At 35.7% G+C, this 144,179-nt stretch overlaps 1 protein-coding gene and 1 long non-coding RNA gene across 4 annotated transcripts; one reads left to right on the forward strand and one right to left on the reverse strand.

Annotated features, from left to right (window-relative positions):
* Positions 1-2,142: 2,142 nt before the first annotated feature.
* Positions 2,143-11,632, reverse strand: LOC145675656 (uncharacterized). Its single transcript, XR_014129178.1, has 4 exons — positions 11,464-11,632; positions 6,616-6,724; positions 4,098-4,179; positions 2,143-2,623 (listed from the first exon to the last, which is right to left on the reverse strand). It is a non-coding gene; the product is annotated as an uncharacterized LOC145675656 (long non-coding RNA).
* Positions 11,633-52,662: 41,030 nt separating this feature from the next.
* Positions 52,663-90,481, forward strand: LOC145676036 (uncharacterized). 3 transcript variants are annotated; one of them, XM_081746890.1, is made up of 3 exons: positions 52,663-52,798; positions 66,169-66,662; positions 90,370-90,481. In XM_081746890.1, exons 2-3 carry the CDS (start codon positions 66,289-66,291, stop codon positions 90,380-90,382), a joined length of 387 nt encoding a protein of 128 aa, XP_081603016.1. In that variant the 5' UTR covers positions 52,663-52,798; positions 66,169-66,288; the 3' UTR covers positions 90,383-90,481. The 3 variants fall into 3 exon arrangements, with proteins under 3 accessions (XP_081603016.1, XP_081603014.1, XP_081603015.1); XM_081746888.1 differs by lacking the exon at positions 90,370-90,481 and adding an exon at positions 81,512-85,188; XM_081746889.1 differs by lacking the exon at positions 90,370-90,481 and adding an exon at positions 77,456-81,500.
* Positions 90,482-144,179: the final 53,698 nt, after the last annotated feature.

Genomic DNA, 144,179 nt, shown 5'->3' on the forward strand with positions numbered 1-144,179 from the left:
CAGAAAATGAAACCACAAAACATGATTCTTACATAATTATACCTGATTGTATGCATCAAGATATATTTGCAGTTGCTTGTTTCAGTTCTACACTTACTAAAGATTTTGAAGGGCGTCATCCGGAGTTACCGGTCAACAATGTGCATTATTAGTCGGATGATGATGTACAGCATTCTTCAGTTTGTTCAATATTGCAGAAATTTGAAAAGTCTTGGCATTTTTCGCCTACGGTCTGTGACAAAGGCCCTATTGATGGTAACGGGAGTCAGATAAATTGATCAATCCACTGCAGAATTTACTGAGAGCGGACGCATGTTATGTCCGAGCATTAATGTAATATACTGTAGTGAAGAATATTACTTCAAGAATGTTTGAGCTGTCGCGCCAATGGAAACCCCATAAGAAAGAAAAACGTAATATTCCAGAAACACGAAAGTAACACTACTTTCATTGTGTTTCAACGTATACGATTGAATGTTCCCTCATCTAAGAAACTTCTTCACCACGAAGGAAGTTAGATTTAATTCCAGGACAGTTCATTGGCACATGTGAAGGGAATAAACGCTGCGACGAAGTGAATGAAAATACTCTACTGGAGACTGGGTATTGGTGTCCTTCGCCAGAAAGAGAACTATTAAATATGTTGTTGGATATGGAAGAAAGAATCAGAAGAACTGTGCGAAACATTTCTTCGCCCTTACCATCAAAGTAAAGAATTTTTTTGGCCGCAACAGAAAGATTAGGCTTATGTTTTATTAACGGACGTCAAGCAGAAATTAAGTAAACTAAGTATCGATCACAGATATAAATTAGAATCCGACAAATTTTGCTCGAATAAAGGAAATGTCATCTTCCCGTTTTGCCTCTTAACTCCCTTTTATATCTTTAAATCATTAGTGCCACTCTATCCTCCAACAGATTTGGAAAGTGTAATTAAACGAAGACATGATGTTTGACTTGTCGTGTAAGTCACAATTTTATGTCGTGTACGTCACATTATATTTGTGGCATATATTTTACAAGAAACATTTAAATTATAATAACTTTGTTTTGGTCTTGTAGCTTGGTATCTGCTTAACATATGTATAAAGTTTTAGCTTTCTTGTAGCAGTAGAACAACGGAATTTTCATAACCGTTATTCAAAACACGTCGTCTGCTACTGTCGTGTAAGTCACGAATATGTTTAGAGACTTGTTTCAGCCACTTTGTTTACATATTTAAATGCTGCAAATAAAAGTGAATGAAGGAATTGTTGCGCCTTACTTATAGTCTAAAACTTGCCCATGAAAATATTTTATAACTCTTCTAATACATAATATTTACTGCCGTCTGTTGTCGTGTAAGTTACAAATCGAATTAGCCATATATATATATATATATATATATATATATATATATATATATATATATATATATGCATAGGAATATCTTGCACAATTCGAGTTCATTATTACCATATTTACGAATTAGTAATGGCCTTATAGATACAGTACACCTATCTTTTATCTTAGAGATCTTTCTCAATAGAGGAGAGAAATTGTTGTGGAAATGATCAGTTACCACCCAGGCAGACGTGATTACCAGGACCACAACGCTGTTCGAAATTCTCAATCAAGAGCAAGATATCTCCGAGGTACAAACGTAGACTTACCGTACTCAGGCGATCTGTAATCTTTATCTTTAATCTCTAAGTAAAAATTGATTCACCAATCTTACTTTTAAGAAAAATTATAATTACTTTAAGTTTTATTAAAAAATCAACGCAAATCCAATATAAATAGACCTTAAACAACTAGTAACATTTAGCATAAATAGACCTTAAACAACAACAATTAACCGAATTATGCAAGGTATTCATATATTACTGAAATCTTTAAAATCTAAAGGGCAGAAGGTAAGAAACGCTATCATCAAATTTTCTATTTTCAAACTCAAGCACATCATTAGCCGAGGTGAACCGAACTCAGCTCTCGGCGTACAAAGATGAGGATCACAGCCTATTGTTATGTAATGCATAAATATTATATCCTATTTATTGCAAAAATGAATATAAAAAAATCTAACAAAGCGCCTGTATGAAACATTTGGTTTCTTCAACAAAGCAGGATGATTTTCGAGGTTATACGTAGAAATGCATAACGTGCTATACAAATTAAATCTATTTATTGAGCAATTTACATATTAATAATTATAAAAAGATTATTGCATAGTTTTTAAACGTCTAGGAACACACGCATTTTTTTTAATTCTTCAAGAATTTCTTCCATTTAATCCAACAAATTTTTATTAAACTCGGCTTCCCTTTCGTCAACCTTTTAGAGGTGATTTAAAAGTTGATATGTTTTGTCTTCTGTTCTACGTTTTCTTTTTGGTTTCCTGCGGCCACTGGTGATATGGCAGCTTCTACGAGTTTTCATGATGAGCACGGTGTACTGCCCCGAAAATCTGATCTATCAGATTTCGGCGAGGAAAAGCATGCCTTTGAAGAACTGCCTACTATAAGAATGGGCGACATAATATGCTCTCTGTCCATCATTTGACCACTATCTTGTAGAGTGGCCATGTTTGGGCTGTAGCAGCTCCTCCTTCTGTTCCACTGCCAGATAGGTAACATTTCAAGTCCTGCAAAAGGTTATAAATGTATGTAAATAGAGGATAACATGTACAAAATATGTTAAAATTTCCGTTCGAATATACAGTACAGACAACGTACACAATACACGGACACAATCTTGATTAGTTTATCTATGAGGATGTTCCACTGTCACCGGTATAACTGCGCGAGAAGCATGAAACCAGTGTTGTTTTTCTGCTTGTATGTGTGTGCAGGTGCTAGTAAAATGCCGTGTTGGGAAGGGTACATCAAGGGTCTTTTCGAAGATGATTTTTTGCACAACAGAATAGTAAATTTTTAAGAAATTGTTTAACTATCGACAGGTAAAGATATCGTGGCCAGGTAAGCAACTTGAATCCAAGCGGAAACATTCGTGAACAAGAAGATGAGTTCGAGGTTACCAGGGAAAGTGTCGCCTGAAATTTTTCATAAAATTCTTTCACTGACAGGCCAGGAGAATCAACAACTCTAACATAACATGGTCCAGAGATTAGATCTACCCTACGAAAGAGACTAGGAGAGGAGACTAAAATAAAATATTGTTGCCCTTTTGTATTAGGGCTACAGTTTCTCCTGCGAAACTCTAACATTTGGGCAAATACATATAGACACATCTGACAAGAATATACCAACTTTTATTTACACTGTGGTCTTCAGAAGGGAATCGTGATTGTTGCCGGATATAATTAGGGGGGAATTTGGAAGTACATAAGATGGACCAACTTGTGAACGCTGCCTACTTGCAGAATCCATCATACCCTCAAGTAACGGAAAGACCCTCTCTCGTTTGTACGGAACCAATAATTAGGCGTGATACAAATGGACAGAGCGTCCATATACTTTGAATTTATCATGACAGGAAGCACGAAACGAGAATACTTGTTATTTCCTATCAAACCCATGACTTTTCTGTGCATTTGAACAGTCAAAACGACGTCTACAACCCTGCACTCACTGATATATGGAAAACCTGCAGAGAGAAATGGGATGTGATACCAAGTGAAATTGCTATTTTAGAAATTGTAGCGGCTGGCGATAGTTCATTATGGTGTCTGTACGATAAAACACAGGCGATAGCGGCGGCTCGGCTTCTTATAGGCTAAGCAAAGTTTGAAAATCGTTTGGATAAAACCTGATTAGTCTTATATATATTTCCTATATATGCTTGAAATAGTGGCTAATTATAATTAAAACAGCTGGGTCAAAATTAATACAATATAAAAATCATTAATATATATCCGGCGCACGCTTAATTTCATCTGTGATGCCAACCCCAGGTGAAAATTCTTTTTATTTTTTTTTACATGCGCCTCGCACTAAAAAAAATACCATTTCGGATTTTGATATTTTGGAAAACATATCAATCTGAATCTTCAAAAAGAAATCCTAATTCAGGAATATTGGAAGGATTAGATCTATAAGTAGGTCTATAATAACTCTTTCCGCCCTTAAAAAAAACTATAATGATACAACTCTATATACCTTGTACTTTTGAAGAAAATTCTTGCACTTCTTCAGATTCTCCGCTGATTCCGGCGGAAGACTCATATCACTTGCTATTTTCCTAAAGGGGAAAGAAATCACAAAACAAAAATATTTACAATTATTATATTACTGTGCTTGATACATACGAATTGGAAAATAAGTGTTAAACCAACTACTCTTCAGCCAGAATTACTAATATTGCGTTAGAAACTAGAACCAGAAATTAAATATGAGCAAAGTTAGCGGGTGACCGCCATCCCTAACTGAATATTATCTAACGACAAGGTGGTATTCTCACAATAGGTGACTTACGTTTGGCGTTGGTTATGAGTTTCAATAATCTAATTCATGCATTGAGTTTATTTAACCTAAACAGGCAACTAAGAATGGATTTGAATAACATCGTGTAAATATTGAAACACAAGGGGAAAGATTAAACGAAGGAACTTAATTAAATAACTTGTATTATTTTGTAAGAAAAGTGCATGAACTGGTCTATGTTAATGTTTATCACATTGAACGAATACCAATGTGATTTGTTACCATACATATTACTGCCAATTTACTGATGGTTTAGGTGATACTTAGATATACGAAGAGAAAGAGCGTGATGTAGCAAATTACTTGAGGGAAACAAAATATTATAGACCTAAGTTGTAAAATTTTTAACATTCATTTCACTACATATTTCAATTACATTCTTATATATATCATATAACTACCATGCAAACATTAAATTTTCGTAATACTAATTATACGGCAGAAGGCCAAGAGGAAATAAGACTTCTTATGAAAGACTTATTTTATTACAAAAAGCTTTTTTCTTTTTAATCGAATGAGGAAACAATGGCATCAGTGCTCTGCTTACCCTAATGGTGACTTTAATGTATTACACGAGATTATAGTGGTAGCATAATAAATTTATCAGCATTCCTATTGATTGTGCCGTGTTTGGTATAGACATTCAAGTAGACTCGGGTTCGATTCCCGGCAGAGCTTATGTGGTACGGATTCCACGTTAGACTGGAGGTCTACGTCTCATATAGCCTCGCTGCTCAAAGAGACGCTAAGCTAAAATAAAACCCATATTCAAATGGAGTATGTTACTACACTGAGATCGATTTCCAAATGTAGATATGAAATGTAAATATACTTTCTTAAAATATATTCTATATTAAAGGTTTACATATTTGTTAGTACGATTACTTAATTTTAGGTCTTAGATCGGAAATATGATCCTTTTCCCAGCCAGAAAGTCTACTAAAATTCCAAAATTAATTTTCGTGACTTTTCCTTTATCAACCCATAATATTTCGTAACATTCTCAATAGCGAATTCGGATGCAAATTAGGCCAAATTTTCATGCATGCGATAAAAGCATACTTTGCTTGCAATTTGGTAGCGTCTGAAGCCGATCATAGACATTTTTAGTGATGAATTTTGACCTTTTATAGATCAAAATTTTCCAGTCTGTAATTATATTTGTACAGATAAGAAAAATCGTAACCCAAAAGCTAAATTTCTTAACTTTCATGACCGTTTCTTGATTTCTTGACTTTTGTTTAGGACTTTCGTGATCGATAGACACCCTGCTAGACTTCTATTTCTGTGATGCGTCATCTGTTGCGAGAATACAGATTAAACATTCATTTTAAATTAACATACACAATAAACCATAAAAATTTAAGATGAGGGCAAAAGTTAAGTTTTATAATAATCTTCCTAACACTTTCGACGACCTATCATTTGCTTCACCAAATGTAACTTCCTTCAGCATAAACGTTATTACACAGGGAAATCAAAATTTTGGAACGGATTTCAGAATTTTTTTCTGCGAAACCTCATAAAGATATGTTATTGTAAGATACGTGCTATGGAAGGCAAAGTGTCAAAGTTTTATTCGAACATATCATAAGTGTTCTATGTAAGCACGTCTCGTAACACATCATACATCAAGCCGATAGTCTATATCCTGCCAAACCTTTTGTAGGATGTTGCGGATAGAATCAATTCATGCTGCTCTGACGCGGCCGCGCATATCATCCAAGGTTGTCGAATCACTGTGAATGACCTTCCTCCTAGGATCTCTCTCCGATATTAGGTACGGAAATGCCGTTGTAAGCTAATCACAGACTTTTTACATGACAATCAAGCACACAGAAATATCTCTGTTTTCTAGTTAATGCCATTTTCCTTAATTGCTCTCTGCTGACTTAGCGGTAGAAAGTGGAAATTAAATTTTGAAAGTTTGCCTTTTGAAGCGCATGTCTCTCAATAACATATGTTTATTAGATTCCACAGAATAAATTTCTGAAATCAAGTCGATCTTTTGACTTGCTTTGTATGGCATACTAACGGAACTGTATCACAAGCTGTTACTGTCTTTGTTTAGATGCTGCACTTTCATCTAGTAGTAGATTAAATCCAAAACTACTTTGAAAACCACAGAAATCAACCTGCAAATCGTTAACTTTTACTCGTTTCATGTCATGCAAGCGCGAACGACTATACGTACTGCATTACTAATTACATCCAACCACTTCTGGCCGATCCTCTTCTTCCTGTAAACAGATCTTCATACTTTTAACGATATTCTATCAATTGCATCGTTTGATGAAAGGACCCTTTAAAAAGAAGGAAAAGAACTTTAAGCGTTAAGTAAGCAATACATCAAAAGTTCTACATTTTGAATGTGTGTTATTGTTGTTGAGTGAATACACATTTCGAGAAATTAACTCTTAGGTAGTTTGTCTTTCGTTAACTTGTTCGTATTAAAAGAAAGGTTACTTCTTATATTTATTGATTTATATTAATTATCTCACTACACTAAGATTGTTTTTATCCAAGTTAACATTACTCTTAAATGGTTGATAGCATGATAGCACGGGGTTCTTGTTTCCTCCCATCCCTGGATATTTAAACGGGTTCTGTTCTTTGAAATACATGGCAACACATTATATATGCATATTTTTTCCCAATACTTAATGTATTTACTGTAGTTAAAAGTTATGCGATGTTCATCAATAACATGCGATGCGATGTTGTATCAAGTATAATGTGCAACAAGGTATGTTTGCGTGTCGGTCTTTCACTCACTCTCCTCTCTTAACGAAAAAAAAAAGGTTGGTTACGTAACAATAGGGATTTTCACTTCTTAGACGTGTATTCCTGTGATTCTAAACGACGCTGAACGCATGCTATTTTACTGGTTGACTCAAGAAAACACCCAGTGTCTAGAGTGAAACTTACAAGTTAACAGAAGAAACGTAAAAATAAATGTGGAATATGAATCACCTAAATCGTTTAATGGTAAACAATTAAAATTCAGAATATTCACCTTTATACAATTTGACGTATTTGGGCCATTACACGCGAAAGTGAGCCTGAACTCAAATTTTCGAAAACTGTCAAAAACAATGCATTTTTACATATATATGAAGTAAATAGAACGAAATTTACTTTTTCACAAAGAAAAACTTATTTATACTTAGAATTCACGTAAAATTTTAAATCTAAGTTGTGAATTTGTAACCTGTCAGCTGCGAGGAAATTTTTTATTCCATTTATCGGCAACATTTTACGGTAATTTGTGAATGTTTGGCTGAAGTAACTTCGAGGTATTTAAGATGCTTCTTTTCGCTACAAGCTGCAGTTGAAAAAGTGTTTCCAGGATAAAAATTGTTTATAATATCATTAAAGATATAAACGTCAAATTGAGTGTCCTGCCCGTGACAGAAAAATACCAAAAGTTAATGTACTGAATTACTAAATTTGAGAATGTGGTTAGTACTTAGTAGAAGTAACAGTTTGCATGTGTACTTCACATTTACCAAATTTTGGAATAATGCTAATAATATATTTCGATTTATTTCAATTTGAAAACTTGTCCTGCCCGTGACAGTGGGCATGTCATTGGTGGGAAAGTTTGTGTACATTGGTTATTCATAATAGAAATTGATTCCATGTGTACTAAAATAAAGTTTTCTAAGCATGAACATTATTTACTTAAATAGAGGATTATCTATTACTGTCAGTATGATGTTTTAACGAAAATAAGTGTCATATTAATATTATCATTAGCGTCACCTTTTTGTTCGTTTCAAGGAAGAATTGAAAAAAAAAATGACGCTTTGAATAAAAGGCGGGAAAATGCTCTTATCAATTGAATGTCATTAATCAAAACATTTTTTTCTTGCAATTTGACAGCGAAAATTGAGTAGTTCGTCGAATTTTTAAATCAGAGCTTCATCCGTGTAAAATCTTTAAATCCCTGAGAGACTTTTATTCAGATTCTGAAAATGATGATTCCGAAAGCCATGAAGCTACCCTGAGCGACGACTTAGGTTTGCATGTTAACAAGGCTTGTATTAGGCCAGCTGTTGAAGATAGAACACAAGGAACATTTTTGTTGGTGGAATTTTCTCTAGTATACAGAAAAAGAAAGCATAGACATGCAATTATCGCACATAGCCCAGTGGAAGAGGACGAAGAAGTCAAGGAAATTCGTATGAAAACCGTAAGCGATTGCGGTAAAATTTTCAAGACTGTTGAAGATGTGTCTTACATGCATTTCAATCAAATAATACAAATAATACCTGTGATACAAGCAGTGCCGTGGCGTTGGGGGGAGGGGCGAGGGGGACGACGGCCCCGGGCGTCAAAGTATGGGGGCGCAAAATTCAGGAGGAAAAAAATAAAAGATATATAAAAATGGAAGGAAAAAGTATTAAATAGTGCTCAAAATCAAGGAAAAGCAGGGTTTATTTTTGAAAATTTTCTTACGCATGGCGCCAACCATGTGACGCTTTGCCGCTGGTCTGTCGACATTACTCATATTTACGGGGACGTCGTCGTATACTCTCGCCCCGGGCGCTGATTTTCCACGGCACGGTCACTGGGTACCAACACCTATTTTATATACTGTTAGACAGTGTTTTGTACGAAGTTCCCTACAAAGTGGGTGTAAATGGGCAAATAAAACCATTTCCTAAAGTGTAGGTGGTGAGAAATGTGTACTATATATTTTTATTTTATGTGATAAAAGCGAGCCCCAAGTAAAGTAACTAGAATGATTAGTGGACAATGATATAACAGAACAGCAGAAATTGACTTATTTTCGATTTTATTTCAGTTTTCAAATCATTCTTATTGAAATTTTGTGTGTTGATTCACACGGTGTCCTGCCCGTGACAACCATGTGTTCTGCCCGTGACACAGTAAAGTTGAGTTTTTTTTTTTTATTATTAATATAAATATTTGGCAAATTTCTCTTAAGTGAAGTTTAGTAAAAAATTTCAAAATTTATACATTTCCGTTTAAATAAAAACATTTTGAGCTAAGAATTCACAGAGTTTTGTAACATTCACTTAGTGTGTCGAAAGTCACTTCTCTTTTTTGTCCCCGCCCGTGACAGACGTTTAGGAATTAATATTTTCTACTTTAAACAGAAGAAAGTACTGAAAATATCAGCTACATATACTCCTAAGTCTGTACTGGTCATGTATCATACAATTAGCAGAATTTATGTTGTATTTTTAGAAATATACAACTTTAAACATCAAAAATGTAGTGTAAATGTCCTGCCCGTGACGATGGAATGGCCCATTTCTCGTTTTAATTAAACACTAACTTGCAAATTTTACGGAGAAAAATATGTATTTTCTTGGACATTCTCGTTTACACTTTCGTCCAGCATCACTGACGCGCCTATACTTCCTACAGACAAACCTCTGCTCTACCGCTCGGTCATACCTGCTCCGCACCTGCACTATCCCGGTTAGATAGCATTCGCTCCTTATAGTGGCAATCTCCCAATGAGGATTGCCATTTTAATGCAGATTTATTGCAAGTAACCATTGCATATATACTTCTTTCTCAGTAAATCGATTGTCTGTATTTTAAACAATCATTTTTGAAGTGGGCCTGCATTCCTCTGTACATACTCACCTTAGGAAGGCTTCAGTGTACGTACACGATAAGAACTACCGTGCTAAAGACACTAACCAACTTATGGTAGGTGACTAGTAAAACCTCCCTATCTAACCGAGTCAGGGCAGGAGCGCAGCATGGTGCCCGAGCTGTATCGAGTGGATGCTTCCGTGGGGAGAAGGCGCGTCAGCGAAGGTGGTTGTTTACATAAACGAGGATAGCGCAAAATACCGTATAGACATAAAAATCTTAAGATGCTTCAATTTATTTTACTTCATTTTCTATACTATGGTTACTAGCTACCTTATAGGCGAATCCGTGGTTAACAGGTTAGACTTTTATTAAATAATTTTTCGTAGATAGTCATCTCATTCGTAAGAGCACAGTATATTTAGATTATATACATATTGATTTATTAAAATATTACTACAAATTTGGTTCCTAAATTCTACAAATATGTGGATCCGTACAGATTTGCACCTTTTGAGTTAAGTTTACAAGGCACGCTCCAGTTAATATTCTTACACAGAGACGAGAAATTACAATCTATTAACAAAATTGTCCGAAGTTTAGTAACTCTAAGCTAACCCAACACCACCCTATTTTACGTAGCCAAGGTTCTAGAATACAGGTCCTCCTTCCCATTTAGTTGTAATAAAGACGTGCCCTGTGGGGCTCTAACCCGCTTCCACTCGCAACGTTCGCTCGGAAATACTATATGAATTAAATATTAAACTTTGGTACAGAAAGGAACCAACCTAGCTACTAACTTATATGGGAGGGGGGATCTGTATTCTAGAACCTTCCCCTTTCCTTATTCGTATCCTACTCTGTTATACCCTTTTACAATGGTCCTACTTATCGATGCGCAATGAAGCCTGTATTGTAAAGTTTGCCCCCTTTTTCACTGTAGTTTCTATAGCATATGTTTGAACGCTACACTTAGAAATGTTAAACCTTCCTAAAATCAGCTCCCTCAAGATATAATTTATATGATAATAAAGTAAATAAATACATAATTAAATCATGTGCTTACAAAAAATACGATAGCACGGAATTTGTGTATGTATAATCTTTTGAACATAAAACAATGGTTACTTTAAATTTGTACAAAAACCTTTTTATCATGTTATAGGTCTAATACATTGTGTGTAACTACAAATTAATATGAACACACTTTCAGTGAAATATTAATGTCGTGATACGGATAAATATTAACCGACTTTTTCCAAACAACTGGCAAATAACTGCAGAGTGGTATGCCGTTCCGATAGTTTCATTTGCTCTATTACAGTATTATGTGCATTCCAACAATACATCATTACAGCTAACAACAGCAGTTGACAAAAAAAAAAAAAAAAAAAAATCCAACAGCATCATCCAATATGATTGACTATTAAGCTCAAAATAACATGAAGTTTGATATATTACTTACATTTCCACACACTGCTTGTACCACTATTACCCTCGGCCGCCATTTCTTTTTAATGTACACAAGCACAAGTACACAAATCAACTGTGCTCCCTCGCGTACTATATACTACGTAGGGCTACTTGTAGACTCGAGCACTTGGACCTTTCGACGCATACTTGTTGACGTTACTTTCGGAAATGAGCACACTTCGAATTTGCACTTGCAGCTTTTGGACACGGCCTTAGTCGCTTGAACTTCGATAATGTGCATTTCATTTACACTGACATTTCTCAATCCTTAGCTGTGGTCATTGAACCGAAGCACATTGAGGGGATACTGTTTATGACAAGGCGGAGCACCCTAGAAGATATTTCTTTCTACTGTTATAATGCCACTCAATCCATAAACAAAATTCATGTTCCGTGTATAGTAATATTTTTCAACATTTGCAACATTTCTCAACGTTTTAATAAAAACGTTGAAGGTTGACGCTTGTAGAGTTACGTCTCTATCTGTATGCGTTAGAGGTAATTATTGTTTATTTATTATGATTTCGCAACCCTATTGCAATGGACATTCTGGTGTATTTGGTCTAGGAATTAATTCGTGCGGTTGGTACGCACACATTGAAGCTGTAGTACAAACACAAAATACATAAATACCTTAAGAAAAATATTGTCCATCGCTAGCCACCACTTTCGCCCATCTGTCAGGCAATGTACGGATTCCGTGGCGAAAGAAGTCCTCATCCTTGGAAGCGATCCAGTCAGAGACCCATGTTTCGATATCTTCTGAAGAAGTAAACCGCTGTCCAATCAAATCGTTGTTCATGCAATCGAACAAGTAGTAGTCCGAAGGAGCAACGTCTGGTGAATACGGCGGGTGTGGTAAAACTTCCCATCCGACATTTTCTAAATAGGTTTTGACCGGTTTTGCGACATGTGGGCGAGCGTTATCATGTTGAACAATAAGTTTATCATGTCTGTTCTCCCATTCTGGTCGTGTTCTGGCCAGAGCTTGCTTCAAACGCATTAATTGTCGTCGATAACGTTCTCCACTTCATAGTTTCACCCGGTTGCAGCAGCTCATAGTACACCACACCTTTCATATCCCACCATATGCACAGCATAACCTTTGCACAGTGAATATCTCGTTTTGGTTGTGATGGACCTGGTTCACCTGGTTTCACTCAGGCCTTTTTTCGTTTAGGGTTCTCGTAATGGATCCACTTTTCATCACCCGTAATAATTCGATGCAGAAACCCCTTTCTGCTCTGTCGTTGAAGCAGCAATTCGCAAATGGTTTTTCGTCTTTCAACGTCTCTGTCTTTCAATTCATGTGGAACCCAATGTGACATCATTGCCATTTTGAATCATTCCCATGGCTTTCAAGCGTTTGGAGACTGTTGTTTGATCAACGCCTAATGCTGCTGCAAGTTGTTCCTGCGTTTGACACGAATCCTGCTCGAGCAATGCTGTCAATTCTTCGTCTTGAAATTTTTTTGGCTGTCCAGCTCGCTCTTGGTCTGCCAAGCCGAAATCACCACTTCTAAACCGTGCAAACCACTTCTGACACGTTCGCTTAGCTAGAGCATGGTCACCATACACTTCCACCAAAATACGATGACTTTCAGTCGCACTTTTCTGCATGTTAAAGTAATGCAGCAGGACACCCCGCAAAAACACTTTATCAGGCACAAATTGCGCCATGTTCACTTAACTACAAACTGGTGTTGTTGACGCTTTAATCCACTGCCCTATACTACGAACGATACGCGATGACAGGGGTTTGCAACACATGTGTGGATACACGGAATTGTGGGACGCTCCGTTCGTTGCGCCATCTCTTGTCCACCCGCACGAATTAATTCCTAGACCAAATAGTTTATTGTACGAAAACTTTATTTCAGAGGGTTATGTTTCACTGCCATGTGTTGTGCCTCCATAGAAATGTAGAGCTCTCGTATGTTAGGGAATAGCATTGTATTTCCAATTTTGTATAAAAATATTCGTTTATTAATATTGTAACTATTATAATCTATGGACAGGGGGAACACTGTGACGTTATTGTATAAGGAAGATTTTTCTTTTACAGTTTCAATTGACTAAAAACTTGACGCTTCACGTGGATATTGTTAAACAAACACAAACTATTTGCTGAACAAAACAATATATTCACATAAAAAACTACATACGTGTTACAGTTTCGCCCACTAACATTTTGGCTTCATCAGACACTATGAGATACATAAGAAACGTGCAGTCTTATATACACACAAGAGCTGAGACATCTTGCTTCTGATTGGCTCCTGGCAGCAGCCAATCCCCTTCAAGTATTCTAATTTGTATTTTCCTATACCGAGGCTTCCTATCTGTTGTAAATTACACACACACATAAAAAGGACGATCTTAGCAAAACTAATCTAAACTAACAAATAAATAATTGACATAAATAATTAAATAATTATATAAATATATATAAATACACATAAATAAATAAATATAAATAAACAGATAAACATACGATTACGCACATGCTTAATAAGACGACACACACATACAGTATATACACATATACTATACAACCACATATATATCTATATATAAATATACCATTACATATATACATATATACACACACGTATATAGAGATCACTAATATGGACTAATAAATACATAAACACGTGTTAGACAACCAATATATATACAACCATCATAATAGATACGTGTATTAAAATCTTATATTTTAAGCTTTTCTAACAACCTATTCCACTGTTGGTCGATGATCAGCCCTGAGTTCCAGTTCATAGCTTTATTACCCTCCATTTCTATAAACCGTGCCTCCTTCCATTTCCTAACTATGCTTCTTTCTTCCTGGCCTAGAATTTTTACTTCATTCCGATTAACTGAATGTCCCGTGTCCCTTACGTGTTTGTAGACCGCATTTTTGTTCCTTTCTAGCCTAACGTCATCTTTATGTTGTCTTACACGCTCTCTTAGTCTCTTTCCAGTTTTCCCCAATATAACACATATCACACTCACCGCACTGAATTTTATAAATCACTCCTTTTTTCTCCATCATTATTGTGGTCCAGACTTAACATTTCTCAGTGTGGACATCTTTTTACAGCATACCTGGAAGGTCTACGGCTGCACGGGTGCCAGTGATCACTTCCCCATAATAACCACCTTGGCAAATTTGGAGGGCATTCCTTCAACAACCCAAGCAGGAAACGTTTCAATGAGGCTTCCACAAGTTAACCGAAACTACGTACAGGCACAATACCAGGCCTACATGGAACAGCCTATCACTATTCTACAACCAACGGATGAAATCTATAAACTACTACAACTGACGGAGCACATAGCAGCAGCGCAACAGACGGAGCGAAGCAGTAAAAGTAGACGGGAAAGACATAAAAGATACAAATATTCGTGGTGGGATACACATTGTCAAAAATTACTTAATCACAGTAAAGAGGACCGAAAACAAAACCTACATAATAGAACACCTAAAACATACTTGCTTTCAAGACAGGCGCAGGTAAAATTCAAATATCAAATACCAAGATGCCGTGGATCACAGTGGCAACAATTCTGTAATAGCTTAACAGAAGGAAACAGTGCTTCATCCATATGGAAATACATAAAGAGTAATCTGGCCCAGCGCTTTCCTCATACTGGCCCACAGCCCACTCCTACATGGTTGGAGGAATTCCATCGCAACCTAACCGCACCATCAGTCTTGTTTTCCAAAGTGGCCTTACTGTCTCCTTACACTCTTCCGACATTTCTATTATTTATCAATAGGAACTAGCAGAAGCCTTACCAAACGGACGGCATACAAGTCCAGGAGCAGATCAAATCTTCCAGCACATTCAGGATCTCCCACCTACAAGTCACCAGATCTTACTACAAGGTTTTAAACATATTTGGTCTACCGGACACATTCCGCAGAATTTAAATGATCATTTAGTAGTGCCGATATTGAAACCGAATAAATCGATGGGACACGCCAATTGTTATAGACCCATTTGTTTCCGTTCTTAAGCATGGTGCTCGAAAAAATCATCTTACGGAAAATGGGATGGTATACTGAATATCATAATATATTTCTAGCCACAATCATATGAGCCCGGAAAGGCAACGCTACACACGACCCCCTCGCTACCTTCTTATTAGAACTCTGGCAAGCATATCAATACCGCCAATATGTAGTGGCACTCTGGACTTCGATAGAGCGTACGACCGCATGGAATTAGACAGACTAGTGCATCATCTCACTAAGGCCAACATGTCGTCACAATTTATCAGGTACGTTAGTAATGATGTTTTCAAATTGTACACAAAAGAAGCGACAATTGCTTAATCAAAATATGTAATCTAATGTATTTAATGATATGTGATATCCTATCTATTGTGTCACAATCATGAGACCGTTTCTTAATGTGTGATGAAACTAGGTTAGTGTATGAGAAGGTTGAATGACCTTTGCATATGTCTACGCAGGCTTATGGTTCACAGAGGACCATGGACCATGGCCCTTGGATTTGCAGGACCCTTCGTATAACAACTGAAGAGTGCCTCCGTATAGGGGCCATGACCCTGATATGTATTTTTAATTGGATAATTTCCTTTGGAAATGCGTTGTTAAAATTATTACACCATTGGTTTATGTATATGTAATGGTCACCGTGTTCCAATGGACCACCACCACCTATACAGATAAAAATTTAGTTGGTTCGTGTTATTTTACTGGATCTTTGCATAGCAAATTCAGAACAATACAGGAATTGAACCGGAGATCCCTCCTAATTATTCGAACATTGTGTGAGATTATTTTATTCATTAGTTTGCTTTTATATTCTTATTTCTTATAGAAAGTCGTTGTTGAAATAAATTGTGAACTTACAAAAATTTCTTTTGGAAACACACTGTTAAATTTATTACGCCACTGGTTTATGCATAAGTATTAGCCGGTATTTTTTAATCCCTCGTAATTTACTCGAACACTTTGTGAGTATACTAAAAGCTTGGTCTCCCAGGGCCGTAATAATAATAATAATAATAATAATAATAATAATAATAATAATAATAATAATTTACTTGAATAATTTTTTTATTGGATCGTTTCCCCTGGAAACTCATAAAGAGAAACTTTTTTTCGAAGTAGTGAAAGACAGGAGGGAATAAACTTTATTCACGGGGGACTTTTTTCATTCATTCGTTTCCTTTAGAAACTCGTTGTAATAAATACATACGCATACTCGAACACTATGTGTGAGCTTACTAAAGCCGGAACATGGTCGTCGCACATCTTTCTTGGTCGTGTCTGGAGACCAACTGAGGGTTTCGCGCGCTTATGGAACCCAAATGAAGTGAGGGTATTGACCTTAGTGCCATTAGATAAATCTTTTGACCCCATGATGAGTAAAAAGGCCATGATGAGTAAAAGAAAGCCGCCGGCGCATTACTAAACAAAATGGTTAGGGTATTGACCTTAGTACCATTAGTGAAATCTGTTGATGCAATAAAAACCAAGATTGGTACAGCGCTGACAGAGAATACGAATGATATAAAAAATTACGGTTGCATTGAACTTTGACATTATGTTGACTACACAATAGAAAAAATAAAGTTTAACCTCACAGAATAGAAAGAAACAAATTTGACATTACGAGCAGTAAACATTAGTGAACAATGACCAGGAATATAAAAAATGTTTTATATTGCAATTAACTTATTTATACTTGAAGAACAACAATATTAATGTAGGTGATAGGTTTATTTGGAAATCATTATTTTCCAAATGGGCGATATCTGGATGATGAAGTGAACAGCATTATTGTTTTTGCTCATACCCAATGTAAATGAATGCTATGATTATCTGAATTTCTTTTTCAGAAAATGTGAATGACTGGAACATGAAGCTATGTTGTTGTTTTAAGTGATCATGTGAATAATACATGTTTTCCTTATGAAATTGTGGAAAAATTGGTTGTTTTCAAAATAATATTTGAATCAGTGTTAATAGGAAAAAATTCGGTTTAAAGCATCACATTGTATGGCGTCGTTGGTAAAATTATCTTTATATATGAGGTTTGAAGAGAAGTTGATCATAGAATCGTCACGGAGTCGTTTAACACTCAAGTACAGAGAGCAATTTAGCTTTGCAACGAGGTGGACTGGGATTCTCCATTTGATATTATTGAATCCCCGAAAAAGAAAAAGTTTAAGTCTTCAAGTAATTCTCCTGAGATTTTCATAGAAGACACGTATTTATCTCATGAATCTCCAGATAATAACTATGGAGGAGGAAATCATCTCCAGTGGGATCTTCATCATTATTAGCAGTAGCACCATCCTCAAATAGTGGACCAGCACCAACCTCTTCACATAATAGACCATTCTCTGGACCACTTTCATCAAATGGATCTTCAGTACCAGCCTCTTCACATAATGGACCATGAGTAAAACTACCCTGAATGAAATAGGCTTTAATGCAAAAACAGGCAAGACCGCCATCGGCAGATCTATTCAGTGAGGTGGAGGAAGAAGCAAGACCTCCATTGACAGACTTATTCAGTGAGGTGGAGGAAGAAGGAAGACCCCCATTTCCAGTTCTATTCAGTGAGATGGAGGAAGAAGCAAGACCGCCATTTCCAGACGTATTCACAGAGATTGAGGAAGAAGGAAGACTCCCATTTCCAGTTGTATTCAGTGAGATGGAAGTAGAAGCAAGACCGCCATTTCCAGACATATTTACAGAGGATTTGCGGAATAAGTAAGACCACCATCGCCAGACTTATTCAATAAGGTGGAGGAAGAAGAAATTCTTCGCTTATTTCATGAATTGGATGATTTTAAACCAAGCACACCAGAAGCAAGTGTTTCACCTTCACCGCAAAAGGAGACATTAGATTCATCGGTGCGGAAGAAAGAAGAAAAGAGTCAGTGTGAGTGTTCACATGTATTGTGGATGAAAAATGTGTTAAAGAAGCCTTTCCTAAGTGGAACCCTAATTATGTACTGTTATGTGATGGATGTGTATATGATTCTGCGCAACAAATGTCCAACCGTTGTCTATATATTGATCTGAAACTTTGGAAACTGAGACATGGTGCATTATGGTAAAAGACAGTGTTAGAAATGAATTGTTCAATACATATATGAATTCACATGCAAAAAGTACTATTAGGTCCTTATTTGAGGAAAAATACTTTAATTTGATAAAAAATCCCAATATTTAGCAATGTTAGTAGATGCCCTATTAACAAGAGACAAATCGTATTAATGTACATATTATTGTAGCATATGTTTCTTTCCATTTATTTTTTATATGTATGTATTCTTATTACTTATGTCTGTATATATACCATGTCTGTGTATTTGTATTATTGTTGTTTCTTGTACGCAAAATAAACATATAACGAAATTTTATTTTTTGATGTTATTTAACAGTTACAATAAACTTTCCTAAATAAATTTTTAACCCGATCATTTCTTATAGAAACTCAAAAGAACACTCTATGAGTGTGAACTTTCAAAAATTTCTTTGTTATAGAAAGTCGTTAATTATTATTTATTGGATCGTTTGCTGTGCAAACTCGTTGTTAAAATGTTGTGAAAATATTAAAAAAGCTCGTTGTTAAAATTATTCTCAAAATAATAAAAATTGCTATGGAAGCTCCGAAGAACTACGTTCCGAACTTGTAAATAAATCGCTTCATCAGAAGCTCAGAACTTTGTAAAACGTAATTTTTTAGTAGAACTTTGAAAATACTTGACTGATATTGAAGTTTCTGCAGAACTGTTGAGAAAATGTTTTTTTACTATCAGCACTTTGAAAATATTTGAATAATAACGAAGTGAAAGAATAAAATTTATGTAATAATAATAAAACAAGTAACATATATATAATAATAAAAATTATTTACAAATTTCAATAGCATATTCGTTAAAATATTGTTTAATAAAATCAATATTTATAATATTATATCTACAATTACATATTGGCCAGTCTAATGCTGAAAATCTTACTTCTTTTTTTCGTTAATTTACATAAATTAGTTTGTAAGTGAATTATAGAAGAGTTTTCATTTTCCATTATTATTATCTACGACTTTTAAAAATGCATAATATATTGTAAATCCTTTTGTAAGAATAATTCAGTAATTAGTTGAATATTTTCTTTGCTTAACAATATGTTGTATAATGCATATGTAAATCCCTGTTTATTGTTTTTAATATCACAATGCACTGTCGAAAATTCTTCATATAAGTAATTAAATGTCTGTATATTAATTAATACACGCTATGCATTATAGCATAGTATATCATAGTCTAGAGTAATACATTCATGTTTATCTAAATTACTCTGATTTGCAAAGCAAGCATAACACACGCCAGTCTGAACTAGCAAAATCACTGGAATTGTATTAAAATCAGAGTACTTTTAGTTGGTATATTAATTATTCCGTTAGGTTTATTAGTTTAAGGTACTTGCTACCCATAAACTGCAAATAATATAGAATCTATTGTTCGTCAGAAATATTTCCTGTAAACTAAAACAGACAGAAAATTCAGCGATACGATCTTGTTTCTCTTAAAAGAAAGTCTGCAAAATTGTATCACCACAATTCTTTATTACTAAAAATGATTAATTTTATGGTTGCGCTGTAGACAAAACAAGACAGAGCTTTTCAAATAGGAACTCATGTACTTTTCTAGGTGAGGCATTACTTTCACTACATATTTTCCAGACGTGATATCTCAACTCTTATCTCGTACGCAGCCCTAATTATTTTCTACTCTTATTGACCATGAAACCAAATGCTACATCCACTGGGCCACAGGAGCGCCATTTCAGATTTTGCTTGCTTGGGCAAGACCCCTTGATATAAGTAAAATTTCGCGTTTTTCACTGATTTACTACAATTCTAATGATAAAATCTATATACATCTCAAACTCAGGGGGGGAAATGCCCCTCCCTGCCCCCTTAAATGACGACCCTGCGGGTCAACTTTGCGAGATACTAATTTGAAAACCAGATTTTTTATTGCATCTGAGTAAGCACTGAGAATGTTGGTGCGTAACATGGCTTAGTGGGAGCTAAGAGATGGTGGGAATGTGTATAAGACTAACGTTAACCCAACGAACATGCCTTTCTTGCACTTACTATGATGTGGTGTTACTTGTTCCTGTAGGCTAAGACAATACCTTGTATTTCTGCCTCATAATTGTACTTAGTTTTCCACACCAATGAAAATGTTACATAATTCTTTCTTTTATCGACTAACAGTTCCCGTAAATTGAGTATTGCCCGAATACTCTATAGCTTCACCATGGGCAATGTCTATATATGCACATGTTTCGTAATAAAAATTAGTTCGTAACGCGCAATCTTTTTTTTACAAAACGCGTAATTTTCTAGGTTAATGCATAGTAAGTTATTAAATAAGTCAAGTGAATAAGAAAATAGTTTTTTGTGCATGAGTTATGTTTATAATACATATTTTAGCAGTGACAACCCGTTACCCGACACCATTGGGTTAACTTGTACAAGTTGTTATACTATGTGGCTACGGAATGGCAAAGCTGGTGGAAGAGCGCAGCAACTGTGTAGGCTATTTGAAAGGCGTTAAGCAGCGTGTGAATTCAGATACAGAATCTTTTACAGCATATTTAACAAAAAATTCAATAAAAAGGAACTTTTTGATTACTTTTATCCACCAAATTTGTTAGTATTACTCGATTGATATTCGCGGCACGAGGATTGACGGAGACGTAAATTTATTCCTTATATTCTGCTTCCTTTTGTGAAAATAACTCGCCTTTTATATCTTCTTTAAGATTCCTTAACCTGTAGAAAAATATCATGCAAAAAATGAGTGAAGCAGGATACCGTATCTGTTTATAACTCAGTTTTTGCTATGGTAAGTTCATCCTCACTCTCAATCTATACGATTGCTTGCATATTGTCAGTAGTTGAATTAACATGGTCTTTTGTCATTTTTTGACTTTCTTTTATTTAAACTGTTTTTTAAAACTTAAATTTCTATCCCAGCTCGGAGGCCTCGGTTTGTGGTGGACAAGATCATGTCCGTTGGTGTTCTCAAGGTCTCTGATCTCCTCCCAGATTATTATTTCACCAGTTTTTTTTAAATATGTATGTCTTACTTCGTGCGAGGGAGATATGTGAAAATAAGTAAAATTCCCGATAATTATGATAAAGAGTAATTGTGTTTTTTCTTTTCTAAAATATAATGACACATAAGTGAGTGCGAAGATAATGCTTTCTGCACGGGCGTCTGTGGCAGGGGGACAAATCCCCCAATATTTTGAAGTACAAAATATTCAATATTTTACTCTAATATAATTATTTACTAACAATAGAATAACATAAATAACAATATTTTTTATTTGGTATATAATATTCAGGCTGTGAAACGATTATCACAGAGTTCTTGTTATACCCCAGGGTATCCGTGAAGGTAAGCAAAAGGGCAAAAATGGAATCGAAGATACAGGTTGGACTAGGAAGTACCACATAAATCAATTTCTTTGATGTCCCCCCAAATTTTTCATGCCCGAAAGGCCAGTGGCTTCTTGTATCAAATTACTTCTAATTCACAAGGACAGCGGACTTTGATACACAATGGCTGGCAGAAATTGCTGTTATTGCATGAATATTTTCTCATAGTCAAACGTCCAGATTTACAATAATTCATCGAATTAAAACAAGAAATTGTACTTCATTTTTCTTGCCTGAAAAGCTCCCTAAGGGATTCTGCAAACTTACTTGCCTATGGTGCATGCACAAATAATTGCGCATAGATTTATTGTGTGAGTGGCAATTAATTTGCCGTAAAAATATTTTCCATCTAGAAAACACGCACCAACCTATGCTTGGTAACCACTAAAACAAAGAAATGCCTGTATTCTGCGCCAGGACAGAGTGAAATTTATGGGCACACGCGCACGTGCGTTCGTAGCGTGCAAGTAAGAAGCGATGATAAAGTATTTAATGCTTAAATTTTTACTCTCTAATGCATGGGATCTCTGATTGTATTCCAGCTTGCGCCAAGAGAATTTTCTGGAGACTCGGGGTTCTACCGTTTCCTCCCACTTTCTTCATTATCCAATTCGTTCATTTCTCATCATCACTGTTTCCCTTAGCCTCGGTGATAAACGCAGGATCTTAAATTAGCTATTTCATTTCATATTTCACTAACTTTGTGCTATAAATGTATTCTATCTTTCCTGTAATATTTTACTTTTTTCGCCACCCCGAAGTAATATACGCACTGAAATTCTATCCAGGTACTCTCAGCTGATATATTAATTATTGTTAGGTTTGTTACTTTAACTTGGTTTCTACCTACAGACTGGAAATGATATAAGATCTATAATTTGACCCAAATATTCCCTGTGTTTAGTATTGTGTCGATCATGAACGATTCGATCATTATGAACGAATCATGGCGTGAATCAAATGAATTATGATTCTTGCCAGAAATGAATCGATTCTTCTAATGAATCATTTGTACTTTCCACTGAATTGCTTGCCGTGATCTAAATGAATTGAGAATCACAAAGTGACAGCTTGTGTGAGAGAATTGATAGGTTGCTTCTGCAAATGCGCTTGCAGTTCACGAGGAATGGTAAAAGAAAGAAAACCATTCGCGCGCTTTTTCTTCCTGCTTTCGTAGATGCGTGCGTTTTTTTCTTCTTGCGTGGTAGGGTTTCTTCTTGAGAAGAGAGGAAGAAGCGTTGTTAGAAGCAGATTACTTTCATAATAATTTTTTCTGTTGCCTGCTTCTCGTCGTGAGGTACTGACAGTGTTGCTCAATTAAATGTAATACGATTTCGTAGTTAGTTTCAACATACTCTTGATGATCATTTATCTATTTTATCAAGATACTGTACGTACATTGGATAAAGCTATTACCATCATTTTCAACTGCACTAGCCAAAAAGGTCAATTTTAATATTCCACAATCAGCTCAAAGTACTATATTATATTCAATCTAAATACAATATTTACACAGAAAAAGTGCACTGTAAACTATTTGTACTGTACATAATGGATTTCACAAATGTATATACATGTACAGAAAGACAAACGTAGATCCTTTCTGGTAAGATAATGTATTGCACCTTTCAGTAGAAACACTTGTCCACATACAACAAAGTTTAATGGCAAGGGCGCCAATTCTGGGGGGCCCGGCCCCCGGCCCCGCTGAGTGGTGAAATGTTTTTTTATGAATATTCAAAATGGCATAATTTGAATTAGTCTTAAAATCCTTTAAACTTTTGTCTGCAACCAGACACACCTTAATGCCTCCCCAAAGTTACAGAGAAAAAGGCACCCTTGCTTAGTGGTGCCTATTTTTCGCTTTACTACTATTGAAATGGACGTAGTGATACATGGTTTTCTGAGCTTCCATGTAAACAAGAGGCTGTGGGAAACCCGGGATCGATTCTCGGCAACAGCTTATGTGGTTCGGATTCCATGTTAATCAGTAGGTCCAAGTCTCATATAGCCTCGCTGCTGAGTGGAACGTTAAGCTCAAAATCAACTCAACTCAAATTTAATTAACTAATGGTTTTATCTTAAGAATATAGACGAACGTGATGATTTCATGGGTAGGCGAGGAGAAAATACCCCGAGGCTAAGAATTATTCCCTGGGGCATTTCTCAGATTGGGTTCAATTGGGGTTACCAGTATTTCGCAAATATATGTTCATCTCTTGCTTATTGAATTGGCTCAGTGGTAAAGCGTTAACCACTGGTGGATGGGGTCCCTGATTTTCTCCTATTTACGCAAAATGGGCTTTATGGTGGACAAACACCATATGTGTGGGTTTTCACTGAGTTCTCTCGTTTTCGATCACTTCCTTCATTTCACCATTTCATTCATTCTCATCATCATAGTTTTCTTTAGTCTACACGATGATAATCATGGAACGTAAAAGTTTTTAACATTTCATTTCATTCCGCGTTTACTCAATATCTCATCGAGGGAAACCTTTTAAAATGATCATAATAATGTTAAATATATGTTGATGTGTTAACTCCCTTTCTTCTCTAACTCAAAGAATTCAAAAAGATCATTATCTTTTGCCAGTCAAGAATAAAATAGAACATATTTTAGAATGTAATAGGATAAAATAGAAATCTTGCAGTTTAACATTCCATGTTTATGTCCATTAGTCTAAGGAAAACGAATGATGAAGGCAAGTAAATGATGATGGAAGAATAGGTAGAATGAGAGTGTGGGAGGAAACGGGAGTACCCCGACAAACTCTACGAGCATCATTACGTACACCACAAACTTATTTAGCAGTGGATCAAACCAGGAACCCTACACACTGGAGGTTACAGCTTTAAAAGTGAGTCACGTTGACCTCAGGATAGAATAGAATGGATTGCGAAATAAGAATTTACTTTAAGTAATCATCCGCCTCTTCTTTAGTCTATAGTGTAAAACTGTAAGACTTATAACAATAAAAGAAACTCATTAACATGATGTCAACTTTACAAAGAGTGCATAACCTGGACAAATAATACGCACCAGAAATGAATATACCACTACGGACTCATTGCATACTACTTTTTGTATTTAAAACCAAAAACGTGAATCTAGCCTATACATTGTACATAGGGTTCTATATTTTCCTCCATATTAATATGTACGACAATAAGAAGTTGAAAAGGAATTATTAAAACTGCTCATTTCCCGTGAAAATCTTATGGAGTATATTTCAACAAAGTATTTACTCGAGAACTGAAATTGGCAGAAAAAACGTGGAGATTACCACAGTTTTAGTTTTTGCCTCAAGCAATAATATGAAAACAGGATGCAGAAATAACAACAATGGGAGTAGAGCAACACCATATTATTGAAACTTCATAATAACACTGTTCCCATGCCACCACTCACCCCAATGGGACCCGGACAAATCTGCCAATTACCAAATGCGCCAAAAGCGAAAATGACCAAATGTGCCAATTGTGAAAATGGACAAATCAGCCAATGGACAAATCTGCCAATTGACAAATCTGCCAATTGACAAATCCGCCAATTACCAAATCTGCCAATTACCAAATGCGCCAAACGCGAAAATGACCAAATGCGCCAATCACGAGAATCGACAAATCTACCAATGGACAAATCTGCCAATTGACAAATCCGCCAATTACCAAACCTGCCAATTACCAAATCTGCCAAACGCGAAAATGACCAAATGCGCCAATCGTGAGAATGGACAAATGAGCCAATTACCAAATCTGCCAATGGACAAATCTGCCAATTGACAAATCCGCCAATTGACAAATCTGCCAATTACCAAACCTGCCAATTACCAAATCTGCCAATTACCAAATGCGCCAAACGCAAAAATGACCAATTGCGCCAATCGTGAAAATGGACAAATCTTCCAATTGACAATTCTGCCAAACGGAAAACGCCCAACTCTCTTTTTATTATCATCAAATAACTGGATAATCTAGTAAAAACCATACAGAAAGAAAGTATTTATGAATAACAAGCAAGAAACTAAGAGTAATTAATAGAAAGTAATCAAATCATCGCCCAAATATTTGAGGATTTGAACAAGGTAACCATTTACAATAGCATTAACATTTACTTATTGGGGTAGACCGGGACTGGTTGACGAACTGCATATAACTCCTTCATTAATTAACATAATGTGCTGTTGCTGCTGCCATAAAAGAGCGACCTATGGATGCAGCTGCCACCTTCATAAGGAATTTGTAACTTGCGGATTATGATGTCTATTAGATAAAGAGTGTTTTTGCCAGTCTGAAGTATTTTTTTTCAGTTCTCTGTTACATCACAGAATCGTCACTACTTGGAGTACAGAGGTAAGTAATATAGCATTAGTTAGGTCTAAACTTTGTTTTTATGGATATTCAAACAATGAAACGTAAATGCCAAACAATTGCTGAGTAATTACGACTTTGTTGCACAAAATGGGCTTGGGGTTAGTTGGCGTATAGCATTTGGGGTTGGTTGGCAAGTGCGCCAAACAACCTCGTGTGAAATTTTATTTCATTTTATTTCTATTGTTACATTGTTTGTTTTATTGTTATGTATTTACAATTCTACCAATCTTTTATTTCAATGTTATAGAATAGCATGCACGTATTGGATTGCTGTCAAAATTTAGAAATCGAGATAAGACTGTATGCCGGACTCTGAATTTTCTGAATAGGCCTAATTGTCAGGATCAAGATTATTTTGCATATGCTCTTTTGTTACAAAAAAAGAGGCCTAGCTATTGCTTTTTCTTTCTTTGTGGAAAATAGGACATAAACTGTATTTCTCGATAATTCAGCTAAAATATATCTTAGTTTCTCTTAGCTACTTTGTGAACAGCGGGAAATAAACTACTTTTCTTGATAGTTGAGTTATTTTAATTACATTTTGAAATAATATGAAGAATTAACCTACACCAAATCATATTGAAACTGGTGTGGTTTGATAATCTTGTAGCTTTCAATGTCATGACAACCAAGCTAGAATGAAAGAAAGAAGTTTTCATATTTTATAATGCTGATTCTTTTAAATGTTGTGAATAAAAGTAATTTCAAACTTCAAATAGCCTACTTCATTGCAATATATATAACAGAATTTAGAAAAATAACGTTTATTTCTAATAAATCCAATTTTTGTTTGTGTTTTGCTATATTTAAAAAGAATGCCAACTAGCCCTACAATATCAGCCAACCAGACCCTTAGTAGAGGTCGGTTGGCATACTCCGTTTTAAAAGAAAGAAAAATTATTTCTCGAAAACTGTAAGCAACAAAACAAAAACAAAAATGGAATTTATTAGAGGAAACATTGGTCTGTCCGTACACATCCATTACATTGCAATATAGTGCACAATCTGCTCATAAAAAAATAAAGAATGAAAAGTTCGCCAACCAGCCCCGGTCACCCCTATATGTTTAAAACGTTGGTTATTTTGTGAAGACCAGAGAGACATATGATGTAAAAATTCAATAAATCGTACATGCTCTAAGGCAATGAGAGATAATTTGCTTGTAATTATGTGTTAATTTTGATGAACTTATAACTGTTAAAAATGAATGTTTTTCTTATTTGCTGAAGTGATTGGCCACTTTCTGCACTGAGGTTATATTTTGGGGCGCCCGACCTCTTGGACATTACTAGTGATGGGCAGTTGGAATATTCCCGGTGGGAAGGGATTTAAAAATGGGAATATTCCCGGGTTTTTCCCTGGCCTATAAATTCCCGGGAAGGAATTTATTTCCATTTCTTTACTTTATCTTCCAAATTATAAGAACCGTATGACTAATTATATTATTTTAATGTATTATGATTTACTTCTAGATTTTTAAAGAATTTGGAGGTTAAAAAATTTAATTTTTTTGACTGTACTTGACATAACTAATAATATGAGATTTTAAGTACCATTTCCATTTGCACTAAAAGGTAGGGTAATTGTTTATTATTGGGGGCCCAAAACTAGCAAAAAGTAGGACGATTTACGGAACAAAGTTGATAGTGGTGTTCAAGTAGTCAAGAAAGTATTGAACACAATTTCGTTTAGGGCAGTAGGGGATTTGTAGAAACCGTAAAGGTAACTGGAAGTGATTTATATGAGAAAAGAAAGTGAATTGTTGGTAACGAAGATAGAAAACAACGTGCCCTGCGGGGCTCTACTCCGCCTTCACTCGCTAACTCTCGCTCGGCAATGATGTCTGAATTTAATGTTGGTAACGTAATTTAACGTATGAAACCATAAAACAACCGTATCGGAATAGAATATCGCAAAAAAGTAGGTGCAAAATCTGGACCCACCAAACTAAACAATAGCCAAAAGTAGCAAAGTACTAATTTACAAATGATGAAAAGAATCCATTTTGTAAAGTAGTGTAGAATTATGTAGAAATAGAGATGAAGTACTATTAATAAACCCTGAACCACCGTTAGTAATAGACGTCGGTCTGTCTCCTGTCTCTGACTCGAATTTCTGAAGAGGTACTCGGACTTCTCTTACATGTGAATTAAAGCATGACATTTCGAGAAATGGGCAGGAAAGAAGGTCGTGTATGGCAATATTATATGCAAAATTATAAAGATAAGAAAGTATCTTGCAAGCGCAAATGTTGACAAAATAGTGGGACATGTGTCTTCTGGCAGTTACCCAACCTAATTTGTTTATAACACTTAAAAATTTAATCCGCCTTATGCAGAGTCGTTTTCATGTATGATTAGAGTCATACTAAAGATCTGACTACTACAGGAAACATATGTTAGTGGAACTCTTTAGTATGGCACTAATCTTGCTTCAGAACGACTCTGCATAAGGCCCAATATGTTTATATCAGTAGTAGAGTCAAGTTCAGATAATCCACTTACATGTAAATTTAAACTTTTTAGCGGTTTAAAAGTATGTGGACTTACTATACCATTTTTGAAACATATTTACTTTCGTAGAACATATTGTAAATAAATATAGATTTATGCTTACTCTCTAAATATAATAAAATAATATAACATCGTTCAGAATATACGAGAATATGTATATTCTCGTACATTTTAAAGACTCCTCTGGGGACAAGAGTAATAATATACTGTGATATAAAAACGAATTTAACTTTGAAACCATAATATAGTACGGTAATAGAATGCAATTTTATTTGTGATTGTAGATAAATTCCCGGAAAATTCCCATTTTGGGAAATCTTCCCGGGAATATTCCGGAAAAATATCTTCCCGGGAATTCATCCATCACTAGACATTATCATATATACATGTTACAGTTGGCAATACTTTTTAAAATGACGCAGTTGCAAGAAATTTATAAAGCGATCGTTGCTTGTTTCCGCACCTTTGACACTTGACCAACAGTTTTTGGTAGTTGTGATTACCACATATTCTCCTAATTTCGGGAGTTCTTATATTGACATAACCAGCGCAACAGCACATGACGTCACTTAATGACGTCACTAACCTGGAGCAGTTCATGCGCAGTGTATCCATAAGCAAGGCAGCTCTGTTGATAGCATTACGGCTGAGATAATATGCCAAGGTGGATTATAATTTAAGACATACCTGGAATTTGTTCATGTAGTGGTGGACAATAAATAAGTCATTATAATGTTACAGCCGTTGTGTGAGTTGCGTTTTAGATTCAGCAAACGAACAAGATTATACACAAACAATGCACTGAATAATGCGTAAATAATTGCAGCTTGTCCTATCAAAGGCGGGAAGAACACCGGGAATTTTTTTAAAAGATCTCATTTCGTGCTGCGCACTAATACATGTATCAAGATTGAAATTTCAGGTTTCCTCAGTTATATTCTATTTTGTACCAAATGAACTCTTGTAGGTTTAGTAAATGTTTTGGGGTGGCAGAAACGAGATTAAGAATATGTGGACATTTTTTCAATTACAATTTACAAGTAAAAGGTGTTAATTCAGAACAAAAGACAAATGTTTAAGGAATTAAGACGCAGAACATGTAAGTCATCTATGAATAAGCAATAAGATGTTGCTTTCATTTCTATGAAACTCTCCATAAGGGGCATTATTGCAGAACTGCAAACTAATGCACAAGGAACTTGACATATGACTATTTCGCTGCCTGATCTTACCGTAACCTAACCCGAACTACGGTTACTCTTCTACTACTAGTAGTATATTCTTATTACTACTACTACTCAACTACTACCACTACTGCCTTACTATACTACTACTGCTACTAGCCTATTACTATACTATTAGGCCCGAAACCAGCTACAAAGGTTTAGGGGGCCGTGAATATGTTAGGGGAGCCAAGTCATTAAAAATTATCTTATAAATGTCTAAATTGTGTTCTTTGTATTAATAATAAAATTTTGTATTGAAGTCTAAAGGGGCAACAAAAAGTTTAGCGGGGCCTGGCCTTCCTAGTCCCTCTGGTTTCGGCCTGGCTACTACTAAACTACTACCCTACTACCACTGCCTTACTACTACTATACTATCATTACTACTAGTACTACTACTAAGTGTGCACCCATAAATTTATTTTTAATGTATTTTTTGAACAATTACGAGTATCTCTTGTAGCGCTCCTGAATTTTAGACCTACCTGTTTCTGGTGGATTACTGGCAAACGTCAACACATGTAGAGTCTCGAAGGCGTGATCCACTATTTTCATCAAGATATGTGAGTTTCAAAGTAATATGAATTTGTCCACGTATTCCTGATCTGAACTGCGGAAACTACACTATCCCAATTTAAGGATGCACATTAATACTGATGTAATAAAGTAATTATGCAGCCTGTACCTAAGCTACACGAGGTTTACGTTTACGCACCCACTAGCTCAACTTTTGAAGTATTTCGTTTTATTAGCTTATCGACGTTGACCATACCCTAGACGCCGCATGGACAACGTCGCACATAGTACCAAATATTCGCAAAATCAAAGTAGTCGAATCACTTATCAACAATTTTCGCATTTACTACTGCCTTAAAATGGGAAGATCATTAAGTGACGTGAATTCCCACCTATATCTGTGTTATGTTGTGGGATTACATGCACAACATTTAATGGATTTATCAAGAAATACTGAACCCACAGGTTCAGCACCCACATAATTGCATTCTTATGAACTGCACACTGAGAAAAATCCGTTTTCCGGACAGCGGTATATTGTACAAATATACGAAATCCTCTTGCTTACTACAGAAATCAGTATGGAGCATACGTTATTCATATGCTACATACGCACTGTTCTTAGATGTTACATCATGCCATTGCAGGATGTCTGACACGTAACATTTTTCCGTATATCACATGCATATACCTGTTACATTCTTCAGCTATATGTTATATACGTCCATTTGCATGTGAGATCCTGACCGCCTATATTGTTTCATACGGAAACTATGTATAGATGGAACACTTATACGGAAAGTATTATAAAACTTGCGTTTTCACTTATACGTCTGCTGTACGTTAAGTCCAAACACTACAGGAATTACGCACGCAACCTACCTTTTTAAGTATGCTACCTACAATTTTTTTCTCAGTGTGTGCTTTGAAAACTAGCCATATGTCGGATTACGAGGAGAAAGCACTTTTTGTTGAAAATCATTGTTGTTTTCTTAAATATTTGTAAGGTTAATCTACCTTAAGCTAAACATACCACTAACTAAAGAGTTTCAGACAGTATTGATGATCTTGAATAGTCGCTAATGCTCTCGCCTTTGGTCCTTGGTTCGATTTCCGGCAGGGTCAGTCGGTCGAAACGGTGTAACAGCTTTTTCAGGCCAGCTATCCTAAATGAGGTTTTTTCTGAGATTTCCTCATTCACACCAGGTAAATGTCGGGATGGTATCTAATTTACAGGCCCCAGGCCGCTAATTTCTCTATCCGTTCCTTATATCCCTCCCTGTACCGTGATTGTGTGCTCGACGAAGGTGCCATCCCTCCAACGTGACGTGCTTAAGGCCATAGATGCCGGTAATGGCCATGACTTGTATCAATAAATAAATAAATAAATCAGTATTGACGTGCGAGCTCTAGGAAGCGAAGTCGAGTTAGAGCGCCGCAATGCACGTTGTATTCGTCCATTATAATTAATAGCAAATAGTAATTGCAAAATTTTCCATTCCGTACACGGCATTTCCAGTCTACTCAGTTCACAAATTACCCATATATCAATATAAATTATCTTTCCGCAACTTGAACTCATTCTACCTATAAACATTCTGTTTTTTACTAAGTTTTGGTCCCCCGTAATCTTAGAGAACCCGAGAAATATATTACATACTTCTTTCGTAAATTTTGCAAATTCAAACTCATAAAATGGGACAACACCATCGTTTTCTACATACAATAAACGTTATACAATTTTTAAAAATTGGTGGTACAGTCCTTTTTCACACACAGTCATTCATTTTAATCATAAAATTACAGTTTTTGTGTTTATGTATTCTATACCTGCATCCACTTATCCAGTGCCGTAACTTAGATTTTTTTCTTGGGAGGGAAGCATTAATAAGCGTATTTGGTGCTCCTAGAAAAAGTTGTATTTCTAATTCTTGGGCTTCCTATTTTCACCTTTCTCTTACTCTTTAATGGCCCCACGGAGTCTGTGGGCCCTCCGCTCGGCAAGGTCTGCGGGGTCGTTAGTTACACCTCTGGGCCCGTTCCATACATGAGAAATGACTTAAGGAGATAATGTTGACAAATATCAAAGCCATACGAATAAACATTTATTTCTAGGGCCCCTAATAGTAGACTTATTTTTACTGAAATGGGCCCACGACTCATTTTTGTTTTATTTACCTTTTGTGTGTGTGTGTGTGTATTTTTTTATACAATATAGTGGACCTGTTCGATGCTTCGTTTATAATTTCATGTTCATATCGTATATGGAGTAAGAAAATTTGGTCCATGTTCCGTTAAGGGGGTCCAAAACTATAGAACGACAGCATGTATTATTCGGCATGCATGTATTATTCTTTACCTGCACCATTTAGATATTTTAATCAAAGGTGTTATAAACTAGCCAACTATTTAATTATTTTATATAGGTTAGAAGAAGAAGTTATATATATTTTAAGAAGTTATAATTATATAAATGTTTTGGTATCATAGAACGTTGATGGTGTAACGAAAGCAACGATATAACAAAAATGGTTGTTATGAAGATATTTGTTCGACAAATATTTTGTGATGTGTAGTCATCTTTTAGAATAAAAGGAAGTGTAACCTGTTAATAGCCATATAAAAGAGTCTTGCTTGCTAATAATTATTTAATAATAATAATAATAGATTCTCGTTATATATGGTGCCGGAACCCGGGGACCCTGAAGAAGTCTTGAAGATTAGTAAAGACAGGGTTCAATTCTAATATCAAGGGACTTATGAACTTAAATTATACTTGTTTGCGCAGTGGAAGAAAAATTGAACGCAAGAATAACATGGCTAATGTACATAATGATGGTAGGTTAACGACGGATAACACAGAAGAAGCCGTATCGCAAATTGTAAATGCTAGCCAAATCTTAGATATGTTTATGCAATTGAAGCAACAGCTTACAACGACAGTCGAAGAAATGAAACTTAACACAAGTCAACAGCTTACAACGACAGTCGAAGAAATGAAACTTAACACAAGTCAACAGCTTACAACGACAGTCGAAGAAATGAAACTTAACACAAGTCAACAAATACAGCTGATGTCTCAAGAAATCACGCAACAACTGACGCAGCGAATTGATTCTAAGTTAGACTTAATGAGTGAACAGTTTAATGCAAAATTCGAATTAACTGATCAAAAGGTAGGACGAATATCACATGAAGTTACCGGAATACAAAATACCGTAGAAATACTTGAAAACGTTGTAACAGAACATTCGAATAAGATTAAAACCTTACAGGAGGAAGTCAATATCTTACAAGAAGTTTTTCGTCGTCCTAAAGTTACTGAATCAGATAACATACAAGAAATCCCATCATCTAGTGTACAACCGTCTCCAAATATACCAGAAAATGTAAACAATGATTTAGAATCATCCGGCTACAGTGAAGACAGTTCAGATAAGGAAGGAATACACAATGGTGTACCTCATCATCAGAAGGTAGTGTTTACTGGCGTTCGTACCTCGAAACACAAGAAAAGGGGTAAATCTCTACGTTTTAGTGAGATTAGATCTCTTTCCAAATTCAGTGGGCTATCCGAAGACATATCAGCGAGCGCATTTCTGGAAAAATTCCAGGATGAATGTAATTTAATGGGAGTCGAGGAATCTCAATTTTTAAAAGTTTTGCCTCATGTGTTATTGCCCCCATGTCTTACTTGGTTTAAGGCTATCAGAGGTAGTTTACGTAAGTATTCTGATTTTAGAAATGCACTGTTATCAAATTATGAGAACGATCTTGTTCTAGCCAACCGGGATGCGTTAATCCGATCAAGGCATTATAATCCGAGGATTCATAAAAGTATTACTGATTTTGTGGTGGCTACATATAACGAATTAAAATCTATCAATCCGTTCCATCCCGAAGCTCGTATCATTGCTTCTATCCGTATACTTTTGCCTTTTCGGTTGCAGCAATCGTTGATGACAGCACAATGTGTTAATTTCAATCATCTCCTTATGATCGTACAAAACTTCGAGAGTCAATCTTCGATGCAGAATAATAATAGATGGCCGGACAAGCAAAACAATCCGACTCGCACTCATGTTAATTATGCATCAATCCATAACCTAGATATCCAACACAATAAGCGCCAATTTAATGATAGGGTTATTAATCAAAATAGTACCGGCAATTCAACTCAACCTAATTATAGATATCGTAACGGTAACAGAAGTTACCGGAATTATAATAGGAATCCTAGTAGAAATGGCAATCAACGTGCTTTTACTTTTACGCAAAATCAACATCCAAATAACAGAAATAATAATTATCGTCCTTTTGCGCAAAATCGTGGTACGTTCTCAAGAAGTGCGTTCATAGATGGCAGGAATTCCGTGAACAGAAATCAAAATATGGTAATATCCTATGAAAGACAAGACAATACACAAGAATGTGGGATACAATGCGATTTAATGGAAAATATTGGAAACCGTAATTTAAACTAGTTATGGCTGACGTGGGGGTGCTTAAAACCACGTCAGCGTTAAATATACCAAAATCTTATTCTGAATATGAAACTAACCTTAAAACATTCGATGCAGATATCCAAAATGTTAATATTAATTATCAATATCAATATATTCCCATTGTTAACTGTTTCTGGAAATATGATGATGAATTAGATGAAATAGATACTCCAAAAGAAGATTTTGTTTTTCTGAAAACATTTTCTACTGCTAGAATATTTATTAAAGTTAATGGTATTTCCCTCCAAGCTTTAATTGATACCGGAGCTACAGTATCCCTGTTATCTTATTCATTTTGGTGTGAAATGGTGAAAGAATATTCCAATCCTAGGTTACAAAAGGTAAATAATTTGGTACTAGTTGATTATACGGGGAAACATAAGAAAAAAGTTATGGGTAAAACACAAATTGAAATTGAAATACAAGACTTAAAAATCGTTATACCTATACTCGTTGTAAATGAATTAAATGAAAAAGTGCTAATTGGGCTCGATTTTCTAACACAATTAAGAACTATTTTAAATTTTGAAGACAAAACGTTTACAGTACATACTCCCGACGATGTAATCATTCAAAAATTGATTCCTGCTAAAGATGATGTTACATTTCAATGTCAGCCATTTGTGGATGATAATTTAGATATTAATGTTAATACTTTAGAGGAGATTAACGTTACAAAATTAGCAAAAGAATGTTCTGTGATAGAAAAGGATGAGGATCTCTCTTTTTACAAAAGTGTAGATAATATATTAAATTCTTTAAATTCAGTTGATAAGAAATTAGCATCTATATTTAAAGACATTATTTATAAACATAGAAAGTCTTTTTCTTCAAAACCCGGATGCTGTAAAGATTTTGTATATACCATCGAAGTGGATTGTAATGATCCTATTGTAACTAAACCATATATCATACCCTATCGCTTCAGAGAAAACGTTCGCAAACAAATAGCAGATATTTTGATTCAAGGGATAATACGACCTTCCCAAAGTGTACATCTAAATCCTCTTCATGTAGTACCCAAGAAGGACGGTAAACTAAGAATAGTTATGGATCTCAGAAAGCTAAACACTCACATTAAATTACAACAAGTGCGGTATCCCCCGGTAGATGAAATCCTTGGTTCATTACAAGGCAATATAATATTTGGAAATTTAGATTTGGTCTCAGCTTATAATCAAATAGAATTAGATGAGAATTCGAAACCTTTCACCGCCTTTTCATTTGAAGGACAATTATATGAATATAATCGTGTGGTTTTTGGATTGATAAATGGTAGTGCAGCTCTAGCCTCTTGTTTGAATTCTGTGTTGAAACAGGATTTGCGTAACAATGTAATTTATTATGCAGATGATATTTTGATCATGGGAAAAACACCGGAAGATTATTTGCGAAATTTGGATATCGTTCTTGAACGATTGGAGAATTCTGGTTTGACTGTAAATATTGAAAAATCCAGATTTTTCAAAGATTCCATTGAATTCCTGGGATACAACATCGATGCCAGAGGAATGTGTTATACCGATTCTAAAGTACAAGCCATTAGCGATTTACCAGCTCCTACTAATTTAAAAGAAACGCGACAAGTTCTTGGCCTTTTTAATTGGTTTAGACGTTCTATACCCAAATTTGCAGAAATCGCCAATCCTTTATTTTTAATAACGAAGAAAGGAGTTGTATGGAAGTGGGGTGACTCACAGGAACAAAGTTTTCAATGTTTAAAGTCTATTATTATGAAAAATATTCGTTTAAATCATCCAGATTACAATCGTCCTTTCTTTGTACAATGTGATGGTGCGCTATCAGGAATTTCAGGGATACTTTGGCAACCTGGTAGTTCCTCTAATGAACCGGCTGTGATACATTGTGTCAGCCGAACATTGAAAAATGCTGAGAAAGGATATACAATTACTGAAATCGAATTACTTGCTGTGCGTTTTTCATTACGAAAATTTGCGCCTTATCTCAGTGGCTGTCATTTTACTGTTCTTACAGACCATAGTTCATTATGTCATCTAAAGAAAATACAAGGTTATAACAGCCGCTTACTAAGATGGTCGCTAGAACTACAATCTTTTGATTTTGACGTCCAGCATATAAAGGGGACTGAGAACATTCCCGTAGATACGCTGTCTAGATTATTCCCTAGTGAACAACATCGTGTGTTATCTATAAATGCTTTTAGAATCATACAGGAAGAAATTTCTAAAATTTCTTTGGATGAATTACAAAAATTTCAAAGGGAATATGAACCTTATGCCAAAATTATTCAACACTTAATATCATGTAAAAATGGATGTGATTGTCCTCGTACTTGGAACACCTTGTATCAGCTATCTAATAACGTTTTGGTTATTAAAGATTTTAAATATGAACATAGGAATAAAATTTGCATTCCGCCAAAATTGGTTCCTCAAATACTGAAGGCTTATCATGATGATTTTGGACATTTCGGATATTTAAAGGTGTATTCATTGATTAACAAATCCTTTTATTGGAAAGCACTTAGATCTCAAATCAAAAATTATATTAAAGATTGCGAGGAATGTATGAAGGTAAAGCATAATTATCGATCTATATACAAACCAATGTTATCAATAATACCTAAGTGTCCTCATTCATTCATTTCGATAGATCTCTATGGACCACTTCCTAGAGCTTCCACTGGTGAAACTTTTCTTCTCACTGTGATGGATATTTTTTCGAGATATATTGTGGCATACCCTTTACGGAAAGCAACTTCGTCTGCGATAGTTTATCGTATTTAAATGTTTATATACCACATTGTGGACCTGTTGAACATATATTGTGTGACAATGGAGGACAATTTCGTAGTAATATGTTTCTTCGTGCTATGAATAACGCCAACATTAAGGTACACTTTGTAACGCCTTATCATCCCAGTAGCTCGATAGTTGAGAATGTCCATCGAAATCTTGGAATGTTGTTTCGACATTATTGTCGTAATAAACACACCGATTGGGTCAAATATGTTACGAAGATTACATATTTTCTAAATTATTCAGTGTCAGATACTTTGGGAGTGGCACCTGCTAATATTCATAATGGGACTGATTTTATCTCTCCAATTGAAGAACATTTTGGAATTCAACTTGACGACAATGGTGAAATAGATTTTTCACATCTCAGAAGTATGATACACCTTCGGAGGACGCAAAAATTCAAACATCGTAATCAGAAAATTGAAGAGCAACAAGTAGGTAAAGTGAAAATTAAATCCAATGATTTAGTATTTGTAAGACTACATCCTCAAAGTGACGCCTCATTAAAACGGATTTATAAATTCTGTGACATATACGCCGGTCCTTATTTGTGTACGAAACAAATTAACCCGAAAGTATTTGAGTTAATGGATATAAAAACGGGGAAAATCTTAGGATTACGAAATGTTGAGGAACTAAAACTTTGGCAACCAACGGAAAATACTAGAAAACGATGGATGGACTTAGTCAAAGCTTTAATTCCCCCTGAGATTATAACAAAAGTTAAAATAAGAAACACATAACAAAGGAATTTTATTCTTGGCGCTCGACCTATTATGATAAAAGTTATCAATTTGATATTCTAGATTGTACTTAGGATTTTGTTAATGTTTATGTTATCCTTATATGTTAATTTAATATTTGTATGTTAACTGATATTTCATTTTTATCAGTTGTGATCTAATATTAAACCACGTTATCTTATAATTTAATTAACATCAATTTTATTGATTTTTCCTATCATAATTTCATCTTATTTTTCTTTTTCTGAATTCTATATTATCTATATTGTATTTTACCTATGTAATAAATGTATGTGACACCTAATTATCAAGTGCAGGAAATATATTTTGTAACATCCTTATTTATAATGAGTTTAAATATTCAGAGAGCCTCGACCATGTTTCTTTAAAAAAAACTATACTTAGACCAAAAACAAACTTTTAATTGTTCATAATTTTTGGAATAGACCCTCCTCTACGGTGTTATAAAGAATTTGAAGTATAATTAATTATAAAAGAATATTATTGATATAAAGAATAAATAAAAAGAAATATAAAGATATGTATTTTATATGTATTGTGAATTTTGTATATACGAGGGCTATCCAATAATTAATGTATACTTATCTTTCTAAAGTTGTCATACGGTCCAGAATTCTTTCTAGAAGTGCTAAATCACTTCAAGAAGTCCTGTCGGGAGCAATTAAAGATAGAACGACAGCATGTATTATTCGGCATACATGTATTATTCTTTACCTGCACCATTTAGATATTTTAATCAAAGGTGTTATAAACTAGCCAACTATTTAATTATTTTATATAGGTTAGAAGAAGAAGTTATATATATTTTAAGAAGTTATAATTATATAAATGTTTTGGTATCATAGAACGTTGATGGTGTAACGAAAGCAACGATATAACAAAAATGGTTATGAAGATATTTGTTCGACAAATATTTTGTGATGTGTAGTCATCTTTTAGAATAAAAGGAAGTGTAACCTGTTAATAGCCATATAAAAGAGTCTTGCTTGCTAATAATTATTTAATAATAATAATAATAGATTCTCGTTATAACTACACTGGACCACCTTAAGCTAAGCTATCCTAACCTAACCTGACCTAACTTAACCTAACCTAAAATAACCTAATATAACGTTAAATTATGTAATCAAACGAAAATCAATAGAAAGAAGTGGTGTCAAAGACACTAGACCCCTTTAACGGAACATTGACCGAAAATTTTGTCTTAAAATGGACCCCTTCGAACGGCCGGGAGCTTCCCTTGGGAAGCAGTTGCCCCCTCCCTTCTCAAGTTACAGTCCTGTCACTTATCACATACCAAGCCGGTAGCCAACCCAAAAATGTGGGGGGGTGGGGGCGATAGAAGTTTGAGGGTCCCGATCGAAACGTATTATGGTTAATCATCATATTATTGTTCACTTGCAAGCCTACCGTGAGAATTTTTGGGAGCCAGTAAGAACTTAGAGGGGCCCGGCCCTCTGAATACAGGCCTGCCACATACTAATATGATGTAGGCCTATCATTAATTTTTATGGCAATTATATATTGTGGGACTCCAAATTTTTGGTGGCAACAAATCTTTCGCGGAGTACATCAAATTTCGCGTGTGGACATAGGTTAGTATGTTTTCATACAAGTATACAAATATCTCTTTAAGTATATTATTTCATTAATAGATAATCATTTTTTAACATAGTTTCTTTACCGGTCTGTTATTCTAGTATAAAATTAATAAGTTCACACGAAATCAGTTACAAACACTGCTCAACTTACTATCACATTTAGTGACGTCATATTGTGTGGTGCTCTGGTTTTGTCAACCTAAGGTCTCCCCCTAATTTCACGAATTTTAGCAGTATTGCCAACTTTAACATTCATTATCATATCTCCTAAACGGTGTAAAATATCAAATTGCTGTAAACGGCATTATGGTCATTACATATTTTGAAAATAATCTGCGTAATTAGATGTGATATTTATCTCAGCTCTTTTTCGAAATAAAGCCCTTTGCAAGAAGTCAAGTTTTTAATTCCTTTCAGCTTTTTTCTTCTGTTTGGTAGAAGTACATCATATGCTGACCATAGTATTCAACACTGAGATCCTTTCGACGTGCGATGCACCATCCGTCTCACTTGCGTCATCACTGTTATAGAGACCTCCAAAACTGGGATGTTTCTGGATTTTTGTGATATTATAGCATAATTAGTTTGCAACACTGAACAATAAAAGTGGTATTGTTTGTTTTTGATTTGTATGTAGGCTTAAAACTTGTAATAACTTTACGTAGTGCTATTCAAAAAATACAACTTTGTGTTGAGTTGGCAATACTTTACATCCGGTGATATTAACCAATACGTGGCTAGGTGTCTTCCTTCCTACAGTTGCTTCATGCAAGGTTTCGCTCCCTTCCCTCGTTTTGTTTTTCTCTAATCACAATGGGAGCGTTTCTCCCATTGTGCGCTTGTTTCAATGGAGACACAACCAACCCCTATTTCCATGTCAAATTTTGCAGATGAACCCCATTGAAGATAATCACGATACGCCACTGGTGTCGCTACTATTTTTACTGCATTCTACACATACGATTTGATAGTTCAATTTTTTATTTGACAGCTCTATGTGCATTATTAGCTGAGAGAAAGGCTTGCTACAGGTAGTCAGATAAAAGTCTGCAACAACGCCTCTAGCGGTTAAATGGGAAGGGATATAACAAAGTTTGCCCTCTAAATGTTTCATCACATTTAATGTCCTTTTGAACAATTTCAACAGTTATACCACTTTCCATTGCAAATTTCGAAGTTGCCCCCGTTGGAGGTATTCACGAGAAGCCACTGGTCTCGCTACTATTTTTATTGCATTCTACACATACGATTTGGTAATGCAATTTTTTGTTCTCCAGTATTAGCTGCGATATAGGCCTGGTACATTCTTCTTCTTCTTCTTCTTCTTCTTCTTCTTCTTCTTCTTCTTCTTCTTCTTCTTATTATTATTATTATTATTATTATTATTATTATTATTATTATTATAAGATGCCTATATCTCACAAGGGACATCACCCAATTGTCCGGCTCCGATTTCAATGAAATTTTTATTGCTGATAGAGGACATATGTTCATTACTTGTGATGACAGAAATTTTTGCCATGGTGCATATTTTCTATTTTTTAAATAATTTTTAAAGGTTGTGATGTGGTTAATAGAGATTACTGCAGAAGTTCCTTACTACCCTTTGTAAACGAAGTGTTAATGAAAAAACAACCATGTAGATACATATGAGGCCTAGGGGGAAGTCGTCTGGTACGTATGGCCTTGACGGCAACTATCTTGAAATCCACCATTTTGAATTAAAATCAAGTTTTTTAAATGGGAATAGCCTAATATGATACAAAATTTCGGGCTAGAATTTAATCAGAAAGACAATGGTGAAGTTAGTTTTAAGATACGCCCATTTGGAGAAAAGTTATAGGCATATTAATTGTTTATACTTACTATGTGCCTAAGTCCCTCACCTCCGCTTCTAACCCGCGTATTAATGATAAGAAGTGGATAAAGTTTTCGGTAATACATATTAAGCCTAGAGGGAAGTGATACTATAAGGGTATCATTGACGGCAGCCATCTTGAAATCCACCATTTTGAATTAAAGTGAAGTTTTGAAAAATGAAAACCATAGCATGTGGCACCTAATTTTAATAGTAAATTTTCCCCAAAAGCCAATGGTATGCTTATTTTTGTTCTATAGTTAATCAGTACGAATTTAGGACTCTTCTAATGTGCACCAAATGTACATTATTCGGCCTTTGAAATTGGCAACACTCCTAATTTTCATAAGATTCCAACTGCCACTTTGCAATTGTTGCCTGGCTCATGTTTTCTAAATTTATTACATTTTTTTAAGTGTTGCGATTTGTCAGTTCATGAATAGTGTTGGGATAAGCATCCAGCAATCTTTCTGAATTTTGAAGACTTGCCATGTAATTATTAATTTCCTAGGCAATGTGATTATGTATTTCCTATACCTGCCCTTCAAAAACTCGTTTACTGACATGAATCATCGCACAACGAAACAACTCCAACTTTGCACTCAAGTAATACCGAAGACGTAGCTTGTAATGGATATTAGATGAGACGAGAAATCAAATGAAAATTCACTTCAAAAAAGAAAACGAAATATGATTGTTGTGTAAATCAATGGTCTTTTGTTTTGTTTTATATTTATTTATTTTCTATGGCAATATTTAAGCTAGTCATTCGTTTTCTAGCGATTGTTGTCAATGGTTCATGTTTGTAAGATTTATAATCAGTATTGATCGGAAACTCTAAGTTACCCTCTTAAACAAGTTACCTGTTTTAATATTTTTTTCATGGTACAAACAGCGTGTTAGGAAAAGTCATATTATGTCTCTTTGAAATTTTCTATCATTGCTGCTGTTCCTTTAAAGTTGTATTTATTAAAAAACATTTTATTGTTTGTCGTTTGCGCAACCTGTAGGCTACATTTCCTGATAATTTTGTGTTCGTAAAATACCAATTTGTTATAATTTCATTTGTATTTCTTTACGTCATATAGGTCCATAGGTTCCTCATGTACTCTGGGTTAAAATAAATAATTACACTGCCTAGGAAATTAATAAATACGTGGCAAGTCTTCAAAATTCAGAAAGATGGCTGGATGCTTATCCCAACACTATTCATGAACTGACAAATCGCAATACCCTTATCGTATCACTTCCCTCTAGGCTTAATATGTATTATCGAAAACTTTATCCACTAATTATCATTAATACGCGGGTTAGAAGCGGAGGTGAGGGACTTAGGCACATAGTAAGTATAAACAATTAATATGCCTATAACTTTTCTCCAAATGGGCGTATCTTAAAACTAACTTCACCATTGTCTTTCTGATTAAATTCTAGCCCGAAATTTTGTATCATATTAGGCTATTCCCATTTAAAAAACTTGATTTTAATTCAAAATGGTGGATTTCAAGATAGTTGCCGTCAAGGCCATACGTACCAGACGACTTCCCCCTAGGCCTCATATGTATCTACATGGTTGTTTTTTCATTAACACTTCGTTTACAAAGGGTAGTAAGAGACTTCTTCAGTAATCTCTATTAACCACATCACAACCTTTAAAAATTATTAAAAAATAGAAAACATGCACCATGGCAAAAATTTCTGTCATCACAAGTAATGAATACATGTCCTCTATCAGCAATAAAAATTTCATTGAAATCGGAGCCGGACAATTGGGTGATGTCCCTTGTCAGGATCACTTACGGCTAGATATATAATTGCTAGTATGATTATTCATTTAAAATAATGGAACATGGATTTGAACATTTTTTGCCACTTAATGTAGAAGGGCAAAAACAAAGGTGAGGGTTCACTAAAATGTTTGTGAGGTGTTTGCATTTCGTGACAGTGTCTTAGCTCAATCCAATTCTCTATGAAATACACAGAAGGGAGAACGCGAAATATTGGCCACAGTATCACGTAGAAGCATTTCCTATATTGTGCGAAGCCGTATTCCGAACAAATTGGGGGTCTGGGAGCGAAATCCCACCTAAGCGAAGGCTACTATAATATACTTTTATTGTTTTATTGTTGTATAATTATAACTATAATTATACATCTTTCTAAATTCTGCTTTTAAGAAATTACCTAATAGAGCCAATTTCCAACCCCCTGTTCCTAATCTGGTCTAATGCGTTTTTTTCTTTACGTACCCAATTATACCACTGCAAAAGAGGAGTATTTGGACAAAATACCCTATACGGTGCTCATGGCCCCGGGTTCGATTCCCGGTGAGAGTACATTTTAACGAAAAAGGTGGTTCGAATTCCACTATAATCAGTAAGTGCACGTCTTCTTTAGCCGTCATGTCATTACCGTGGAACATTAAACTCAAGCAACAAATCAAAATACCCTATGTACAGAGGTCTATACTTTTGTAATAATGTCGTATATTTGTCTTCTTGCTCTCTCCTGCTTAAGTGAAAAATTCCTGGATGTACCAGAAATTGAATTCCTTACACATTCTTCTTTAAATACATCAATTGAGTACAGTTGGGAGCTTTTCTTGAGAAATGAACAATTCCATTTGTGTCAAAGTTTGTTAGTCAGTGACTCCCCAACTTCTCGTGAATCCTGGGTTCTATACCAATCATAGAAATGTTTTCTTCACCTTTAATACATCAAAAGATTTTGGTACGATTTATGTAGCCGCAATCTTAACGCGCACTTAAGAAAATGTCAACAATGTTGACAAACTGAAATCATGGTGAAAAACGAAACGTAACGGAAATTCAACACCTTGTCCTCAGGAAATGTTATTCGCATAGCGCCAGAGATCAAAGATAATGTCCCTCTCAGAGAGGCACTGGAAAAAAATGTCATGGATACGAATCGACGATCGGAACATACCCTCGCATTCTATTGGATAATGAAATTGATAGATTTATGTCAAGTTTCATGTTTTCCTGTGATCACTTTAGTGAAACAAAGGGAAGCTATATTTATTTACAAAGAGGAGAAATGAGACAGGCTTCGTGGCAGATGACAGATGACAGGAAAATACCATCGTCAATATAGCACTTTTTTTGTGTAAGTACTGTCCAATACAGCGCATCTGATAAATCGCGGTGACTAAGTGTGAAGTGAATCATGATACCGCCACGCCTCCGAAACGGAAGTGAGTATTTAATTTAAATCTAGAGAAAGAATACAATTTCATTTTTTTAAAAAACTTACAAATTTGGGTCATAAAATATAAACTGGGAATCAAGTTTACACCCCCCTCCAGTCCCGGATTCATATGTGTCCAATTTTTGCAAATTGAAATTCTGGTCACTTTGAGAGTACGCTCATCTTCCAGAAAGCAAACCGCCCCCTCCAAATGATTCTTCTGGATCCGCTAGTGTTTCCGAAAAGTGGTGACGAATGTTTTGGAAAACGAGCGGTCTCAGAACTATAAGAAAGTAGAGTTGCACCTAATACCTTCTGCGAAGCAATATGGTGTAATGTATCACTAAAAATACGTATGTTGCACTCCCACATAGATTTCTTCCCAGAAAATTGCGGAGCAATCATTGATGAACATGGGAAACATTTCTACCAAGTTATATCTATGATGGAGGAACGATATCAGGGATACTGGAGCAACTCTGCTCGTACCGATTGTTGTTTTATTTGGTTTATTTATTTGATTTATTGACATATAACACAACTGGTACAGGCCTAATTACAGTGTTACATAGTATATCGTTATACAGATTATATAGGTTAATAAAGCTATTGGTAATAATTACATTTGTCTTACAAAATCAATAGACTTCTTAAAACTACTTACATCCATTGCCAGTACATGCAGGTTGAAATTTTCTTTAACTAACCTGTTGTAGGTTGCACTAACTCTCCATATAGGAGATCTGCTTAAGACGTTTGTTTTCGCTGTCATACAAAAAAATGTATTTTTCGAAGCAGTGCGCAATTTAATGGATGGTACTTGGATACATATTTGTTCGTTAAGATCAGGACAGTCTATTTTGCCATGAAAGAGTTTGTGTAAAAACAATAAATCAATATTTCTTCTCCTGAGTTCTAATGTTTCAAAATTAAAATTTTCAACAAGGTTAATGTAGCTTTCAAATTTTGGATAGAATTTTGTTTTCTTAAGGGTAAGAAGCCTTGAAAACTTATTTTGAGTACGCTCAATCAAGAATGAGTATTTCTGTATATTAGGATTCCATACATTACTACAATATTCCAATTTCGATCTGACGTATGCATAATACAGAACAACTAAAGTTTGGTAATTTTGGAAATCTTTACTCACTGGATAAATATATCCAAGATTTTTGTAGGCTTCTTTGCAAATAGTTTCAATATGTTGAATAAGGATAATTTTGAATCAAAAATAACTCCCAAATCCCTTATAAGATCAAGCTTTTTCAGTTTTTCCCCTAATATTGAATAATTATATTGAGTATATTTTTCTTTTCTAGTGAATTTTAAATAACTGCATTTACGAATATTTAACTTAAATTTATTGTTTTTACACCAAATTTCAAGATTTTGTAGGTCACTCTGAAGTTCTAAACAGTCGTGAATTGTTTCAATTCTGTTGAATATTTTAAGGTCATCAGCAAAGAGTAGATTTTTAGAAAATTGAAAGCACTCAGGAAGATCATTTACCGCCAAAATGAAAAGTAGAGGTCCCAGATTCGAGCGTTGAGGGACTCCAGATGTTGCATGAAAGATTTGAGATTTATGATTACGATATAGTACAGTTTGTTTAAGATTTTGAAGGTAGGAAGCAAAATATTGCAGAGTTGATTTCGAGAAGTTAAAGGATGCCAGTTTGTTTAAGAGAATGTCATGGTTAATGACGTCAAATGCTTTAGAAAAATCAGTATATATGACATCTACCCAATTTTACACTAATTTCCCCTTTTCTCGTACATTACACACACACACACACACAGTGCTTATAAATCCGAAACGGCTGAGAATAAAAAGATGAAACAAAAACTGAGATAGGAAAATGTCATAGGGCGCATCACATGGTGTTGTCGTGGTGACCCACAGGGCCCTCCTTCAAGGGGGCCCAGGGGCCAACTTCAAATTTTCAAATAGGAGCATGTATTCAATCATACCTCATTCAATAGTCCTTGAAATACGAAACAACTTTTGTAGGAAACAATTTTCGATTTGGGGCACCGTTTTCAAAATGGCCGCAAAAAGTCCTGTATCAGTTTGAGTTGATACCTGGGTCCCCTTCACGGAGTTTCCTGAGGGTCACCACAACAACACCACTTGATATGCTTTATCATCGTTTCTATCTCAGTTTTTGTTTCATCTCTCTATTCTCAGCCGTTTCTGATTTAGGCCTATAAGCACTGGACGTTTTATCTGATACAGGACACTTTTTGCGGCCATTTTGAAAACGGTGGCCCAGATCGAAAATTGTTTCCTACAAAAGTTGTTTCGTTTTTTAAGTACTATTGAATGAGGTATGATTCAATACGTGTTCCCATTTGAAAATTTGAAGTTGGCCCCTGGGCCCCCTTGAAGGAGGGCCCTGTGGGTCACCACGACAACACTATGTCATGCGCCCTATGACATTTTCCAATCTCAGTATTTGTTTCATCTTTTTATTCTCAGCCATTTCGGATTTATAAGCAGTGGACGTTTTATCTGATATAGGACCCACTTTTTGCGGCCATTTAAAAACGGTGGCCCAAATCGAAAATTGTTTCCTACAAAAGTTGTTTCGTTTATCAAGTACTATTGAATGAGGTATGATTCAATACATGATCCTATTTGAAAATTTGAAGTTGGCCCCTGGGCCCCCTTGAACACCATGTGATGCGCCCTATAACATTTCCTTGTCTCAGTTTTTGTTTCATCTTTTTATTCTCAGCCATTTCGGATTTATAAGCACTGGACGTTTTATATATATATATATATATATATATATATATATATATATATATATTATCATGATACCATTTGAAAGCCTGTTTTATTCTGAAGAGAATGACGTATAAGTCATGATACTTAAATAAATAATAGGGTCGCGGTGGCTCAGGGGTGGAGCGTTCACCTCTGGTGCTTGGGGTCCCGGGTTCGAAACACCGTGTGCGTGGGTTTCCTCGGGTTTCTCCCGTTTCCTCCCGCTTTCTTCGTTCTACCATTTATTCATTACTCATCATCACCGTCTTCTTTAGCCTTACCGGCATAACCGTTGGACGTAAAACTCAGATTTCATTTCATTTCAAATAAATAATACTGTTCGGATTCATTTGATTTTATAGTTATCTCACTTTCTTCCTATATGAAATTTGGTATTGTCTAGCAGAACTGAGAAATATTTTTTTCCGTCACAACTATTGTAGGTATTACAATGAAACTTGGCACATATATTATTTATAAACTACAGTAGTTTTAAAGGTACATTATATTTGGGTGCCTTTAGTTGGGGCCTAACCAGGGAGTGCTACATTTGAACAAAGGGACTTTTGGACGGGAAATACCCAATTTTACCTTGAATTTCCTTCTCCTTATACATTATGTACACATGCGCATAGTACCATTTGCAAGCTTGGTTTATTCTGAAGCGAACGGCATATGAACCAAGATAATCGGATGAACACAATTGAAGCAATAGCTATTTATGAGAAAGACCAAATAGGCTTGTTGGCTATCCAATAATTACAACTAACATTAGTCTTTTCGGGTTCGATTCCCAGTGAGAGGGCATTAAAATTCAAACGTGTTACGTGACGTCTCATATAACCTAAGTACAGCAATGGGATACTAAAATCCAACAACCAATATCAGTAAACATTCATTTTGAAACATAATTGCGAATTTATAAAAGCAACACACATTAAAATTAAAATACCCTTTTCCGCTCTTTCATAAATTCTCCTTCTTCTTCTTCTTCTTCTTTGTAATACTGTGGGACGATGATTGAAGAATACACCTAAAATAAAATGATAGTTCGGTGACTTATCCATTGGCAGATTTGTCCATTGGCAGATTTGGTAATTGGCGGATTTGTCCATTTTCACAATTGGCGCATTTGGTCATTTTCGCGTTTGGCGCATTTGGTAATTGGCAGATTTGGTAATTGGCGGATTTGTCAATTGGCAGATTTGTCCATTCTCACGATTGGCGCATTTGGTCATTTTCGCTTTTGGCGCATTTGGTATTTGGCAGATTTGGTAATTGGCAGATATGGTCGTTGGCAGATTTGGTAATTGGCAGATTTGTCAATTGGCTTATTTGTCCATTTTCGCAATTGGCGCATTTGGTCATTTCCACGTTTGGCGCATTTGGTAATTGGCGAATTTGTCCATTTTCACAATTGGCGCATTTGGTCATTTTCGCGTTTGGCGCATTTGGTAATTGGCAGATTTGGTAATTGGCGGATTTGTCAATTGGCAGATTTGTCCATTTTCACGATTGGCGCATTTGGTCATTGGCAGATTTGTCCTAGACCCACCCCAATGCAACGCTGGCTGTGTCATGTGGCAAAGACGATTCACGAGGTTGTACTTCCTCCCAAGGAATTTATTAAGTTGCGCAGAAAAGAAGTGCAGTAGCCCAAGCGATTCATATGATCGAATAATTCCCACTCAATTCATATGATCGAATAATTCATCTGCGCAAAATAGATGCGCATAAACCTAACTGATTAAATGGGCGAATCATTCCCAACCAATTCACTTGCGTGGAGGGAATGCGCTGACAACCAATTCATATGAACGAATTAAATGATCGAATCATTTTAGTGAATCAGTAAATGAATCGATTCTCCGAAATGAATCATTTTGCCCATCACTACCTGTGGTAAATCGCTTCGCTCGTGTAACATGTAGGGGAGAGGGGGGTACATTTGAACATCTGTTTTCGAATATTCGTTTTTGCTTCCAAACATCAAGTAAATTTCCTTATAGAACTGTAACAAAAGCTAAATATAATATACATTATATTTGCCATAAAATAGAGTACTTTGTTTGATCTTGTCATTCTGTGCAAGGGCGCAGGGGGTGTCGTTCAAATGTACCCCCTTGGGGGGTAGATTTAAACAAGCATGGGGTAGATTTGAACATACGTGGGGCAGTTTTGAACAAACCATTATTTTACTACAATAATCGTTATTTTCAGGATGAATTCGTTTACGAACAACAAGGCTAATGTAACAAAGCAGCATTAACAGTTTAAGGCACAAGAATTAACCAATCGCGTATGGCAAGGAAATAATAATAATAGTAATAATTGCTGAAACATATATGCAGGCCCGTATTTGTATATTGTGCGCCTCTGTGCTCTAAATAATTTGCCTTCCCTTCGGAAACACATCTGAATTGAGTTGAATTCATAGTTTTTGGGGTCACTGAGATGAATAGTGACAGTTATATTCCAATTCAACTTCAAGGTTATACTCAACTCCCAAGTGAGGCGGACGAGAGTTTAAAAGTAATCGAAAACGACAGACAAGAATTAGAAAGTCCACACACAATATCAGCAGTTGGTACTGAACATTTGTCTTCATTGTTTGAGAACACAAACATGTTGCTGGTACTTATAACTTTCAGAAAAGCATAGGTAGAACAATGTTCAAATGTGCCCCCTAATTTTTGTTCAAAGCTGCCCCAACCGGCATGATCAAGCAGAATTTGATAATACCCAGATAGTACAAGCTATTGTGAAATACAAAGGGCAACATTGGATAAGTAAATTAATGTACTTGCTTCTGCAATGAATGGCAGATAATATCAAAACACAGGCTTCTGTCAAAAATCTTACAAAACTTCACAAAAATTCCAACTTTTCACCCCACAAATGTAACAAAGTACTGCTGTTCATCAACAGTTACATTAAAATTGCAGATAACAGTTGACCGTCATGCAACGCAGTTTTGCCAAACTAAAAATTTTGAAACCACCAGATATGCTATTATTTCTAGCCTGTTATCTTAAATGTTCAAAGGTACCCCCTGTTCAAATGTACCCCCCTCTCCCCTATATAATAAAGGTGGGTGGTTATGTATGTGTTCGATTATAGCCTGAAATTATTTTGATTCTAAATATAATTCTCATAAATAGGCTATTACTCAAGTTACATTATGAAATTCTGAAATTAACCTGTGGTAGAACCAGGGAACTACAGTTAAAATTCCACTATTCACCTAGAAAAGTGAGTCAGACTAACCTGATGATTTCACACTCGTGTTGTTACGTTGCGCCGTAGCCTGTCTTTCTCGTCAGCCTCGGATACCTCCACCAGACGTCACGGAGAAGGAGCCAATCACAACGCTAATCGCGAACTGAGGCTACTAGTCAGTGATGCCAATTGAAGGGAAATTTCCCTTGGCGCAGGGAAATTTTGAGTAAATTTTGGAGAAAAGGGAAAAAGGGAAATTGCTTGTAATCTCTCAATATTGCAGGGAAATTTGAACCTCTCTTCAGTCATTTATAGATTGAATGTATTTACGTATGTGATTAATCTCATTAAAATTCAGTATAAATTCAACTGAATAATAATCCGTTGCACATATTTCGCATAAATTCTCACAAGTTATCTTGCTTTGCATTAGTTAATATTTATCAACATTACACGTCGATCAACATATTCAGTTAAATTCGTAACATTACAACAATGCTTATGTAAAATCTTTTATCAAAATTAATCTTCCCATTGTTGAATTAAATGCAATGCAATAAGATGAAATATTTATCAATTAAATTATCATTCCAACTATTATAACAGTTTGGTTTGGATTCGTGTTCGGGGCGTGTCGTGAATGTAAATATGTATATGTGGGCGAATACTGGGTCATTAGTATATATATATATATATATATATATATATATATATATGTGTGTGTGTGTGTGTGTGTGTAAGTTTACAAATTTTCTGCTGATTGTGCACACAGAATTATAAATTCTTAAGAATTCCGCATCTCTGAACTTTGATTTAGTTTGTATTATGCTTACGAACATTCCTCGTGTACAGCCAAAGACAGTAGCAGCTACAGTTTTCTTTGTAACTGTTCGTATTCGTTTCAGTAAATATGGGAGTGCTGTTCTTAAGTAAGTACATACCAAATATATACTTAATGTTTTCTTTGTATCTTAGGTTACATTAATATTAAAATCTATAATATCTAGGTTAAAAATTAAATTTACATAATATTTATTTTATATTTTTTATGATTTATTTAGGTTGTCCGTCCTGACCGAGGTATTTATAGGGTTTTCCTCAGTCACACCAGGCAAATGCAGAGATTGCACCTTTAACATAGGTCCTGACCTACACCTTTCCATATCCTTTCCCCTCCTCTATCGCGACGCCTTAGAATCCTAAACAACAAATCAAGTTCAAGTTCTGCATAAGCTCAAAGGAAGGCTGTCAGGTTATCTGCTTGTATGTGGTTATAAGATTGGGGGTGGAAGCGAAAACGATTAAAAATATGTTTACTAAATACAGTACTTGAACGGTTTGGATGAAGGGAAATTTTGTCCGGAAAAGGGAAATTCTAATGCTTGTGAAGGGAAAACGGCTCTGAAGGAATTGGCATCACTGCTACTAGTTATTTTTTTTTTATAGCTTGGAGAGAAGTAACATGAAGCACATAATACTAAACTATGGTATTAATAGGAATAAAATATAATTAGGAATAGAAATAGAATATATTAGAAATAGAATTAGGAATATAAATAGATATAAAATATCAACAATAACAAATATCTAATTGTAATCATGTGAAAATCAACGTGTCGTCATGGCATCATATTTTCTTGCTTTTTGCTTTTAGTATAATATTTACTAGAAATAGTATTGGAAAATTATAATAGTTAACCGTCTTTGATATGAGCACACTTATTTTAAATCAAATATTTCATTCGTGGGCGCAAGCAATATTTCACTTTCAAACATAAAGTAAAGCTTTTATGAATTAAGGAGTACTCCGACGAAAGAAGTTTATATTCTAGGTAATGCTTTTCCGTGCAGGTTTACTTTTGGAACACCACTCAAACTAGCTGTTGGAAAATTATAGTACATTCACTGATATCCTATTGTTTCCTAAAGGATTTCCGTTGGGCGACAAAAGTATCTCATTTAGGACGGATCAAATTTAAGTGGGCTACCCGAAGTAATTGTTGAAAAACGGCACTTCGTTTTCGATTTTCGTAGAGTTTGCTTTGTGCCGGAAAATAACGAACTAGTACGCCATAGTATAAGTAGTAGTAGGAGTAGTAGTAGGAACGAATTAGAAGCCCCGCAGGGGTTCGTTGTGTTTTATTAAAATGGCCAAATTAAAGACTGTTCTGCACAAAGTAAACTTTCGCCAAACACGGCTTCCGGATGTATGGCATAACTAATGCTGCATAAGTAGTAGAGTGCAAAAGGAAAAAAAAAAAATATACTACGCGGTTACAAACTAGGTCTAATTCTATTTAACCGAACCGAAGCTTATGGTCACGCGCAAGGGTGTGTCCGACGAGAGCCGGCGCGTTCATGATGGTAGGTATACGCGTAAGCGAGGATAGTGAAAAGAAGTGGGTTTTGGAAAAAGTACGAGTTTAATGGGACTTGTGGTTTCGTATTAGAAATGCTCCGCTTGTATACAGAATTCAGCTCCTGTACACTGTACAGATATACACTGTCGAAAAAAAAAAATAACATGTAATAGTCGTCTTTCACAGGTGCTCACTTAATTTATCTATCGTAAAGCGCTTGTTGTAATTTTACACTAGTAACCCTATACTTGTAAACCTAAAGTACAGCTGTATCACTTTTTATAAAATTATGTCGTCTGTGTTCCTTATAAATGTGTGTTTGAAAGAAAATGTTCATTTTTCCCTGTAAATTTTCAAAATGTTTAGCCCCTAAACTGCATCAGCACATCCTTTTCCGTATACATTCACTCATTTTAAGTTGTGCACCTTCAGCCATGTTCATAAATCAAATACTCGTTACTTTCCCACAATCCGACCATGCCGTGGGCTTGCGCGAAATAATTCCTTCCGCTTGCCAAATAGCTCCAGGTTCATAGCCGTAATAAAAATATATATATACAACGTCCGCTCTACCCACATATTATCAAACACAATCGAGCAATTTTTCTATTTCTTCCCGGTAAATGTTCAAAACTTTGGTAGAAATGGACGACCAAATTTGGAACTTAACTCTTAACTGAAATAGTAATATTTATTGCGTACAATTGTGAGCATCATATATACATAATGATATTTTGTGTTCAGAATTCTTAATACTGTCATAATTTTTACTTGTATTATTTACGCTGTTCGATGAATTTCCTTTTCCTTACGCTGAAGGAAATGATAGTTTGCGAGATCAAACGAGATGAACAAAGGGTCCTTGAGCCTCTAGCCGATCCGTAAAGAGTTTACAGGGAAAAATTTATAACTTGCTCGTTTGTTTGAATTGGAATCTTTAGACTTCCATTTGTTGCCGCATTTGATATCTCACTTGGAACTCAACATTGTGATGAGTAGAGACCGGATGTTTAGGCACGAAAAACCTAGAAAATAGGCAGGCAAATAGGCGCTAAAAATTTTAAAAGTAGGCACTAAAATGTAGCTCGAAATAATGAAGATAAATATATTCAATAAGTATACTTGAGACCATTAAAAAATAGATTCAAGTCAGAAATAATACTCAAAGAATATTGAAACACACTTCTTTGTCAATATCTTCTTTTATTGTATATATAAAGAGGAAGCTTGTTATGTTTCCTTATATACTGGGTAAACCTGGAAGATGTGCACATACTTCGGGAGGTGATTCGTGACATCAAAAGAATACAAAAAGTCCTCTTGCATGTTGTGGAATTCCGCGTTGGATACGAGTGACAGGGGGCCAACTTGGAATCGAAAATCGAATCCTGACAATTGGAGCGAGACACAAAAGTATGCACATACTTTGGAAGGTGATTCGTGACTTTCAAGAGGACTTTTTGTCTTCTTTTCATGTCACGAATCACCTCCCAACTTATGTGCACATCTATCTGTTCCGTTCCAATTGTCAGGATTCGATTTTCGATTCCAATTTGGCACCCCTGTCACTCGTACACGACGCGGAATTCCACATGCAACATGACTTTTTGTCTTCTCTTCTTGTCACGAATCACCTCCCAACGAATGTGCACATCTATCTGTTCCGTTCCAATTGTCAAGATTCGATTTTTGATTCCAAGTTAGCACCCCTGTCACTCGTACACGACGCGGAATTCCACATGCAACATGACTTTTTGTCTTCTTTTCATGTCACGAATCACCTTCCAATGTATGTGCACATCTATCTGTTCCATTCCAATTGTCAAGATTCGATTTTCGATTCCAAATTGGCATCAATATCACTCGCACACGATACTGAATTCGACAAAGTACAAGAGAACTTTTGATATCATTATTCACCTCGGAAGTAGGTGCACATCTTTGAAGTTCAGCCTGTGTATATATTGTACCGTACCACGTGCTTGTGTTTACAAACACCTAATATACGTATATATGTATGTATTATTTATGTTATATAAACCATATATTTTCCCAATGAAGGCTTATTTTGAAGAAAATGCATAGAATAGGCAACATTAGGCACTAAAGCAATTATTTAGGCAGTAAAGGTCGAAATAGGCAAAATAAGCAAAATGAAATTGGCTTAAATCGAAACTATAACCCCCTATATAAACTTTAAAACGTTTTTTTTGATCATATCTTTAATATTAAAGAATAGGCATTTTGCCTAACATCCGGTCTCTAGTGATGAGCAACCAGAAATAATTCCTCAAACATTGCAGTTGCTGTAACAATTAGTTCTTAGTAACTTCCAGATGTGTATTCTCTTTTTTTCTGACTCTTAACTTGTATACCTTTATTATGCCTCTAAACTTGGGTGTCGTAAATAATATATTTATGTACATGTGGTACAAGTTTGTCCATTGCTAGTGCGCATAAACTCAGAGAACTGCTTACAAAATAATTTCATAAATTTACCGCTTGAAGTTAATAATTTAAGATACTACAATAATTTAAGCAAGAAGGATGAAAATATTTATAATAATGAATGGTTTCCTTCCTCAGTTGCTTGAACTAAAGATACTTCTTTTTTTAAATAACTATGTTGTTTTGTATTTCAGTCATTCTTTCCTACCGAACTACTTCTTGTTAAAATAAATTTCTTATGTACAACAGATTTAGTGATTATAATATTGATCGTTTACACAGTTGGAAATTATTGACTCGGTATTTTGTTTGTTCGTAAATTTCAAGTTTTAGGGACTTTTTTCAATGTGTTTATTGTAAGTTTAGTATTGACAACAGGTGAATGTAGCGAATACACATCATGCTAGCTTTATTTATCGTTTTCCTTCACTTCACTGAGGATGTTTTCGTGCAGATGTAGTTTTAGCGCATTAAATTTTGGAATAATTATTTTTTAAAAAAATCATTACTTGTAAGGAAAGACATCTTTATAAATAAATTCCTGCAGTCGACAGAATTTAGTACAAAATGATAGAGCTGTATTTTAGGTTACAAGTGTAGGGTTACTAGTGCGAAATCATAAAAACGCTTTACGGTGGATGAAAATAGTGAGTCCAAATGAAAGATGGCTCCATTAGATGTTATTTTTCACTGGTGGGATATTTCTTTACAGTTCTCAGAACCTATTTTTTGTGTTTACAGGTGGAGCGATACTAGTATTAAACAATGACAAGTGCTGTTACAACTCGAATCGTTGGGGAAACACTTTTTTCCAATTTACTCGCTTGCGTGCATACCCACAATCTCTGACGTTCTTGCTCCATTCGCAAGTTCCTCCGGGCGGGCCCACCATCTTCGCTCTGTTCTGACTTGGTTAGATATCATTCATGCTTTTTGTTGGCCAACTAGCGAAGTGCAACATCTTTTGTTATGGACAAACTAATGCTCGTAAAGCAGTAAATCTTTTGATTTAATTTGATAACTTCGTTATCATCTAATGACCTGGCGCTTTTCAAAATTTTTTCCCTCGACATCCTGCCATATATCATGTATCGGTACATTCCTAGAAATTATTGAAAGTCGGGATATATTTAGCTAAAATTTGGAAAAGTAATATCCCTTTTACTTATTTTTAAATCATATCCTTAGTTTAAAAATGCAAGTAAATAATATTTTTTTCGATATTACGTACTTTAATATTCACAGTGTTTGTTTCTACATCTTGAGTTCTTAATTTTTATTTATTTGATGTTTTGCCTACTTTAAGTTTTTCTTGCTGTTGTCTCACTAAACCTTAATCACCTAGAGTCAGGGAAAAACAACTTAAATCAGAAGCCACATGTGTTCAGTATACTCCTTTTCTCTTGGCTCTACTTAAATAAATATGGAAGTAGTATGACATGTGAGTGTTCTGTTTATTAATGAGTCCGTTCATTTTGTGTTTCCGGTGAAGGTTTTTATTTATTAGTGAAACTTCGTTCCAAGGTTTTACAAATGTTATTTAATGAGAAATCGGTACGTGCAGAAAGAGGCCCGTGCTGGCCCACCGGAACATGTCCCGGTGCCCCCTCCAAAACATCACATTATAAATAAAGTTTCATGTTATAGTAAATTCTTAAGGTTGTTATTGGTAAAGAACACGTGATAAGTACAGTGTGCTCGCTACGTAAGGCGCCCTTGCAAAACCACATCAAAGATAAACAGTTTTATTTATTCTTCTGTATAGCAACAGTTCTGTACAATAAATACATATTATTACTGTTGTTAATGAACCTGTGAAAGGTACAGTGCGCCCTATGCATAGAGCGCCCTGCGAAGCATCACATTATAGATAAGTGGTTTTAGTTCTTCTGTATATCAGTTCTGTATAGTAAATTCGCCGTTATAAAGGGCACCGTGCGATATATCACAAAAATTCTTCTGTATACCAGTTTCGTATCATACGTTGATACAGTTGCTATTGGGAAAGAACAGCTAAAGAGTGCAATCACTTTTCAAAAAATATGTATAAAGCCAGTAAAGCAATTAACATGTAGGTTTATTTAGTAAGATAATATAGCAGTGTTTCGTAGTGCTACTCATTTATTGCCAAAAAAAAAAAAAAAAACTTTCAAAAGGTAAGCGCAATCGAGACAGTACAGCTTAAATAATTCAAGTTTTTTAAAGCTTTTTATTAAAAATAAAATGGTTCCTGTGTGTTATAGAGCAGTGTTCGAATAATCAGTGTCTGGTTTTTATAGCTATATTGATTGACACAGACACACACACACACGCATACACAAATAACAAGAATTAAAATGTTTTTCTGTAGTAAGAAAGTTTTCCCAGTTTAACTATTTACATTATTAAACAAATTTGGTGGTTTTAATACACAAAATGGCACCCGTATATATACAGGTTATAACTTAATTAATATAACAAATGTCGGTAGATGATTCCTGACACCGAGATAAAACGAAAAGTATACACTAACCTAGATATAAATGTGCCTCCTTTCGGCGCCTTGATCACCCGAAAATGCGTTGGAAATGGGGGCGCGGTGGCTCAGTGGTAGAGCGTTCACCTCCGGTGCTTGGAATCCCTGGTTCGATCCCAGCTCGCGCCGTGTGGACTTTGTGGTGGACAAACACTGTGCTCGTGGGTTTTCTCGGGGTTCTCCCGTTTCCTCCCACTTTCTTCATTCCACCATTTCACTCATCTCTCATTATCACCGTCTCCTTTAGCCTAACCGGCATAATCGTGGGACGTAAAACTTAAAGATTTCATTTTTTCAATGCGTTGGAAAAATGTATAAACAGCCATAACTCAAGAAGAAAACGTGTGATCGAAGTCGGGAAAAGAGAATGTCCATTATTTGTAGTCGTAGATTCCAAGTGCAATAGTGGCGCAAGGGTGACTCTCAAAGAAACTGAAGTATTCCTTTCCCTTCTCTTCCCTTTGAGTTGGCAAAACGAACCTTACCCCTGAGCTACGAAACACTACACTACTTTTGTGAATATTCCAAAATAGAGTCCTCGTGTAGCCCATTTACATTTTGGTTTTGTCACTGCTGGAGAAATTTTCTAGAAGAAAACTCCTTGGAATTACATTCAAAAAATGAGGGAGATCTTTTTCCGACGTTCCAGTGTACTTTGGAGTTGGATAGAATAAACAGGAGGAAAGAGAATGTGGAACTTTTGCGAACACATAGCAGCACGTACGCATCTCGTAGTACTTTCACTGAGGGCATGATGCTTTGGTCGCACACTACGGAAATATCGTCTCTTGTGTGAATTGCGAGTGGGTTGCAGAAGGCTGTCTTACACAGTTTTATTGTGGAATGGCGTCAGTTAGCGTGGTTATTTTGTAATAAGGATCTATGCAACTTGTGAGTGAGTCCAATGCTCTGGTGTTCGTGTGAAATTGCTGTATAACAGGATAGGAAATATTGCGTTCAACGGTAGAGGGTTATGTTCAGGATTTCAAGGTCGTGTAAAAGCGTAGACGTTGGTCTTTAAGTAAAATTGTTTTAATCTGTACGTGCTGCGCAACGGCAGATTACTCTGTCCACGAGCTGGCAGATATGTACCTCATTTTTAGGGAGGCAAGAGGTAGTAGCCCAGAGACGAGGCGTTTATATCGTGACAGTGACCCTCAAAGGAGATTATATTTTCCTGTATTTTTCCAAGTTTTCTTCTTTGCCTTAGAGACAGGATCTCTTCAATTTATCTTACAAGACAGCATACTGAGAATGATCAGAGACAGTCCTATAGCAATAGCCATATGCAGAATGTAAAAATTCACATGCAACTCTATAGTGAATTATCAGCAGCAGTGATTAATTGTGAGCATGCGGTGAGGTATGATGGATAATTTTATGGTAGGACCTTATTTAGTGCCGGCCCGGTTGTGTGGAAGTACGTATCTTTAATTTTTACGTTATGTTTTCCCAAAATTGTTAGAACATGTGCCTTTGAACATAATTCAGCAGATGTGATTCCCAGTATAAGAGTGCATCTGCATATTTTGACAGCAATATGCATACCTACCTAAATAATACAGTTCCAGATTGTTAAATTGGGAGAAAAGGGCGTGAGTCATAACCGTATCGTTCACCCTATCTCACGCCACTCGATTTCTTTTTCGTTTGAGGGGGAGAGGTTGAAACGCCTTTTGTATGCAACTTTAGCCACGACAGCCGAAGAACTTATTCTCGAGTTAATAATCATCTCCGAAATTTCGGATATGTTTGACCGCACTCGGAAAAAATTCCTTTGGCGATGTCATCTTTTCAACGCTGTCAACGGTCGACAATATCAGACTCTGAACTGTTATTCTTCACAACTATCTCCTGTACGCATACTGTATTGTACAGGTACTATACAGGTTACCTCTGAGTATTTCACAGTTGCCTTACTTTGTGCGATACAGAATAAATCGTTAGTTTGAAGCTGTATTTCTTTGTATCATTGTGAAACACGAGCAACAGCTTGCGTTTCTTCGAGTTTCATTGCTTCTGTGCTCGGATTATTATCTTCCACAGAATTACGTATTACAAAGAGAAAATTGTTTATTGCATCTTACTTTCGCCCCAATTGTATTCACATAATTTGTGGGAATCCCTTGGAACTGTTGTTATGAGAAAAATCCCTTGTACTCTCGTATAATATACATACGTATCTTTGACGCCTGACTCTTATACACAGTCGTTATAAACCTATTCCTTATCAAAATTACTTTTTCCATTATCACATACTCGCACGGTGGCCAGTGGTAGAGCGTTCGCTTCCGGTGCTTGGGGTCCCTGGTTCGATCCCAGCTCGCGCCGTATGCACTTTGTGGTAAACAAACACCGTGCTCGAAAGTTTTCTCGGGTTTCTCCAGTTTCCTCCCACTTCATTCCACCATTTCACTCATCTCTCATCATCACTGTCTCCTTTAGCCTAACCGGCATAACCGTGGGACGTAAAACTTAAAGATTTCATTTTCATTTTCACACACTCGTAACTTGGACTGGAAGCCGTTCATTTATCATGTTATCATTATCCTAGAAGATATACTATGATACGCTAAAGACTTCTTTCCATTTAAATTCTTCCGAGAGTTTATTTTGCGCTGAGGCAAAATAGATCAATCACAATCTGGTATATCTGTCTTTTTCGAATTATGTGTTCTAATTTGAAGGATGTACTCTTACTTTTTATTTGTTGAAATCTTGTGCTTGATTGTTGTTCATATTCCTCATTCAATGTTTGATAAAATACTCGAAGGAATATTCCAGTTTCTTTGGGAGATCAGCCTTGCACCGCCACTGCACTATATCTTACTGTACACTATTGGAATGTACGACTAAAAATAATGGACATTCTCTTTTGCCCGATTCCGTTCCGACATTTTGTTTTCGAGTATAGCTGTTTTTGCATTTTTCCGGAAAATTTTCGGGTGGTCATGGCTCCTATTCATCTCGGAGACGGGAATCGCCTCCTGATGTTTACTATATTAATTAAGTCAGAATATATATATATTTATATAACACGGATTAACGTTTGTATGGGCGCCCTTTTGGTGGACTTGTCCACCGCCCTCGTTAGTATCTCAGCACGGACCTATGCAGAAATCTGAATAGAAAAGCTTGACAGAACTCTTGTGTAAACTGTCAGGCCCAGTATATGGTGAATTCAAAGAAATATATCCTATATGGTCGTAGTTTGTTTCAGCGAAGGGTTAAATATTTAGGTTTTGCGGCCTTTAGTAAAATGCTTTCAACTTATAGAGAAAAGTTCTTGAAAATTTGCTATGATGTTTGTTGAACATTGGATGAGCGCACTGCGCCTGTATAATTACATTCTTCTTGGCGGTAGTGCCAACTCAAAGTAGTACATTTAAAACAGCAGACTATATCAGGAGGGTCCTAAAAGTTTTAAAGTGCTCTTACATGCCAGTTTTCTTAAGTGAAATTTTCCTCATTCACACCAGGCACATACCGGGCTGGTACCTAACATAGAGGTCCCAGACCGCTTCTTTCGTTCCGTTTCCCCGCATAGTGTAATCGCCGAGGGACATCATCCCTCATACATGACGGCTTAATATGACCATACATCCGGAAAACCGAGAAATCTAAATCCTATCAGGAGGGTGTGAAAATATTCTAGTACTGAGAAAAAAGAACACACGTTGAGTATGTTGGGAGATATCCAGCGAGAAATATTTTAAAGTTTTTTGCTGGGAGGAGTAAAATTTCCCTCCCCGATCGAAACCGGTGATTCGAAATCATCACTAGATCACGAAACTTGAAAATAAAGTTGACACCAAATATCGTAAATTGATCAGAAGTATTGCTAACTTTTTTCCAAGTCTGGTTGCTCTACCGGGGATTATGTGCAGTAGGAGTACGTGTTAAAAATTCTGCTTCAGGAAGCACGGTAGCTCAGTGGTAGAGCGCTAACCTCTGTTGCGTGAGTCTCTCGTTCCACATCGGCCATACAATTTTGTAATTAACAACATTATGTTTAAGGGTTTTCCTCGGGTATTTCCTACATTTTTATTTCGCAACAATTCTTTTATCAGCATTCACTTGCCGTAATCATCCGTTTCCCTTATCCAAAAGGGCATAATTGTAGTGTCATACATTCTGCTCTGAACAGTAATAATAATCGTTCTCGTTCATTTTTGTTATTATATATTTCTTTCTGTCTTCACAAAATACTTCGCTGCGTCTGTTATCTTACTGTTGGTAAAAATGAAAAATGAGTGCAGTTTTATTTCCAAAAGAAAACAACAAAAGACAAATAATAATAATAATAATAATAATAATAATACACCCAAGTTTTGATTACTAATGTATTAAAACTTAAGTAACATTCTGCACCTGGACAACGTTCGAAAAAGTAGCTATTCATTTAAAACCAGACAGCTTCGACATTCTCTATACAACTGTAAGGGGAAAAAAGTTGTTCTCCTAAGTAAAAAAAAAAAAAAAAAAGTTTTTCTTTACTGAAGACTCAAAAGAAAGGGTCACGAAGTTGCTCCTCTGAGATCCAAACGAAACAATTGTGTTTGCATTTAATATGTTATAACTAAACGAATCCCAAAGATATGTGTTCCACCGGGTTGAGTATCTTGAGTTACAAAGTAAAATTTAATGTAAAAGCTAGAAAAGATTACCTAGGAGAATATTTTGAACCGAGTCGTTTGTTCGGAAACGGTTGGTAAATGTGAAACTCGACGAACACGTATCTCACCAGTTTGAAGTACACACTTTTTGGTGTAAAAAAATTGTCCCAGACGGGGTCTAACTCAAAAGTTTCAAACGTCAAGAGTGGTTATGTAACACAACGTTTGAAAGCTGCTGTGAAATGAAAGAAGATAGAGCTAGTCTCGACTCTCTACGACAATCCTATGCAAAACTGCGGCGGGTCAAAATCTAAACGAAAGCTTAATTGAAAAGCTATGTCCACGTTGAATCCAAGATGGCCGCTTAAAACCTATGTCGAAAGGGTAGGCATACCAAACTGCTGAAGCTAAGACAACCAAATTTGGCATGAATGTTGATCAGTATTTGATGGAAAGATGCGAAATGCTCAAAAACGCGACATCTTGAGTTCAAATTCCACACTATGTATGGAACGGATGTCCAGCTGAAACCACTGGTATTGTAGAAGCAAAATATGGTATTTACGTTTACGGTCAGTAGTAGATATTCACAAAATATCTGAGTATTATCTGTACTCCAATATGGCTACAAGCGTGAAAAATGAGTTTGTATATAAATGTCGTATTTCTTGGAATTAGCTTGACATAGCTTGATATACTGCAATGATTTACACGTAGGTTTGGTACTCCTAACCAATCTTGTAAATAAACTTTTTTTTTGGTATATTTGATATTGCTTGAAATATTGCGACCAATCCAGCTAATGGCATACAAATGTAGCCATGACAGATACCTTACAATAGAGCCCTCAATCTGGCTGGTGCATCAAAATGTTTATGTATGAACTACGTATGATAAAATTAGAAAAGTAGCCGAGGGTTTTCAACTTTTGTTTAGCAGTATGAATAAAAAGTCAGAGTTGTGTGTTTATCGCATATTCGTTATATCCACGTAAATAATCTCCAGAGAACCGTAACGAACTCCCATTAGGAACGAAACATATATGTGTTGTTGCAGAATGAAAAAATAGTTGAAGTGAATCGAAATTCAGTTGTTCTTTAGTCTTCCTATTGTTTATAAATACATAATACACAAAATTGAGATTTAGATTTGTACCGTAATGAATAACATAGGTTTTAAGGTTGCCCTAGACTTCAATTACGTTTGTTTTTACAATTTGACTCGCCGCCATTTTGCACAGGATTGCTGTAGAGTCGAGACTAGCTCCGTCTTATTTCATTTAACAACAGCTTTCAAACGATGTGCTACTCACCCCTTTTGTTATTTGAAATGTTTTAGTTAAAGCCAACCTAGGACTCTGTGGGAGCTCTGGGACAAGATGTTTTAACTTAAATCATTGTATTTTGAAAATAATGCCGCACTTTCTTTCTAGTTTTCACACTTGTCTCAACGTTTCCGAACTACAGGCGTGGCCATGGACTTTTGGGTTAAGCTTGTGTTTACAATTTTGCACAGCGCTGACGTAGAAAGTCGAGACTAGCTCCATTTTCTATCACTTTACAACAGCTTTCAAACTATGTAGTGCTTAACCCTCTTTGCTATTTGAAACTTTTCAGTCGAACCCCGCGGGTGATCCTGGTCAAACTTTTTTTTTTTATCCCAAAAAGTGTGTCCATGAAATTGGTGGGATACGTCTTAGCCGAGCTTTCCATTTACCTAACCGTTTCCGAACAAATGACCCGGTTCAAACTATTGTGCCAACTTTGAAGGCTTTCCATTACAAAATATGTTGTAACTCACGACATTCCGCCTGTTGGCACGTATAACTTTCGGCCGCTCTAAAAAGCTCAAGCACCTGCTCTAAAAATCGATAAGCAAGCTCCATGGAATTTCCTGAAAGTTGAACTCTCTCTCTCACAGCTGTGATTCATATGTGTTTTTGTTGTACATTTTTCCTTGTTCAATGAAAGGCAGATGTGAACTAGAAATTATTTTCAAATATGTCAGTGATACTTGCACTTCGTTCTGTCTTATTCGTGTGTGCGTTAGCAAAGTTCACCAGTATTTTTCGGGTGTATAATAATTTGTCTGAATGATAGTTGCTGCTGAAATCGTGATAATAAAAATAGCTATCGGAATAGACCTACTATCCAGCTACAGTTGTACTGTTTAACGAATGAGTTGATACTACTTGGATTCAGGTAGGAAGGAGAAGTTGTCTGTTTACCAGGTTCACAAGAGATTATGCCAAGAGTACCACACATCATTTCGTTTCTGCTGATAGATCTAGAATATGATGTTCGACTATTTAATTGAGTTTCTAATTTTCGCATAGCGTCTCAAAATTGTTAGTTTTTTTTTTAATACTACCTGTTCTCTTGTCTATAAAATACTTTCAATATGTTTGCGGCGTTCTTTCAACTGAAACGAATGTCAGCGAACATTATTAGGCATCCAATTTCTGCACATTACTCTTATTTTGCATGTGGTACAGATTAACTTCCACTCTGTTCATGTGATTTTCGTATCGTATCTCCTAAAACCAATCACTGTAGTGTAAAGCATAGGAGTATCTTCAGAACATTGTAATATTTCAGACAGGCCGTTTCCGTGAAACCAGTAGTGCTAGAACGGTAAGCAATGGAAAAGAACCAGAACGTTTAGTTTATTTACCTGCAGCTTATTTACAAGTCTCGCGGTTGTGCACATATACTTGCTGTTCGCGTCACTCATGTTCGAATAACTACACATTCAAAAATATTATTAAATGCTTACCTGTATTAAAGTAAAAATAATTGCTAAATACATCTGAGTCCTTACTTCATAACGTTTATTTTGTATGTATAACTTTAAATTTATTTTTATGTTTTCTATAACAAATATCATGTAACTTATTTATTTTTCATGCCTTTTTTAAGGTTATTGAAAGGAGATTAACATCTTTATTATCTTCAAATACAACTTCCACTACTCTCACCAAGTAATTAAGGAGTTGAAATACTTACATAAATAGAGCACGAGTAGTTCTGACTATTGTCATGATGGAAGATGAACATAAATTTACATGTGAATTACTTTCTATGTTGTCTGAGATTGTAAGGGGAGCTGAAGAAAGAAAATCTGTTGATGGAAATCCAGGTGAAAGTTCTGTAGGATTCATTTGTAACAAAGAAACCAAGTTGAATATAGTAGGAAAGGTGAATGCGGTAACACATCAAGACGCTGCATCTTTCTCTACTTCGGAATCACTTTCTACAGTAAAATCTGACCATGAAATCAAGGACAATGATATATATTCAAGCGACTGCGCTGAAGATTCTAAGAACGAAATGTTTGTTACGTCTGAAGATATAATTGACTCATTGTCAAATAAAAATAGAGAACAGTGTGAAGACGAATTTCAACCTGAAAGGTAATATTTTATTTCTATTTTTCAGCTTTTTATATATTAGTTGTTTTTATAAACAATAGAAAGATCTCATTTTTTTCCCTTCTTGGTCTTAATTTACAAGTAAGTTTAATCAGATCCAATGTTCTAAATTGAACACTATTTATATTCAGTTTACATTGAGGGGGCCGCGGTGGCTCAGTTGTAGAGTGTTCACCTCCGGTGCTTGGGGTCCTGGTTCGATCCCAGCTCACGCCGTGTGGACATTGTGGTGGACAAATACCGTGCTCGTGTGTTTTCTCTGGGTTCTACCGTTTCCTCCCACTTTCTCCATTCGACCATTTCACTGATTTCTTATCTTCACCGTCTCCCTTAGCCTAACCACATAAGCGTTTGACGTAAAAGTTGAAGATTTCACTTCATTTTCAGTTTCCATTGACTCGGAATTCAGTGGAACGATTTAACATGCAGTAATGCAATTTGAAACTCACATCGAAGTGCAGTTTACAAATGAAAAGTAGTGAAGAAGATATAGCATGACACAGGAATAATTTGTGCATAATGAGCTTTCAATTTACGGATAGTTTTGTTCGATTGTTCCAGCTTGCAATTACCTGATTCATTGATTGATTGATTTTGAGTTTATCGTCCCGTTCAGCAGCGAGGCTATATGAGACGTGGACCTACTGATTAACGTGGAATCCGAACCACATGAGCTCCCGCCGGGAATCGAACCCGGGTCTCCCGCGCCAAAGGCTCGTACGCTAACCGCTTTGCCAAGGAGGAGCTCTACCTGATTCATTGACATTTAATGGAGATATTAGTTCTTAAGCTATACATTCCACCCGCGATAGTCGACAGTTATAAGAACATTCAAATATATTATCAAAATAAGTCTTAAAATAACACTAATTGAAATAATAAAACAAAGCTAGGTACATTTAAGAAATACACTGGTCTCAAAAACCGCAAAACAGTAAGATTAAAGTAAAATAAAAAAAATAGAACGACTTGCCGAACAGGAATAATAATTAGGAGTAACAGAACTTGTTTTGAACTAAGCACAAGAACGTAAAGTATATCAATCACAGGCTCAAATGTGAGAATACAGTGCATGGCAACATATTATTAAATATTCATAAATAATTAATATATTCTTCCTCCTCTTGCTGATAGATTTTCACAATTACTTCTTCCACGAATATATTTCCTAATATATAATAATAATAATATAAACATATTGTATAATATAATAATAATAATATTCTCTAGCTTTTAGGACCGCGTTGGCTTAGTGATAGAGCGTTCACCTCTGGTGCATGTTGTCCCTAGTTCGATCTCAGCTCGCGCCAGGTGAACTTCGTGGTGGACAAACACCGTGTTTGTGGGTATCCTCCCACTTTCTTCATTCCACCATTTCATTCATTTCTCATCACCGTCTCTTTTAACCTAGCCGACGTGGGAGGTAAAGCTAAAAGATTTAGTTTCATTTTTCATTTCGCCTTCGTGCTTTTGATAACGTTTCTGCGAGAGACTGCTTATAAACAGTTCGTTGCGAGAGTTCAAGCTTGTAATCGATAACAAGTCTAATTATTCTTTGTGTGGCGGTAAATTCTGAAGATCGTATTCAGCCCAAGTTCCGCGTTTTCCACGCCTATAACATGGGAACAGATTTTATAAATTTTCTTTTTCGAACCGTCCGTAAACAACGAAATAAATCGGAGTGATCCTTGAATAAAGTGAATCTGAAACTTGTTTACCTGGCGTTTCATTTCGTAAAACTTGTGTATTTCTTACTTCAGCCTTGGCGCTCCTTCATTTGACCCCTATAATAAAGTTCCAAAATACAAGCATTAATAATAATAATAACTTTCTGTATTATTACAGTGGCACAAAGAGCTTGGAACAAATATACATAACTTTCTGTACAGGGGGCGCGGTTGCTCAGTGGTAGAGCGCTCACCTCCGGTACTTGGGGTCCCTTGTTCGATCCCAGCTCGCGCTTTGTGGTGGACAAACACCGTGCTCATTGAATTTATCGGGGTTCTCCCGTTTCCTCCCACTTTCTTCATTCCACCATTTCATTCATTTTTCATCATCACCATTTCCTTTAGCCTAACCGGCATAAGCGTGGGACGTAAAACTGAAATATTTCATTTTATTTCAAAATTCTTTGTAAAGTAGGCGGGTATAAAATATACACAACATTATAAAAGAAAAGATAGGGAAAACTGACATCACATATGATAATCGTGGTGTCGTTGGTTCGATCCGTGGCCAAGTAAGTTTGTGTTGGACAACTATATTCTGGTGTCATCTATATTCTGTTTCCATCAACTCTGCCATCATCACTTTCTTCCCTTAATCATCGTCTCTCTTAGCCAAAGGGCAAAAAACGGGACGTTAAACGGAAGAATTTAATTTCAAAGATTTAGACAAATTCCCACAAAGTTCTGTTTAAAGAATTATTCAACCTTTTTGAAATTTCACACATTCATTTTGTAGGAATTAAAGCTGTACGACTCCTATTACTACCATTTGGTACTTTGGAGGCAACGTTACTTAAACATTATTGATTACAATATATATAATCGAGTACTTTTTTCTATAAAAACAAGTAAAAACTATTGTTTCTGCTACTTAGGCTTTCTAATTCCTAGAACCCGTTCCAATATTCGCGTGTATTGAAATAATAATCTATGTTCATTTAATTTTTTTTTTTTTTTGTTTCAAAATATTGCATGTTTCCTTCAAACGTTACATGTGGGACTTAATTTAGAATCCAGATTTGTAATATAAAATTCTATAACATCAGAAAACAAGTAAATGTGTGCAATGGTATTCCGATTATTGGAAGACTTTAGCATGTGTTCAATTTTATTTGCAATTGTTATAGAAATACTATTCCATGTTGCCGTTTCGAATTCTAATGTAGGGCTCACGAGCAATTTATATTAATACAAATAAGTGCTGTCATTTTGAAACGAGGGTCATTTTGTGAATGTAAATGCTGTTGTTCTTCTTGCTTGCATAATAGTCTTAAATATTTATAATATCTACTGTACCTGTAATATATGTTCTCAACTGTGTCATAATCTCTGTTTTCTCTACATTGTGTTCATTTTTTTTCTTAGTGCTGTTTTTCAGTAATCTATTTTTACACCGTGCATTTTTAATGTATTCATATTTCGTGCTGTTGCAGGTCATTATTATATACTTTATTGAATATTCTATATAATTTCATATCATTGTAGTACGAAGGTATGTTTTAACATTTTGTAGTATTGGGAAGATAATTTATAAACAATAAAAATAAAGTCCTAAAGGCGGTGCCTATGATGTCTATTTCTTTAAATTGACCTCACGAAAATGTAAGGTTTAAAGCTTAAGTTGAACGGTATATGTCGTATTTGGTAAGCAACATTTGAATCTACAATAGAGGGAGACTAATATTTTATAATTGAGTAAGAGGATACTTGTGATTTATAGAATAGATAACTCTTAAAATGTGCGTATATATTAAATTAATGTCTAGCTCATTTTTAAAGAACAATTTTTTTTTGTATAAATTTTTATAATTGATATATCCATGTAGAATCTATTTCTGACTTAAAGCACAGATGTGTATGTATAATCCTCTCGAAAGCATTTGGGAAACAAACGACTAAAGAACTTGAACAACAACCATTTCCTTCCATATTAAATAGAGTATGCCGGTACGTGATGAAGAACTTTGGTAGCATTTTAGCTTAATTGTTATAATGGATTTGACTACATCTAATTCAATGAAGATTGGAACTCCGGGTAAACTTCTGTTGTTAAGAATATTCGGATGAAATATATTTGTGCTGATTAAAAATCCCATAATAACTTTCTTCAGTACATAACCATCTCTGCTGCCCCCTTAACTACTGTGCATTGCAGTTTATTTGCTGTGGATTTGTGACAAAAGTGAAGGAGGAAACGATCAACATTGGTGAATGTTGAAAAGCCAAAATACGAAGAACTGTTATATGAGTTAGTGAACAATAAATATAATATTTTCCAGATTTAACATGATGGTACTAATGCTTTTTCTTTTTTTAATTAAAAATATTATATTAATAAATAATAATAAGTATCTCATCAGTTTATATTTATTTTCCGCAAAAATTCTGGATACTTGTTGAAGAGTAATGTTTTCATACTTGATGTGTACTTGACGAATATAGCTCGTACGCAACAATTACTTTCTCTTTTTACATATTTGTTACAATATTCATAATATTCGCAACTAGAAAGTAATATATTTCTTGTATACAATAGAAGACAAATTCTGACGAAAGCATATATTAAGTAATAAATAATAGCGTTATAGTTTCTGCAAAAAACTTTGCCGTCATGAGACATATTATGAAATACAATTCCTAGGATTGCAGCTTATATACTTCTTAAAATGAGATGAGGTCATATCTATGAACCAATCAGATCCGTCGTTTCATTTTCAACAATTCTTATTAATTGCATATGCAACATTTAATGATCCAATTTTCACTTGAGAGCTAAACTTTTAATTGACATGTCTGTGTGCTCTTATTGAACAACATTCACTTTTAATTGGCTATCTGCTGTTCAGTACACCTGTTTTTACCTCTTCTTTCTACTCTGCTTTATCCAACATTTTCCTTCATGCACCATGTATGTTTAGTCCAGTATCCCAGTTCATAAGTTCCTCGATTTCTTTCTTTCGTATCCATTCTGCCTCTTTTCATTTTTTTTACAATGTTTCTTCTCTCCCTTTCCAGCCCCTCTACGCCTTTCCAGTCCATTTCATGTCCTGTCTCCTTCACATGTTTATATATATCATTGCTTCAATCTAACGTCGTCCTTGTGCTTTTTAAACCTTTCTTCTAACCTCTTTCCCGTTTCTCCTATATAACTCACAGCACATTCTTTGCATTTAATTCTATTTACAAACTCAGTGGTGAGAGGGGTTGTATATAGCAAGTTCAATAACGAGTATAATTCTGACTATATATCAAATAATTTGTGAAAATCAAGATTTACATTCTTTTACGGCATTGCGAATTTAGGTCAGAATAAAACACAAAATACACTAGATCCTGCACAGAGCCGTAGCTAAGGAGGGCCAGCGAAGCCCCAACTAGATCTGGGTTCAAAATTCCAGAATCGACCTATATTCAACTTTGTAACTCCGTGCATGAGGATCACACGTCTAATAACCTAACACCTGCTCTCACATTCATCCCAGCTCAATTCAAAAGCAGCATTGCATCCAGAATGCGGTTTTCTCAAATATTTTCACGCGCTATATTTCTCAAAACTGCAAATATGTGCAGGTTTTCTTTGCATACAGTAAGAACAATGTTTCCGCTACGACATATTAAACAATCACAGACATATTATGTCATATTTTCTACTAAAATGCCATTCTATCGTTTGACCATAGTTATATGCTTTCAGTACCACAGCATTTTCCAAATATGATATTAAGTAGGGTATTATCATAGGGATATGATAGATATTAGCATCATATCAAATATGATCATTGACTACACATCACATCAACATTCTAAATATACAAAACGATACATACATATCGGTTGTGTCACCATTTTTACGAGCCACTGAATATCTACACGCAATGTAGGAGTAGTCGCATTCAAAGTCAATTTCCTATCTTCTGTCGCAAAGCAGCGCCTCTCCGGCTTCGGCGGATAACCACATATACACGTCCCATGAGTTCATTGTAAACTGCTATCACTTCTTTTCCTGCACACTATCTTATGTGTACACTATTAAGCTTTCATTATAAAAAAAAAAATATGTCGAGTCAATCTTTCACTTTATTTTTCGAGTTTTTGCTAAGAATTGCCTGGTTTGGCTCCACTGTGTGACGGTGAGAATGAAGGTATGAAAGTGAGAAGAGTGAAGAGACACATTGAAGCTGCTATTTTTGCGGGAATGTTAAAAATAAAGGTAAACGAGGGGAACAACAATATTTTCGAACTTCAAACAGTTGTAGAATAGGAGCTTAAGGAATCAGAAATTAGCCCAACGAAGTTCGACTTTTTCAGACACTTATCACTACCAATGATTTATTTTTAAATTCCGTTGACATATCAAATGCTTCCAATTTGGAGGAATTTATTGGGGTCATTTTTTCATCAACTTTTTGTATGGCCAGCATATTATTTTGTGCATACGTGTCTAGTTGTGTGATGTTTATATTTATCTACATACATACAAAACATAAGTACACACATTCTTTATATATGTACGTGTTAGAGTATTTTAACATGTTAATTAATAATAAATACCTTAAATGCGGAACTTTCATTCATTAAGAAATTAAGTAATTACTATAATTTAAGACATATAGTAGCCAAAGTATATTTTCGATTTTAAGTACAAACACTGAATATATTCTTCACCTCCATCGATCAATATTTAGAAATTCACAAAGAAGACTCCTTCTGAATTTCCATGACATTTATCAAAATTTCTTTACCGTAAAAAGATCAAAATTAAAATGCTATTTATGTGGTCACATACAGAATAAAATTAAAAACTTTACAATTATTACTGAATATTATTACTGTCATCCATTTCGAACAATTTAAAAGCACGTAGTTTTTAATGTATTGAAATTTCATTTCTTATCGATAGTATGAAACGTAAATAGTAGTAACTTTCCATAACTGTTCTCCTAGTGAATTTGTAGACAACCAAAGGTAATTTTGTGAAGTTTAACAAAAGGTCCAAAATAAGACTCCTGAAAACAACTCTTATTTGAAAAGGGATACATAATGATCGTTTTTGGTTTTTGCATTGGCCTTTCCGAGAAGATTAATAAAAATTCAACAATTCAGCATAGCATAACAACAAAAGCTGTTATATATATATATATATATATATATATATATATATATATATATATATATATATAAAATGATTGGGAAGGTGAGTGTAGGAGGCGCGGAATTTACTTCGCCCTGGGCGCCGAAATCTGTAGCTATGGCTCTGTTCCTGCATTGAAAAATGTTATTCGAACAATATTTTGTGTAGTTTCTAACCAGTGACCCAGTCTCAGTGGGACGAGACTTCCTTCTGCTGGTCGGAAAACGTTATTAATCGACTCGAGTAGGAGTCTTACTAAAATCCCTTAATTTTTTTAACACTTCTTTCGAAGTTCCTGTGTTGGTGCTCGTGCAGGAGTCATTTAAGTAGAATTTCAAAGAGATTAGCTGAAATAAAGAAAAGAAAAGTTCGGTTTAGGTGGATGCTTTAAAATTATATATGGGTAGGAATTGGGGAACCTCTTCAATTTAGCCTTTACTTATAGTCATTGACGGTTGAATTTGCGACGAATCATATCAAGTTAACTCTTGCATTGCTTAAGCGTATTTGTCACAAACGACATATTCATTTTCATGACGTAATAATTTACGTAAAGAAAGTTAAATTTGTGAAACTAAGGGTGGAATGATTGTAAACGTTTTCGGAGTTAGGAGGCTAGATATACAAACTCGCTGAGCTTTAGGATTTACTTACTTTAAACATGGTACCATAGTACTTTCTAAACCAAATAATATTGATGCAAAATGGGCGCAATGGGAAATATCTTAGTGAGTTCGGCGTTTTAGTTTAACACTATGGAGATGAAATAGGTAAGGCCTCAAAAATAATTTCAAAAGGGATCCTAAATTAAAATGGTACGTGGTGAAGGTAAACAGGAAAATATATTAATATATTAAAACAATACTAGTAAACAGAATAGTCCTTTTTTACAATTTATTTTAAACACTTTGTTTAATTTATTATGTTCATTCGACTTGTGCATATGAAGGGAGGGTGAAAGGCAAAAGGAAAATCTCTTCCCGTTTCTGGCTAATCTTGGTATGCATACCTCAAGTGTCGAATTAATTCGTGAACTTATACTACTTACATTACACAACGATAGTCTTATATTTGTATTTAGAGAGATGCTAAAATTTAAACAACCCCAAAATAAATCTTAATGATCGCACTGAAAAAGAATTTTAATTTAAACTTTCAAAAATTATTATCTACCATCAATGTAATAAATATGACTTCATGTGTTTAGTGTGAGAAAGCGTAAGATTACATGCATACTTACCCTTCTGTAACGATACTTACTAAGCTTACAAACATAACAGCTAGTACAGCATTCGTTAATGATTTATATACATGTAGGATGAGCGTCAGAGAAAGTTAATCATTCTTACCTTCCATAATTAGATGATATCTATATGGATTTATAGTTTTCAATGAATGGAATTGCATTATACGATCGCATGTCTTTACAGTCGTTTGCGAGAAGCATAACTGTTGGTGAAATGATTTCTTTTCTATTTATTGCTTTTTTCTGCTAACGTAGTGTATTTCTTATGCACAAGTTTTATAATAAAAAATAGCATTATTTTATTACTTTAACTAACTATCTCTATGGCGTATGGGACGCAGAAGTTCAATACCACGACCACAAAAGCTTTCCATTGTCTTCTGTCGTTAGCCAACTTCATTAATATTACAAGAGTTCGTTAAAATCTTAATATATTATTACAAAATAACTTTCAGGAACATCTTGTTTCCTACTACATTTATATTTTTGTTATTATGATCTTTATGATTAATTTCGTACATATTAGTTTTGATTATAAAGAATATCACGAAAATCGGACATTTTCCAATAGTAGTATCTAAGATATCTTCATTTAGTCCAAATGTGCCTAGAAGAAGGTTAAAGAAAAAAACAATAAATATAGTATTAAACAGAGACAAAGAATTATACTAGTTTCATTTCAATCATTAATTTGTTTTTTTTAAATGGGGAATAAGTTTTTTGAGATTATTCGTCCAATTTAACTTGACCGGAGCAAATACTAAATTTTATGTGAGTACTTGTTTTAGATTAATTTCATTGTTGCACATACATGAAAATTCCTTCATGAATACCTCTTAGTAACAGACAACTTTTTAAGACAAAAATTTGTTTTTGGTTCCAAAAATTTATATGCATTATTACGTGACCAAACCTCTTTGCACACACACCGAAATTTCTCCTTTTTCTCTAGATCTCGTCGCAGCAAATGGCAGTTGATCTCAGTAATAGTTACTTATCATAGGAAAATACATTTGTTGCAAGTTGTCAAATTTATAGGGAGTTGGAAATAGCTAAGAATAGAAGGCATTCCCACAATATGTCATTTCATATTACTTAGTCAAGCGCCATTTGAAAAGTATATTTGCAATCTGAAATTAAACTTAATTTTTTCTCTGCCTACAGGAAGAGTTTTAAAATCCTAAATATTTGAAATGAGATATCTTTACTTTTAATGTATTGAACTCATGAATTACTGAAACGAGAACAACATCTAGTTCCCTATAAAAGATCAATGTCTCTTGCGGCACAAATCACTCAAATTTACCTCAAAGTGATACGTTTTTCCCAACACATGTAATTTCTACTTAGTACGCTTTGTGGTGCTGCATGAGTGCAGTGAGATATCAGACTACGGCCCTGTTAAAAAGATAGTGGCCGAGGTGGCTCAGCGGTAGAGCGTTCAGCTCTGGTGCATGGGGTCCCTGGTTCCATCCGAGCCCCCGCTATGTGAACTTCGTGGTGGACAAGTTCCGTGTGCGTGGGTTTCTCGGGGTTCTTCCGTTTCCTCCCACTTTCTTCATTCCACCATTTCATTCATTACTGATCATCATCGTCTCCTTTATTCTAAGTGGCATTATCGTGGGACGTAAACTCAAAATATTTAATTTCATTTTCACTTTTAAAAGATAGAGGTGCGTATTCCAAGTACGCTTTTCTTGGCGGCTGATGTCAGTTAGTGTGATTCAACATATCCAAGTTCATATGTCTGCGAGTGGAAAGTGCATGGAGTGCGAAGATGTACGCTACGGTAGTACACTTGTGCTCCTACGATGGTCTTCCCTCGTAGTAGAAGCAACGATATTTCAAAATGACTTAAGTAATATTTTTTAAAAAGCATATTTTTAATATTTTTGTTTTCGAAGTGAATATTTTTCGTAAGCTGATGCTGTAATAATAATTCCCTTGAAAAATATGCAAATTATTGATTCTGTAAGTGGAATAACAAGGTATTACGAAAATACTGAGTAATTTTTATGTTCATTGAGTACAACAAGGGAGTATAAAATAATGTAGGAAAAGCCACCAAATAATATCGTGAGTAATATTATAAATATATTTGTGTTTGAAATATTATATTTCTCATGTGGTTTAAATGTGATTAGACTATCGGTACTGCTGTTATTTGCTTGTAAATCACTAACTTTAATGGAATATGGATTAAATTTCAATCTATATCTTAGAATAATGAACACCTATATTATTCATTTCTCTATGGCTAGTTACAGCTGCAGCTACAAATGTTAACTCTCGGTAGATAGTAAAGCATAATTTGGTAGTTTTGTTTCGAATCTAACAAATTCTTTCTAAGTCCTTGCTCTTGGTTAGTATAAGCAAGCGTAATATGCATATTACCATATATTTATCATTTTTGATTGCTGACCAAAAGTGAAATATGTTTAGAAATCAGTTTGTATACATTTGTCGGTTTTCACAAATTCCTGTAGTTCTTAAAATTACATTATTAAACAGTTATGAATAAGTGATTTCTTCCGTATACTTGAAGAGCAACAGCTGTTACATAACGTACTGTATTTTTTCATAGAACCGTTCATGAATTTTTGTAAATTTCTCATTATATTAGCAGTTTTTATTTATGATTATACTTGGACGAGAGGATTTGTTTTCACAGATGGGAGCTTGAGGAAGAGATGGCGGCTCTATACCAGAATCGATATGTAGCGCAGTATGCGTAATCGCGCGCTTCACTTGCTAAGTCTCAGAATAATATAATGAAGTGCATCCAAGTATTGTGTACAATGTATAGGACTCCAATTACATTTTAATGTTATTTTTACCATACAAGTTTAATTAGAGTTATCCACCTTGCTTCTATGTGATCCTGATATATTGGTATTTCGCAGTAGAGCTTTTTACTCTAAATTATGGAAATTTTATTCCTCAACTGGATCACTTCATTCCTTTTCGTCTCTGTAAGTATTACATTTTTGTGGAGATTAAGAATATAGAAACAGTATTTTGATGATTTTGGGTAAATCTTAAATTCACAAAGAGTAACAACTAGGAACTTGATTTTTAGCGTAATATGGTAGAATAATTCAATTAGTATTCCAGTAACTGAAGCAGTGCGGTAGAAATAGTACAAGTATAATGTCATTGTTGTGTAATCCACCGAACAGGAAGCAGTTCTCTAAGACCTGATACATTATGTATTTCCCAAAATAGTTTTGTGCCACATTATTTTATATTCCACTACATTCTTGCACCATGTGCGTGGGTTTCCTCGGGGTTCTCCCGTTTCCTCCCACTTTCTTCATTCCACCATTTCATTCATTAGTCATCCTCAGCGTCTTTTTTAGCCTAACCGGTATAATCGTGGGACGTAAAATTCATAGGTTTTTCCAGTACATTCTGTGTTCTACAGTCTTGCAAGTTGTCTGCTCTCATTGAAATTCCTAAATTGCTTTTAAGGACTAAGAAGTTAAGTCACAGCTTTTAATAGGGCCCACAGCAATGTTATGAACTCTCTAGCCGGTGTACAACTCTCCTCTCGGTGCATTAATATTTCTTGGCGCAAACGCGTGGCTTTTTTGTTTTTCATCTTTGCGTGAGAGACCCAAAATGATAAATATCTGCAAATACGACAAACCTGACGTTACATTCATAGATGAAAAAAATGCTTATAAGTCATATTGTGCTTGTCGCATATTGTCAATCTCAGCAACGTTCTTGTCTTTACTCTTACCGAAGTGTCATTTATCCTTTGCTTTTTTTAATACATGAAATTCTTTTTTGATTAGTTGCGAATTTCATGTTTTACCATTATAAAGCGCTGACAAGGAGTGCGGATCAAGAGCTAATTTGAATATGTCTGAACTGTTTAGTATGCAGTACAATTGTATACTTCGAGCTTGTATGCCTAAAGTGTTCACTTCGCCGGTAAGACCCGGCCTTAAATATTTAGAAACAATGAATTCATAAATTACTGTGCAATCTGTCTATGATGGCCAACATCGGTTTAATTGGAAAGTGGCCAACTTAAAGAAAATAAGTGTGATTGGTGTATTTTTAGAATAGGATTTCTAGTATTACTTGATAGTAAAACTTTATTAAGCATTGACACGATAGCTACTTTTAAATAATCTATATAGTGTAATCATAAAAATATACAGCACTAGAAATATTAGTACACTTTGTTTAATCTAAAACTAGTTTGGTACACTGAACTATTCGGATTGAAAACACAACAATACAACCAACCATAAAATAGAAACGTATGTGTGAAATTTATCGAAATTGATATTGTAGCACACTGGCAAGTAAAGGGTCCAAATGGATGAATGGAGTTGCGCGATTAGATATAGTGGGCCTGATAGAGGATGTGAAAATATGTATATGTGCAAAGTTATAGCGGCTGAGCACCATAAGAAACGGAGGGGGTCAAATTTGGGAGTAGGGCTGTGCTATGTTATAGAAATACATCAAATAAGTTGTTGCATCGTTAAAAATAGTGAAAATAGGCAATGTAAACGGTGATAGTTTCACATATTGGCAAAAGAAAAACTGGCAGAGTAGATCACGAACCTCCGCCGCCATCTTGAAATCCGCCATTTTGAAATCTGTGATATTTTTGAAATGGAAATGTAGTCGCGTGATATATCAATTAATGCCAGCATATTCTCAAAAAAATCAATTTTGAACTTTAGTGATCGTTATCGGTTTTATTTGGAAGATTTTGGATCATCTTTGTATTTGTTTACGAAAATCTAGGAGACTGATACTCGTACGTTGAAGGTTTGGATTATAATAATAATAAAAAAACATGTAAGTTGTTTCCTCGACTCTTACCTGTGAGGCCACCTACAGTCCATAGCATATTTCGTCAAGATTTGAAATTTAGCACATCTCGTGTAGCGGATCGAGGATGCATGTGCTTCTTTGCGTCCAAAGACATTGCTGGCTGTGCATGAGAAGTGAAGCGACGTGAGGTATACACCATTCACCATTGTTGTACAGGGTGGTCATTTCGAGCATATGTTGCGATGATATCCAAAGGGATAAAGCAGGCCATAATTCATCAACAGATGTGACAAAATAGACAGAAATATTGCATTTCTGATTATAACGCAGTCTTAACTCATGTACTACATTTTAAAAAATCACAATTTCAAAATGGCTGATTTCAAGATGGCGGCAGTGGTTCGTGATCTACACTACCCATTCTTCTTTGGCCAATATGTACAACTACCATCGATTTCATTGTCTATTTTCACTATTTTTACGATGCAACACTTTATTTGATGTATTTCTATAACATTTCCATAACATAGAATAGCACTTCTCCCAATAGCTTTGACCACCTCCTCCTCCGTTTCTTATGGCGCTCAGCCGCTATAACTTTGCACATATACATATTTCACATTCTCTATCAGGCGCAATATGTCTAATTGCGCAACTCGATTCATCCATTTGGACCCTTTATTTGTGAGGTATCCACATTGAAAACAAGAAAAGCAAAATTATAAATTGAACAATTTATATGTAGTTTATATGACCTTTTTCAGTAGTTATTGTTCTTTCTTTTTTTGGTTTGCTTTCTTTTCATTTTTGATAGAAACCAATGTGCTTTAAATAGTTCCACAGACGAAACATATCACCTGCAAACGGATTCTAGATGTATTTCTTTTATTCTTTTTGCCTTGTTAATGAGCTACAGTGTTTCCGTCGGAGCGAAAATGTTTTGAGAAAATCTTAAGGGAATTCAAATCTCAAAACCTCCACTGCTTTCCGACGAGCCGTCATGTGCCAATAGTTGACAATTGAGATGGTTAGCTTTAACTTTGAATATTTTAAGGAATTACTAAAACTTTCCACGGATGAAAGAAGCCGATATAACTAATGGCTTTACTAAAACAGACAGGGTAAACAAATACATACGTACAACCATTTCCTGAGTTCCTGTACGTGTTTCCTCTTATTCACATATTTTTCACTACCCCTTTATCAAGGTAGTGTTCTGGTCATTGACCTCCAAGAACAAATCGTGTGAATCCATGCTTCTCTGTCTCCAGTCACAAATACAGAATATATGCTTATGAGAATACAGAACAGTTAAGAAAAGTAACAAAACGGTATTTTGCGTGTCCAGGATAAGCAGGTAAATTTATTATCATAGGAAAAGATTGCTTCAATGCGGAGAACTTACAAGATATACAGGTGGCCAACTTACAGAGTAACAAGTAACAAATGTCTTATGGGAAAATGCAGGTTCAAGACGAACCAGACCAAGATAAGCAGGTGGCCAAGTTCACAGGTTTCATTGTAACAAATTGTAAGGCAAAATCTGTGTAATTTGCCCTATAACAGATGCAACATTCTGTATGGACAAATCGTCATATGAGAACCAGAGAAAAGTAACTTCATTTTCATAAATTTACAGGATAGAGGGGAAAAAGCTCTTTTTTTTCAAACGTTGTTTTAATAATATGTTAAGAAGATTATTGCATAGGAGACAAGTCAATGACAAACTCAACTTCAAAAACAATCAAATGGTGCCAAATGGCGCATTCAGTATTATGTTCAAAATCCAAGCAAACGAAGGTTCCATTCTTTGAGTTACATTCCTTTTGTTCTTGTATGACGAAATGATCATGCCCAATTGGTGCCCAGAGTTGTATTGTTACAGAATACTTTCTATACATAAAACACTTGATTTCACATTTTTCAGGTCGCCTGTGATCTCTTCGTCCGTATGTTCCAGGAAACTTTATTTAAATTTCAGTTTGGAAACAGCTACTGAAATAAATACCAAACTTTCCGATATAGGTAATAACAGTTGTGAAAATCATCTGTCCTCAACTCAGATTTCAAATAGTACAACTTATTCCTCGCTCACTCACCCCCATAATAGCGTTGAGACCGCTCGGAATTCTAAGTGGGAAGAGCAAAGCGGTGTACATAGAAATGACGAAACTCATAAATGTCTTAAATGTTGCAAATTGTTCACTAGGAAACGGTGCTTAACGGAACACATTCGGAGACATAAAGGTGAGAGACCTCATCGTTGTACACAGTGTGCCAAGGCGTTTAAAAGAATGTCACATTTGAGGTACCATATGCTTAGTCATACTGGTGATAAAACATACGTTTGTGATCAATGTGGTAAAGAGTTTACTCTGAAGCATAATCTACAGAGACATATGCTTTCCCATAATGCTGATAAACTATACTCGTGTGATAAGTGTGGAAAGTCATTTACTAGTAAAGGTAATCTAAAATACCATTTGGTAACCCATCCAGGTGCAGCAGCATATACTTGTATTTTGTGTAGTAGAGGATGTGTTTCTGGAAGTGCTCTGCAGAAACATATGCTTACTCATACAGACGAAAGACAACATCGTTGCACTCAATGCGGAAGATCGTTTCGATTCAAACATGTCTTAAAAAGACATATACTTACTCATGCATGCCAAAAATCGTATTTTTGCGTTTTGTGCAGCAAACCGTTTACTCTGAAGGAAGATTTGGTAACACACATACTTAATCATACAGGGTAAGGCCTACATTATCATACTCCGTGTAGCAAAATATTCTCTTGCGGAAGGATTCAGGGAATGGTGTTATTTTTATACCGCTTCTTATGTGAAATTCGTCCAGTGTTACAAATGATGGAGGTGAAACAAGGCTTTATGCTTATTCTTACAGAAAAAGGACCACATCGATTCACTCAGCATTCGAATGTTCTGCTGAGAAAGGTATTTGGGAGACGTAAGTGTTTACTCATTAACTAAGTTCTACATCCTTTCTTCATTGCTTGATAGTTTTTCCTTTTGAAAATGATTCTAAATCCAGAAAGGTAAAAATTAGTTGAAATTTTTCTTGCAACCAGTGAGTTATAGCGTTATCCAACAACAATTAAATATGATGCCTTTCACAAATAATGAACAAAATATTAGTTAACAATTATCTTTACAGAGGCAAATGCTTGATAGACTTGGCTAAATAACCAGGTTTTTATATTCACAGTCGTAATGCATTTCCCCGGTGGAGGCTCTTGTTTCCAGGTTTGCACAGTTCACAATATTTCTAAACTTGGCTGTAATAAGGAGTGTGAAGACTCACATAACTAAAAGATATCATTCTTGCATTCAGTGTGAAAAAGCTAGACAGCTAGCTAAAAATTGCAAGCGTTTTTACACGCAAGCAAATAAGATATTTTCAGATTGTTTTGCTCTATGAGGGTCCACACACGAGAAGTCAGTGATAGTTGATACATATATCATAAAATATACATGCCTGTAACGTAATGTACTGATTATTCATTAACTTGGTTTGTAATTGTACGTGTTTACGCTTAAACGGATATATATTTGGTTGTAGTAGTAGGAGACAATTAAGGCTACATAATTACTCCTAAAATTCACAATGTATATGCCTTGACTTATTATGCAAAAGTGTTAGAGAAAAGAATAATTACTTTATAATTACTTTGAAATCTGTATTGTTGTGTAAAATTATATATATTAATAAATTTGGAAAAATCTACACTAATATAGATTTAAAACATCTAGATATGTCAAGTAGTACCATTCCATTCTCTGTGGTAAATTCTGTTTCGAGATATTGTATTTGAAAATCATCTCGTTTGCTCATGCGCACTGATTTTCAGAAGGTGATGAATACAGGTCCTTCTTTCAACGTCGAATGATCTAAATTTTTTATATACGTGCCGTATTCCGGCTGAAAATAATGAGGACCTATAATCATCTTATTCAACATTGTATGTCGTTTCCAGTCAGAAGTGTCTTATTAACAGATCAATAAGATTTTCTATATATACTAGGGGCAGAAGATTCGCAAAAAAAAGAAGGAATTGCCATTATTGAAATTTTTTAGTTGTTCCCGTCCAAAATTGTGATTTCTAATGGACAAAATCTGTACTAATACCGTTGAAATTTCCTTGCATTGGTAATAACTTCCTATATAGGTTAGAGACATATTATTTCCTGCCAATGTAAGTACATCATCTAAGTAATATACGTTAAGAATGCCCGCGGTAAGTCATAGATAGTTGACACATTGTAATTCGTTTAATCTGAACCATAATTTCAGAAGTTGCTTTCTCAATAAGGATATAAAGAAAACAAATTGATGTCTAGAAATATATCAATAAAAAACAGTGCAATTACTGACACAAAGCAAGACTAATCTAATTCAGTGAAATTGACATGCAGATAGGTGGACTCAAATGGTATAGTCACATTGCTTCAGTGAAAAGTTGTATATTTCTTATGATTGTAGTACATTGTCTCATAACAAACTGACTGACAACAAACCATTTAATTGCATACGTGTTAGATGAATAATTTATTTTGAGTATAGCAAAAAATATACCGAAAATCTCTAAAGCAGAGAAAGCCAATTAATCCTGATGAGGATAAGCAATCTCCAAATAAGTGTGAGAAACGTTCAATTTGAAAAGTAATTAGAATTCGCATGCGTTTATTTCTAAAGTAGATAAACATCGCACAAGTTGTAAATTTCTCAAGTAATTTCGGGTGATACTTCAAGAGAACTTAAACCTTTTCAGTTAACAATTTTAAAAGTTTCTTTCATTTAAGACGTTGACCAAATATTTGAAATTACTGTCCTAACATATATGATATTAACATAATTTAAATTGCAACTCCCCACACAGTTACATTTAGTTAGATCTAAGTGAGCCCATTCAGTCGGCACAATAATTTATTCACATATTGGCAATTTGTATCTAGATGCCAAACTTTTTAAACGGTTATGTCAAACATAGTTTATAAAATACCGTAGATTTTACCGTAACAATTCCTTTGAAAAGTAAACTGACCTGTGTTGTATCAGGTCGGTTTAAAAATATCGTGGGGGAATGAGCTTTGATATGTTAACATTAACAGGTACAATGCATACTTGAAAGCTCTTGGAGAACTCAAGAGAGATCTAAATTTTGTTCTCAACATTTTATTAATGAGTTGGAATTTTACTTTTTTTTTTTTTAAAGATAATGATGACATTATCAGCCTCAGAACAGCCACTCAAAACCCACGATATATCTAGTTCACCAAGGGGAGGGACTCGAAACAAAAGAGTGCGATATGAAATGACGTTTGAAATATGAAAAGTAACGAAATCGTTTTGAAGATCTGGCAATCATATTTCATATAATTGTATGAAGGGATGGAAATTTTATTACTTTCTCGAAGTATACGTCTTAGTTCTTGCCCTAAATACATGAAGATTTATGTGGTAGAGTTTATGACGAATGTGTGATTAAATTTATATCTGAAATCCATTCAAGCATTCTGATACTATGTACTGGTCTCTGACCAATAATGTACGACATGGATGAATAAAGAATGAATGAATGAATGATATGCTGTATTTACTGTGCTCGGTTTCTTACTAAAATAACACAGTAGTTCTGAAAATGAAAAGTGAACTCAAGAAAGGAAGATCTCAGTGTTTGCTGAATATTTCGAAAACTGCTTGTTTGAAATGCTTGAAACACTTAAAGCAAACCTATATCCAAAACCACAAAATTGTTCGTCATATACTTTTTACGAGTGCGTACCAAATAGTCAAGTCATGTATTTACAATTTTGTAATACTTATAATGGCAAAAGAAATATATGGATATATTTTCTTTAATTAACTGAAAAAAAACTTAGTTTTAACTCTCATTCAGGACCAATTACACTTAAAAGGATTTAATTCTTTGGATTTGTCATGGGAGTTACAATCAAGTATTAAGTACCTAGCACTTATTTCACCATGCACACTTAAAAAAAAAAGAAGACTCACACAACTAAAAGTTATCATCCTTGCATTGAGTGTGAAGAAGCATTTTTTTCTTGTGATAGCTAACTGCCGGCGTTTTTTTACATGTAAGCAAATAAGATATATTTATATTTTCAGATTCTGCTCTATGAGGGTCCGCACACGAGAAATCAACGATAGTTGATACATATATCACAAATATACGTGCCTACAACGTAATGTATTGATTATTCATGAACTTGGTTTGGAATTGTACGTGTTTGCGATTAACCTCGGCTTTCGACATGGCATTGTCTCCGTAGGTTAGGTCAATCAAAGCAACATTTTCTGAATCTGTTTTGCGCAAGCGAACTCAGAATTTCATGGCGTATTTGCTACTCTATCGTCCGCTCCATTTTTCGCTTTTTATTCCGTGACCAAAATGAAAATGAAAACACTTTCCGCAACGATCGATTTTCATTTTCTCACTGCTTAGAGGCGACCGTCGCGCGGTGCAAAGCTTAGGTAAGACCTGCACCACCTATACCACACACTGAGAGCACTCTGGTGGCGACTGGAACGCTACGCGGTGACCAGACTAATTACTTCGTGGATGAACCCTGTATCAACTAAATTAGATAACTCATGCGTGTGAAAGCGCAGATATTTGTTTGCTTTGAAAACGGCAGGAATTAATTTCTTAATGTCCTCTGGAGAAGAAATTGTAACCAATTCTGATAGGAAAGAGCATTCTACACCTTCAGTATGACTCAAGTTCTGTTTTAAAATTTGTTGGATTTTGTATGTTTAACCCTGAAACTAGCAAGTTTACTGACAGTCTCATTCTAAACATATAGTATATCCAACCAAAAAATCAGTGTAAACTGGATAATTGTTTCCTTCAGTAGAAAAGGCACATTAATTAATGCCAAGGTCTTTACTTAGAATATAGTTTATAATAGCAGTTTGCACACCCTGGTATCGGACCTTTCTCCAAATATTTTCATAATTGTTGGAAACTCACAATTAGATGAAATAGATAATCTTGTCTTCTGGATGCAGATTAGAAAATAAGTTGTGATGTTATATAAATATTTTGTTATAAATTTTGCCAGAGAAGTAATATTCTGGTTTAGTAAGTCATTAAAGCATTTTATATTTTCATTGGTTGCGGTCGCCTAGCAGAACGATAACATCGATTTCTAGCAAACATCGTCGAGTGTTTTGAGTAGTGTTTCTGACTCTTGGTCTCATCACAAGCATAGTACATTTCTGGTGAACCATCGCGTCCGTGCGTATTCTAAGGGTACTTTCGTTTTTTTCCAGATTTCATTCCACGAATTTTTCGTCATAAATCACTTGCTGTAATCATTGCCTACCTTAGCGTAAGTAGTGACGGGCAGTGGGAATATTTCCGATGGAAAGGAAAATAAAAAATCGGAATATTCCCGTTAAGGAATTTATTTCCGTTTCTTTACTTTATGTTCCAAATTATAAGAACCATATGACTAATTATTTTATTTTCATTTATTATGATTTACTTCTAGGTTTTAAATAATTTGGATGTTAAAAAAATTAAAATTCTTTGACTGTACTTCATATAACTAAAAATATGATTATTAAAGTTCCATTTGCATTTGTACTAAAAAGTTGCAAAGTACTAATTTACAAATGATGAAAACGAACCAGTCTGTGAAGTAATGCAAAAATTATGTAGAAATATAGATGAAGTACTATTGATACAGCCCTAACCACCGTTAGTAATAGACGTCGGTCTCTCTGCTCTGACTCGAATTTCTGAATAGGTACTCAAACTTCTCTTACATGTGAATTAACGCATAAAATTTCGAAAAAAAGTAGGAAGAAAGGTCGTATGTGGCAGTGTTACGTGCAAAATGATAAAATATGACACATTCCTGCAAATATTGTCAACATAAATATGTATACACAAATGATAAAATTGTGAGAAATGATTGTTCTGGCAATTACCTAACCTAATTTTTATAAGAATTGAAAATTCCATATGATTATAATATCAGTAATACAGACAAGTTTAAAAGATCTACTTACATATAAATTTAAACTGTTTAGCCGTTTAAAAGTATGTGGACTTATTGTACCACTTGTAGTGGACGAAAATTCGCAAATTTTTTTTGCTTTATTTTCTTCTTTTTACATTTTTAAACTGCTACACAATTAGTATTTCATTTATTTCTGTTAAAATACGAACTCGTGTTGAGTGTTTTTGTTTCCTTTTAGCTAGAACGAAAGACTTCTCGTCTTCCCGTGTCTTGCATCTTATCTCCCCCTCTTGACCTTAGAGTTCAAAACTCTGGTAGATTATAACATCTCCTCTGTAACAGGGAGATGTCTGCCTCTGTGCCTAACATATATGTAGTATTTGTATTAGTTATTATTATTATTAGTGGTAGAAGACTTTTAAAGAAGTCCATATAATCTGTGTGTTAAAATCTTTTGGTTTTTGCTTCTAAAAGAAAATTCTTTTTCTGTCCTCAAACTGCAGATGTTTATATATGTTATCTTAAAAGGGTCTAAAGATAATTACAGGAAGAAGATCCTTCGGTCAAACATATAAAATCTTTGTTCTTAAATACTTAAAACCTTTTATGTTATATATTTTACGACACATCCAACTACACGGAGTACATATACACGCATGCGCACCAACATAATCTTCTCTGCTCATTTATCGCCGCCCAGGCACCCTATTGTAAACCAATCTTGGTGTTAGGAGTATGACGAGTTCCAATCGTTATTTTCTCCGCCCCACGGAGAAGCACTTTTCTCAGCTGACTTTGCTTTTACTGTCGTGCGCACACCAATCAGCTTTCTTTTCACGCTACTGGCTACTCTTGGGTTCCTCCCCACGTAACTTTCGGACTACCACGCATGTCCAACCTCTGACCTCACGGTCCGAGTGCAATGTCTGCACACGACACAATCCTGGACCCGAAACGTAAATTGGTGCCGTCCGCTACGCCGATCGAACCCCCTTAAAAGCTCGTGTTTTTGGGTCGATCGTCGGACAACGTCCCTATCCTGGCCTCTCAAAGGCGTGCTATCTAGAGTCCGCAATGTTTTAAGCACGACTTAGCTCAAGATCTTCGAGTAAGCTCGAAGTTGTCCTTGCCGTCACTGCCTCTCACTCTGTCGGCTTCTCCGGAGGTCTCCCTACTCTCTTGGTTACCATACATACCTTGTGGCTAACTTGGCACTCTGTTTCTGAAAGCTTGACGACAGCCAGGGGTCTGGCCATAATTGCTGGTCGGCTTAGGAAACTGACGGTCAAAGTTACGTCGTTTGAACTTGGCAATCTACTTCTGAAAGCTTAGCTCCAGCCGGGACCTGTGCGCCCAGAAACTGCTGGCGAGCTTAGGAAGTAGACGGTCGAAGTTCTGTCACTCCCCTATTTGATGTGTGTTTTGACAGACTCTAGGTTCATTGCCTAGCTGGCCCTAAAGCACACAGGTACGATCAAATAGTAACACCTGTACACCTAAAACTTCTCTGGTAAGCTTCGCTATTTGATGTGTGCTTTGACAGACTCTAGGTTCATTGCCTAGCTGGCCTAAAGCATACCGGTACGATCAAATAGTTACACCTGTGCATCTATCCTTCTACTAGGACTGACTCGTGCCCTCCCAATCTAGTGAAGTTTTGTTTAATCTTGTGACTGTTTCTCTGTACAAGTATTTATCGATTTGAACCAGTCACGTAAGTTATAAACTCTTTCTATAAACACATAGTTACACTTAGGGCCCCAGCTCGTGGACTTGTAATATCATTAGGAACAATAAACTGCAAGCTTACTGCAAGGAACTTTATTTCTGAGTTTTACTTTCAAGTGATATCCCAAAGGCTTGGTAACTATCAAGTTTTCGTCGAGATAACGAATTCCACCGTTCTCTATTAGAAGTTAAGTCTTGGCCGAGGCCAACGCTACCTTCTTAACTAGAATCTTCAGATTGGTTCCTGTTCCTGTTCCAGTATAACTTTGCCGCTCGTGTTATAATTGGTGATTCTGCAGAAACTTTTTTGACCAATTAGGAGTATTTTGGTTAATTACTAAACTCTCTTGTGTGGGTGGCGGTCTACGCATACGTATACCGCCGGCCCGCCACATAAATTCGGTGTCAGCTTAGTGTGAAATCTTGAACAACCCTAGGATATTTCAATAACCCTAGGATATCTGCAACAATCGTGAGGGCGTAAACTTTGATACCATCATAAGTTGTTTTTAGTGAATTGTGTTATGTGCATGAGCATTTAGCATGTGTGAAATTTATTGTGTACTGAAAGTTTTCCCATCTGTTTAACTTTCATTCCATCCTCCTTGGCGGTAGCGAAAAAGGGAAAAGGACGCTTTTGTTGTTTGACTGGCCATCAATCAGCAAAACATCCTTCTCACTGTTCGTGACGCCATGGGCGGCGATTATGGGGGAAAGAGGGGGCAGTTGGCCTCCACTTTTTTGAAACTCTTTTAAATTATATCATCTATTTTTCTGTGATAGGCTAGAATCTTTATTATTCGATTTGAAAAGTACCAAAAAAGCTTTTTACTTTTGTTTTTTCTCGAGCCTGGAAGCACTGTAGAACACGTTACATATCCTTTCACGCCTTTCTGCGTCGAGATGTAGTGTGATGACGTCTTAACCTAAAATATTTTTTGTTATGACTTTTTTATTACTTTTTGCAGAGCTTACGTTTGCACCTAGAAGATTGAAATTTTTCACACAATTTCAGTGCACCCCTTAATATTTTCCACATTCTTTTCAGATTTCTGCGGTAAAACAGGGGGATCCAGAGGGGCAAAAAGGTAAAAAAAAAGTTATCTTTTTAACCCTTATTGGCACAATCTGGACCTGAGAGGCCCGGAAGGTACTATTTCCTGCTCTAAGTTATATAAATATTTATGTATGAGGCTAAGTCTTTCTGACATCATGAGTTGAACATTCAATGCTGTTACGGTGATATCATTTCAATTTTGCAGTTTTAAGTTTTGAAACGTAAAGGCATTTTCTTTATATACCCCAATTGTGCACAATCCGGGCCTTGTAGGCCCTAATTAATATTATTCATTATGCCATATACATGTTCTGTCTTTCTCACTTGTTTCCTTCAAAATATTGAAGTAAATATAAATTATTGTTTTACTTGTGTCAAATAGATGGCTCTTACATTTCTTTCATAGTTTGTATATATATATATATATTTTTTTTTGGTATTATAATACTCTAATATTCAGGAAGCAAATATATTATTTTTATTTACACCTTTAGTATGTTTGAAAATAGGTCCTGCTAAGATTTTTAAAACATTTTTGATGCCATTCTATCTCTCTTTCGATATGTAATGTTACTGCACAAGTTTGGTGTAGGTCTATTCAATACGTGTTATTCATTACTGTTACTTGTAAGTATAACTAGTCTATCAGAAGGTGAAAATATTAGACGCGTATTGTTAGAAGAAGATGTTAGATGAAGCGGACGAAAATAATACTTGTCTCTGGTTGATCAGTCTTGAAGATAGTGATGGTGAGGATTCGAATGTTCTTAATAATATGGATTGTCATATAGAAAATACACAGTGAAAATGATACAAGTGAAAGTGCCAATTAAAATGACTCTGATACAGAGGGAAGTAACAGAACATCGAATATTGTAAATGCAGAATTACATTCAAAAGACCGACGTTCTTGGTCACGTTCTCTGGGCAAACAATCTCAGACTAGATCTCACAGCTCCTGGACCACGGTAGGGAACATTTGCTGATTCACCTCGCGCTGCGTTTGATTAGTTCATTACACATGACATTTTGGAGGAAATTGTGTTGTGGTCTAATTTGCAAGGAAGACGAGCAGCAACTAAGGTCCCAAATAAATGGAGAGAAGTCGACAAAGAAGAAATATTAGGGTTCTTAGAACTTCTACTTTTTGCTGGCGTCGAGAACAATTGGAATGTATTCGTCAGAAAACTGTTTCAAAATTCCAACTCGAACCCTATTACAACGCTACAATGTCTGTCAACAGATTTAAATGTATTGAATTCAAATCAGCCTACCGTCGAATCGTTAACAGTTGACGAACAGTTGATTCCATTTAGAGGTAGATGTCCTATTATTCAATACAATGCCTAATAATGGATTGAAAGTTTTTTGGATGTACGATGCTATATCTAGCTACGCTTTTGACGTGTATTTGTATTGTGATAGAAAAATTGTTGAACCAGTTCAAAGAGGTCTTGCAGCAGAAGTTGCCAAGCGTTTCGTGTCTAGCCTTAATCAATGTCAAAAATGTAACATAACAGACAATTATTTCACAAGTATTCCTTTAGCAGAATACCTTCTTACAAGAAACATAACAATAGTTGGAACAGTTAGAAATAATAACAGGAGCATCTCTGCCATCAGGAGACCTAGTGATAAGAGAAATGTTTATTCTTCCGAATTTGCTTTTAGTAATGATGTATCAATGGTCAGTTACGTTCCCAATACAACAAAAGTGATTCTCATTACAGGCACGTAGCCAGGATTTTGTAATAGGGGGAGGTCCGTGACAAAATACTGTGGTTATGACACTAGGGGCTCGATCATTCTAAATTATTTTACTGGTAACATATATTGAGGGGGGGCGTGATATGATATACTGTGGTTACACACCAGGAGCTCGATCAGTCTGAACTATTTTGCTGGCAACGTACCCATATTGGTTTGTTAGGACAATAAAATGAGAATACGTTAGTAAGTATTTTAATAACAAACTATGGAGAAATCTCGAGTAAAAGAATATAAAAACATATTAAAAAAGACAGTCTTTGAGGTCATTGGAACTGGTTCTTCTTGTTTTCTTTTTCTTATCTTCGTTTAATACCGCCAAGGACAGTAACGAGATCTCTTTCGGCAGTAAAGACATTCTATAAAATGGATTCATTTGCCGCGAAACTGAAAATTTCTTTAATAAGTGTAACTGGAATCTATGTGGCCAGACTCACATTATTGCTGATTGTGAGCATTTCTTAAGTTCTACCTGAGAGTCTATCTGATCGAACCGGTTTATCGATCGTCATTTGTAGCCCATAGGATTAACATGGAGCTAGATGGAATTCGGAATGCTCCGTTACAATAATAGACCTATCCATTTTAAACTTGAGCCCCCGTTTGCACACACAAAGCTACTCAGAAGAAAGAGTAACGAAACGCTTGCTCGCTGCTTCTTCTTTTCCTCGTTTGTTTTTTGCATCCTTCATTATTTTTTTAATTTTTGGGCCCGAAGGGGGGGTCCGGACCCCCCGGACCCACCCCTTGGCTACGTGCCTGCTCATTAGCAACATGCACCATGATTCGATAACCGGTGGTAATCGCCTAAAAAGGAAGCAGGACATTATCAAGTACTACAATGAAAGTAAAGGAGGGGTCGAATTTATGGATCAAAAATTGCGAGAATATTCGTGTAAAAGACAGACTTGAGGATGGCCTTTTTCATGAATATGTTAGAAGTAGCAATACCAAACTCTTGTCTTGTTTTCAAATATCATAATCCGTATTGGAATATCCAGAAGTAGCATAAGCGAAGGATTTTCATCAAGGAGCTGGCTTATGATTTGATTACACCTCTAATGTTGAGAAAAGCTGAGTCCTCCACTTTGTAAGAGAATTTATTAAGATGTGGTATCAAGATTGAAAACGATAAGCCAGCAAGACCTGGAGAAAAGAAAAGGAAACAATGCCACTTGTGCACTAGTTTTAGAGACAAAATATTCAATGTGGTATGCTGCAAAATCAGAATAATATGTTTGTTGTGTGTGGGCAATATATGAAATATGCATTATGTGCAGAAATATTTCAAGGTACCAGTGAGACAAATAAACAAATAATGTATATTGTGAACAATAAACTTAAAACTTCTCACGTTAAATATACGCATTATAATATTTTAAAGCGTATATGTAACGTGAAAATTTGCACTTTTTCGTTTTCGAAATACTAATTTTAGTTTATACTTTATATTGTGCTCTTTATATAATTTACGAATTATATTGCTGTATACAACTGAACATATTATACAAAATAAATGTCAGTTTGTTACACATTCAGAACGATCTCCACTAAATTATGTTCATATGTTCATACAACAGTGTACGTGGGCCTCGCAGGCCCGGAAAGTGCAAACTACGATAAGAAAAGCGTAGTGCCATTAAGGGTTAACAAAGATCTCTTTTTTCGCGATTTTACCTCCTCAGATACATGATAGAGACATGTGAGTGGTACCGTTTGAAAGGCTGTTCTGTTCTATAAAGAATGATGTACGAACCATGATCCTAGTATAAATAGGGATGTCGAAGGGAATTTTTGCATGATATCTTTTTTATACAAGAATCTGGAGTATTGTAGAGATATTATTTTTGGCGGGCTTATTTTTGCACCTCGAAGGTTTAAATTTTGCACACACATTTAGTACACCCTTTAGTATTTTTCAGATTTGTTTCGGATCTCTGCGTTAAAACAGGGGGTACAGAGGGGCAAAAAAGTACAAAGAAGGAATATTTTTTAAACAAATAATCCATTTTTTCATGATTTTCCCACCTCAGGTACAAGATGGAGACATGTTAGTGGTACCATTTGAAAGTACGTTCTATTCTGAAGGGAATGATGTACGAACAATGATCCTAGGATAAATAGGGATGTCTCAGGAAACTTTATATTACATCTGGGTCATCTGGGGTATTGTGGGAATGTTCTTAGCACATTGGTAAACATTTTCCCTCACTTAGTTTTCAAGATAGAAGCTTGAAATTTTTTATACACATTTAGTACACCCTTTCAAATTTTTCAGTTGATTTTGAGATTTGTGCGTTAACATAGGGGGTCCAGAGGGGATCAAAGTTTGAGAAAAATCAGAAAAAATCCATATTTCCCTCAAAATTTCCAGCCTTAGGGACATGATAGGAAAACGTAAATCGAACCGTCTGAAAGGTTGTTCTATTCTGAAGAGAATGAGGCACTGACCATGATCCTAGGATAAATAGGGATGATGCTGTAGCTGATTGAATGAAATTCAATAATTTACCTTTAAAAAGCCATAATTTAAAATGGTTAATGTATATAGTTTAATTTGGAAATGTAAAGTTTTTGCATATATTACTGGTTTATAAAAAAAATAGTACCATATAATATTTGTCGTTGCGTAAGTGGGTATTGGTTATTTGTCTTCCAGTGGAGTTAAGACAGGTACGGGAATTGCGTTTTAATTGCAATTCAAAGGAATTAATATTACAATTGCGTCGTAGCATATGCTTGTGGTATTTACTGTCTTTCATTTTCTAAAAGTAATGTCATACTTTAATGGCAAGTGTGGAATTAAAAATGTAAGTTGTTTATTAATCCCCAGTTTCAATGTAACTTCTACAAAACAAGCCTCATTATTCATTAGTATGATTAATATTATCCTTTCGACTTATTTGTTTTGCAAATATGTTATTAAATAATCTCATCACACAATTTTTGATGTTCATGAGCAAGGAATCAAGGGTTAGTACCTAATGTGCGTTGCTCTTGTCAATTTACTTAATTAAATGAAACACGATGTACGGTATTTTAACTGAAAAAGATAGTATCCTATTAGTTATACAACCTTTCGACAAAGTGTTAGAAACAACCAGGAAAACTAACATTGATATACAAATATTCAGATCGTATCTTGCCCCCCACTTTTAACGTCCAATCGCCGCCACTGCGTCACGCCACACGCACATTAGTGAATCCAGTTCATTAAGTGGTATTAGTGTTTATTAGGTGCAGTGCATATTAGTGTTGGAAAATTAAACATTTTAAAAGCCACATACAGATGATAAAGCCATCGTGAATTTAGTTTTAGAGATAGATTTTAGTAACACATTCCTCTGGGAAACCATTGTTGCTAAAACCTACGAGTTTTCGCAAAAATCCAAGAGGTTCATTTGTTTAATTTGTTGTTTCCACGTAGGCTCGTGTATTTGATTTTATAAACATGGCGGAAGCCGACGGTAATTCAGAACAACCAGAATATGTTAAAGTTTCTAAGGCGATTCAAGTTATTATAGAACCATTTAAGCGGGCTATACACTATAGGATAGATGCTAGGAAATCTCTTACGATTTGTCCTAGAGTCAAAATCTCAACGTGTATGGCATCAGATTGCATGTCATTCCCTGTGTTCTGAACGATCCTATGAGATTTCTCTTGTTTAGAGCACGCTCTATTTCGGAAAGAAAATTCCTAAGATTTCGATTTAAGCGACGTCAGGTGAGAGAAAGTGAAAACAAAACAAGTGAAAACACAACTTGTGACCATGCAGGTTTACTTTAGGTGTACCACACGAAATAATTGTTGAAAAATTATAATTTGTCACTGTTTCCTAAATGATTTGCATTGATGGACATGAAAATTATTCACATAGCATAGATAAAATCCCTCATGGGGACCATCAAAAGCAATTGTTGATAAACTAAAATTCTTTTACGAGTTGCGTACAAATACGGAGTCGGATATATAGTATAATAACTATATTGAAAAAAACTCAAACCAAGTTCTGCTAGGTGGCGTCTGGAAAGTATGAATGCTATATAACCGAGTCAGGCAGGGCGAAGTCGGCGCCGAGCGTCTGTCAGGGGGTGCGAGCAAAGGAAGCAGGCGCGTCAGTGAATGTACTGAAAACGAGCAGGTTTGGCAATGATACGAGTTAGAATGGCAATTGTCATGGTATCGTGGTAGTAGCGCTCTACTTGTAAACATAAACTATAGCTTCTGTAAACTATGCAGAAATACACCGGCAGTGGAAAATAGTATCACCGGTCATCTTTGATATGCACTCACTTAGGTAAATGTTTCGCAGATGTGGTCCAGAAGTAGGTAAAACATACAAAATTTACGGGAGAAATGGAAGATGCAAGTACTTAGACCTAAGACAACCTAACCAATTCTAACCTAATGAAATTAACTAAGTTAAACTAACCTAATATTAATAGAAGTAAGCGAAATTCTATCACTTTCTGAAAATTAGCTGGAGCCATATACTAATATAATCTAACGTAACATAACCTGAACTAATCTAAACTAAACTAATGTAAATAGAAACTACCGAAATTGTAACGTTTCTTAGAAAAATTAGCTGGACCCTTTCTGCTAAACATTGTATCTCACCTATTTTATCCGTCGTTAAAACATTTATAATGATTTTACACTAGTAATCCTACAATTGCAAACATAAAATACAGATGTATTAGGGCCTACTTTGTATTTAATTATGTTGCTCGCAGAAATTTGATCCTTATAAATATGTCTTTTCATGCAAAGTATTAAATTTTATTTGTAAATCTTCTAAAATGTGGTGCGCCAAAAGTATACCAGCACCCTTCTGAAATTATGTATTTTCTTTTTTCTTCTTTTTTTTTTTAGAGGTATCCAATTTAATAATATAGAGCCTGGTATTAATATCAGTGGGATGTGCAGTGTGGTTAGCACAATAATTATCCAACTTTGTACTTTTATTAAATAGAACTATTTCACAATGTTGATAAACGTCATTCGGTCAGAAAGGAAAACTCTTCACGTGTATGGCACAAAAATGGTAGGGTTTCCTACAAGATATGTCATTACATTTTTCCGAAGATAAATTCTAATATATTTCCTAGGATTGATCTCGTAGTGTATAGCGCGTCTTACAGGAGATCGTTCTAAGTTAAGACAATTTATTGATAGATGTAAAATTGCTTTAGGGTTAGTTAACCCCCGTGACAAGCCTATATTGTTGAAGTTTATTAAGGCGAAAAATTTAGAAGAACCTAGAAATCGTATTTTAGTCAGATTGAACACGAATTCTTGGGAGGCAGTTAAGGAGATTTTAGAAGAGAATTATGCTACACATAGATCCATTGATTATTATGCTTGTTTATTGTTTTCTGCCAGGCAAGGCAAAAATGAGAGTATTAGCTCATGGGCTAGCAAAGTAGATGTAATTCGAGCTGATCTGAAAGCTGCTGCTTCAAAAATCTGTCGTGAAACAGAGCCGGTTCTCACGCATTCGTTGATCATTTGACAAAAGCATCTTTTGTCCAGGGAATAAGCGATCCCCGCATTCAAACAGTAATTCGTGGTAAAATACAGAAGATGAATTTGCGCAATTAGTTGATTTCGCTCTAGATGAAGAGTTGCACATTTTGCCTCAGAAATGAAAGCCATTAGAATCCAGAAATGAAGATACGGCAACTTTTTCAAATCATAGTCGTGATAAGCCAGAAAAGAAAGGAAATATGAAATTTACCCATAACAAGAGTTCGAAAGTAAACCCAGAGATTCCCATAACTCTTCGCGTTCTCGTAACGATAGGACTAAATTTTTACAAAAAGGTTCATTGTTTAGAAGATTGTGAACATTCAGTAGATTCTCATGAAGATGAGCGTGATAAACATTGTAGTGAAAGTAGTAATACAATTGAGGATTCCAATTCTTGGTGTACTTTACGTTGTTGTATGAAACGTATCCATACTTGTGTTAAGAAACGGATCCATGTTTGTACCAGAAAGAACAACATTTCTCAGCGCTGCCAAACGCGAAGCCATTCTCCGCGTTGTTCTCATCACCGCCAAACGCGCAGTTCTTCTCCGCGTAGTTCACAGTGTCGCAAAACGCGTAGCCGTACTCCGCGTCGCACTCAGCGTTGCCCAGCGCGAAGTCCTTCTCCGCGCCATCCTCAGTGTCATCACCCAGCGTGTACTCATTCTCCGCTTCGCACTCAGCGTCACCTATCACATAGCCTTTCTCCGCGTCGCACTCAGCATCGCCCAGTGCGTATTCCTTCTCCGCGTCGCCCAGCGTATGTCTGTCGTCAGCGCCGTACACCGCGCAAACCTTCTCGACCTAAACCGAAAGCTGTTACGCCGCGTCGTCATCCCGTCATTGACACGCATGAATGTAATTTAAGAGATAAATGTCGTGCTGAACAAGTCACCAAGCCACAAACTTGTAGTCAGAATAAATCTTTATTTTTTTTTTATCGAAACATAGCTCTTCAAAACGAAAAATAGTAAAACGTGTTGGTCTAGTAAAAATCAAAGTGATAGCGTTAAGAAGATTTTCCTTTGTTCCTCAGAACAAACAAGTAGTAGTTGTACGAAGGTGAAACCACCTCAGCAATCTGATCGCGTTGACAGGAATTCTGTTACGTCTGATACGATTGGACGTTACGACCAACTGTGCCAATGTTCTACCAAGTGTATAATTGACGAAAAGGGTAAAATAAAAGCACGAATGATGGATTGAATAAAAACTATGAGATGTTATTAGATTCAGGCTCAGATCGTCCGCTCATCAAGTATAGCTATTTACGTGAGTCGATGTTGAAAAAGATTCATAGATGTGAATCCACTCCAGTGCATGGAATCGATAATTTTCATGCCCATACTTTAGGTATAGTCTGTCAGGAAAGTAAATGTACACTTGTTTTTCTGAGTCTGGCATTCCTGCGCTCCATCCATGGAGAGTATGGGAATTAAATCAATCAAATGTTTACTGAGGGACAAGAAGAAACGTCTAATCTGAATAAGACATTGCAGAGGGGCACAAGCTGTGAATACCAATAGTGCATAGTGTAAATAAATGGCGACACCGAAAGAGAAAGCCAGAAACAGCTGCTAAACAGAGAAGAAAGAGTAAAAATGGTCGAAGTGGGAACATAAAATACAAATACAGCAAATATGCCAACAACTAAGCGTTTACCAAGCAACGATCTTGGTGTACTGGGTAACGCGCTAGATTACAAATCCAAAGAATGGCGGTTCGATTCGGCTCCAAGTAGTATATATATATATATATATATATATATATATATATATATATATATTTAATAATCTATACAGCACATGAAAGGTGGTAAAAGAGAGCGTATTACCCGTTTCGTATGTTAAGTGAAAACGAGTTAAAAATTTTGGGGAAATTTATTAGAGAAGTGAAACAATGAAAATGAGGAATCAAGTATACTTAATCAGGGGTTATATCAGAGGGTGGTGACCGGAAAAGCTAGAAATTTTCCCGAATTTCGCCCATGTGGGTCTCTACGATAATCAAATTTCTTCAGAAATGTGCGTATTCCAGAGACCATCATGTCAGAAATGCCATACAATTTCTACGCACTTTTGCACTTTCGCCGATCATCACCTCTTAGGCGAAGAGACACAAGAGAGAGAGAAAGAGAGAGATGCTCCAAGAACTCATAATGTGGTGCTTCCATTGAAATCAACGAGGTGACAAATAGACGCTTACGTAATAAGAATGCCGAATAAAAACAGCGTTTAAACAACAAAGTAATAATCGCAAGCGTTATCACCTAAGGTTCCAAGATCCGAACAATATACCACTAATATCCCGAATACCAAAATATTGTGACTTACACAACTCCCCCTCTCCCCAAATGTGTCCTGTGCAACAATCACAAGTTTTGGGTTGAGGGACCATATTCAGACTACAATATTAAACTATATAAGTAGACTTTTAGCAGATTCGTATTCAGTTATTTTTTTCCACAACCAGTTTTATTCGTATTCAAGACAGCAAAAGCACTATATTTGTTAACGACAAAGCAAAGTTATTAAAACACTACGTTACAAGTGTGTCATGCATATTACACTCGTGAGTTTTGCTAAGCAGAGGCTAGCCACCGAGGGACGCTGAATAATGCCTGAAGGAAGCAGCGAGGACAGATAGCGATACAGTGAACGGAACAAGCAACGCATTACAGACATTTCAAGAGAAAAAAGAAAAGATCCCTCTTTCCACACTTTCTGTAGTTCTAACTTTCCATCAAAGTTACATCCAGAGCCTTCAAACAACTTTTTCTACGAAGGGAAACGTAGAACACTACACTTATAGATATACAATACATAGACAGTTAAGTAGTGAGAGATGACTGTATATAATCCCACATAATATCGATTTTCTAAATATAACTGGTTTCAAACAATTAGACACATAACAAACATTCACAACCAATTATAACCTATCATATGTTAATTCCACTTCACAAGTAGTAGAATGAAAACCGTAGACTGACCGTGGAATGGAAACTAGAAAATAGAATTATTTTTTTTAAAAAAATTACAATTATGAACACAAGTTAGTGAAGGAAGCAATGACGGTCAATGAAAAAAGATGATCCGAGGTCGGATTTCGAGAAATAATTTGATAATGAAATGAAAACAGAATTTTATAAAAGGAATGGTTATGATGCGCGTCTCGTCATGTGAAAATGTCTCGTTTTAGAGAGGCGAGAAAAAAACTGTCTCGCCTTGTGTAGTGGCGCATTTAGCTCGGGGCCTAGGTACCCCACTTTCACATTGACGACAATAATTTAAGCTATTATTTATATAGTTTTGAAAATGTATATTAAGGTCATGATATACTTATGATAGTCTAAATTCAGGAAGCCCCCCTCCAGTTTTTACCTTCTAGATTCGCCACTGGTCTCGTGGCTATCCGGGTGTTATCTCGTGTTTCCGAAACGAGACAAATTGTTATCTAGTCACCTTTCGTCTAATTTTCTTTCGTAAACCTCATAATAATAGACGTAAAATTGGAAGCCAAGCGGCTTCGAAATGTAACGAAATTTACAAGTTAGAATTGATAATCGGACAAGAGAAGCATAAGGAATGCCTTCAAGACATTTAAAACGCGACGAGTCCAGACAAGGACCTGTTATGTCTCGTCTCGGAAAACGAGACGAGACAGACGCTTTGTCTCGGATTTACCAAAACCTATATTGTCTCGCCCATGCTGAATTGGAAGCCTCTCACCAGAGATGAAGTAGATCGTGAGCCGTGGGTTAACAGGACGTGACCCACTGCAACCTACCATCCACTGTTACCCACCATAAACCAGCAACCCGCCATAATCTACATACCCACTACGACCCACCGACACACTGCTTAGTGCATTGTATATAGCACCCTCTGAACAGTGGTGAATTTGTCTAGATTTTACTTTTAGGATCTCCTTTTTCTTCTTCCTTTGCATTTCTTTCTATTTACTTACCTGAGTTGAGTATATCTAACAAGAAAAAAAGCAGACTTTGTTATATAAACTTCGGGCCCATCTTTCGCGAGGTAGTAGTGCACATGTAAACTGGGAGAGCGCAATAGCCAGAAATAACCTAGAAAAAGCGTCTTAAAGTGTCGACTCGCCGTATATATGATACGACGCCTAGAATTATCAAGTGGCGGTGTGGGAAAGTGTGGACAGTGTACGACTCACGTGTAAAGGGTCCAGCGTTCGATTCCCGCTCGAATCGACTTGTTTTTGCTCTTTACCAATAAAGTATTCATTTGTAACTACAAGTAAAATATTAATTCACTATATGTTTATATATTCTAAAGGATAAGAATTTTCAAATCAGTTGTAAAACTTTTCAATGTTTTATGTGAACTAGATACAAAATATAACATATTTCATAAATATATTGATATCACTAGCGCTATTACGATTACCACAGTCGCTGTGTCCGAAGTTTCGTGTCTATATCTGTGGACAGTCTGCGAATCGCAAGGGGGATGAGGGGGAAATCCGCTAGGGAATACTGGATGTATGCTATAGCCAAAGGAGATTTCCGAATTATCCCCCTTGCAGTTCGCACTCTGTCCACAAATATAGACACGAATCGTCAAGAACTTTTTTATTTAACGACTTAATGAAATAGGTTATATTTGTATCTAGATCACATGAAACATTGAAAAGTTTTACAACTGATTAAAAATTACTATTGTTTCATGCATTTTAAACATATGGTGAATTAATATTTTACTTGTAGTTATAAATGACTACTTTAGTGGTAAAAGCAAAAACAAGTTGACTCGAGCGGGAATCGAACTCGCGATCTTTTACGCGTGAATCGTGAATGCTCCACACTCTGCCACACCGTTACTTGGTAATTTTAGTCATCGTATCATAAATACGGCGAGTCGAAACTTTAAGACGCATTCTCTAGGCTATTTCTGGCTACTGCGCTCTCCCAGTTTGTAATATTAACACTTTAAATATGCACTACTATCTCGCGAAAGTTCACTTAACAAAGTCTGCTTTTTCCTGTATAGTCATCTCAGATAAGTAAATAGAAACAAATGCGAAAAAAAGAAAAAAACAAAGAAGAGACCCTAAAACTAAAATGTAGACAAATTCACCACTGTTCAGAGCATGCTATATACAATGCACTAACCAGAGTGTGTCGGTGGGTTGTAGTGAGTCTGTAGGTTATGGTGGATCGCTGGTTTATGGTGGGTCACAGTGGGTCACCCACTTCAACTCTGGTGAGAGGTTTCCAATTCAGCATGTGCGCGACAATATAGGCTTTGTTAAATCCGAGACGAGACGGGACAAAGCGTCTGTCTCGTCTCGTTTTCCGAGACGAGAAGTGACATGTACTTGTCTGGAATCATCGCGTTTTACATGTCTCGAAAACATTCCATAGCCCTTTCTTGTCCGACTATCAATTCTAACTTGAAAACTTCGTTACATTATGAGGTATACGAGAGAAAATTAGACGAAAGGAGACGAGATAACAATTTTTTCTCGTTTCGAAAACACGAGATGACACTGGGATAGCCACGAGACGAGACACAGGCTTCGTCCCGCATCGCTAAAATGAGACAATTTAACATGAGGGGAAGAAACAGGCAATCATGTTGTGTCTAGTGTATCATAATAATTTATTTTCTAAAGTTCTGTTTTTATTTCATTATCAAATTATTTCTCGACGTCCGACATCGGATCATATTTCATTGACCCTCACGGTTTCGGAACCTTAGGTGATAATGCTTGCAATTATCACTTTGATGTTTTATAGTTGTTTGTATTCCGCTTTCTCATTATGTAAGCGTCTATTTGTCATTTCATTGATTTGAATGGAAGCACTTCACTCTCAGTTCCGGGAACATATCTCTCTTTTTCTCTCTCTCTTTCCGTCTCAGAGGTGATGATAGGCAAAAGAGCAAAATTGCATAGAAATTTTACTGCATATCTGGCAAGATGGTCTCTGCAATAGGCACATTTCTGGAGAGATTTGCCTATCGTAGAGACTCACATGTGCGAAATTCGGGAAAATTTGCTGTTTTTGAGATTACCATCCTCTGATACATACCCCTGATTAAATATACCTGCTTCCTCGCTTTCAGTGTTTCACTTCTCTAATAAATTTCACCGAAATTTTTAACTCTTTTTCACTTAACGTATTAAACGGCTAATACGCTCTCTTTCACCACATCTCATGTGCTGTATGCATTATTTTTTAAAAAAACCTCTCTCTCTCTCTCTCTCTCTATATATATATATATATATATATATATATATATATATATATATATATACATTGGAGCAATTCGAACCGCCGTCATTTGGGTTTGAAATCTAGCGACTTAACCACTACACGAAGATCGTTGCTTGGTAAACCTTTAGTTGTCTGAATATATGTCCGCATTTGTATTTTATGTTCCCACTTCGACAATTTCTACTTTCTTTTTCTCCGCTTTCTCTGTATTGATTTAATTCTCATATTCTAGATGGTTACAGCGCAGGAATGTAGTGGCTAAGACGCTAGATTGAAAATACAAAAGGAAGTAAGTTTGAATCCACTACAAGTAGAATGATTTTTAATAATGCATACAGCACGTGAGAGGTGGTTAAAGAGAGCGTATCACCCGTTTGAGATGTTAAGTGAAAACGAGGTAAAAGTTCCACTGACATTTATTAGAGAAGTGATACAATGGAAATGAGGAAGCAAGTATATCTAATCAGGGGTATGAATCAGGGGGCGGTTATCGATAAAACGAAATTTTTCCGAATTTCACACATGTGAGTCTCTAAATAGGCAAACGTCTTCAGAAATGTGCCTATTATAGAGACAATCACACTCTACCAATTGCGCTAGCCAAAGTTAGTTTAACAGATGGTGTAGTGCTTTTTCCTTGGAACGGTAAATTAAAAAATGCATACTGTAGATGAACGAAGTGGTTCGAATGTACTAGTAATTCCCTTGCCTTTCCCAATCAACATGCGTAAATCGTCTCTATCATGATACAAGTGTTTCCGTCGACTTTCTTAAGGATTGCTAATTTAGTATAAGAAGTCACTCTTGATTCTTCACAATTGCTTTGAAAATAAAATAACTTGAAAAGGATTTGAAGCTATATTGATTAACTGTATTACTCAGAGGCCCAGCACTTCACCCCTATATTATCCTCTCATGCAACATCATAAGCTAAATATTTCTAAGTTCAGCCCTGATGTTTGGACGAACCGGCAATGTAGCTGTAATGATATTTCCACCAAAGTGCATGCCGAAGTTAATTTATTCGATGATGTGGAAACAATTTAGTGCCCATTAATAAACTAAATAACATACAATGAAGAAAAATTACAGAAATGATATCATATTATACAGTAATATCGCCGTGCAAGTTCAATAGTATAATAATAATAATAATAATAATAATAATAATAATAATAATAATAATAATAATAATAATAATAATAATAATAATAATAATAATAATAATAATAATTTTGCATCGGTCCTGCGCGGAAAGTGAGAATTAAATTAATCACATGTGCAGTCAAGGTAAGGAGAAAAGCCTAAACTGAATAAGACATTGAAGCGGGTCACAAGCTGAGAATAAGAATAGTGCGTGGTGTAAATAAAGGACGACACCGAAAGAGAAAGACAGAAACAGCAGGTAAACGGAGAAAAAAGAGTAGAAATTGTTGAAGTGGAAACATAAAATACAATTACGAATAGGGATGAGCACGAGTCGAGCCAAAATTCGACTCGACTCGAATACAATTCGAGTCAAGTCAAAGATAATTTTCTTGATTTGAGTTCCGAGCCAAGTCCCTGTTTTCGAGGTCAAGTTTCGAGTTGAGTCGAGTTTGATAATGGCTCGCTTGTTCGTTCAGCTCGTTTTGAAATAATGGCCTGATTAGACTGAAAAGCGAAAGCCATGAGAAATGTGAGCAGTAATGTGGAATACTTTTAGTGTTGCTCATGACAGGGGTGCATCTCGTCTCATAATTTTAGTGCATCTCGTGGGGATATTTTAGTATATCTCGTCTCGTCTAGAAAACGAGAGGACAAGAGTTTTATTACGAGACAGCCTCAAATGTCGTGAACGCCAATATAAGTATATACTGTAGTTCTTAAAATCAAGCCTGAGACCTGCACAGTCGAATTCTTGAGCCCAAGCAGAAGACCATCCCGGGTAGTGACATCAACCGGATCGGCTCGTTTCAACTCAGCGAACAGCTCGAGTCGGCTCGGTCCAATTGATCCAATGACTCGAGCTTTCTCGGTTGGGAGGGTCACCTACTCAGCTCATATGAACCAGTTCGAACCAGCTAAGTTGAAACTAGTCCATCGGCACTGTTCGATTCAGCTCAACTAAGGCGATGGCTCAAATCGGCTCGGTTGGGTGAGCTGTTGGCTCAATTCTCGATCCGGTTCGGTAGTGAATGAGCTGTAGGCCGAGCCACTCGAGCCGTTGAGAACCCTAAACCGGTCCCAGCTGTTTTGAACATGATAGGCTGAAGCCTATAACTTTTAACAATTTTTGGCTCGAGCCCGAATACTTACGCCTTCGGAATTCAAACCAGAACGTGACTGATGTCCTCGCCTCCTGAAGACTTCTCGACGACCGAGATCGACAGTCAATTAGCTTTTACTATTCAGATACAAACCGCAAGATTATACACGGTGTTGATATAATAATAATAAGAATAAGAATAATAAGAATAGAAATAATAATAATAATAATAATGGTATTAAAAGTTTTAAACTTGCCCTAAAATTTGGCAAAACTTACTTAAAAGTAGAGTTTTCGGGGAAAGGGTTCCGTACTTTCAAGACACACCTCTGCAACTACCAAAAATTTAAACTAGAGCATTCCACTAAACTTTCATGTAGAAAGTATTCTACTGTATGTTTTAAGGAAAATAAATGTAATAAAAATAACTGAATGTCACTCAACAGTAAGGTATATAATAAACTAATTATTAGGATATACAGAGGTAAATATAAAAACTTTGCTACAAAAATACCTACACAGACCATAATTCAATGGGCTCTGAAATACAATGTAACGAAATAGCCTATGAGATTCAGTCTACACAGCAATTGTTACTTAAAGAATGGACATACACTATTTCGGGAACCGAGACAAGACGGGAAATGTTTAGGATACTTTTTGTCTCGTCTCGATTCTCATCTCCAAAGCGAGACGATAATTTGAGTTAGCCTTGTCCTGTCTCGAATGTAAAATGTTCATTCTCATGTTATTTTGTTTGTTTTAGAAACGAGATGAGAAATTCCTTGTCTCGTGGGTAACATTAAACAAAACCGAAATATTTTTTTCCAAATGTACGTTTCTGCTTGTACTGGTATGACCGGAGTGATAATTAGCTCCTAGCTTTTAATCTTCGACGAGATAATAATAATTATTATTACTTTATTATTATTACTATTATTATTTCTGAAGATTTGATACTTCAAGTATTGAAACATCCGAGTATTCAAATATCTGAATATAATAAAACGTATGTCATCGCCGATCAATCGCCATCAAAAATCCTAAAGTTGAAAAAATGTGGGACGTGGATTCGAACAAGCATCTGGATCACTGAACCGTGATCTCTACGTAGTAAACGATTCGTCTTTAGTCTGGTTACGTTAGGTTTCTTTGTCTCCGCTTGCAAAGTTCTATGTTATATTTCTTCGATTGAAAACGTCTTTCGTATTTCTTTTACGAATAATCTTCGCCAAACTTTATATTTATAACTTGAATTGTCCTTAAACCTTTGGTTCACAAGTTTGTTTTTTCTCCACACGAAACTACAGATAGACAGATTTAATTCTCATATTTTGCATTTGTTTCAAAGCAGTAGCCATTACCTGGTCAAAGACTTATGTCCGCCATGTTACAGATTAACCAACAGAAATTCATTTTTTGGAAGCGGAAGTTTTACTTCCCGGACTTCGGAAAATTATGGAATTCGGTAAAATTCCAGAATTCAGAAAAATTCCGGAACTCGGAAAGAATCCCGAAGTTAGTAAATTCCGAAATTGAGAATGATCCAGGAATTCCGAAAAATTCTGGATTTTTCCGAATTTCGAAAAGTTTACGAAATCAGAAATTCCTAAATTCCGGATTTTTCCAAATTACGGAATTTTTTCAAAATCGGGTTTTTTCGAATTCCGGAATCTGTCCGGGTTTACTTTCGGGAGTCCGGAAAGTAAAAATTCCGGAATTGGCTATCCCTAGTTTACACACAACCTTCCAGAACACTAAACTAATAGCTGTCTACAAACAAAGAAGTATTGCAAAGCATTTTGTATCCTGCAATACGTTATGTATTAAAATCCGACAGCAGTTCAGTATCTAACCAGAAATTGCATGTATTTAGCTACTGGAAGCTGAGGTATGAAGATTTGTTTTGTGTCTTACACAACCCTGCTAACCACTGAATGTCTTAACGGCATTCGTTAAATCCAAGTTATAGTATTCAGTTACATCCATTTGTGTCTATATGATCGAGTTAGTAAAGATTTCTATATGATAGGGTTAGTAAGTCTTTCTATGCTCTCCCGTAAAGTTGTGATATGATCTACTACAGAATACAGAACGAATTATCTATTTAATCAAGTTGTTGTATTACTACACATTTGCTTCCGTCTCTGTCAACTCTGGTCGATCTCGTTGACCCGACATGTTTGCTTTCTATACCCATTTCTTCGTTTACTGAGCTAAACAGTAATTATTCTGAATTATATTACTGCGCATGCCTCGTAGATAAATACTTCTGATGCCAATAATAGTTTCCGTTTTGTCTAAGGAATGCTCTTTTTCTTATTCCCAGCATGACCCTCTTATTACATTGTATGAAAAGCATGTAGGTCTAAATACCTCATGTATTACATAGCATGTAGGTTTAACTACTACATGTAAGAACTTCATTGCCGACTTCCATCAAAGAAGTAACATATGATCATAGTATACAACGCACGGAAGTGATAGCTGTTAATGCAGTACTTGTAATCCCTAACGACACAGTGGGTGATTGTACAAAGCATTGGCTTTTTGCGCCGTCCACCCGAGTTCGAATCTATCTTGGTTTGATTTGTTATCCGTTTGAGAGAAACTTTTCTTTCTTTTTGCTACAGATAGTCACTCTTTTCGTATTTTTCGTCGTCCTTCAGAGTTAAAGTATCTGTCTATTTTTATTCTTTCTACGAATGATGGATCTTCTCTTCCATTTCATGTCAAACACGCACACATAATGAAAAGACGCTGTTTATAATAATAATAATATTATGAAATATTACTAGCTAACTCGTGCGTATATTTCGCACAACAGAATTTTATATTATCATGTGGAAATAAGTACGGCTGTCTGGCGCCCCCTATAATTTTTTCGATGCGCCTTATGGGTCCACGGTGTCCAACGTTGGTCCCATCCCACTATCACCTCCTGTTCTCTCAATATAGGTTATTGACATTTTGCCTAAAGAGGACTCTGCTGTGACCCCATGACTCCCCATGACAATGCCTCTTCGTTCTTTGTGCATTGAAATCGCTTATTTTTCTGAGTACTATGTGTGCATACTGTCCAACGTTGCTCCCATCACTATACCATTTTCCGTTCTCTCGATATAAATTGCTAATATTTTGATTGTAAGGGAGATATAGCGTTTCAATCATTACGTTTGATGAAAAATTGAGGAAGATATTGCGTTGCCACAAAAACACCTATTATTATTATTATTAATAATAATAATAATATGATAATAATAATATTAATAATAATAATAATTTGATTACTATTATTATACTTACCACTAATGTGCCTACCACTATTTACAATGCAATGTGTTACTAAAAAGCAAATCAAATAACACTCCTCGCCATTCACGCTCCCAAACTCGAAATACATGATTTACAGTTCTCTGTGTTAGGGGAAAGCATATTTATTATATTATTGTTTCAAATAACACGTTATACAAGTTACTTCACTTTCAATGTGTAACTTCATATCATCACTAACAATCATCTTGTTCCGATAGGAAAATATCCCCCTTTCAAAAATGAAAGCCTGTCCGTAGCGAAAGGGCGTGAACCTTCTTTAGGTGATTAATAGGGTCCAATATTTCAATAAAAGAGAAGAAGTTCCTGCACACAAATATTTCACTAAAAGAGGAAAAGTCACTCAAATATTGTGAATACTTATTTATAGGCGAAATATATTTCAATTGGAACATTTTAAGAGTTTGAAGGGCCGCCATTTTGAACATTTTCATCTGATTATTCTGGCTAACGAACTCATCAAGGTATTTCAACAATTAATGTTTGTGTCAAGTTTGCTCTCAATCCAATGAAAATTACGGTGGATATGACATTCACAAATGGCGTTATATATATATATATATATATATATATATATATATATATATATATATATATATATGCAGATAGAGAGAGACCCACAGGAGAGAGAAAAAGTGCCTAGCACCCTTCTCCCTTCTCGCTCCTATGGTGTGGCAGAGCTAAACCGTGCTTTTTGCAAAACGTATTAAACATCCTAATATAAACACAAGCCTCTTACTACTCAACGTAGAAACGTGGTCGAGAGGTTTAAGGCATGTAGTGATTGCATTTTTAATAACCATGAGTATAGGTTTCGAACCCCTCCACCTTCATTTTTTTACATTTTTCAGCTACGTCGGAACGTTCAATTCTTATTCTTTACAAATTGCAAATGGCGTTTACATTCAAAATAAGAGGAATTTTGGTGGTATTTGTTCGGATATACTTTCTTTCGAAATGAAGACAAGAATAAAAGCAATACGCAGACAAAATATTATCAGTACTAAACATTACCAATAATAATTGCTACGAAAGACTAAATACGACCTCTTTTAAGATCTCTCATGAGCTGTATGTATTATTAACAAAAATTTTTAAAAGTTTCCTTGCAGGGTATTCGATCTGCCGTCCTTTCCATTTCTTAACAAGCACCTTAATCACTACACCAACATCATGGCTTGCTGAACCTTTAGTTGTCAGTGTATTTGCTGTATTTGTGTTTTATGTTCCCACTTCGACAATTTTTACTCTTTTTCTCCCTTTAGGAGTTATTTCTGGCTTTCTCTTTCGATGTCGTCCTTCATTTACACTATGCACTATTCGTATTCACAGCTTGTGCCCCTCTGCAATGTGTTATTCAGATTAGACTTTTCTTCTTGTCCCTCAGTAAACATTTGATTAATTTAATTCTCATACTCTTCATGGAAGGAGCGCAGGAATGCCAGACTCAAAGAGAGGTGTACATTTACTTTCCTGACAGATTATACATTAGATGTTAGATTAGAAATAGGTGAGAATTGAGTGACCCGTACTTTTCATGAAGTGCGTAGTGACTTATTACCTCCTAATGTAGCCGGTATAATAGGTAGAGACTTTCTTCTCAAACATAATTGTGTGATTTCATATGACGGACAAGCTGAATTCAAAGTAGATGTAGGCACTCGAGTTAAAGCCCTTGCACGTACCGGAAAACTAATTGAAATTAAGACTGAGAATAATAGAAAAGGGTTTTTGTCAAAACGTACTTTGGGAGGATGGTGTTTTCCTGCCTGACTCTATACTGAAAGCGTCGAATAACAAATGTGTCACTAGTATTTTGAATTTGACTGAAAATGAAGTAGAGGTACAAATTCATCCGGTTTCTATAGATTTTGAACCAGTAGACACCATGACGAATTGTCTTAGTGTTTATGTATTGAACAAATCTGATAATGTAAATCAAATTGGAGAGTTAAAATCGCGTTTAATATTACTTAGGAAAAACTTGCGATTAGATCATTTGAATACTGAAGAGAAAGCTTTAATATTATCGCATTGTGAGGAATATCATGATTTGGTTTACCTAGGGGGAGACAAGCTCTCGTATACTGATGTGATTGAACATAGCATCCCTATTCATCCAGACAAACGAGGTACCGTTGTAACCCAGAAACCGTACCGCATTCCTCAAGTACATAAAGCAGAAATACCCAATCAAATCGACACAATGTTAGATGAAGGTATAATTTCCCCAAGTAAGAGTCCTTGGAATTTTCCGATATTCATAGTGCCGAAAAAGACGGATGCATCAGGGAAACCTAAGATTCATACATGTTTAGATTTTCGTAGACTAAACCAGATTACAATTGGAGATAGCTTTCCTTTATCGAATATTACTGAGATTTTAGATCAGTTAGGGCAAACTAAGTACTTTACGACCTTGGACTTAGCCAGTTCGTACCAACAAATTAGAATTAGACCTGAAAACCGCAGTAAGACCGCCTTCAGTATCCCATAGGGTCATTACAAACATAACCGAGTTTTGGATTATGCGGTGCCCCCCAACTTTTCAGCGAATGATGAATATTGTTTTATCCGGATTACAAGGATTAAAGTATTTTTCGTATTTGGACGATTGTTGTATATATAGTAGAGATTTAAAGGAACATATGTCGCGATTGAAACTTGTATTTGATAGGTTTTAAACTTACAACCTCAAACTTCAGCCTGATAAGTGTAAATTCCTCAGAAAGTAACGTACTTAGGACATCAAATAACAGATCAAGGTCTGAAACCAGACCCCCGCTTAATTGAGAAAGTGTTACATTTTCCTCACCCGAAGAATGTCAAACAATTTCGTGGATTTTTAGGATTAAGTTCTTACTATCGTAGATTTATCGAGAGTTATAGCAACATAACCAAACCTCTCACCTTTTTGATGAAAGACGTTCCATTCAATTTGGGAATCAAGCAAGAACTAGCTTTTCAAACTTTGAGGGAGAAATTGACATCACCTCTTCTCCTTCAATATCCTGACATAAGCCGTCCCTTCATCATTACCTGTGACGCCTCAGAAGTCGCGATTGGAGCCATCTTGTCTCAGGGCCAGATTGGCCAGGACAAACCAATCTCTTATGCTAGCCGTACCCTCGATAGTGCTGAAAGAAATTACTCCACAACCGAGTGTGAATTACTTGCGGTAGTTTGGACAGCCAAACTATTCCGTTCCTACATCTTTGGAAAAGAAACAACCTTTGTGACTGATCACAAACCTTTTCTTTGGGTGGTTAGTGTAAAAAACCCTAGTAGCCGACTTTTAAGATGGAGAATTAAATTAGAGGAATATATAATTACAAAATTGTTTATAAAGCAGGTGTCCGCAACACCAATGCTGATGCATTGAGTCGTATTGCTTATTTAGGTCCAGAAGGACAACCTTCTCCCCTTGATGAAAAAACAAAAGATAGGATTCTTAAAGAGTTTCACAACCTTCCTACCGGTGGACACCAAGGTCCATCGAACTATAGACAAAATTAAAACATACTTAAAATAGAATAATATAGATCCGAAATCATGGAAAAGACTAAACATCGACGTTGAAGAGAATATCAAGAATATGAATCGTGTCAAAAGAAACTCACCCAGCCTAATGTCAAACTTCCGATGGTTGTCACAACCACTCCTGACGTAGTTGTTGAAAAATGCGCTTTAGATATCGTAGGGCCCTTTCCTGAGAGTTCTCTCGGAAATAAATACATCTTAACATGCCAAGACGAACTATCCAAATACTTAGTAATCTTTCCCCTACAGCAACAAGATGCCAAAACCGTAGCTGAAGCGTTTGTTAAGAAATTCGTTTGTGTTTTCGGCGTACCCCAAACCAGGCTAACCGATCAGGGTACAAATTTTATGAGCGATACCTTCAAGAAAATGTGTCTCATGTTCTAAATCAAGAAACTACATTCTAGTGCATTCCATCCTCATACCAACTTCGTGGAAAGAGTTCATAGATACCTTGCTGAATATCTGAGGCATTATGTGTCTGAAAACCAATTGGACTGCGATGTCTGGTTGCTATACGCTGCTTTTGCTTACAATTCAACCCCGCATTCAGTGACTAATTATACACCACACGAGTTGATGTCTGGCCAGATGACTAACATCCCTGGTATATTACAGAAAAAACAACCGACATAAATTACTCATATGATGATTATCTCAAGACTAAAGCAGAAGCTTCAGAACAGTTACGAATTAGCTAAATCAATACTCAAACAAGCTAAGGTTAAGAACAAAGAACAATATGATAAGACTGCCTCTCATAAATAACAATTGTTTAAAGTAGGAGATTAAGTTTACTTACAGATGAATCTGTTAGAAGAGGACGACCCAAGAAATGAGGATCACAGTGGATCGGTCAATCCAAAGTAGTGAAAGTTAGAGGTGTTAATTCTACCATAGAAAGAAACAGAAAAGAGGGCCGGTTTAGCACTGACGCAGGACAAATGCGAGAAGGGAGAAGGGTGCGACGCATTTTTTTCTCTCTCTCTCTCTGTATATATATATATATAAAACTTTATATCTGTATCTCTATCTGTATATATATATATATATATATATATATATATATATATATATATACAGGGTGGTTCAGTAATGTTGGACAGCCCTGAATAAATCGGAAACCAGAAGAGATATTAGCAAGAGTGTGGTGGATCCAGATACTTGTGGAAGGGGGACGTTTTGTGAGGTACCACACAATGTTACCAAATCAACAGTGTTGCCAGCTCAGTACAAGGTTGTATTTTTTTAAATGGAACATATAGAAGTTTATGCCATCAAAAGAATTAGTACAGAATGTGAATATCAACAAGTGAAACCGCACCTGTCAGTGTTGCCAAATAAGGAAGTTATAAAGCTTCAAAGATCAAGAAATTAAAGTGTCCGTAGAGCAAAACTAGCAAAAAGGCAAGAAAAATAATACTACGGAATGAAAAGGAGTAACCGAAAGAGTAAACCAAAGAACGCACAGCATCCAGTGAGTAACAGGGTTGCCACAGTAAAGGGGGGAAAAATTGAAAATTTTGCAGTTGCTATAGGAGGAAAAGTGCCCATATGACATAATGCTGGAAACACCATAGAAAATCTATGTAAGATTCAGGAATCCTAATAGCGTTTGTTCGAAAGCGATATCTCTAACCGTTTTCGAGATACACCAAAGGTGTGCGGGGTTTGCAACACTGCATAATTGATTTGACGATTAGATCCGTGTAGTTCTTACATTTTGTTGGGCGTATCATTTTCATTACACGTTCCTGTAGTTTGGAGGGCGAGGGAATTATTATGCAGTGTTGCAAACTCCGCACACCTTTGGTGTATCTCGGAAACGGTTAGAGATATTGATTTCGAACAAACGCTATTAGGATTCCTGAATCTTACATGAACTTTCTATGGTGTTTCCAGCATTATGTCATATGGGCACTTTTCCTCCTATAGCAACTGCAAAATTTTCAATTTTTCCCCCTTTGCTGTGGCAACCCTGTTACTCACTGGATGCTGTGCGTTCTTTGGTTTACTTTTTCGGTTACTCCTTTTCATTCCGTAGTATTATTTTTCTTGCCTTTTTGCTAGTTTTGCTCTACGGACACTTTAATTTCTTGATCTTTGAAGCTTTATAACTTCCTTATTTGGCAACACTGACAGGTGCGGTTTCGCTTGTTGGTATTCACATTCTGTACTAATTCTTTTGATGGCATAAACTTCTATATGTTCCATTTAAAAAAATATAACTTTGTACTGAGCTGGCAACACTGTTGACCTGGTAACATTGTGTTTTACCTCAGAAGACGTCCCCCTTCCACAAGTATCTGGATCCACCAAACTCTTGCTAATATCTCTTCTGGTTTTCGATTTATTCAGGGCTGTCCAACATTACTGAACCACCCTGTATATAACACAACTTTGCAAGCGGAGACAAATAAATCTAACGTAACCAGACTAAAGACGAATCGTTTACTACGTAGAGATCACGGTTCAGTGATCCAGATGCTTGTTCGAATCCACGTCCCACATTTTTTCAACTTTAGGATTTTTGATGGCGATTGATCGGCGATGACATACGTTTTATTATATTCAGATATTTGAATACTCGGATGTTTCAATACTTGAAGTATCAAATCTTCAGGAATAATAATAGTAATAATAATAAACTAATAATAATTATTATTATCTCGTCGAAGATTAAAAGCTAGGAGCTAATTATCACTCCGGTCATACCAGTACAAGCAGAAACGTGACATTTGGAAAGAAAATTTGGTTTGGTTTAATGTTGTCCACGAGAAGAGAAAATTCTCATCTCGTTTCTAAAACAAATAAAATAACATGAGAATGAACATTTTACATTCGAGACAGGACAAGGCTAACTCAAATTATCGTCTCGCTTTGGAGATGAGAATCGAGACGAGACAAAAAGTATCCTAAAGATTTCCCGTCTTGTCTTGATTCTCGAAATAGTGTATGTCCATTCTTTAAGTAACAATTGCTGCGTAGACTGAATCTCATAGGCTATTTCGTTACATTGTATTTCAGAGCCCATTGAATTATGGTCTGTGTAGGTATTTTTGTAGCAAAGTTTTTATATTTACCTCTGCATATCCTAAAAATTAGTTTATTATATGCCTTACTGTTGCGCATAATGTAGAGGAAGACGAAATTGTCCACCTTGTACAAGAAGCTTAAATTAAAAATATGTTTCCAAAGCGACCAAAGAAGTGAAAGTGATATTTAATGTAAACTTAAAACTCATATTTATTAGCAGAAACCATTAAAAACTTTAAAAATATTTGGGTCAAAAATGAATTTTACAAACGTGGGCGAAATTGATCCCCTCTAACGTCTTCCATATGACAAAATATACCTGAGGCTTCCTAAGGTTAATGTTTGGAGTGTTGTCTTTAAATTATCCATTCTATGAGGAAATCACACGCACTTTTGTGTTCATGCGTGCCATAATCAAAATCTTGTTTTTTTGTGCTTGACAGTAATGCGTAAATATATAATACGAAAGTACTAACCGTATATTTATTTAAATTGACTATTCATGCATTTGCATACCGTACTCCAGAAGTAAGTTAAACTTTCATTTAAAGAAAACGTGTTTTTTTTTAAGAGAAACAAAGATTTTTAATTGCCTTTATGGTCATACTTCGCAGTACGTTCTCTGCAGCGCATTCTCACTCAAGTAAGGTTCGTTGAGCACCTTGATGGTTAGGTAGAGCACCATGCAGGCCTTCTTTTTCTTCTGCTTCTTTGTAAACAGTGATGCGTGCAATTATACACAGCGTGCCATTACCCCGTTTTCTTCAATATCCAGGTTTTGTTCCATTTGTATTTTTTCTGGTATTCCAATATGCATTTCTCATTAGTTTTATATTCTGTCGTTTAAATTTATTATTTAATAACTCTGCATCTCTTGAAAATGTTTAGTAGACCTATTTTTTTGTTGTTCTTAAGAGTATGTATAAAAACAAAATATGCCTATCAGAATAAAATAGAAAATAATAATTAAAAATATTTTCCGGTATTAGAATCAAATTATATTTATCTCTTCCGCTTCTTTTCTTGACCCCCGTGAAACCCTCTCACAACCTCGCGTAGGGATCGTGAACTCCAGGTTGAGAACCCCTGGAATTGAGGAATCTATTGGTGGTATGTAAATTCCGCTAGCCTTAATTCGTTAGAAGTTATCTCTCATGGACTTAAATCTACAAGAAGTCGTAATTAATATGTAAAAAATAATACCTCTCGACAGTGGCGTATTTAGGGAGTATACTAAAGAGAATAATAATAATAATAGTAATAATAATAATAATAATAATAATAATAATAATAATAATAATAATAATAATAATTTCAGTTTAATTCTCCATGGTTAAAGAAGACAGATGATTGATTAGAGTAAATTAACGATTGTGAATTTATTCTTTTCAGCTCTTTCTCCTGGAATCGAACAAGAGACCATGTGCATATTATAAACAAAAGAAATAATGAATTTTAAATTTGTTTAATACATATTATTTAAGTTCCTATATTACGCAGCTGTCGTTTACAATTTTCTTACATTCATATATGATACTTAAGAAATTGATTGTTCTTTGCAGTAAAATGCAGATTGTTTACCAATTATTGTTGGCATAGATATTTTGAACATATGCTAAAACGAGCATTCCTACACTGCTCAGTGATGGTAACCACCAATTTACGAAAGCATAATTTCCGAGGTTAGCCGTCTTTGTATCATACTTTCTTAGTGGTACTCCACTACAGGCTTGAATCATCCTGTATCACATAGTATACATGGTTTTCATTTTTATCTAACTATGTATCAAATATATCATTTCTTTTTGTCATATGTTATGAGTTTATTCTATATACCAAAAACATATATTGTGTAGATGGAAGATGATGCACGTTTTCTTTGACATAATATAGGTAAAATAAATTTCTTTGTAAGCACAGATCCGAATAACTTAAGGATCTAGGTTCAATTTCTTTTGAAGCTAGACTGAGGAAGTTAGACTAGACTGTTCTGAACAGAAATTTACATTAATGAAATCCAGACTCGAAATAATCGCGATGTTCTTTCATCCGAAGTTTTGTTTTCGAACTGTGCCTCTTTGTATGATACCACCAATTCTTTGTGGCATATAACCGAAACGACGGATTTGTACATCTGCCTGATGGATGGTTAGAGTTTTAGTCTTTCGTTAAACAGCAAGCCTATGAGACTTGGACCTATACTTGAATGTAAAATCCAAACCAAATGAGCTCCCACAGGGAATCAAACCGTCTCCTCCACAAAAGACGCGTACACATACCACATAGTTCCAAGGAAGTTCCATATATCTGTTTGGTACGTATATTATGTGTCAAGGTTGCAAAAGAGAGCAATTGTTTTCCTTGGGTTTATCATGAGGTAGCTCGTTTTAAAAATTGTGAGCCTGAGTTGAATTTTGATCGAATTATAGATGACTTGTAGCTCAAAACGACGCTGAATTACAGCTACTGTTATATCCAGAAAATATTGTAATTGGCTACTTGTGTGTTCACTGTTGTCAGATCTCTGATAAGACAAATAAAGTACTAGATGATATTAACTCTCTTAAAGCCCTCGTTTGAAATTTACACATAAGGTTCTCTGGTCCATTTAGACCCGTTATGCATTTTCGTCTTTTTTCATGAGATAAGATGATTTTGAATTTAACGTCCAGTTCAGCAGCGAGGCTATACGAGACGCAGACCTACAGATGAACGTGGAATCCGAACCATATGAGCTTCCGCCGGGAATCGAACCCGGGTCTCCCACGCCAAAGGCGAGTATCCTAACCGCTTAGCCACGAAGGAGCATCGTTTTTTTCATGTATTTGCTTAAATGTTGAAGTAATAAACCGATTGAATTTATTTACGTATTACCATTAAAACATCTTGACTTGCGTACTAACATCTTGCACAATGTACAAGGATGTAGGAGCAGTGGAGGATTTAGAACAACGTTTCCCAACCGGTGTGCCGCGAGGAAATGAAAACAAAATTATTAATTATACAGCAACAAAATTACAAGACAGGAAAAATGTATATTTGTATTTCACATTACTATGAACCTCTACGATGGAAAAAAAATACTGTAATTGTAATACATTATTGTATATACATACATTACTACTACACATATTGTATTTCGAAAACAGAATTTTATTAATATTTAAAAATTGTGACGTATATTAACCATTAATAAATTATGTTTCACACTGTTACTAGTCTATACATTTTTAATGTTTAAAAAAAAAGTATTTATTATCATTGCTATGGCCATTATTGCTTCTTCATTGTTACAGGTTATTTCGTAACTTGAAATTTTAAAATCTCATTCTACCATTTCGACAAAGCAATCACTCATACAAATTACCTTCATCTGTTTTAAAAGTGAAGAGATTTGTTTGTTCGTTTGTTATTTAGTGATTTTCCTTAGTGAAAGGTTGGATACAGTCTTCAAAAAGAAAGTGTATTTTTAAAAGCCTAAGTCCTATATTTCGTTGGAATTGTTTTCTATTTTTGAATTAGAATGAAAAATAAAATAATGATTTACGATGGAGGGAAACCAGTGATCAAGCTTTTTTCTCTGTGAGAAGGTCAGTAATGACAGAAAAAAATTACGACGGTATTTTCTATTTACTACTACTACTAATAATAATAATAATAACTATGAGTGTGCCGCGAGAATTCAATTTACACCCGTAGTGTGCCGCAAGTTGAAAAAGGTTGGGAAACGCTGATTTAGAAGGTCATATGGGGGGACCAGCCAGAGTCCAAACAAAGATAGATATTTCATGAGTATCCTATAAACCTTCAAAAATACATAAATAATAGCTTAGCTATTTCTGCTACTTAAAACAGGGGCCTTACCCCCCGGACCCGAGCTAGATCCGCCACTGCGTAGGATTGAAATATGGGCACATCACTCCTATGCCATTGTGCAAATTGTGAGTAGTTTTATATATACTCATGCACAGATTATAAAAAAATATTTATTTATGTAATAAGCGGTTTATATTTCATATTACCGCTTATGTTTATATTTCATCAGCAGTCCTATGTACTTATTCTAACATAGTAACTTTACGTAATTACTTGCTAAAAATATTTAGACTGCAGCAAAAGAAATAATGTTATACAAAATCTATTATACAAAATACTGATTCAGTATTTTAATCCGACCACAAATGGGTGCCCACACACAAACATAAAATATATCTGAAAGAGTATATTGTAAACAGTTGAAATATTATGGTTTATAATGTAAATGGAAGGATTTGAAACATATCTGCTAAAATATGGAGAGATACAGGTAGTGGTGCAATCACAGGCGGACTTGTCAGACATCAATATTATAGCCATGGAATATCTTATGCAAATTATATGTATTGTAATGAAAAAACGAAATATTTAAGTTTTACGTTTCACTCTGATGCCGGATGGGCTAAAAGAGACGGCGACGAACAGAAATTAATGAAATGGTGGAGTGAAGAAATGAGGAAACGGGAGAAAGCCGAGAAAACCCATGCATATGGTGTTTGTCCACCACAAGGTTCACTTGGCGCGAACCGGGATCGAACTAAGGACTCCATGCAGAAGATGTGAATGCTCTACCATTGAGGCCCCAGGACCTCATATAATGTAATATCGCATATGCCTATGATTACAAACACTCAACACGTGTTCTTATTTATAAAGAATAACCAAGTGAACCTTACTGTGAAGTTATACAGCTGCAGACGACAGAGATGACAACAACACCATTGGTCACATGACGATGAGAGACTGTAGCGCCATCGCCTCTTCTGGAGCACCTACATAGCCGAGAAGATTCCAAACACACTCATCTGTTTCGACGGGACGCAGACAAGGTTGGACGACCACAAGCCTGGACACTTAATTTTGGTCACTCCCGACAAGTTTGGACAACGACAAGCTTGGACACTTCTCAATTTATCCTCTTGCGCCAGACTCGAACGAATTCCTGAGGTGTCCAAGCTTGTCGTGGTCGATTGCGACAACCCTGGACACATTCCTGGGGTGTCCAAGCTTGTCGTGGTCGATCCCGATAAGCCTGGTCACATCTCATTTTCGGTCGCTGACGACAAGGTTGGTCGACGACAAGCCTGAACACATTCCTAATGATGTCCGGGTTTGTCGTGGTCGATTCCGATAAGCCGGGACACATCTCATTTTGGGTCGCTGACGACAAGGTTGGCCGACGACAAGCCTAGACACATCTAATTTTGGGTCGTTTACGACAAGGTTGGTCGACGACAAGCCTGAACACATTCCTAATGATGTCCGGGTTTGTCGTGGTCGATTCCGATAAGCCTGGACACATCTCATTTTGGGTCGCTGACGACAAGGTTGGCCTAATTCCAACGACAAGCCAAGCCTAATCCTCGTTTCTCCTAACCAATTATCTGACACTTTTATGACAGATAAATGATAAGATTTCAGTCCGCCATTTTAGGCGAAAAAAGGATCCTCGTTTGGCCTAACCCTCGTTACGTATAAAATGGCGGACAATAAAAAAAAATCACCGAAATTCAACAAGAGAGAAATTACGAAAGAAATTCATTTTTTAAAAATTAATATTGATATTATATTAACCCGCGGTCAATATTTTCAAGCAGTTAGGATTAGCAAAACTGCTTTATGTATTTACCATGTCCGTATGTATAATGTGTGTGTGTGAATCTGTATGAGAGAGAGAGTGAGTCCGCCCGGGAGACAAAAAGATCACTACTATGCAATAAGGATGTTAGATTCACTATTATGCACACCAGTTAAATTTGATTGTATCATGCATGTCTTCAACTCCGGATTATCCTTAACTAGTATCATTAAAATTTGTTCAATTTTTACATCATCTCAGAGACGTAGCAATCTTAATCAGAGACTTATGCTATGGACGTTCCGCTAGTGTATCAAACGAGTGAAATTTGAATTCGAAAGTTATAATTTCACCAATCCAAATAAAAAAAACTAGTTGATTAAATGCTTTGAGAAAATTCAAATTGTAATGTATTGGGACGACAAAACTATAAATGAAGCAGAGACGTATAAAAAACTGCTAGAGTAAAAAGAATACTTGTTTATCTTGAGCTTCTTTCAAATGTGTTCTTGCACATCTGACCTTAATGTACTTCAGAACATTTTGCAATAACAAATACAAATGTTGAAAGTAGTGGAAGAGCTTTGTAGTCATTTCCTGCATTCGTATTTCTAAGATTTGAGCAAATACTGGGAAACATTCCAGTATCATGTGAAATTCACTTGCTACAAAAAAATCTATAACGGAACATCGTATGAGTAAATAATTATACAAATAGCAGATATGTTTGAATCGAATGAAACGACATGTTCAAATGCACGTTACAAATTTTGTGTAAGGGTTATCTTGGGCTTCATGCGTTTCCTTCCACTTTCTTTACCCCACCAGTTTCGTTTATTGTCATCATCACCGCCTCTCTTGGCCTTGGAGCATAACAATGAGTTTTAAACCAAAAGAAAAAATAAAACATTACGCTTATTTTCAATAGTGAATTCTCAGAAATGTTGAAAGGAAAATGAGAAACCTATAATTTTTTTCAGAATGAACGTTACTTTTATTTCCAAAAATTTTATGTAAAATGAGTAACTAAAAAATAAAGTTTGCATTAAAAGTAAACATGTAAAACGCAACTTAGCATTTCAGTCATCTAACATTCTAAATGAACGAAATACGACATAGCATACAAATAAGAAACTAACCAACTCTATGGCTTATGGATCCCGGCGGTTCAATGCCGCGTTCATAAAAACTCTCTACCGACCTCTATCCTTAGCCAACTGGATCCAGTTTCTACTTTGTACTCCTATCTCTGCGAGATCCATCTTAATATTGTCCTCCCATCTGCGACTAGGTCTTATTATGGTCGTTTTCCGATTGGTCTTCCAGCCAAGACTTTGGAAGCGTTTCTACTTTCTTCCATCCTGCCCACCTATCAAAGATAGCAACCAGGGCCTAGAGTTGAACGGTATTCACCAGGTTATGGCTTATGCTGATGGCATAAATTTAATAGGGGATGACAGGAGAACAATAGAAAGAAATGCAGAGATCTTTGCACAGAATGCAGAAATGCAGAAATGCAGATGCACAAGGGATTCCCCAAAGGAGCGTAGGGATTCCTGGATAACCTGTCAAGAAAGATGGGTAGAAAAGGATACGGATGAATAGCTGTCCCAACTGCTAGCAATAATGCGTCTGTACTAAGTCGATATCTCGCACAAGCACAAAATGGCGAAAGTTTTATACGTGCAATGTGTGGTTGCATAACGCGCACTAAATAAGAGTGGGGAAAAATATGAAAGGAAAATGTGAATAAATTGGTACAAATGGTAAATACATGATAGTACACTGTCCTGTTCATTGTACGTATAGAGCGTTTAATAAAGGGAATAATCATGAAACGTACTAAAATGTTGTACAAACATTACACTAACATTGTTTTCTTCCATGTAGTTTTGTTATTGAAAGTAAGTAAAACTAAGGGGAAAAACCGGGGGATATGGGTGCTTTCTTCCAGGCAGAAATCTTATTTTATTTGATGTTACGAGCCGAGCATACTTTTTGCGAGAGGGGGATTTTTCCGCCATCCCATGTTAATGTGACCACTGCCAGAGAACAACAGTAAAATATCCGTTTCTTATCATTAGCCGTAATGTGCGTTACTCGAACATTGAAAAAGAACAAGGAAAAACAATTTATCAGGACGTTTGTTTTAGTCGCTGCTTCCGATGTTTTGCAGGACTGATTCCGAGATTTTGTCTAGAATGCTTAACATGTCGTCATATTGTTATCGTTTAGAAGATATTTTGTTTTCACAGACGGTGTTATGACCTGAAGTACGCCACAGTTTGCAGGTTCGATCACAAGCATTTGTTCTTCCTTCTGTCGTAGAAAACAATCGAAGGTAAGGAAAGTATAAGACAACCCTACTAGAAGGCGTTGTGGAAGGTGAAAGGTCATTCTTCATGTGGTTTGTTCGTAGCGTACGAGTTCCTTAGTGCAGTTTGTGCATTGCTTGTTCGAATGTGAGATCAAATGGAGTATTCGATAGCAGAACTTGCGGACATGATATTTGTATACGGTCAAGCAAATGGCAACAGTGGAGAAGCTGATAGGTTATATCGACTGAAGTATCCACGAAGAAGACATCCAGCACATACTATGTTTGCCAGACTTTTTCAGCGCTTACGAGACACGGGGAATTTACAACCTCAATACTACAACCAAGGAAGACGAAGAACCATAAGGACTCCGGACTTTGAAGAACAAGTTCTTTATCGTTTCGCCCAAGACCCAACAGTAAGTACCCGGAAAGTAGCACGTAAAAGGGGTGTAGCACAGGATACTGTTTGGAAAGTAGTACACGAGCAACAGTTACACCCCTATCATCCGCAGAGTTCTGGCCTTACGTCCAACTGACTTTCAACCTCGCGTTCGGTTTTGTGAGTGGTTTCTCCAACGCTCTGTAATTGATCCGCAGTTTGCTTCCTACGTGCTTTTCACCGACGAAGCTTGTTTTACGAAAGACAGGATATTTAATAGTCACAATAGTCATGTATGGGCAGACGAAAATCCTTATGCAATTGTGGAAAGAGGCCACCAAAACCGATTCTCCATAAATATGTGGGCGGGTATTATCAGTGATCAGATAATAGGTCCATATTTACTACCACCACGATTAACTGCACCAGTGTATACGAGATTCCTGCGAGACCTACTTCCAGAGTTATTAGAGGATGTCCCTCTCGGTGTTCGTCAACGGATGTGGTTCAACATGATGGCGCCCCAGCCCATTTTTCAGCTAGTGCTCGAGAGTATTTAATCAAACGTTTCGTGACAGATGGATTGGAAGAGGCGGTCCTTGTAATTGGCCTGCACGTTCCTCAGATTTGACTCCACTTGATTTTTTCTTGTGGGATCATGTCAAAACATTTGTCTATGAAACGCCTATAGACAACGCAGAAGAACTATTAGCACGAATACTCGCTGCCTGTGATACTACAAGAAAGCTCCTGGGTTGTTACAGCGGATGCGTCAGAACTTACTGAGACGCTGTAACGCCTGTGTTGAAGCAGAGGGACGCCATGTCCATCACCTATTGTACGATAATTGGGAGATTTGTCTCGTTTACAGGTAATTGATGATGTTCTTGGCTGCATTCAATCGTGCTGTAAAACGTTGATTGAAGACATTATTCCAATTCTTGTGACTTTTGTTTTCAGGAAACAAGCTCTTTTGCATTATGGTTGTTTCGCTCAGTTTTGTTTATTTGTTTTCAATGACAACAATACATGGAAGAAAGACTTTAATAGTGTGATCCTTTTACAACATTTTAGTACATTTCATGACTATTACCTTTTATTAAAAGCGTTTGTTCAATGATAGGACAGCGTAATATCATGTATTTACCATTTGTACCAAATTATTCACATTTTCCTTTCATGTTTCCCACTCTTATTTAGTGCGCGTTATGCAACCACACATTGCACGTATAAAACTGTTCGCCATTTTGTGCTTGTGCGAGATATCGACTTAGTACAGACACATTATTGCTAGCAGTTGGGACAGCTATTCATCCGTATCCTTTTCGACCCATCTTTCTTGACAGATTATCCGGGAATCCCTACGCTCCTTTGGGGAATCCCTTGTGCACGAATTGCACGATCTCGACCTAAGCATTTTTGAATACAGCAGCTTTGGTGTCTTTGACGTGACCATGCCGCATTAGCTCTATCATTCACCATAGTCGAGCTATAGAGCTTTGAATGTCATTTTCCCACGCTTTCGGCACCTTGTAGCTCCGAAATTATGTACGTTGGACAAAAGTTTATTTGAACTTTTTTTCTTGTTTCCGTGTCAGGAATCATCCCTTAAATTTTGTAACATAGTCACGCGGTCACCCTATATATATATATATATATATATATATATATATATATATATATATATATATATATATATATATATATATATATATATATATAAGCAAGTATTTGTTTACATCTTTCAGGCGTGTCTATAATGTATTCAAGTAACTGTCCTTTTACTTTTCTATAAATAATCCTTATATTTGCGTTTAAATCTTAATTACTGTTAAGATCTATGAAAAAGATTTGTTATATACGAGTATACAGTATCTGTTGTATAAATTGTTATTTAAAATAATATTAAGTTTTAAAAGCAATAGTATCAATTACTGATGATATTATTATTTATTTTCTAATTTGGATACATGTTTAAATGAATCCCAAGGTGAAGTCCGGGTAGGAAAATTTTTGTCCACGAGTTTTCACGTCGAAAATGGCCTGAAACAAGGAGATGCGTTGTCGCCATTATTATTCAACTTTGTTCTGGAATACGCTATAGCGAAAATCAAAGATAACAACCAGGGCCTAGAGTTGAACGGTATTCGCCAGGTTGTGGCATATGCTGAAGATGTAAATTTAATAGGGGATGACAGGAGAACAATAGAAAGAAATGCAGAGATCTTATTAAAAGCTTGCAGGAACAAGGGTTTAGAAGTAAATGCAGATAAAACTAAATACATGGAAGTGAGTTGGGACCATAATACGGCAAATTATGGACGCCTTAAAATATTAAATAATAATTTTGATAAAGTGGATAATTTCAAATATCTAGGATCAATATTAACAGACGAAAATCATATTCACGAAGAAATTAAATGCCGATTAAAAGTACGGAATTTGTGTTATTATTCAGTTCAAAATCTCTTGTCGTCGCGAATTCTGTCGAGGAATTTGAAGCTTAAAATATATAAAACGATAATCATACCTGTTGTTCTATATGGTTGCAAAACATGGTCGCTTACTCTGAGAGAAGAACATAGACTGAAAATATTTGAGAACAAGATCCTGAGACGAATATTCGGACCCAAGAGGAACGGAAATGGGGAATGGCGGAAACTTCACAACGAGGAACTACATAATTTATATGATTTACCAAACATTGTTAGGGTCATGAAGTCTAACAAGATGCAGAGCTTTTAATAAGATCTCTGCATTTCTTTCTATTGTTCTCCTGTCATCCCCTATTAAATTTATGCCATCAGCATAAGCCATAACCTGGTGAATACCGTTCAACTCTAGGCCCTGGTTGCTATCTTTGATAGGTGGGCAGGATGGAAGAAAGTAGAAACGCTTCCAAAGTCTTGGCTGGAAGACCAATCGGAAAACGACCATAATAAGACCTAGTCGCAGATGGGAGGACAATATTAAGATGGATCTCGCAGAGATAGGAGTACAAAGTAGAAACTGGATCCAGTTGGCTAAGGATAGAGGTCGGTAGAGAGTTTTTATGAACGCGGCATTGAACCGCCGGGATCCATAAGCCATAGAGTTGGTTAGTTTCTTATTTGTATGCTATGTCGTATTTCGTTCATTTAGAATGTTAGATGACTGAAATGCTAAGTTGCGTTTTACATGTTTACTTTTAATGCAAACTTTATTTTTTAGTTACTCATTTTACATAAAATTTTTGGAAATAAAAGTAACGTTCATTCTGAAAAAAATTATAGGTTTCTCATTTTCCTTTCAACATTTCTGAGAATTCACTATTGAAAATAAGCGTAATGTTTTATTTTTTCTTTTGGTTTAAAACTCATTGTTATGCTCCAAGGCCAAGAGAGGCGGTGATGATGACAATAAACGAAACTGGTGGGGTAAAGAAAGTGGAAGGAAACGCATGAAGCCCAAGATAACCCTTACACAAAATTTGTAACGTGCATTTGAACATGTCGTTTCATTCGATTCAAACATATCTGCTATTTGTATAATTATTTACTCATACGATGTTCCGTTATAGATTTTTTTTGTAGCAAGTGAATTTCACATGATACTGGAATGTTTCCCAGTATTTGCTCAAATCTTAGAAATACGAATGCAGGAAATGACTACAAAGCTCTTCCACTACTTTCAACATTTGTATTTGTTATTGCAAAATGTTCTGAAGTACATTAAGGTCAGATGTGCAAGAACACATTTGAAAGAAGCTCAAGATAAACAAGTATTCTTTTTACTCTAGCAGTTTTTTTTACGTCTCTGCTTCATTTATAGTTTTGTCGTCCCAATACATTACAATTTGAATTTTTTCAAAGCATTTAATCAACTAGTTTTTTCTTTATTTGGATTGGTGAAATTATAACTTTCGAATTCAAATTTCACTCGTTTGATACACTAGTGGAATGTCCATAGCATAAGTCTCTGATTAAGATTGCTACGTCTCTGAGATGATGTAAAAATTGAACAAATTTTAATGATACTAGTTAAGGATAATCCGGAGTTGAAGACACGCATGATACAATCAAATTTAACTGGTGTGCATAATAGTGAATCTAACATCCTTATTGCATAGTAGTGATCTTTTTGTCTCCCGGGCGGACTCACTCTCTCTCTCATACAGATACACACACACACATTATACATACGGACATGGTAAATACATAAAGCAGTTTTGCTAATCCTAACTGCTTGAAAATATTGACCGCGGGTTAATATAATATCAATATTAATTTTTAAAAAATGAATTTCTTTCGTAATTTCTCTCTTGTTGAATTTCGGTGATTTTTTTTTATTGTCCGCCATTTTAGACGTAACGAGGGTTAGGCCAAACGAGGATCCTTTTTTCGCCTAAAATGGCGGACTGAAATCTTATCATTTATCTGTCATAAAAGTGTCAGATAATTGGTTAGGAGAAACGAGGATTAGGCAAAACGTGGCGACACGCATCAGGGGGCTCTCGCCCCCTAGAGGAATTTGTACTTCGGAATATCGGAAAATCAATAGAATTTTTAGAATAGTTACAGCAAAATTTGAAACTATATTTGAAATGTCGCTTTTTCTTGCCCCCCCTTGGAAACCACAACATGGGCGCCCTTATATATATATTATGAATATATTCATATAATCATTTCAAGACAAGTAATTATTATGTTTAAAATATAACATCTGATGTATTGACAGAATACCGGTATTTTATATGTGAATATCAAATACAATTTAAGAAAATCGTGTAGTAGCGATAAATAAGTTATGTAGTGCATTTATTTGCAGCTATTTTCATACGCAGGCAACCTCTCAATATTTGCATTACAGCATGTTACTTACGCAAGCATATCTAAAATCAGATAGTGATTAAAATAAAAAACTGTTGCCCTAAACTGTCACATAAGAAATTCACGAATCGCAACGGTCACGTGAAGAGATTGAGAGCGGTAATGCCTTAATCGCTCTCTCTCTCAACTTTCTGTTATCTGTATTTACTTATATAAAATTGTGTATTTATGTATGTATGTGTGTGTGTAACCCTAGGGATGTGTATGTGCTCCACCATAACTCATGTATGCCTAGAGCAGGGTTTCTGAACCTTGGGGTCGCGACCCCTAGGGGGTACAAAGATTGCTTAATGGGGTCGCAAAGATAAGCACAAGAGATAAATATAGGTAGAATCTAATATCGGAAATTACTTTTAAGTATGATTTTGAATTTTGTTCTGATAGGCATAGTTTTATTTTTATACATATTGTAAAGAACAACAAAAAATAAGACTACTGAAGATTTTCAGAAAGTGCAGAGTTGTTCGAAAATGAATTTAAATGAATGAAGTATGATATGAAACTAATGAGAACTGTATACTGAAACACCAGAAAAATACAAATGCAACAAAACCTGCATATTGTAGTATAATTAAAATTGAAAGCTAATGAGGTACCTAAACATGGTGTAATTTCACTAGTGCAGCAATGCCCGGGTCAATCTTCGTGACACACATTATCAAGCCGTTTCCAACTGATAAGTTTTTTCTTGTCTTTGTTTTAATGCTTACCGTGGAAGAAAAGCCACTTTCGCAGAGGTACAATATTGCAAATGGAATTATTATTTTTAAAGAAGCACATACCAGACCAGGATATTCTTCTCTCCTCATCAGGCAGAACTTGTCCAAGTATTCGTTACAAAATAACAGTTCCAAAGATCTTGTCACACGCTAATGCTGAACTACGATCTGATGTAAAACAAATAAGTAAACAGGTTAAGTTTGCAGTGCAAGGTGCTACTCAAGAAGTTAAGTCGCAGGCAGGATGTAGTAGCAATAGTGTAAATAAAACTAAAAGGTTGAAAAATAGTGAGGCCAAAACAAACACTATTCCCGTGAAAAATCGGTATGAGTTACTGGACATCGAAGTGACAACAAATCAAAATCGAAAAGTGAAATGTGTGCAAGGCAAACAAGAAACGGTACACATACCTACGAAAACAATGCATGAGGAAAAACGTTACCCTAGACAGAAGAATAGCAAATTAAGTGGAAATAAGAAAATATTAATTCTAGGGGACAGTCACGCCAGAAACACAGCGGTTCTGTTAAAAGACGTATTAAGTGACAGTTATGAAGTGTCATGTATCACGAAGCCGGGTGCCACCATGAGTGAAACAATGAGAGACTGTGGTTCACTATGCAAGGATATGAGTATGAAAGACACACTAATAATCATTGGCGGGGGGAACGATGTTGCATATGGTGAGGGTAACAAAGCTATGGTAAATCTGTACAAGTGTCTAAATATGTTAAATAACACTAACGTAATTGTAGCAGGTATTCCACATAGACATGATTTAGACGGTAACTCCTGTTTTAATGTACGTTTAAAACAAACAAACAGTAAAATTTCCAGAATATGCAAAGGTTATTGTAATGTAAGGTACATTCATTGGGCTTTATGGAAAGAGATAATTTTACTAGACACGGACTACATTTAAACAACACTGGAAACTGTTCAATGTGTAATAAATTTGCTGAACTTGTAGAATCGTCATCTGTAGTCTCGACAAGCGTCATCCCTTTACCATGGCAAGCATCGTTAGACAATAATGAAAGTCTAGCACCTGTAGTAAGAGACAGTAGCAATAACGTATGCAAGACCCTTGATACATACTCCAATATTAACGTAGAGTGTGGTAGTGTAGGAGTAGATCATATTGATAGGATTAGCTTAATACAAAGGCCAAGTAGTTCAATCTATAAAGCAGAAGATTGTAATAACATAACTGAAAATGCTCAAAAGATAGAACGACGGAAGAGAATGCATAAGATGTTATAGAATGATTTTTTATTGTAGGAAATACTGACTCTTTACACCTTCTTTTTCATAATGTGCCAGGTTTAGGGAACAAAATTGATCTTCTGGAGGTATTGTTGGAAAGCGACTTCTCAAATATACAGCTTCTTTGTATATGTGAGCACTGGTTAGATGCAAATATCATTAATTATGTTAACCCGCCCCGCTTCGCTGCGGTCACCCCGGAACGCAATAAACTTTGTTACTTAGATAATTTTTACTTTTTCGCTTTCAAGTGATATGATAAAAACCATAGTAGATTGCAGTAAATGTTAACATTATATCGCCTGTCATTTATGTTAACCCGCCGAGTGACACGGTCATGCGGGTTGCATATAAATACGTTTATTTTTACCTATGATGAACTAACAAAGGATTTGTACGTTATGGACACTTGAATGGTCAATTATCTCAAGACACTGGTAATTAAAAATTAAAGTGATATGATAAAAACCATCTAGGGTCCAAATCCTAATAACCCCCCCAAAATGAAAGAAATTGGTTCAGCCGTATTAGCGTGATGAGGGAACAAAGGATTTGTGCGTTCTCTTTTATATATATAGATATGGTTAGTTTAAACGGTTTTAATATTATTACACACTACTCTCGTACAGTCAAAAGTCGAGGTGGTGTCGCAATTTTTGCTTGCTCTTATATACAAGCAACTGAGATTGACGTTCGGAATTTTTGCGTCGAAATGCATTGTGTGGTAGTCGCATCAAAACCTCAAGAGTTAAGTATTTGTGTTGTGTGTATCTATAGGACCCCTTCTGGCGATTTAGGAATTTTCTTTAAAAATCTTGAGAAACTTCTAGCGAAATTATGTAGAAAATTTAGTAGCGTAGTTATCTGTGGGGATATAAACATAGATTGGTTAAAGAATTCAACTGATAAATCTAAGTTTCAAGATGTGTTATATTTATATGAGCTACAAACTACTATTAACGTACCTACTCGTCAAGGAAAGACAGCTATCGACCAAATTATTATTCCAAAAAGTAATCTTAAATGTTTGTTTGAAGTTACTGAACTTGGATTTTCGGATCATGAAGCCATTTATTAAAGAATACCTACCGAGAAACTGGTGAAGGAAAGTCCGAAACCGATAACGAGAACAACCAGATTATTTTCAACGGAAAATATAAATTACTTTTGTTTTCTATTATCTCGTGAATCTTGGAACTCCTTGTACGACTTACCTAGTGCTAATGACAAATTCAATTATTTTGTTGATGTTTTCTTACATAATTTAAACATAGCATTTCCATTACAGTTACGAAAAGGTCTTAATATCATGAAAGAGTGGGTCACGCAAGGAATAAAAATTTCAAAGCAAAGGCTTATATATTATAATAAATATAAGAAAACCTGTGTTAATTTACCAGCTAAAGTTATTTCCCATATAAAAGCATACAAAAGAATATATCAGAATGTTATTCGAACAGCCAAAAGAATCCACAATGACACTATAATACACGGATAAAAAACAAAATGAAAGGTACGTGGAATGTTATAAACAATTCATCAAAGACTGTTCCAATTCGCGAAATATCACAATAATTCATTCGTTGATCCTGCTGCCATTATTGAAGTCTTAAATTAGTATTTTCTTAATACGAATTTACCACCTGGAAAGGCGGATCTCGCTGTAGAGCCAAATATTAATTGCAACAAGTATAGTATGTATGTAACTCCGGTAACTAAAGAAGAATTGTTGGACTGTATCAAAAGGCTTTCTAGTACCCGTTCTGCAGGTATAGATGAAGTCCCATCCCTAATTATAAAAAAGAGTGCGCATTTAATAGTGAAACAAATATGCTTTCTTGTAAATGTATCATTTGAATCAGGCGTTTTCCCCGACAGATTGAAGACTTCAAAAGTTATGCCTTTGCAAAAAAAAGGAAATACTTATTATGTTCTAAACTATATTCTATTTTGTCTGTTTTCTCGAAGATTTCTGAATCACTAATGTTATCGCACTTGTGAAATTTTATATCCTGCCATAACCTAATCTCGTCTTCTCAACATGGATTCCAAAAAAAACAAATGAATTGATACAGCGTTGTTTAACTTTATTAAAAAGGTTTCTACAGTACTTGATAAGGGAAAATATCCAGTAGGTTTATTTATTGATTTCTCCAAGGCATTTGGCAGCGTTCAACATTCTCTTCTACTGGCAAAACTCCAGAAATATGTTATGAGGGGTGTAGTGCATGAATGGTTTCGTTCGTACCTGACAAACAGAAAACAAGTAGTAAAAATAGAAAAAATAATTTACAATATGCCAGTCACATTTTCATCCAAAACTACTACTATCTCTGATGGTGTTCCTCAAGGCTCAATTCTTGGGCCAATTCTTTTTTTATTTTACATAAATGATCTTGTTCAATATATGTATTACCAACATATTGTACTATATACTAATGATGTATATGTCCTTGTAACAGCGGACAATACAATTGAACTAGAAAGTAAATTAAAACAAACTGTGGAGCGTTTGATAAAATGGACACTTCAAATCCAACTGCTGATAAATGCAAAGAAAACAAAAGCACTAAATTTTCATTACTCATGTACACCTCGAACAGTACCTCACATTGTGATAATTTCAAATGATGTACAGTATTCAAAATCCACTTAATTTTTAGGTGTAACAATAAGCAATAGTCTTACATGGGATGCACATATTACTGAGTTAAATAGCAAATTAAGCCTTATCTGGTTTGTCATTTATGGACTATGTGGTTCAGTGTCAAAACTAACTTTGCAGTTATTGTACTACGGTAAGTTTCAATCCTTGTTAAATTATGGAATAATTTTCTGGGGAGCCTTCTATTTCAGTGTTACTACTTTTCGTATACAGAAAAAGGCAATAAGATCTATTTTTAATCTATCACCAAGGTCCTCATGCAAAAGGGAGTAGTAATTGCCCCACTTGGCCGAAGTTTGGACTTTGACCCCGACCTTTATGACGTCATAGGTCAAAGGTCAATAACCTTGGCCCGGGGTCAATGACCTAGGGGTACTTAGGACCACCCCCTCTAAATTTTGGCAGGGGTACCTTGGCCCACGCCCTTAATTTTGGCAGGGGTACATAGGACCACCCCCTTAAATTTTGGAAATTGCCAAATCTAAAAATTTGGTATGGTAGCCTAAGACCATAGTATGTACCTTTATCAGTATTGGGGGTCTATGTCGTTCCCTTTCATGGGTAAAAAATTGCCAAAAATTCAAATTTCGGGGTTTTTGACCTAATTTATCCCTTTTGATGAGGTGTTATTACCCTATATGGTTATATAGGCGTATACAGGGGTCCATTACCTTTCATAAGACATGGGTATATTAATGCACCCCTTGAAAAATTTGGGAGGGGTACCTTGGCCCACCACTTAAATTTTGGAAATTGACCAATTTAAACATTGGGTATTATAGTACAGGACCATAATATGTATGATGATAAATTTGGGTGGTCCACCTCATTTCCTTCTAGGGGTACAAAATTGCCAAAAATATAAACGTAAGCAGTACGTTATACCACGTGTTTGGTTTTTGGTCGATTTTATCCCCTTTGATGAGGTGTTATTATCCTATATAGTTATATGGTCATGTATAGGGGTCCATTCCCTTTCATAAGATATGGGTATGTTTGTGCACCCCTTTAAAAATTTGGGAGGGGTACCTTGGCCCACCCCCTTAAATTTTGGAAATTGCCCAATTTCAACATTTGGTATTATAGTACTGGACCCTAACATGTATTATGATAAATTTGGGTGGTCCACCTCGTTCCTTTTTAGGGGTACAAAATTGCCAAAATTTTAGTACAACCACGTGTTTGGTATTTGGTACATTTTATCCCCCTTTGATGAGGTCCTATTACCTTATATGGTTATATGGTCATGTATAGGGTCCATTATCTATCATAAGACATGGGTACATTGGTGCACCCCGGGAGGGGTACCTTGGCCCACCCCTTAAATTTTGGAAAATGCCCAATTTAAACATTTGGTATTATAGTACAGGACCTCAATATGTATCATGATAAATTTGGATGGTCCACATCGTTCCCTTTTAGGGGTACAAAATTGCCAAAATATAAACGTTGTACCACGTGTTTGGTTTTTGGTCCATTTTATCCCCTTTGATGAGATTCTATGATTACAGGGGTCCATTTCCTATCATAAGACATGGGTATATTGTTGCACCCTTCTTAAATTTTGGCAATGGGGGTCCACTGAAATTGTCCAATTGAAGCATAGTACAGGACCTCAATATGTTTCGGTGGTCCTATTGTCAAATTTTTAAGTACAACCACGTGTTCGGTTACTGACTCAATTTATCCTATTTGATAAGGTTATAAGGTATGGACGGGTATCCCCTTTCAATTTGGTAGGACCCTTCGGGTGTAGTACGGTCACGTGATCAATGATTTGGTTTTGATGCGCGACGAGGTCCCTGGTCAATGTTCTCTAGGAATTAGGTGGAAACTTTGAACAAGATTCATGGCATTTAAAACTTTCTTTTCAACTTTCAAACTAAAAAAATCAAAACAAAAATTGAAACGAAAACTTTTAAACAAAAATCTTGAAACTAAACAATTTTCAAAACAAAAATTTGAAACGAAAGAATTTCAAACAAAAATTTTGAAACGAAAACTTTTCAACAAAAAAAATTTGAAACGAAAAATTTTCAAACAAAAAATTTTGAAACAATAAATTTCAAACAAATAATTTGTAAAAATTTTGAAACAAAAAATTTTCAAACAAAATTTTTGAAACAAAAATTTCAGAACAAATTTGAAACGAAAAATTTTTCAAATAGAATTTAAATCAGTGATCAGCTTTTACGGTTAACCGTTAAACTTTATCCGGTTTTTAACTATTCGATTAAAAAATAAACGGTTTTCAACTATCCTGTTAACAAATAAACGGTTTTCAACTATTCGATAAACAGATGAACGGTTTTTTCTTTTTCACACCAGTGAGTGCAAGAATTTACAAACTAAAACAAAAAAAAATGTACTCGCTTTAAATACGCATCATTTTTGAAACAAGGTGTTAGTGTTCATCATGGATACACAGTGGAAACATCCATTTACCTGTATTCTCGCAGGGCCTAGTGGGTGTGGAAAAACGTATTTTGTGAAGCGATTACTGTCACATCTTCCAACCATGATCAATGCAAAATTTCGTAAGATATACTGGTATTATGCAGAATGGCAAGACGTGTATGCAACAATGCCGGTTCCAGTAGAATTTCACGAAGGACTTCCACGAATGAAAGATTTTCAGCCTCAAGATGGACCACATTTGATTATTATTGATGACCATATGCGAGAAGTGAATAGTGATATTGTTGATATGTTCACAAAAGGATCACATCATCGAAATATTAGTGTGATTTTTATAACACAAAATGTATTTCATCAAAGTAAAGCAAATAGAAATATGAGTTTAAATTGTTCGTATTTGTTGTTGTTAAAAAATCCACGTGACAAGTCACAAATCAAGCATATGAGTTATCAAATCATGCCTGAGCATCCACTGTTTCTACAAGAAAGTTATGCAGACGCAACAAGAAATCCACATGGTTATTTACTGATTGATCTTAAACAAGATACACCCGATGAAATGCGATTTCGTACAAATATTTTTCCTGACGATTTGCATCATTATGTTTACGTACCAACAAAACATGTTTAAATTATTGTGCATGTGAAAAGAATGACTTAGTCTGTCACGATGTCTCCTACAGTGAAACACGCTGATCTGCTACGTGCTCTGCACAAAGCTAAACCAAGATTGCGTAAAGCTATTATTGCCAATGCAGACGCTTCATTAATTCATAGTATTTGTGAATGTTGTTATAATGTCTTAAAAGGCAATGTTCCACTGACAAGTGCGCAGAAATCAAGATTAAAGCGTTACAAGAACACGCTCCGCTATCTCGTAGACAATACAAAATCATTGGATAAAAAGAAGAAACATTTAGCCGTACAACAAGGAGGATTCTTACCTGCATTACTTGCACCTATTGTAGGAAGTGTGTTATCCAGTATTTTGTTTAAACAATAAACTTCATGGAACATAGCAAGAAGATGGTTTTAGTGCCACCAGAAATGCTTCAACGAATGCATGCATCATCATTCCGTGTGAGTGAAAATCGAGAATCTAATCTCGATCGTGAAATGCAATCTATATTGAATACATCGTATCCAAGTGATGAAGAAAAATGGAATCAGTACAATAGAATATTACAGAAATATCTTTATGTGATACGTAAACAAGAAGAACCAATACCACTTACAATTACATCAATGAAACCTAATGGTGACGTCCCGAATGTTGACGATAGCACGAAACAAGAAATTTTAGCCGCAATACCACAAATGTATCGTAAGAAAGCCGAACTACTATTCCGTCGTTTAAAACAAGATGACACAATTACGTGGGATCATAAAGGAACAGTGTACATCAATGATAATAAACTACATGGATCCAATATTGTAGATTTAATGTGCGATGTGACTCGACCGAGGAAACATTCTAATCCTCAAGGCTGGGAATTGTTTTGCAACTACCTTGCATCGTCAAACACACCTCAAGAATTGATTGGTAATCCACGAAGATTAAACTATATTATCAAGCATAATAGTACAACAGCATCTGAAGGATCTGCACCACCAAAACCGGCACCTGAATTATTTTCTTCCGGAGAAGAAGAAGAAGAAGAAGATGATGTTTTAGAAGTCCGACCAAAAAGAAAACGTATCATTCCACAATGGTCAACGTACAAACCATGAACAAAAAGTTGAAATCCATTTATTACAATCCAGCACATCCTGCATCATTTTCTACTGCAAAGAAATTATGGCAAGCCACAGGAAAATCTATACCTGTAGCCAAAATAAAACTTTGGTTAAACAAACAACCTACCTACACGTTACATCGTCCTGTACGTCGTCGTTTCCGTAGAGATTTTTATCTTGTTAACAATATTTATGATCAATGGGAATGTGATTTAAATGATTTACAATCACTTCAAAACTATAATGACAATTACCGCTATATTCTTACAGTGATTGATGTGTTTAGTAGGTACGGATGGGCTGTACCACTAAAATCAAAAAGTGCCGAGGATATAGTGAATGCATTTGAAATGATTTTCCAGGACAGGAAATCAATTGTGCTACGTAGTGATCAAGGAACTAAATTTACCAACAAGACAGTACAAAAGTTTCTCAGGAAACACAACGTGCAACATGTTACAACAACGGATCCAGATATTAAAGCCAGCATCGCAGAAAAATTTAATCAGACATTGAAACATCGTATGTGGAAATACTTTACCAAATATCAAACATACAATTACATCAAAGTATTGCCTTTACTTGTAAAAGCATACAATGAAAGTCGGCATTCCAGTATTAAAATGGCACCTGCAAACGTTTCTCAGGACAATTTACTGGAGGTGTGGCATAACTTATACGACAAAAAGCTACAACGTTCAAAACAAGATACGGATTTATCTGTTGGTGATACTGTTCGTATAAGTAAAACAAAACGTATCTTTGACAAGGGTTACCTCGAGAACTGGACTTGGGAAATATTCAGAGTAAAAGCCATTGTACCAAGAAACCCACCAGTGTATCAACTAGAGGATTTAAATCATCAACTCATCGATGGTGTTTTCTACAGAGAAGAATTACAGCCAGTGCCGCTCCCTTCGACGTTCCTCATCGATAAAATATTACGTACAAGAACAAAAGGTCACAGAAAAGAATATCTCGTCCAGGGGAAAGGATATCCTTCCTCATTCAATTCGTGGATCCCTGCAACTTCATTGAAGAAGAAGAATGGAACCTGATCAAGATTTTTACGTTACACTTCCCAGTAATAGTTCCATGGATTATTTTCCAGAAAATACATTGACTTCATATATTACGAAATTACAACGACGTGTAGAGTTTCGCCAGAAATGGGATGTGGCAATTGTAGAGATTCATTATCCACATTCTTTGCTGAACATTAACAGTAAAAACAATAAAATATATTACAAATCATCAAGTAGTAATGATCAAGAACCGTGGAAGGTTGTAACGATCCCTGTACGCTATTATAACAATATACGGGATCTTATTCATGCAATTAATATACATCATAAAGAAACCAATTTATTTATATCTCATGACGCAACTAATAATATATGCCTCATAAGACATCCCAAAAAGGAAATCCATACTTCTGTACAAATCTCACCAAGTGTTAGTTTAATGTTTGGATTTGAACCGAAAAGTGATTTAAAAGATATGGAAAAGGGACAATATACACCGGATGTACGATTAGGTTTACCTTCACAAATGTACGTCTATTGTGACATTATTGAATCTGTCATTGTTGGAGATACAATGGTACCCTTGCTACGAATTGTCAACATGGATCCTGTGAATCATACTTTTGGAAGTCATGCAGTACAAATCTTTAATCCTGCACATTATGTTCCGGTGGAAAAAATGAATTTTGAGCAAATACAAATCGATATAAGGGACAGCACAGGTCATCGTATGCCATTCACCTTTGGAACGGTGTGTACAAAACTACATTTCCGTCGTCGTCGTCATGACTGATCCGTATTTGCAATACTACCAAAAACAAGCGTTGTCCGGTATCGGCAACGTCTATGTGGGAAGTCCCTATCAAGCAGGACATGGCATTGGAAGTTTCCTTGGTGGCTTATTTCGTTCAGTGTTACCACTTGTGAAGCAAGGCGCTAAAACTGTGGGAAAAGAATTATTAAAATCAGGTGCCAATATGATTAATGATGTGGTGATCTCGAATCCACCGCTGGAAGAATCGTTTCATCAACGTATGCAAGAGGCAAAATCAAATTTACAAGAAAAAGCTAAAAATAAGTTGAAAACTATGCTGGGAAGTGGATATCATAAACGAAAATGGGATGACTGCTCTCAGTTTGAGGTTGACCTTCCAACGATCAACAACATCATCAATCCTACGAAGAGACGTAAATTATCACATAAGAAGAAGAAGAAATCATTGGCATCGTCACCAGATATTTTTGATTAATTCAACGATGGCTTTCTTACATCATCAATCCTGTGAATGTGTAAAAAGTGAATTTGACATTTTTTCAACGTTACCCACGCAAACCAGTGTTCTGGACAATCGTATTATAGGCTACAAACCAATTAGTTCAATAGCTGAAAATTCACCAATAGAATTTGTAGTGAGTGGTAGCAGTGATGAATACATTGATTTGCCACAAACCTTATTATACATCCAAGCACAAATTGTGAAACCAGATGGTTCCTCCTTCACCAATACGGATAAAGCAATTGCACCTGTCAATGATTTTCTAAATGCTATGTTTAGTGAAGTACAAATCTACTTGAACAATAAACTGATTTCATTTCCGTCACATAATCATCCATATCGTTCGTACATGGAAAAACTGCTCAATTATAGTGATGGAGCTAAAAATACACATTTACAAACAGCAATGTGGTTTCAAGATACGGCTGGTCATATGAACGCAACCACAAGTGAGAACAAAGGATTTCAACAACGCTATGAACTGACAAAACAAAGTATGAAATTCGATATGATTGGACATCTTCATTGTGACATTTTTAATCAAGGTAAATTTTTAATTCATGGAGGGAATTACGTGTGAAACTTATTCCTGCAAAACCAAACTTTTGTCTCATGGCCGGTGAAAGTGGTGTCAATGCAAAAATCAATATTCTAGATGCATCGTTGCAGGTGAAAAAAGTCAGCATCAGCCCTAATGTCAAATTGGCACACAATAAAATTTTACAATCTACGCCGGCAAAGTGTCCTCTGACAAGGGTTCAAATGAAATCATTTACCATCCCGAAGGATATACAATCCAAAACTATTGATAACCTGTTTATGGGAACATTGCCAAATCGTATTATTGTAGGATTTACATCGAATGAAGCATCCAGTGGAACTATTACCAGCAATCCATTTGAATTTAAACATCTAAACATTAATTTCTTTACATTGTACGTGGATGGAAAAGCTGTACCTTCAAAACCATTGCAACCCAACTTTGAAGAAAATCTCTACATTTCATCGTACCACACATTGTTCTCAGGCTCTGGCATACATTTTACCAATACTGGAAATACAATTTCAAGAGCCGACTACAAGAATGGATATACACTGTTTGTATTTGACCTAACTTCCGATTCTTCTGCTGGAGATTGTCACTATTGGAATTTACAACGACATGGAGCCATCCGATTGGAAGTTCATTTCCAAGAGAAATTAGCAGCACCTGCAAACTGTATTGTGTATGGGGAGTTTTCCTCACTCCTAGAGATAGACCACCAGCGCAACATTATCCTGGACTTTTAAATTACAAGGTACGTATACGTTATGTCTCATTTCCATTCACGATGTTGAATACATTACAATTAGCTAGTGCTTTAAACGGTAGTCCATTGTTCAGAAATCATTTTACTGGGGTATTTGCAAACGATGAGTTGCCCTCACGGATTTCTCTTCCCCTGGCAATCATTGTAAATACAGATCCATCTACAAAACTAGGAAGTCATTGGATTGCAATTTATATTGATAATCGCGGTGTTGGAGAATATTTTGACAGCTATGGCCTTCCTCCTTATGTACCACAACATGTTACATTCTTAAAACTTCATTGTATGTACTATAAATATAATAATAGCCAAATGCAAAGTCTTGGTTCATCCGTATGTGGCTATTATGTTTATTTTTTATTTGTGCTGTAAAGCCCAAGGAAAATCTCTGCGTGAAATTCAATATTTGCTCACAACAGTACCCACGGTTAATGATCGTAGACTGCTGCAATATACATTCCAGGTAATTTTATCATATTTATCATTGTAAGTGTATTTGTTTTATCATCATCTATTTCTATACTAATCATCTTTTTCCTCGTTCTTTTTTACAGAATTCACAATACGAAGCTTTGCAAACGGGCGCTATGATGCAAAACATGGAAACAAGTCATTACAATCAAGAAGAGGAGGCGGTCTAATGAAGAAACCCAGCTCAATATACAAACATTGTCAATACTTTAGTGTAACAAGAAAGAAAAAGAAGAAACCAGAAAAATGAATAAAATACAATTTATGCTTATTTATGTGTTTTTATTGTCCATTCCACATATAACGTTATCACATTCTCCTAAAAAACTGTGCGATATAAGACGAGAACCCTGGGCAAAGTTTCCACCTAATTCCTAGAGAACATTGACCAGGGACCTCGTCGCGCATCAAAACCAAATCATTGATCACGTGACCGTACTACACCCGAAGGGTCCTACCAAATTGAAAGGGGATACCCGTCCATACCTTATAACCTTATCAAATAGGATAAATTGAGTCAGTAACCGAACACGTGGTTGTACTTAAAAATTTGACAATAGGACCACCGAAACATATTGAGGTCCTGTACTATGCTTCAATTGGACAATTTCAGTGGACCCCCATTGCCAAAATTTAAGAAGGGTGCAACAATATACCCATGTCTTATGATAGGAAATGGACCCCTGTAATCATAGAATCTCATCAAAGGGGATAAAATGGACCAAAAACCAAACACGTGGTACAACGTTTATATTTTGGCAATTTTGTACCCCTAAAAGGGAACGATGTGGACCATCCAAATTTATCATGATACATATTGAGGTCCTGTACTATAATACCAAATGTTTAAATTGGGCATTTTCCAAAATTTAAGGGGTGGGCCAAGGTACCCCTCCCGGGGTGCACCAATGTACCCATGTCTTATGATAGATAATGGACCCTATACATGACCATATAACCATATAAGGTAATAGGACCTCATCAAAGGGGGATAAAATGTACCAAATACCAAACACGTGGTTGTACTAAAATTTTGGCAATTTTGTACCCCTAAAAAGGAACGAGGTGGACCACCCAAATTTATCATAATACATGTTAGGGTCCAGTACTATAATACCAAATGTTGAAATTGGGCAATTTCCAAAATTTAAGGGGGTGGGCCAAGGTACCCCTCCCAAATTTTTAAAGGGGTGCACAAATATACCCATATCTTATGAAAGGGAATGGACCCCTATACATGACCATATAACTATATAGGATAATAACACCTCATCAAAGAGGATAAAATCGACCAAAAACCAAACACGTGGTATAACGTACTGCTTACGTTTATATTTTTGGCAATTTTGTACCCCTAGAAGGAAATGAGGTGGACCACCCAAATTTATCATCATACATATTAGGGTCCTGTACTATAATACCCAATGTTTAAATTGGTCAATTTCCAAAATTTAAGTGGTGGGCCAAGGTACCTCTCCCAAATTTTTCAAGGGGTGCATTAATATACCCATGTCTTATGAAAGGTAATGGACCCCTGTATACGCCTATATAACCATATAGGGTAATAACACCTCATCAAAAGGGATAAATTAGGTCAAAAACCCCGAAATTTGAATTTTTGGCAATTTTTTACCCATGAAAGGGAACGATATAGACCCCCAATACTGATAGAGGTACATACTATGGTCTTATGCTGGGTTACATGCACAGGACCGACACGGCGTAGGATCGACACGGCATAGGATCGACACGGCGTAGGATCGACACGGCATAGGATCGACACGGCGTAGGATCGACACGGCATAGGATCGACACGGCACAGAACCGAAACGGCACAGGATCGACACGGCATAGGATCGACAGCAAAACTTTCATACGATCGAAATTATAAAAAATACATTATTTTATAATTACGCAATATTAAGTAACAATTATTTTCTCAAGGATATATAGCAGAGAACCGTCATACGATCGAAACGGCATAGGAACGAAACGGCGTAGGATCGACACGGCATAGGA

This window comes from Thermobia domestica, chromosome 18, assembly GCF_964235325.1.
Source record: "Thermobia domestica chromosome 18, izTheDome1.hap1.1, whole genome shotgun sequence".
Taxonomy (NCBI): Eukaryota; Metazoa; Arthropoda; class Insecta; order Zygentoma; family Lepismatidae; genus Thermobia; species Thermobia domestica.

Excerpts from the sequence above, each read along its gene's own strand:
- LOC145676036 (XM_081746888.1), top strand. The coding sequence starts at position 66,289 with ATGATGGAAGATGAACATAAATTTACATGTGAATTACTTTCTATGTTG. Across the intron at positions 66,663-81,511 it reads GACGAATTTCAACCTGAAAG|GTCGCCTGTGATCTCTTCGT; the intron begins GTAATATTTTAT and ends CACATTTTTCAG.